Source organism: Lutra lutra, chromosome 14, assembly GCF_902655055.1.
Source record: "Lutra lutra chromosome 14, mLutLut1.2, whole genome shotgun sequence".
Lineage (NCBI taxonomy): Eukaryota > Metazoa > Chordata > Mammalia > Carnivora > Mustelidae > Lutra > Lutra lutra.
The window spans coordinates 9434792-9575456 of record NC_062291.1 but is presented as its reverse complement, the minus strand read 5'-3'; the positions used below and the strand labels follow the sequence as shown (position 1 = coordinate 9575456).

Sequence of the window (140665 nt, the reverse complement as noted above, 5' to 3'; positions counted from 1 at the left end):
TAGCGAAATAAGTCAATCGGAGAAAGACATCTATCATATGATCTCCCTGATATGAGGGAGAGGAGATGCAACATGGGGGGTTGAGGGGGTAGGAGAAGAGTAAATGAAACAAGATGGGATTGGGAGGGAGACAAACCATAAGTGACTCTTAATCTCACAAAACAAACTGAGGGTTGATGAGGGGAGGGGGTTGGGAGAGGGGGTGGGGTTATGGATATCGGGGAGGGTATGTGCTATGGTGAGTGTTGTGAAGTGTGTAAACCTGGCGATTCGCAGACCTGTACCCCTGGGGATAAAAATATATGTTTATAAAGCTGTAAAAAAAAAAAAAAAAAAAGAAAGAAAGAAAGAAAGGATGAATCCCCAAGTTTTGTAGCAACATGGACGAGACTGGAAGAGATTATGCTGAGTGAAATAAGTCAAGCAGAGAGAGTCAATTATCATATGGTTTCACTTATTTGTGGAGCATAACAAATAGCATGGAGGACAAGGGGAGATGGAGAGGAGAAGGGAGTTGAGGGAAATTGGAAGGGGAGGTGAACCATGAGAGACTATGGACTCTGAAAAACGATCTGAGAATTTTGAAGGGGTGGGGGGTGGGAGGTTGGGGGCACCAGGTGGTGGGTATTGTAGAGGGCACGGATTGCATGGAGCACTGGGTGTGGTGCAAAAATAATGAATACTGTTATGCTGAAAAAAATTTAAAAAAATTAAAAAAAAAAAAAAAAGATTAAGCTAGGGTCATAGAAACTACTGGAGAGTATTCCATCTCTTACTATTTTCTAGAAGAGTACCTCTAAGATTAGAGTTAATCTGTCCTTGGAAAATTTGTTGGAATTCGTCTGTAAAAATTCTCTGGTTCTGGAGTTTTCTTTGTGTGAAAATTTTAAACTACTATTTTGATTTCCTTTCCTTGTAGATATTGGGCCATGTGGCTTCCTGTCTCTGTTTTAAGATGATTTCAATAGGTCGTATTTTTCTATGAACTTGTCCAGTCTGTCTAAGCATCTGCATTTATCAGCATAAACCTGTTCATAATATTCCATATTGTTTTGAATTTTACTAGGATCTGTATTTATACCATTTTTGCTACTCTCAATATTACTATTTTTACTCAATTAATCTCACCGGAGATGTAACTATTTTACTAGCATCTTTTGAGGACAAAGTTTTGGCTTTATTGATGATTTCTAGGGTATTTTTAAAAATTACTATTGATTTCTGCTCTTATTTTTTTTTAAGATTTTATTTATTTATTTGACAGACAGAGATGATAAGTAGGCAGAGAGGCAGGCAGAGAGAGAGGGGGAAGCAGGCTGCCTGCTGAGCAGAGAGCCCAAAACGGGGCTCGATCCCAGGACCCTGGGATCAGGACCTGAACTGAAGGCAGAGGCTTTAACCCACTGAGCCACCCAGGCACCCCATCTGCTCTTATTTTGAAGGTTTCCCCATTCTTTGGATGTATTCTATTGTTTTATTTTCCTCGGTTTCTTTATATTGACAACCTTTCTTCTGATTTTTAAATTTTTTTTAAAAGGCAGGGAGAACTTCAGCATTTAAAGATTTATTTACGAGAGAGAGAGCATGTGAGTGAGCGAGTGAGTGAGGGCCCATGGGAGAGGGAGGGGGAAGCAGAAGGAGAGGGAGTCCCAGGCAGACTCTGCCCTAAGCATGAAGCCCAACACTGGGCTTGATCTCACAACCCTGAGGATCAGGACCAGAGTTGACACCAAAAGTCAGCTGCCTAACTGAGCCACACGCTCAATCCTTTCTTCCTTTTTACAGTAAGTGTTTAAGGCTATATATTTCATCTTAAGTATCACTCAAATATTTTAACATTTATATCTTGCCTCATTTGAGAAAAGATTTATAAAGAGGCATATAGTACAATACTTAAAAATAAGATTAGGAAGAGACACTTGAAAGCTGGTAATGGTGGTTGCTTAGGTTTGTTTTCTTTTGTTTAACCAAGTTGCTTTTTTTTTCTTCTATTTTTAACTGAGTTGCTCCTTTACATTTATAGTGGGTCTCTTGCTGGCAGCTTGTAGTTGGGTATTGCTGTTTTATCAAAGCTGATAATCTCTACATTAGAAGTGGCTTTTTAGACAATTTACATTTTTTTTAAAATTTTTTATTTTTTTCAGCATAACAGTATTCATTATTTTTGCACCACACCCAGTGCTCCATGCAATCCGTGCCCTCTACAATACCCACCACCTGGTGCCCCCAACCTCCCACCCCCACCCCTTCAAAATTCTCAGATCGTTTTTCAGAGTCCATAGTCTCTCATGGTTCACCTCCCCTTCCAATTTCCCTCAACTCCCTTCTCCTCTCCATCTCCCCTTGTCCTCCATGCTATTTGTTATGCTCCACAAATAAGTGAAACCATATGATAATTGACTCTCTCTGCTTGACTTATTTCACTCAGCATAATCTCTTCCAGTCCCGTCCATGTTGCTACAAAACTTGGGTATTCATCCTTTCTTTTTTCTTTTTCTTTTTTTTTTTACAGCTTTATAAACATATATTTTTATCCCCAGGGGTACAGGTCTGCGAATCGCCAGGTTTACACACTTCACAGCACTCACCATAGCACATACCCTCCCCAATATCCATAACCCCACCCCCCTCTCCCAACCCCCTCCCCCCATCAACCCTCAGTTTGTTTTGTGAGATTAAGAGTCACTTATGGTTTGTCTCCCTCCCAATCCCATCTTGTTTCATTTACTCTTACATTTAATGCGATTACTGATACGGTTTGATTTAAATCTTCCATATAGCTGTTGTATTCTGTACGTTCCATCTGTTCTTTGTTCTTTTTACTTTTTTTATGCCTTTTTTTTTTTTTTGATTGAGGGTTTTTTATTATTCCATGTTATCTCCTTTGTTGTCTTATTAGCTATAACTCCTTGTAGTGTTATTTTAGGGTTTAGAGCACACATCTTATTTTATCACAGCCTACCTTCAAGTGATATTGTATCACTTCGCAAATAATATAGAAAGCTTACAAGAGCATGCTTTAAGTTCCTTGGAGAAATGTTTACTCAAGTCCTTTGCCCGTTTTTAAAAAAGGGTTGGTTTTTTGCTATTGAGTTTTAGGTGTTTCTTTTTCTTTTTTTTAAAGATTTTATTTATTTATTTGACGGAGCGGGAGAGATCACAAGTAGGCAGAGAGGCAGGCAGAGAGAGATGAAGGGGAAGCAGTCTCCCTGCTGAGCAGAGAGCCTGATGTGGGGCTCGATCCGAGGACCCTGAAATCATGACCTGAGCTGAAGGTACAGGCTTAACCCACTGAGCCATCCAGGCACTCCAAGTTTTAGGTGTTTCTTATACATTTTGGAAATTAACCCTTTATCAGATATATGGTTTACGAATATTTTCTCCCATTCTGTAGGTTATCTTTTCATTTTGTTGATTGTTTCCTTTGCTGTGCACAAGCTTTTTAGTTTGATGTAGTCCCACTTGTCTAGTTTTGCTCTTCTTGCTTCTGTATTTGGTGTCATTCCCAAGAAATCATTAACAAGACCAATGTCACAATTTTCTTCCATGCTTCCTTCTAGGAATTTTATAGTTTCAGTCTCACTTCATGTGTCTTTTTGAGCATAGCAATCCTAGTAGATATGAAGCAGCATTTCTTTTTTTTTTTTTTTTTTTTTTTTAAGATTTATTTGAGAAAGAGAGAGCATGAGAGTGAGTGGGATGGAGGAGGAGTGGGAAAGGGAGAATCCCAAAGCAGATATCCCATGAAGCTCAGAGCCCAACACAGGGCTTGATCTCATGATCATCATGACCTGAGCCACAATCAAGAGTCAGTTGCTTAACTGCCTAAGCCACACAGATGCCCCATGAAGTAATATTTGATTGTGCTTTCAATTTGCATTTCTCTGATGGCTAATGAGGTTGACCAATTTTTTATGTACTTGTTGTCCTTTGGTATATCTTCTTTGGAGAACTGTCTATTCAAATATTTTTGCCAACTTTTAATTTTTTTTTATTAGAGTTATAATTGTCCTTCTGTATCATACATACAAGTTCCTTATCAGATCTATGATTTGCAAAAAAAAAATATATATTTCCCATTCTGTGAATTGTCTTTCCATTCACTTGAAAGATACCTCTTTTAAGACAGAAAAGTTGTAAATGCTTATTTTCTTAAATTTACTTTTTTTTCCTTTTGTGCTTGTTCTTTGATGATATGTCTAAGTAACCATTGCCTAATCCAAGGTCAATAGGATTTATGCTGTTTTCTGCTAACACTTTCACGTGGTCTTTTAAAAAATAGTCTTTTGGGTGCCTGGGTGGCTCAGTTGGTTAAACAACTGCCTTTGGCTCAGGTCATGATCCTGGGATCAAGTCCCACGTCAGGCTCCCAACTCCCTGGGGAGTCTGCTTTGCCCTCTGACCTTCCCTCTCATGCTCTCTCACTCCCTCTCGCTCAAATAAATAAATAAAATCTTCTTTAAAAAATAGTCTTTTGATACATCTTGACTTTATTTTTGTATATGGTGTGAGGTAGGGTTCAACGTCATTCTTTTGTTTGGAGATATTCAGTCATCCCAGTACCACATGTTAAAGAAACTATTCCTTCCCCCAATCAGTTGTCTCTGCAACCTTGTTGAAAATCAGCTGGTTGTAAGTGTTACGGTTTATTTCTGAACTCTCGATTCTATTCCTCTGATCTGTGTGTTTATAGTTGTAGCAGTGCCACATTATCTTGAAAACAACTGATTAATAGTAAGATATAATAACTATTAGTTTTATGTACAAAATATTTAACAATTTTCACAAAAGAGATCCAAGTAGGAAATGACAAAAATATAATAACAGGAGAATTTAATTACTTCCATCAGTCCAAGACCAATCAAATGGATAAAAAAATCAGTAAAACTACAGAAGGTCTGAGCAACACAATCAGTAAGATAGATTTTATAGAAATATATCAACTCTGAACTCCAATAATAAAGGATATACATCCATTTCAAGTCCTCATGGAATAGTCAAGAACACTAATCAGAGTTTAGGTCACAAGCAAAAAATGCTATTAATTTTGAGGTAAAAGAAACAAAATTAAATTGTAAATTTTTTTTTAAATATCAGTAATGAGAAGAGTATATATCAGAAACTGTGGTACAAAACTAAAGCAGTTACCAGAGCATTAAATGTCACACCAATAAATATTTTAAAATAAAATGAGTTAAGCACCCAAGTAAAAAGGGAAGAAAAAACAAAGAAGCAGAGGACAGAAGAAATCTACAAACAAAAAACTAATGATTTAGAACACAGAAAACAACAGAAATAACAAATCAAAAAGCTGATTCAACAAAAGAAGTGAAATAATAGCTAACCTAATCAAGACAAAAAGTAATAGAGCATTAATATACAAAAGTATCTATAACAAATGGGGTAATCAACAAAGAGAAAGGGTAAGGAAAAACCTATGAGTCTGCTTTGCACCACTCTCTACAAATAATTTTTTTAAGATCTTATTTATTTGACATAGAGAGACAGCGAGAGAGAGAGGGAATACAAGCAGGGGAAGTGGGAGAGAGAGAAGCAGGCTTCCTGCTGAGCAGGGAACCCAATGCGGGGCTCAAACCCAGGACCCTGGGATCGTAACCTGAGCCAAAGGCAGATGCTTAACCAACTGAGCCACCCAGGTGCCCCCCTACAAATAATTTTTTAAAAGATTTTATTTATTTATCTGAGAGAGAGAGAGAGAGACAGAAAAAGAGAGAGCTCATGAGCAGGAGGAAGGGTTAGGAAGGAGAAACAGACTCCCTACACTGCGCAGGGGGCCGGACATGGGACTCGATCCCAGGACCCTAGGATCACTGCCTGAGTCAAAGGCAGATGCTTAACTGAGTGAGCCATCCAAGTACCCTCTATAAATAATTTTAAACCCTAGATGAAAAGAATAATTTTTTAAGGTACAGCCTGAAAAACTGATCCCAGTAGATACAGACTACCTGCCACCAGAAAAATTAAAAATTTTTTAAATTTAAAACCTAGTGGCTTCTCAGGGTACTTCCACTAAGCCTTCAAAGGTCAGATATTTCCAATTAGACTGAGACAATTATGGAACAGGAAACCAAATTTGCTTTATGAAGCAAGAATAACAGTGATACATACAAAATTCTGATAAAGATTGTTGTAGGAAGAAAACTAAAGAACAATTTTACTTATGCATGTTGAGGAAATGATCTTAAAGAATGATCTTAAAGAAAATCATTAAACAAATAGGAAAAGGTTCTCAACAGTAATGGTCTTATATTTGACTTGTAAATACAAGAGCTGAAAGAGCTAAGGCCTAAAAGAGCTGAGGCTTTTACAAGTCATTGTAAGCTGAGGCTTTTACAAGTCATTACAAATACAAGTCATTGTATTTACAAGTCACAATGTGACATCATCATACACAAAATGGCTAAAATGTTTAAGGCCCAGCAGCACAAGATTGTCAAGGATGTGAAACATCAGATTTGAGTTCTCCCAAAGGCTGATGCTGAGACAAATTTTCAAGTGCAGGTAATTTATCTGGGATGTGATCCCAAGGTAGACAAGCACTGAAGGGAGACAGGGAACGAAAGGCAGAAAATAAACCATGCTTTACCAAACAAATTAGCAGCAGGGGTAAATTGAAGCTTAATCCCACGGGAACTCTGAGAGACGCTATAGAACACTTGTCTTAGAGTTATCCTACTTGGGGAGTGAGGGAACTAATGGGTTTTTATACCAACATCTGTCATGTATTGGTTGAAAGTGCCTCCTGTAAGCAGTAACCTTAGAGCATTTTCCAGGATGCCATCTGCATGGACAGAGCAGGCTCCAGCCTTCAGAGAAAGCCCTTGGGCAAAGAGAGATGCAGATTCTGGCAGGGAGTATGCCCAATAACCCAAAATGACTACTAGACGGAATAACTGGAACTTACTAACTACTGATGGGAGTGCAAACTGGTACAACCACTTTGAAAAATATTTTTGGGGGGCACCTGGGTGGCTCAGTGGGTTAAAGCCTCTGCCTTCAGCTCCGGTCATGATCCCGGGGTCCTGGGATCGAGCCCCACATGGGGCTCTCTGCTAAAGCAGGGAGCCTGCTTCCTCCTCTCTCTCTCTCTGCCTGCCTCTCTGCCTACTTGTGATCTCTCTCTGTCAAATAAATAAAATCTTAAAAAAAAAATATTTTTGGAATCATCTGCTAAAGCTGAAAACAACCTCTTAACTACTCTTAGGAATATACCTGATGTAAATGATCATGTAGGTACCCCAGAAGACAGGCCCCAGCATGTTCACAGATCCTTCACTGTAACAGTAAAAAATGGAAACCCTAATGTCTACCAATAACAGAAAGAATAATTTGTAGTATATTCAAACAATAGGATACATCAATGAAAAATTAAAGGCTACTATGATACACAACATGCTTTAATCTCAGAAATGTGAGGCAAAAAAATGCAAGACCCAAGAGTCCATATAACAGGATTCTATTTATATAATGTACAAAAACCAATCTGTGGTGATAGAACTTAGAATGTTTACATTTGGGAGTGACAGTAACTGGGAAGGAACAAAAGGGAGGCTCCTCAATGCTAGGAATGTACTGTGTCTTGATTTTAATGATAGTTACACTGATGTTTACATTTGTAAAAATTCTGTAAGCTGCTCACTGATGATATATACATTTTTTTAAAGATTTTATCTATTTATTTGACAGAGAGAGAGATCACAGGCAGGCAGAGAGGCAGGCAGAGAGAGAGAGGGAGAAGCAGGCTCCCTGCTGAGCAGAGAGAGAACCAGAGTCTCCTTAGTTCACCAGTGACTGGACTTTGCTGATGCACAATGTTGCTATTTGTTCTTTCACCATCTAGCATATATGCTTAGCCCAGCAATAAAAGTGACTTTGTTGACCTATATCATGGCACAGGCTGAAATATTTGAGGGAGGACAACTGCATCTCTTCATGCTAGGTTCAGCCACTGCACTTAGGTACCAAAATTCAAGTCCTTTGGCCTCAGCTCTTTTAGGTAATTTATGCTGTCTCTTGCCAGGATGCTTCCAGAGAACTGAGTCAGGACAGTTCCAACACATAATGGATTCAGAAGACCCAACTCACAGAGATGAAATAAGTTAAATACCCAAGTTAGCTAAATGGGAAAGAGTGGTTAATACCCACATAGAGTTTAGACAGCTGACTTCCGTTTCTGGCAATATGGTAGATTATGGTAACTGAGAAACTTCCCACCTGGAAATCAAGCACAAAATATAGTAAACATCTTTTAAATACATAACTAAACATGCAAGAAAGTAAGGGAAACCCCTAAGGACAAATCCAGAAACAAAATAAAAAAGCAGAAGCCCTTATGAATTTTGCCTGACTTGACAGCTGTCGGGGAGAAAAACTTTTTATCTACCCTTCAAGATTGTTCCAGCTGATTTAAGAATTAAATTGGCATGACACCTATTAACAGGGAAAATGAAACCCCAGTTTAAGTGTGCATGGCAACCCAATGATGAAATTGACACCTAAAGACATGGCTGAGGCAGGCAGTTTTTATACCTTTTAGACAGACAAGAAATCTGTGAAGAATTGATATGACAAAACCTACATTCAGGAGCTTTAATTAGTAAGAAATTCTAAACAGAATTTGGGCTTGGGTAGTAAGTAAAGTAACAAGAGTTGTTTATACAACCATCTCCACTCTGGATTCCCTATCTCTAGTAATAAGGATATCTTTCTACCTTCTGGTGCAAGGGAAAATTACCTTTTACATGGGAGATTTATTTCCTACTTTTGGAGAAAAAGGGGGTTCAGAATCCTTTTTGCACTAGCTGTTTCTTAAGTAACTCTTAAAGTCATCAATATGCCAAAAGGGCACACTTCAGGAGCCTACCCTTAACCCCTCTATGGCCAAGAATTTATCATTTTAATAGCATGTAAGGACCAAAAATATAGCCTTGGACCCATGGTAGGAAAATGGAGCAGAAGTTCTTAAGAAGGGGTGCCTGGGTGGCTCAGTCGGATGGGCATCTGCCTTCAGCTCAGGTCGTGATCCCAGAACTCTGGGATCAAGCCCCACCTCAGGTTCCCTGCTCAGTGGGGAGTCTGCTTCTCCCTCTGTCCCTTACCCTGCTCATGCTCTCTCTCCCTCTCTCAAATAAATTTTTAAAATCTTAAAAAAAGATAAAGTTCTCAACAAGAGTCAGGACCCTCAAGGCTGACACTCTCAGTAAAACTGTGAATTAAGAATATCACCCATCAGCAAAGTGATATAACAAGATAGCTTTCTGGTTTCATCCTGTGCTTTCAGTTTAATTGTCTTTAAAATCAATACCACTCGAGAGTTTTACCCATGGACATTTTATCTCCTCTGTTTGCAGTTCACATTTGTACAACCTTTGTGTAGGGATTTCTACCTTGAAAGATTCACATAAAAAAAGTCATCTCAGGCTGAAAATACCCCTGGTATGCCTGAAAGAAAGAACTATCTAGAGGGACACACCTTTACTCAAGCCTATAGGACTCCAGCAGATAAAACTCCACCAAATGTGAGTTCACAACCCATAATTATATGGTACACTTAAGAAAATGTGAAGATTGAACCTGTTCATACCTAACTGAACCATATGAAACCCAGATATCTTAATAACTTGCCCAAGTCACATGGTTTTTTAGTGGCTGGGCCAGACCAGAGCTCAGGTCTTATGAACTGCTTGCAAATTATTTTTTTTTTTCAGAAATATGCCTTTTTTAAAATATGGAACTTCTCCTTTTTGAGAACCTAAGGGGAAAACCAGGTTTAATTGTCTTTAAACTCAACATTCCAACATTGAAAAATGAACCTTTTGCTCTCAGATAAACAAGTGGATTATGCCAGTATGATTCTTCAAGTTCACAGGTATTCTGATCTATATTCTAGAAATATTCTGCACCTGAAAAAATACATTTTAAAATGTGTTACTCAGCACTCTCATCATCTGCTTATCAGAACACCCTTTGGGAAAGTAATGTGGTTAAACACACCAACGGTTTTCAATGTAATGTTCCTTTGAGTAAACCATTCTTAGGACATTCTCAGAGATGTGAACAAAGGTTTAGTTTGTTCATTTATGCTCACAATTATGCTCACACTTTTGTAATCTACAATGACAAAAAATTAGAAAAAGCCTAATGTTCCACAAGGAGGACTAGTTACATAAATTATAAAACATATTTAGACTAGATCAGGCGTTTTGTTTTTGAGAGTGAGTGGCGGGGAGGGGCAGAGAAAGAATCTCAAGCAGGCTCCACGCCCACCACAGAGCCCAGTGTGGGGTTCGATCTCATGACCCTGAGATTCTTACCTGAGTGGAAATCAAGAGTTAGACGGTTAACCAATTAAGCCACCCAGGTGTTCTTAGAATAGATTGTTATATAGCCTTGAAAACAATATCTTTAAAGACCTTGATACAAAGCTGAGTGGAAAAAAAGTAACATGAATATATACATGTATAAACAACCACTACGATGGCTGTTATTAAAAAAAAAATAAGAAAATAGTAAGTGTTGGCAAAGATGTGGAGAAACAGAAGTTCTCAGAGAAATTGTGCTCTGCCAATTAAAATGTAAAATGATATGGGCACTGTGGAAAGCACTATGGTAATTCCTCAAAAAATCAGACACTGAATTACCATATGGTCCAGCAATTCCGTTTCTGGGTATATACCCCCTAAAGAAATGAAAGCAGGGATGTCAGTAGGTATTTGTACATCCATGTTAGTGGCTTTATGCAAAATGGCCAAAATGTGGAAGCAATCCAAGTGCTTATCAACAAATTAATGGTTGAACAAAACGTGAGATGCCTGTACAATGGAATATTGTTCAGCCTTAAAAAGGAAGGGAATTCTGACACATGCTACCAAATGAATGAATCTTGAAGACATTATGCTCAGTGAAATAAGCCCATCACAAAAGGATAAATACCATACAATTCCAAATACATGAGGTCCCTAGAGGAGTCAAATCTATAAGCACAGAAAGTGGAATAGTGGTTGTCAAGGGCTGGGAATGGGAGGAGAGGAAAAAGGGAGTTAGTGTTTAATGAGGACAGGGTTTCGGTTGGGGAAAATGAAAAGTTCTGGAGATGGATGGTGCTGATGGCTGCACAACATGAATGGACTTGATGCCACAGAAATATACCCTTAAATGGTAACTTCTATCACATGTAACTTCTATACACGAATATCATGTATTCATGTACATGAATACATACAATATGTATAAAATATATATTAACATCTAATGTACAATATACATAGTACATATATAATTATGAATATATGTATATAGTAACATATAAGTCATATAAAAAAGACAGTATGTGGTAAATGGGTTAGTAGGTAGAAAATCTGGTAAGATTCATTGTATATTTACTTCCTATCACTGCTACAGCAAATTACCATAAGTTTGGTGTTTACAGTTACAGTCTTTTACAGTTCTGGGGTTGGAAATTGGAAATCCATCTCGCTAGGCCAAAATCAAGGTGTCAGCAATGCTGGGCTCTTTCCAGAGGCTCTAAGGGAGAATCCATTTCCTTGCTTTGGCAGCTTCCAGAAGCTGCCTGCATTCTTTGGCTCATGGCCCTTTCCTCCATCTTCAAAGCCAGCGACACCTTGCTTTAATGGTGACTTTGTCTTATTCTGTGTCAAATCTCCCCGTTTCCCTCTTCTAAGGAGACTTGTGACTGCATTAGGCCCCACTGGATTATCCAGAATAATCTCCCCATTTCAATATTCTTAATTTAAGGCCACCTTTCGTCACAGAAGGTAAAAGTCATCCTTTTGCCATAGAAAGTAATATTCACAGGTTCTGAGGGTTAAGACACGGCTATATTTGGGGGCCATTATTCAGCCTACTAACACATGGATGGAAAGAAGGAAAGACAACAGAAGGAAATGTCACAAAGCATTAATAATAGCTAAATGTGGATTCTAGAATCATGAACTGTTTTCCTCTATAAGCTTTTATATAGTTTATAAACTTTTTGCAAAGAACAAGTTCTATATTAAAAAAATACTACTTAAAATGCAAATATAGCTCAGTGTATTGGGGTGCTTTTCCAGGTGTGGGATGACGGATTTCACTAAATCTTGTATAACTCTCCTGATGACCACAGTAATTCATTTGTAGATGTCAATCCTGTAACAGGGATGCTGTCTATAATGTAGAACCAAAATAAGTTACCCACTTACAACTTTGTTCAGGAATGAATCCAGTCAAAATTAAAATGAATTTCCTATACAGAGAAAGGTTAATTAAAAAAAAATGTGATGCTACAGTTAAAAGTCATTCCATAAAACCCAGCTCTGAATTCCCAGCATGGCCTTGGTTTTCACCCAGTTGGCTCATCTGTGATATTTATGGCTCCTTCTGGAAACTTTCCAGTCTCGCCACAGTTAGGTCTCTTGTCCCTAACCTCTTGCGCCACTAGCATTCATAATTAGATTTATATACGTTGTCTGTAAATGAGGTATATTTGATATGGTGTTGCATTCATTATTTTGGTAGCATGGTGAAAAACTGAGAAAATTAAATATCTCCCAAGGGTCTTCACTGTCATTCTTCAGTTAGTGAAGACTTTTTTTAAGTGAAGCACTGTGCCAAGCATGCAGCCACATCCCAGCGGACTCTCAGCCAAAGGTGGGTAATGGTCCAGAGAGAACGGACACAAGACAGAGATCAAGACATAGGTGTACTGGGGAACTTATATAAGGGGCGTCTAGGAGCAGCCTATTGGACAATGCATCTGCTCTGGGATCTATAAGCAGCGAGCTCTTATGATGTGGCAACTAGCCCAGCAACTATCTGTAGACTCTTTAAACAGCCAGCGTTCCAAGGCAATCAAGGCCTGCCATCCAGACACTCTTCATTACAAAGGAGATGCTTCAAGGTGACCATCCCTGGAGTCCCTGACCTTGAATGCTGAACCACATGCTCTTCCATATACTCTGCTTGATGGGAATATAGAGGAAGGACAGGATCTCTACTTTCCCAAGATAGTGATTAATGGGCATTCATGGTATGCTTACACAAGCCAGGCTTCCAGCGCATACCACGTCGCTGGGTGTTTTCCATAGAGTACCACATTTCAGTTCTTAAACTAGCATCATGGTCCTTTCTGGGATGGAGAAGCTGCAGCTTTCAGAGGCCATGTAACTTGACCAAGGGCACCCAAGCTAGTAGTTGTTGGAGGCATGAGTGGGGGGGGGGCATCTATGAAGTAACACAGAACATACACTATGGTTGATCACACACCTGTCCACTGAGATCAACATGCATTCCCCCTCCTGGGGATCTCAGTCTGACCCGACTCCCCTCATACCACTGGTCATCTCAGGTCGGATTCCTCAGTAACAAATGCCTAAGTATCTGCTCTCTTCAAAGTTTCAAAACATAAAAATAAAGCAGAAAAGATAGTTTTTGCCCTTTTAAATATCCTCTAATCTAATTCGGGAGCTAAGACATTATAGCCTATGATGTAAATAGAGTTACAAGGCAATACGGAAACTCAAGAGAGCCACACGTGAGTGACGGACAAAGGGCTAAGACTTACGAACTGAGGGAGCCATAAGGCTGGCATTCATCAGAGAAGGGTATTTTGCTGATTAAGGTCATTTATCTTTACTAGGCACTTGAGGGCAGACTGGGTTAACATGATAAACCGGGGTTCTATAGATTTTACTCACCATAAATACCCTTTAATCACAGAACAGAAAAGATGTTATAAGGTAAGGTGGGGGCTTTTAAAAAAATTTATGTTACTGTGAAACTCCTATCTCCTCATTTATCAAGGCTCAAAAAGCAAATTTTTAGGAAAGATACATAGAGAAGGGAGAAAAGAGGGGACCGTGATTTAGAGCAATGTTGCAAGTTGCATCAATAAATCTCTCAAGAGCAGTTTGTTAAATAAATGCTTTCTCTCTGGAAGGCAGATGTTTATCAGTAAATACTCCTCGGACGCGCAGTTTGTTAATCTGCAGGGGGAAATGTCTGGGCACTTTTGTCCCCCAGAGGCCAGGGGGAGATAAGGCGGAGGGAAGCTTAACAGCTGCTCTTGGATCTGTATTCACGAGCCGTGTTTCTGCTCATGGCTGATCACAGACCTCTCCTGCTAAGATAGAGGCTGGAGGTGCTTGTGCATACATGTGTGTGCATACAGACACACACGCACTCACACCCACTGTATATGATTCTGGGAGATGAACAAAGAGATTAGCAATCTGAAAGAGGTCTATTGCTGGACACCAGTGTTTCTGACGCTACTACACAGCACACGGGTTTCAATCTGGGGTAAGGAAGAAGGCAACCAAGCTTACTTGATGAAGTCTTCAGCTGGGGCCGATGAGGGGACAAAGCAAAAAGATCAACGTTTCCTGAGCACCAGAGGTTGCGCTCAGAAGCACCAGCAAAGTCTTGGGGGAACAGGTCTGAAATCTACATGCACTATTCCTCCAAACCCATACCCCCGGGCCCAAGAGAGGGGATGGATGCCTCATCTGCTTTTAAATCTGCAGTGGAGGACGGGTTTAAGACTTGAATGACACAAGGTACTGGAGGGAGTCTGCTCACTACAAACTGCAGAAATGATACTCTCCCTGAGCCCAGAGAATCTGCCTCACTTGCTATCCCCAGCCCTTGGACATGACCCGGCCCAATAAATAAATGATGAACGAGGACACAAATGAATGAATCGAATGAGTACGAGACAATGCGCCCATGTCATCTTACAGCATGCATTTCCCCTCCTGGGGATCTCAGGCAGAGGGAAAGAGAGGTAACTTCCCCAGCCAGCATTTCCGCTCTGTAGGATCATGAGCACTGTTTGAGCTTATGACAAAAGAAAAAGGTATATGTCACTGGTTTGTCCCCTATGGCTGCAAATCTTAGTAGGGCCCTGACCACCAGGTACCAACCAAATCTACAAAATAATAGAAGTTTTTCAGATTTTTACCTGAAAGGGGTAAGAGAAATTACTATATTCATATTACCAAAACAACTGGCAACAACACACCCACCTACATTTTTTCCCTATGAAAGGCAGGCTTTATCCCTCGAATGCTGGTAGGAAAATATTTGGGTAAATTCCCTTCTTCCCCCTCCCAATGACGCCCATAAATATTTGCTACCTTTATTCCCAGACCCTTTGAAAAATTTACCCTCACTCCCCACCTTCCAGAAATCTCAACTTTCCACATCCCCTTGGACCTCACACACTTTGTGTGTAAAAATTTAAAGGTGGCATCCAAACCCTATAAAATCCTTATGAAACAAAATCCAATAATTAGTCTGCTTTCTAAAGTCAGATACTGCTGATAATCAGATAGGAACCATCCAAAATTAGCATCTTCCTTCCCCCTCAGTGCTAACGGCTCTCAATGACTCACCCCCCCAGGGTACGTGCTGACATCCTTATCGCGACACACTCCTTCATTCTCTAACTGCATTTTTTCTGCATCTTTACCCTGATGGACCCCCCTGCCCTTCGGCACCCCTCTGTCTGGTTTACACACCGTCCGTAAGGCTGGGCTCTTTGGCCACACGGTGATAACGGCAGAAGATACTCTGGTATCTGACATCATGGGGGAAGGAAGAATTCTTCTTAGTCTGTGTTCTGGTTAAGGGAGAGAGATCACACTTCTCATACTTGGGTGGCCAACCTTCAAATATAGTAATTCGCACAGGAAAATGTACTTCATGCTGGAGTTATACTAAATTATAACGGCTTTGATGATTCAGAAGGCACTGCGGGAATACTACAATACTTGTGATTCATCCTTCTGAATATCCGTGATCACGGAGTAGTAGGATTCGGAAAGGCCACCGACGGATGCATCAGACTTGTTTTGGCTCAATTATTTCTTTGCATTGAACAGATGCAGCAAATCTCCGAATGTGCCTGGAAAAGCTCCAGGGAGTCCTAGCTGTTTTTGTTATTATTATTATTGGAATATAACTGACATATAACACTGTATAAGCTTAAGACCCACAATGTGGTGTTTGATACATTTATATATTACAATGTGATTATTAAAGAAGCTTAGCTTGTACCTTTACCCAGTCACATATTTCTTTTTTACTTTGAGAACAGTTACAAGATGGTCTCTTAGCAACTTAGAAGTTCCTAATACAGTGTTGTTGACTATAATCACTATGCCGTGTTTTCAGTCTCCATAACTTATTTGTCTACTAGTTGTAAGCTTATACCCTAAACAATATCTCCCCAGTACACCCCGACCCCGAGCCCCAGTTCCTGGGAAGGATCATTCTACTGTTTTTACAAGTTCAGGCTTTTTTTAGATTCTACATACAAGTGAGATCATACAGTATTTGTCTTTCTCTGACTTATCTCCCTTCCTAGCTGGTTTCTTGGTGCTCGAGCCTCTGGTATGATCTCATCCATCCAACAAATAAAGTTCCACCTATGCACCTGACAGGATTTCTAAACTTTTGGTTCTGGTGTTAACTACTGCAAATGTTCTCCTTCCTTGAGTACTTCATCAAGTAGGAGAGGTATCTCCAGCTTTCTGGCGAAGGTAGGTTTGCTTTTGCCCATTTTCTTCACGATGGTCAGTTATGGGAGACAGAGAAGTTTTGTAAGGCTCCTCTCTTGGCTCCTCTGGTCTGACTGGTAAAGAGGCACAGAGCATGAAACATGAACAGGTTTTTAAATTATTTTCAGTTTATTGACCATTTTTCTCTAGAAAGATTATTTATTTATTTATTTGAGAGAGAGAGAGAGAGCATGAGCAGGGGAAGGGGCAGAGAGGGAGGGAGAAGCAGGCTCCCTGCTGGGTGGGGAGCCCAATGCGGGACTCGATCTCAGGACATTGGGATCATGACCTGAGCTGAAGGCAGATGCTTAACCAATTGAGCCACCCAGGTGTCCCCATTTTTCTAATAATAAAAGAGAACTGTACCCAAACTCATCCCTATGTTGAGATGAGATGTGCTCAAACACTTACTAATTTTATTGATCTCCTTCCTTTTATTATAATTCACCAGTTTGGGGGGGGAGTGGCGAGGAATATATTCACTCACTGGTATTTGATGCCTAGCTTTATTCAAAATTTAATTAATTTGAAGGCACACTGGAGGGAAACGGGATTCTGCAATCCAGGGTTCAACACTGGCTCTGCTAATGACCAAGCTCTCACTAGGCTTTTCTGTATTTCAACTTCCTGAACAGTTTTAAAGCAGGTACATTATAACCTGCCCAGAGCAATTCAAGGAGCAGGCAGACAGCTGAACAGAAGGCTTTCTATACGACAAGCCACTGAAAAATGGCTCGGAGTTGACTGCTGCCTTTTCTCACAGGAGTTGCAGTATTTAAAAAATAACCAAGCCACTTGTGACACTCAGATGCTTTTCACTGAAATTCTTCACATTTTCTTGATGTGCTCATTTTAACAGAATTAAAAAGCAATCTATCACATCAGGTAAGAATATTTTTAATTAGTGACATTTAGCACTATCCACCAGGACGGCTGGATTTCACATGTTTTTACTGAAGACATGCACGAAATAAATGGATCTTCTTTCTTATAATAGGATAAACAATGCTGCATGACTGAACACAGGTAAGCACTGAAATCCGTCAGATAATTTGGGAGGAAATGTCACTTTTCTCTCCTCTGAGTTTCTGTCTGGGTAAAAGAACAAACAGGATTGTAAAAAGTTCAAAGCTCCTTTCTCAGAGGCCATGAGCTTCACACACTCAGGCTGCCGGACGTGTCCCATTATGGAAGGCAGAGACCGTGATAAACATCATTCCTCAGTCTGTCTGGTTTTTGTTTCTTCCATTTCACACGATATCTAATCTTAAGGTTCTCAAAAATCATTTAACTCAATCCTTTTCTAGGCAACAATCACCGAAATCACTTGTTTTGTCTCTCCAAAAGGCTGTAATAATACTTAAAAGCAAAGGACAAGGCAAAAAATAGCCTTGAAAATCACATTCGAAGAAGAGAGAATGTAAGTGAAATTAGAAATTCCACGTGTTGAGAAATGGGACCAAGTTTGGGGCTTAATTGATTTAAATCCTAACTTTTCACTCAGATTATTCAAAATAGCATCTATTTCAAGCTGAGTTTGTTGCCAAGCTAATCTTTCTTAAAGTACAGCAATAGATTGTTGTAGAACTCTGAAACAGTGCAGAACGAGCCATGTCCCCACCACAAGTCCCTCGCCCCTGGGCCCCCAGTCCCATTGCCCAGCAGTAACCGCTTAAGAATTTCCTGTGTACCCTTCCAGACATTTTCACTGCATATACTAGTGTGTTTTCAAACACACATATGGAATGAACATACACTCTGCCCTCGGGACACCTGGGTGGCTCAGTCGGTTAAGTGCCTGCTTTCGGCTCAGGTCATGATCCCAGGGTCCTGGGATCGAGTCCACATTGGGCTCCCTGCTCAGTGGGGAGCCTGCTTCTCCCTCTGCCCCCACTCCAACTCATGCTCTCTCATAAATAAATAAAATCTTTTAAAAAAATACTCTGTATCCTGTAATCCCACCATCCATCCAGCTGATCTGTAGCAAGAAAGCTATGAAGTGAGGCTTTTCTGCAGGGCTGTCAATATGCTGTCTTCACGGGGCAGTATAGAGAATAGGGACGGGGCTGTTCCTTCCAATATGAAATCCTGAAGATGGGTGTTCAGGGTTCTAGGGCTTATTCAAGTCCCAGTCTTCTGAGTAAGAAAAAATAATCATGGCTCTGTCCCCGCTCACTTAGAAAATACTTTATGCAGTGAAATACATGGCAGGTACCGACCTAGGCTCTGGGGGTTCTGAGCCCCATCAGCGAGACTGTGCCCCGCCCTCGTGGAGCTTCACAGAATGTTCTCCCTACAAACCACTGTCCCCCTGAGAGAGTCTGCTCATCAACTCAAGCCAACCTTTACTGAGCATGTATCAGGAACCAAGTTCTTATTTTGAACATGTCAATACAAAGATGAACAAGATTTCAAACCTGCCCTGAAGAATCACAGTCTGATGGGGAAATAGCTTATCCTTCCCCCATGGCAGCAGTGGGAGATCTGCATGGTTCTAACGCCTGGCAGGAAGAGGGATCACGTAGCTTTTCGGGGACTGGAGGGTTGGAAAGGTTTCCTGAAGCCGGGGTGGAGCTGGGGGCCGGGTTACATCAGGGGGCGGAGACAAGGTGAGCAGAAACCTCCTTCAGGGCCTGCAGAGGGAGATGGTGGAAAGCTTTGCAAGTGTGTAAGCACTTTGGACAAATCCTAGGCAAGCCGGGCATTACTGGTCTGGACAGCAGGGTAGGGGCGAGCGTGAAGGTTCAGAGAGCTCTCTGGTTACAGCTGCAGCAGCCAGGAAACCCACCCCCGGGGACTGAGTCCAGAGAAGAAATGAGACTCTAAGCCTGGGCAGAGTAGAAGACAGGAACTGAAGAGGTATTTAGTGCATAAAACAGTCACAGTATGGCCACCAACTGGATGTGACATTCCAGAAAGAGGGAGGGTAGGGACAACTCTCAGGTTTAAAATGTGGGGGACTGGTAGATGGAAGTCCAGTCTCTCTGGACTTAGGTGAAAACATGTTTGTTTTGTTTTGTTTTTTTACTGTTGCACTATCCGTAACCCTCTTAACTTATATTTCTTCCTGGCATAAAAGTCCTTTTCTATCTTAAAATACTCTCTCCATTCTACTTACCACTCCAACGTTTTGTTTCAATTTTTTATTTAGATTCTAGTTAACATATAGTGCAGTATTAATTTCAGGAGCAAAACATAGTAATTCACTACTTACATACAATACCCAGAGATCATGGCAAGTGCCCTCCTTAATATCCATCACCCGTTTAACCCATCCCCCCACCCATCTCTCTTCCAGCAACCTTCAGTTTGTTCTCTATAATAAAGTCTGTTTCTTGGTTTGCCTCTCCTCCCCACAACATGTTCACCTGTTTGTTCTTAAATTCCACACGAGTGAAATCATATGGTATTCATCTTTCTTTGACTTATTTTGCTTAGTGTACGACACTCTAGCTCTATCCACATCATTGCAAATGGTTAAGATTCCATTCTTTTTGATGGCTGAGTAATATTCCTGTGTGTGTGTGTGTACACATACATTTTCTTCACTTACCTGTCAACAGACATCTGGATTCTTCCCGTAGTTTGGCTTTTGTTAACAATGCTGCTACAAACATTGGTGTACAGGTGCCCCTTCAAATCAGTATTTTTGTAACCTTTGGGTAAATACCCAGTAGTGTAATTGCTGGGTTGTAGGGTAGTTCTACTTTTAACTTTCTGAGGAACCTCCATACTGTTTTCCAGAGTGGCTGCACCAGCTTACATTCCCACCAGCTGTGTAAAAGGGTTCCCTTTCTGTGCATCCTCACCAACATCTGCTGTTCCCTGTGTTAATTTTAGCCATTGTGACAGGTGTGAGGTGGTATCTCACTGTGGTTTTGATTTACATTTCCCTGAGGATGAGTGATGTTGAACATCTTTTCATGTGTCTGTTGGCCATCTGGATGTCTTCTTTGGAAAAACATCTACTCATATCTTCTTCCCATTTCTTGATTGGATTATTTGTTTTTTGGGTGTTGAGTTTCAACTAATGGTGTTGGAAAACTGGAGAGCAACATGCGAAAGAATGAAACTGGATGACTTTCTCACACCACATGCAAAGATAAATTAAAAATGGGTGAAAGACCTAAATGTGAGACAGGAATCCATCAAAATCCTAGAGAAGAACACAGGCAGTAACCTCTTTGACATCTGTCATTGCAGCTTCTTACTAAGGATTATATCTCCTGAGGTAAGGGAAACAAAAGCAAAAACAAACTTTTGGGACTACAGCAAAATAAAAAGCTTCCACAGAGCCAAGGAAACAATCAACAAAACTAAAAGGCAGTCTTTGGAATGGGAGAAGATATTTGCAAATAACACATCTGATAAAGGTTTAGTATCCAAAATCTGTAACAGACTAATGAAACTCAACACCCAATGTTAAGTAACAGACAATTTCTTCACCACACATTCAACCTTCAACCCACCACGGTCCGCCAATGGTCCCCACATCCCCTGATGATGCCGCAGCAATGCCCCCTCCTGGACCTCCGGATGTGGACTCTCCCAGAGAGCTGCCCCCCCAACCCCATTCCTGGAATCGAGCTCTGTCTTGGGCTCCCTCCTCCTCACACTCTCCACAAGCTGTCCTGTCCACCCTTGTGACCTGACCTCCATCTGACCTCCCCGATCCTAAGGCCAGTCTTCCAAAATTCCAAAGTCACTTTTCTGACTGCCTGTATTCAGTCCCAAAGTCATCTCTTCTACCCTCCTACATCCTGTGCCATAGCAAGCGGTACTGCGTGCACTCATTCACCAAAGTCCGACAGGCGGGAACCACGCTGGCCCTCAGCCCGGGGCACCGTGGCCCCCACCCATAGCACCCCTCTGACCCCACCTCTGCACTGTTCACTCTGGTCGACACGGCCTTCCTTTCCAAAAAACATCTACTCGACACATACAAACATTATATACAAAGTCACCAACTCAGATTTTCACTTATTATTCTGTCTTTATTTAAAATATACTTAACACATGCCTTAAGTACAACATTTAACACATAAAACTCTGTTACAAGGCATACATAAACCTATCATTCAACCCAAGAACTGAGTATTACTAATTCCTTGCATCCATCTACGTATCCCTCTGCAATCCGCTCTGCTTCCCCCCTCAGGGCTAATTCTGCTGCTAAAGTTTGGTTGTTTTTACTTCTTTTTTTTTTTTTTTTTTTTAAACACAACACAGTTTTACTGTGTACATATGGTTGGACAGTATGTTCTTTGGCTTTGCTTGTTTAGGGGCTCCATAAAAATAGCATCATAGCATGCGGTCTTCTGGAATCTGTTTTGGTTGCTTATCTCCTGAGATTCGCTCTTACTGCCCCGTCCAGCTGCGCTTCATTCATTGCCACCGCTGAATAATACCCCTCAGCGCGACTATACCTCACTCATGTATCCATGTCCCTAGAGACAGATGGACATTTTGGGTTTTTCGGTTCTTGACTCTTATGAAGATGTTACCGTGAACGTTCTCACCCACACCTCCAGGTGCAGGTGTGCAAATCTGTTAGATCCCCAAGAGGGAGTCTGAGTTGGAAGCCAGATCCTAAGGCACCGCAGGAGTTCCACTCTGGCGGGGGAGCGGTTTTCTGAAGCACAGGTGCCTGGTCACTGGCCGTAGCTGTTTCGGCATCCCGTATCGCCAGGCTCCTGAACTTCCTCAAACCTCATGGGTGTAAAATGAGATCTCGTTGTTGTCTTCATCCGTCTTTCTGATCTCCGGTGCTGTGCAATGTTTTTGTAAGCCATGTGTATTTCCTCTTCTGGGAAATGCCTTTTCTGGTCTAATTCTGCCCAGTTTCTTTTTTTCTTAAATAGGAACCCTCTATCTGTTCTGCTTACTAACCCTTTGTCAGTTTAAGTGTAATACAAACATCTCAAGTCATGGCTTGTCTTTTCGCTCCTTTCAATCGTTTATTAGCTTAGCATCAGTCTTTAAAAAAAAAAAAACAAAAACGGTTGATGTAACCATCTTTTCTTTTTGTGGTTAGTGCTTTATGTCTCGAGGGATTCTTTCCTGCCCTAAGGCTTGTCTATGCAAACAATGAAACATATATATATTTTTTTATTTAAGACCTTAATATATTTGGAATTGATGGCTGGATAACTTGTGCAGCAGAAACCAGATCTCCTCTTTTTCCTTCAGATAAGCATCGTCACAGCCCCCTGTGTGGTCACCCTGCCTGTCCTCCCAGATGTGCCAAGCCACCTCCACCATGTCATAAAGGCACATGGGTTATCCTGCGGCTCCCCATTTCACAGCCCTGCTCGGAATGCCCACCTCGGCACCACACACAACAAAACTACTGACTCGTAACCTTGTCTTCATATTTGGAAGCACTCAGCTATTTTAATCCTTTCCTTTTCCATATAAATTTAAGTATCTGCTTGTCACCCTGAACACAGACTCTACTATAATTTCTGTTGGAAATGGCACTGAACCTACAGATCAATTTGGGGAGACCGGATACCTTTACAACCCTTCATATCCCTGTTCGTGAACACAGCTCTTCTTTTGTTCCTACCTTGCTTTATCTTTATTATTCAAGTCCCAAGTCAGGCCTTCATCTAAGCATTGCCTTCCCAAAGTGTCTCAACTGTTGTCCTGACTAAAGTAGGCTAAGTGTGTGTTTCCCATGCTCACTCTCCAGATCCCTATTAACAGTCCAAGCCAAAGGTGATACAGGCTGTGAGCTTTGGTCCTGGAGTGGTGGCACCATTCTTCACGATTGAATTTTATAATTGCAGAGGAATGAGACGAGACACATGGGGTCTGAGATGTCCATCTGTCCGGGGCTGTTGGATATATGCTGTGCTCTTCAGGACGGAGCTCAGATGGGAATACTGACTCCGTGAGATCGCCCGGTGAAACTACACGTGCTAAGGAGGTTACCAATGACAGGCCCTTGAGCACACCAGGATTTAAATGGGCAGAGGAAGAAAAAAAGTATGAAAATGGCTGAGAAATTACCAAAACACAGAAGGATAACCAGAGAGTGATGCCACGGGGAAAGTAGGGAAAGGTGAGTTTTGAAAAAGTGGGTCAGTATTGTCCAAGCCCAAACAGATGACAATCACTGGGAAGGCCAATGGGTCTAACCTCTGAGGGGTCACTGATGCCAGAAGAGGCAGGTAGAAACCCAACTTCACTGGGTTCACCCAGTGTGGGTTCACACAAGTGGCCTCTTAGACGCAAAGTAAAAATGAAAAAAGCAAGCTGACTTAATCTGAAATGCAAAAGGAGAGAAAGAGGGAGCAGCAGATACTCAGTATCAGTTGAGGGTGTGCCAAAAAGAAACAAAAAGAAGGTGGACTGTTCTCTATGTGAGTTTGGCTGCGAGTGCAGGGAGGACAGAGGAGAACATCTCCAAAGAGAAATGGGTTGTCCTACACCCAATCTCCCCACCATCCCACAAACCAGGCTCCTCAGTGCGGACAGCACAGCAAACAGCAGAGAGAGGAAGATCCCGAACAAGCACCTCTTTAGAGGAAAAAATAATGTGGCATCTTTGGTGAAAATGGTGACAGCAAGTGGGTTCACGGGACAGCCATCGACAGTGATGACCAGAAGAGGTTCTGCGTGGACAGGCTCCGACACAGAAGGGACCCTGCATTCAGCACAGCCACCTACCTGCCTTCCTAGGGTGTGACACGTACAGGGGAGGGGTTTTCAATTTGCATTTTACATTCTTTCATGAATATGCAGGCGCTCAAACTTGCACGAACTGCTTTTGTCTTTGGAGAAAAAAAAAAAAGGCATCCCTCATGGGATCAGAGGAATGATACATTCGAGGAAGCCATTCTGTCACATCATCAGCTGAGGGAAGAGATGGTAAATACTCAGTGCCATCAGGAGACTCTAAGCAACTCTACTTCCGACAAAATACGTTCCAATATTCGGAGGAGATCACTCTTTCTCACGGAGGAAGGTACCAAGAATAACACACCTGTTATGGACCAGAAGGTAAGTCTTCCAACTGAGTCCTGTTCGGGAAGCTGAGTCCCGTTCTCAGTCAGGCACAAACTAACGGTACCCACAGAAGCACACAGCTGTGTTCACTTCAAGGGCCAGTGACGGCTGAAGGCCCATTACACGCTAAGTCCACGTGGACACAAGGCAGATGCAGAGGCTTCTCCTTCTCCTAAGATGTTCTCCCTTTGCCTCCAATGCACTTGAACATACACTTGCTAGAACTGCTCTGGGAAGCAAGGCTAGCTACGAGAGCGGAGGGAGAGGGCTGTCACACCAAACGTGAGTACTACCGGTTCACAGGACACGGAGGCAGCTGCCCTGTCCCAGTCACAGTGTAAACAGGGGTGTAATCCCAGGAAAGGGCACCAATCGTTATCAACCGCATCCCCTGGTATCGTCTTGCCTCTGTTAGACTATTCCCTTGCCAGGAAGACTAACCATGTGCTTGGAGGCGCTACCCACTGAGTCCCACAGGAGCCACCGTGAGTCAGAGCCCCTGCCACGTGCCCTATGCATATCACCTCATCTACCTGCCCCTCAGGCCCCTGAGAGAGGAACTGGAATCGCTGTCTCTGCTCTAACAGATGAGAAGACAGTGCTGGAGAGTGGAGGCAATTTGCCTGCGTCGCACAGGCAGTGGCAAAGATGAAATGTGAATCCAGGTAGGTCTGCCTTCAAAGTTCACGTTCTTCGGCGTTTCCCCCGAAACAACTGAGAACACTTCACTGTGCTGTTCCTACACTGCGGGAACCCGCAGCTGGGTTGGTGCAGAAATGGGGGTTGAGTGGAATCACGCTGCTCATCCGTCCAACTCCGCACAGGACACCCCAGCTCAGTGGAGGGCCTGCTCAATTTCAGAAAACAGCCACAAGATGCTAACCATGCTGAGCAGCCACCTCGCCCCACCTCCTTCTACCCCGTCAGGGCAGGGAACATGAAATCCTACGAGAACACCACTCTGTTTGGCCACACTAGGGCGAACAGCCTGAGCATTTCTGAGCAGTCAACGGTGAGAGAGGGCCTTCTGCCAAAGGGGCTTCTGCACCCACGTACTCGGGACTTCAGAAAATGAAAATGAGGTCTTCCAGAGGGAGACCAAACTTACACCTTCTTCCCTGTCAGTCTACTATTACAACCATTCAGATTAAAATGCCCCACTGCACACGTTGTGATTTTGCCAGGGGTCACATTTTTTCCATACATTTCTCTATTCAGCTAAGTCTCGGGCCTTTTTCTAAGAGAGCAAGAGAAAGGAAAAAAAAAAAAGATAACAACTGGCCTCCTAGACGCAAAGTAAAAATGAAAAAAACAAGCTGACTTGCTTTGAAATGCAAAAGACCTCTATCTCCAGCCTGTTCCATCCAGAGGGACCAGGAAAACCCCCAGAGCTGTGCGTGCTGCTCTTGGTTCAAGGTCCCCTAGAAAGGAGCCATTTGCTTTCCAAGGGACACAGGGAGGTTCCATCCACCAAATGGTCTTCCAAAGCCTGAAGCAGAACGAATGTCGCCCAGGGGCAGCCGGGCTGGTCTGCTGCTGCCGTTCATTTTAAAGGCACTCTACACTATGCTTCCTTGAGGATCCTCAAGCAGAGAAAAGGATTAAAAAAAAAAAAAAAAAAAGTTACTCTGTGTCGTATCCCAAAATGGGTCCCAGCCATTTCTCAACCTCAGCCACAGACATGTTCTTCCGCAGAGCGTAATCCTCAATCTGCAAAAGATTAAAAGCAGCACATTGAACCCAAATGGTAAGACTTTCTGAAGTGAAGTTGACACAGGGATTTGCTAGGAAACGTGGAATGCCTCCCATGTCTTGTCTTATAGCAATCTACTAAGCTAGATGGAGACGGATATTTGTCTAGTCACCAAGTCGCCTTGATCTCTGGGCACGAGACAACACACAGTAAGTCTATGGTGCTGAGATGAGGCTGGAGTGCGTGAGCACTGGGGGCGTAGGTGCGTAGATGGGAGGGCGAGGATCGGGGTAACGAGCTGATACCAAATGAAGACATTAACTGGGGGTGAATTTTGTCACACTTTCCCTTCCTTTTTATTCTCATTCACATGTAAAATAAAATAGGTTCTTTGGTTCCATGTAAGACAAGACAGGTATCTAGGGAAGCCATATACAATGAAACAGCTAACTTACCTGATCCTTGGAAATTTTCCCCACTGAGAAGTATTTGGACTTCAAATTAGAGAAGTAAAGGCCGGATACTGCTGAAGCAGGTGCCATTGCTAGGGATTCCGTTAACTTAATGCCTGGAGAAAGCAACACAGGGGGAAAATGCTGATTTCTCCAGTGCCTAGCACAGGGCCTGGTGGTTGGCGGCACCCAACTAACCCTTGTTGAGGAAGAAGAGGTGAAGGAAAGTGAGCGCATGCCGTCGAGGTGGACACATGACACAGCATGAAATTCAGGCCAGTCTCCTCTAACTCAAGGGGACAGGCCTGGAAAAGACTATCTGTACCCCTCCCACCGCCAGTCCTCCACTATCAGAGACAGAGGCCTCCTCTTGCTCCTAAGCCTGGGCCTCTCAAAGAAGAAGCACCAGCCCTGGGAGGAAGGCACCATGTGGACCCCAGGCTCCTGCCCCTTGGGATGACCAACAGTCGGGCCCTGAGAACGGGCCCACAGCAGTACTCAGAGGGAGTCCCAGGCTGCCCCATCTAACCCACTCATCTTATGGACAAGGAACAGAGCAGCATGAAACTTAAACACTGCCAGAGAGCACTGGGTAGCTTACAGCAGGGAAGGACTCGAATTGGTATCTTATGGCTCTGGGAGTCCACGCCATTCCTGCCAGTGTATACCCAAATGCCTCAGTCCCTCACCAGAACCCAAGTCCCCTTCACCTGATCGACACTGATGGCTTCTGATTCATTCACTGACACTGTTAACTGTGTCAATAAAGGGTAAAAGCCAGGAGAGGGAAGAGGTGAGGAGCAGGAGCCATGTCCAGACACACAGTCTGTGAGCGACATGAACTACTGAAGGCTAATGGAGAGGTGAGAAGCAGTGACAAGCCCTGTAGCGGGGAATCACAGCGGGAGATGGGCGGGCAGTATGATAAGCTCAATTCTCATCTGTTACAGGTTAAGAGAAAGTAATGGAAGTCAATCAATCTGAAAGTGGGGGTGTGGGACGACTATTCAATAATGTGAACGTAAAATCGTGTGATCAGCAGCCAGACATGAGACAGGGTGGGATTTCACTGTGAGCCTTTCCACGTGTTGACACGTGTGGCCCCATGTGTGCTGCTGTGACAGGAGCACACCCGTGACCCGCACAGAGCTGGAGGGCACCCCCCAGTCCCCGCACGCACCCGTGCACCGCTCCACGTCGGCCAGCTTCCACATGGTGAGCTTCTCGCTGTGGTCAGGCTGGCTGGGGTAGCCGGGGGCCGGCCGGATGCCCTTGTAGCGCAGCCGCCGCAGGTCGGCCACGTCCAGCTGCTCACAGCGGCAGTAGGCCCACAGCTCCCTGCGGACCCGCTCATGCAGCTCCTCCGCGAAGGCCTGCAGCAGGGAACGAGGCGTGCGCGGTTGAGGCAGGAGCTCTTGGCTCCCTGGCCCACCTGCCCTCAAAGCCCACCAGGGCGCCCCCCTCGCCAGCACTGCAAGAGAGAGGAACCAGGCGAGAGAGGTGGGACAGGATTCCCAGCTCGCCTGTCGCTCCCTTAGGGGCTCTCTGCCTGGGCTCTGACGTCCCCTCTTCAAGGACCTGGGGGATTCGAGGTCCCTGAACTAAAACATTTCCCTGACAGTGGCCAGGAGGAGACACAAGGACCATTCCAGCTGCCAGTACCTCCCCTGCCAGCCTTGGGAAAAGGGAGAGGGGACCCTGGCCACGCACAGAAAGATGAGGAATCTACAGCGCATCACAATAGGAGAACGAGGAGCCCTGGCACAGAAATCTGTCTTGCGTTTCTCAGGCACCTCACGAGGACGTCACAACAAGCAAAGGGAGACATCACAACTGCAGGGAGACACCGTGGTTCTAAGGACAGCTAGGAATTGTGGCACTGCTGGAGGGGTCCCTTTGCCTAAAACATGATGTGTGAGAGCAATTCGAGAAAAGCGGATTTAAAGTTGCATGTGACTGGGTGTGGTGCATAAACAATGAATCTTGGAACACTGAAAAAATAAAATAAATTTAAAAAATAATAATAAAAAAATTAAAATAGAATAAAATTGCATGGGATGCTAACGCCAGCCTCATCTGACTCGGTAAAAACGAAACAGCAGGACGTGGATGCCAAGGGCCCAGCACCTGGCCCCGTAGCACTTCCCATCCTGTGCCCAGCACCACTGCTCTACCTCTGCCAGTCGGTCTCCCAGAGCCTTGACCATGATGCTGCTGTAGTCGTCACACTCCTGCTCATAGGCCCTGCTCAGCTCCTCCACGCCGAAGCAGGCGACGGCAAACAGGCCCAGGTAGTCGCGGACACCGGAATGCAGTGGAGCGATGAAGTCCGAGAGGCAGTGGTACGCGTCCGTGCTGGCGGAGTCCTTCTCGGCCTTCAAACCCAACAGACAGACGGACCGACCGTCAGCGCGGACGTGGGAGCAACGTGCAACAGACGGCAATCTAGTCTCAGCAGACAGATCTAAGCTTCGCACAGGGAGGTCTGTTTTGTTCGCTGCTATATCCCCAGCACTTAGAAGAGGGCCTGATACGTAGCAAGTATTCAATAAATATTTGTTGAATCAACAAGAGAGATAAGATTCTAAAAAAATACATGATGTGACGTGATGTGACATGTCAGTCAAGAACCCCCCGAGTTTAATCCTTCCCACGTTTACCCTATGTCTCCAGGCACTGTGCTAGCAACCGGAACCCTAAGCATTCATCTAAAATAAATTTTCCCCGAAGGTGTTTTCAATTCAAAATCAACATTAAATCTGAAAGTTACATCCAAAAGGGATCCGCTAAATGCACAAGCCTCTAGTTCGCATCAGCAGACACAGTTCAGCAGACGTCTGGTCAGCAGCTCAGGACCCCATGCCGCCAGCCACGGTGGTGGCTCGGGAGACCCAGAATTCAGCAGCCTAGCTTCGGGAGCCTCTCCTCCAGTCTGGATGCCCATCCTTGCCTGTTTCTCATGCCCAAATGGTGATGGACTGCCCCCTGCCACCAAGAGGGCAGATAAGGTCATACACATACTTCACAACCAAGAAACACCTGCTGGGAAGATGGAACAGCCAGTAGCTTTTATATACTGCGTGCTTATGGGAAGATGAACGGCCAGTAACTAGTGCGTACTGAGTGCTTACTGTACGTCAGGCACTATTCTTGGTGCTGCACGTGACTCCGCTAATTTCATGCTGCCAACTACCAAGTGAAGTAAGGAAGTGATACCATCAGGCCCATTTCAGACAGGAAACCAGAGACAGAGCTTGCCGGTGGTAGGTCAGGGGTCTGATACCACAACCCACACTCTTGACTACTGTATGGCACATAAGACTGATCAATTAATCAATGAGCGGCACACCAGAGGCTTCAGAGCTATCATTTGCTTGCCGGCTCTGGAAACAAGCACAGCCGAACCAACACTGGCAGAAATGGTTACGTGGCCAGAAGGTGTTTGATCATGGCCCCCAGAAATGTCAGGAGCACAAAGACCGCTATGCAGGGAGGAGCGGCTTTCCAGCTACACTGTCCATCAACCATTCTTCGCTAACAGAAGCCAGAGGGAGACAGAGCTTCCCGGCACCAAAAGGAGAGACAGGTCACAGAGCACCACAGCACTGAAGAGACAGTCACTACAGTCACCAATACAGAAGCCTCTCAAGGCAGTAAGTGGCTGCAGCCAGAATCTTCCGGAACACTGGGAGAAAGCTCAGTGAGTTATCTGAATGTGTAACATATGCACATGGAGAAGTCATTCCATTAACAGCCCTCGCACGGCCTGCCACAGCCTGCCTGGTCACGACTGGAGCTGGACGTAAAAACCTGGCCAGGGCAGAGGTTTGTGACCTGAGTTACACCTGCAGGAGCAAAGTCACCAGCTGACTAGTGAGGAGGGGCGGGAACAGAACACTAGAGCCGGCAGCCTGTGTTCTGTGGTGCTGGAGCCTGGGGGTAGGCAGGAGTGATGGAGCTGCCCTCCCCGACCTTATTATGGGAGCAACGTCCCAAACTACAGAATGCCGTCAGATGCTGTTATAGTGAAACCACCCGTCACTATGAATTACGTGGTGCTTACGATTAAAAGCAATATTATCACTTCTAAATGACCGAAAACGGCAGTGGAACTCTGCAGGATGATTTATTGCAACCCTTTTTAATGGCTTTGGTGAGTTCCGGCTCCAATTCTGGAGGACAACTATTTCTCCTCACGGCCACAGGGACACGTGCACGGTATCTGCACTCTCCTGGGAGGGGACACAGCAGAGCCAGCTGCGTTCAGAAATGCCGGTTCGCACTGAGGGAGGCCAGCGCGATGAAGGAACAGCTGCCAGGTGCGATGAGCCGTGCTCCCCTCTCTGAGGCCATGGACGTAGCACCATCTCCGTGCGCCTTCCTCCCCCACCCCGTGGAATGGAGATGCAAACTGTCTATGGCAAGGTGGCATGGAAATGAAGGACGGTCTGGCCAGCACTCAGCTAAGCACCTGGCCCCTCATAGACATTCAGCAAACTTGTGTCCCCGCCTGTCTTCCCCTTGAGACAGGGAGCCACTGGCCTATTTTAATAATAAGCATGCATGCAAACCGATGTTTTTGGTTAAGGCAATGTCCATCTGTGTGTGAGCACCAAGGCAGCAACAGCGTGTCCCATTGGCCTGTCCAACACCACCTTGAACACCCCCTCTTCCTGGTGCAAGGGGTCAGCCTCTCAACCCACACCGGCTCCTTCTCACCACCGTCCTCACAAATGCCTGTGAGTGGTCCTCCGGGGTGAGGCAGTACAGACCTATCATGCAGACACAGTGCAGGCTTATGTAATTGCTACTGATAGTTTTTTCAGCAGCGCATGGCTCCCCATACCTGCTGCCTTAGCCCGTGGAAGGTGGCTATGGGCTCTGCAGCCTGCGGCGTGGCGTCCTCCGCATAAAGGTGGATGTCGTCTTCCACACTCTGCGCCGGCCAGAACCCCACCACGCCCCTGGCTCGGAGCTTCTTCTGATCGATCAGCACTTCCAGCATGTTCTGGGCATCGTCATAGACTTTTTTGGCCTCTTCGCCTATTAGGAGAACATGGTGAGAATTCACTTAAAAATGCCAACGAGAGCCAGTAAAAAATCACTTCTTTTTAAAGCCATTCCTCCTCCTCAGCCATCTTCTCCCACTCTCCCTTTTCCCCCCAAATATTTCACTGCTGCTTGTCTGTGGCTGGGGTTGGCCGTTCAGGCTGACTGCAGCGCCCCCAATTGCCTCAGTTCAACAAAGGGCAGAGAGCCCAACCTGGAAGCCCCCAGCAAGTGAAGCCAGCCAGATCCTTCCATCACCGACCTTCCTTGTGCACCCATCACTCCAGGAACCTCCAAGTGGACTCTGGGGCCGTGGAACAGGTGGAGGAGGGAAATGTGGGCCCAGCCCCTCAGCAGTGCTTCCAGGGCTGCACGTGGGTGGCTGTCCCGTGCCAGGCCCCTCTTGGCCCTAACCCCACCCTCCTAGCAGGACACCCCTCCACCTTGCTCTCTTCTGGCTCTCTCCTAATCCTCTGAGCAGCTTGGTATGGTGACCCCATGCCTCTGCGGGTAGATTCTGGGGGTGGGGCTGGGCCGGAGAAATGGGGCCAGTGGTTTAGCAGCTCACCCATGTCTCTAGTCTCTCACGCCCTACCTCCACCAGTGCTCCAGGCACAATGGACTCCTGGCATTTCCCCCAATGGACACACGTGACTGTGCTTTCCCATCCTCTGTCTCCTCTGCCCAAGACACCCTTTTCTCCAGGGATATCTCACATCCCTAGTCACAGTCCCTCCCACTTCATTTTCAAAAAGCACTTCACGTACCACTTCCCCCAGGAAGCCTCCCCTGACCTCCCAGTCTGAGGCCTCGTTGCCTTGTGTCCACAAATGCCCTGGACTCAGCCGAGTCCATGGCAGGAGCGTGGCGGGCCATGCAGCAACTGCCCATTGCTGGTGGCCATACCAGCTCTGAGCCACGCACTGGAGAGCAAGGATACTCCCATTACCTTCTATTAATCACCAGGGCCCGACACAGAGCCTGCTTCGAAACTGGTATCAATAAGCATTTATCAAAGAACAGATCAACAAAATGCCCAATTATCCCATAAGCATGGACCAAACTAGCAGTTTAAAACCATGGAAGAGCTGAACAGGTAAACGACAGCCTATGTTATACGTTAGGTTATAACCATAAACTATATCCGACAGAATCCAAACCCTCTGCTTGCCTCCCCTTCTCATCCTCAAAGTCCCAACACAACATCTGAACAGCAGAGCAGAAAGGAAAGGCTTCCTGAACTAACCTACAGTTTTGTCCTTAAATATCTTGGGGAAGCTTCGATTCGGGTACTTGCCCCGGAGCTGCCAGACATCAAAGAAGGGTTTCCAGTCAATGTAGGCCACCAGCTTCCGCAGGTCATAGTCTTCGAAGACCCGAGTCCCAAGAAACGTGGGCTTCACTGTAAAGAGAAGTCCTGATTTCAAGGACAATGCCAGAACCTGCTGAGCGCCCAGCACACATGGCCACCGCCTGCACACACGCCTCCCCAGCTGGCTCTTCCCTGTTCTGGGACTTCCCCATGCCCCTCCCTCCTGTTGCCTGCCACCTATAGGACTTGTTTTACAAACAGTGGAACTTTCAGAGATCACGGAGAAGGAGTAACTCCACAGTGAATCTTAAATCAGACCACTCTTCCCAGGGAGCTGCCTACACTGCCCTTGGAAATTCTTCCCTCAGCCCCAGTCCAAGAGAAGAAACCTGGGTTTCTCTTCGCTCTCACAAATGAAGACAATACTACAATGAATGCCACTGTAGAAAGACACACGCAGTAACCCACTTAGAAAAATGTTAGAAATGTGAATGAATCCTCTCTACTGCCCACTGCTACATACGCATGCAGGCAAAATATAAGGAAATGCAGGGAAACAAGGCATCAAATTCAGGATCCTGCAGGGGAGGGAGGAACACAAGGGCGACTCCCACTATGTATGTGCTGCTTTGTTTTTGTTTTTTTTCTTCTTTTAAATGGGCACCAGGTTTTTGTTTTGTTTTGTTTTGTTTTAAGACTTTATTTGACAGAGAGAGAGAGAGATCACAAGCAGGCAGAGAGAGGAAGGGAAGCAGGCTCCCTGCCAAGCAGAGAGCACGATGTGGGGCTCGATTCCAGGACCCTGAGATCACGACCCAAGCCAAAGGCAGAGGCTCAACCCACTGAGCCACCAAGGTGCCCCTATTTTTTTTTTCTTAAAGGTTTTATTTGTCAGAGAGAGAAAAAGCACAAGCAGGGGGAGTGGCCAGCAGAGGGAGAAACAGACTCCCTGCTGAGCAGAAATCCCTATGTGGGACTTGATCCCAGAACCCTGGGATCATGACCTGAGCGGAAGGCAGACACTTAACCGACTGAGTCACCCAGGCGCCCCTACACCAGGTTATTTCTTAGGTGGCTAGTGGGTATACATGAATCTTCAACATATCGTTCTTTACGGCTCCCTGCAAGTCTAAAATAGACCGTAAGTGAATTAATGACAAAGAATTCGGAGACAGATGGTGTCCTGGGGTTCCCTGGGACACCAGGGGCAGCATTCCTGCACCCCACCCCCCAACCCTGCAGGGGGTCGGGCCACAGTCAGATGTCACCACCACACCACCAGCTTTCTGGCCCCTGTGTCCTCAGTTCCCTGCTCTGTAAACAGGGATCAGAGAACTCCCAGTCTCCTACTCATCTCAGGTGCTCTGGGCTAACACCAGAGCCTCAAGGGTATTTTTGTGTCACCACATAGTCAGAGGTAGACGTGAGAGGGAGAAAAGTACAGGGAAAGTAGAGCTGCTTCTTACTTCTGCCTGGAAACCTCTATCTTCCCATACATGCTCACGGGAGCTCTTTCTCATCTGTTGCTGGTCATCTTTTTCCTATTCAGAATAATCTCTTCTTCATAATATTCTACTGTGTTGATGTGTCGGACCATTAAGAAGGTTACAGGTTTCCTCTGGAAGAATCTCCCTCTTGCCTTGTAGTCATTGCAGGACGCTCTTCTGGAATTTTACCACCAAGGACCTTGGGAGAAGAGCCCTTCTTTCTCCCTTTAGTGACTTCCTGCAACTACTAGAAGACTGGGTTGTCCTCAGAAACATCTCTGCGGGCTGTACCTCAGGGCCTCGGCCCTTCTGAAGCCATAGGTACAGGTCTCCACAGCAGCCCCACCCTGGGACAGACGGACATTCAAAAAGTATCACCACCACTGCCTTCACAGTACTGTCTCCACTGAATCGTGCTGGATGTTTGGGTCAAAGTGGGACTTTCCCTTGTGATGTTTTTCTAACTTCAAAGCGAAAGGTAAAGGGAAAATAACAGCTGGACTATACAGTGATTTACATTTTTCAAAAGTTGAACTTCTTTTATCCTCACAAGCTTCCACGGGGTAACTCCTTTCTATATGTTAGAAACTGTGAACCACAGACATGAGAAGCTCAAGATCATTCAGTGATTCGGAGCCAGGAGTCAAACTGGGAGTGGAACCCAGACCTCCTGACTCCCGATGCAGCATTCCTCCTACTCAACCACACTAAGCTCAGCAGGACTGAAATCAGAACCAGTCTCACGTACATTTCCAATTTAATGATCTCCACTCTGCCAAGCATATGCGCAACACAGATGTTGTAAACAAAGAGACCAGGTTTGAGGTATTACCTTGGAAATACGGATTCGAGTAATACAACCCCTATTTACCTGGTCTCAGTTCTGCATTTGTACCTCATACCTCTCTGAGCGTGTCAAAACATCTTCCATCTTTTATTCCCTCATGAACACCTCCATAAGGCAAGAGACGTGGCTGGAAATAAGAAAGGGGAAAAAAACCCCACAAAAGACATAGAAGGAAGCATTCAGAATGAGAACAGGAGAGGGTGAACAAGAGATAGGAGCTCTTGCTTTGCTGGGATGTTCTAAAAGTCTCCTCAGGGTGAGGGCATCTCCAATCCCAGACACTCCATGTCTACACTTGGGCCTGCCCTGTGACCCAGGCCACTTAGCGACAGCACCACCCAGGCAGGTCTCTAGAACTTACATCAAGCTGTGGAGGGGCCCGTTGAGCCCCACACAGAAGAAAGAGTGTGGGTCAGAAGACAGACCCGAGAGAGAACCCCAGAAACCTTTCGAGCTCTTGACCCGAAACTCAGGGTATTCACAAGTGAGTGGGGACAACAGCACGTTCACCACAAAGTTGTGTCAAGCACTCAGAGCTGCCCAGTCTCAGGACACAGTTTGTTCCGCCATAAATGGTACCTATTTACTTATCTTTTCAATCATCATTGCCCTTTGTCACTATTATTAGACACAATTAAGAGTCTCTGGCTGCCCACTGGATTCTGTAGCCAAGTAAATACAAACACCCCTCCAGCTCTCATTATCACACAGCCTTTCTCTAACTGACAGCCAGACAGACCTGGAGGGGGCTCTGACAGCCAGTCAATATGGAAACCGTTTTTTCTAGCTTGACTTAAGGTTAAGTATCTTCTTTCCTATGAAAAAGAGAAAAGTTATTTTAGTCAGAGACTCTTAGCTTTTCAACTGATACTACTAAAGTGCGTCCCAAAAGTTAGTATGGGACTTCTGTAAAAGAAAAAAAAAGCAAACAAAAACCCACAAATTCTTTTATTACTGAAAATTCGTATCCTAAAAAGCTCTTCCTTTTACACCCAATATGGCTTCCCATTAGCACCAGAACAACAGAGAGTAAAGAGTCAGTAAATATCCGTTAAATATTGATATGTAGATCCCTTAACCATGCAGTAACCATACAGCAACAGAGTGGCGTCCTGCCTGTCCTTTTAGAACACCCGAGGCCAGGGCTAGAACACCCGAGGCCAGGGCTAACCGGCCTGCCATCGGCCAGCCCTTGGACCAGAAGGCAGAGCCAAGAAAAGGTCAACCGCAGGCAGACCTAAGGAGAGACAGAAAGCCAAAGCACAGTATCTTGGGCTAGTCAACACCTCAGAAACACCTATTTTCACATGGTTTGTTGTCTCCTTCCACCCGCCTAGCCACCCCCAAAGGGTGCCCCACCACAGACAAGGTCCAACAGGCAGATAAACTGGGAAGAAATATCCCAGCGACTTCTAACAAGTGATTATGTCTGCTTTCCAATGATCCCCTGAAGCTTATCTAGAGAGGGACAGTTCTCGTAACACTGCTCTGCACAGTCTGCTCTAGGCAGGAGGGAGAGAGGTGACAACGGTCCTATCTGATGTCTTCATTTTCTTCTGCTATTTCAAGAACAGGGATCCAGGAGGGTCGTTTCTATATGTTTCAGTTCCTGTTTTCCTGCTGGGTATGTTTTATTCATTCTCATAACTCTGCTATCTGGCCCAGCACCTAATAGCTACTGTGTACCCAATAAATGTTTGGTGGAATGAATGAAATTACTTTTAGTATAATCCCCAAATTACTGGGACCTTAGACACCAGAGAATTCCAATTTAAACTAGGAAACAGGGCATCTCTAAAATGATCCTAAATCTTTGCCCTCCTTAAAACAATAAAGTCACATTAAAAAATGCAGGATCATTTTAATGCCCAAACTAGCAGTGTTTTTGTCACTCACCTTGAGAGACTCGTAATGGTCCTGTCTAATATCTTCATATTCCTCCATGATCTCCTCAAAATATTCATCCTTTAGATTCTCATCTAATAGTTGAGAGCACTGAACACAGCAGATTGACGTTCAAGAAACACAGAGGAGCAAGAGGAGACAAAACAGGAGCAACACTGGTCAGTTCTGATGATGCCTCCTCCAGGAAGCCTTCCCTCATTCTCATTGTTCCCTCTCCCTTCGCCAGCTTTGCTAATTCCTGCCAGGGGGCGCGCAGTTGAGGACTAGCTCAGTGGACCGAGGATGTCCAACTGTCACACATTCCAGAGAAACAGGTGGCTCTTGGTGGCTCCTGAGAGATCAGCTCGAAGCCCTGGCTATATCCTGCCTAAGACTGTTCATCCACCTGGAGCCCTGGACCACCCAGGGTAGTTTCTGCTAACCACGTGATTTTGGGGGAGACTTGGCTCATGTTGTATCTGTCTGACTCTGGAGTAACTAAGAACAGTCAGGTGCTTAGCATTCCATTCCTATGGGACTGACTCCCAGGAGAAGCTGCGGACACCAGGGCTTGGCTGAGCTTCCCTAGTCAGCAATGTGCTGCCTGTGGAATCCCACGTCACTTGTGGAAGGATTAAGCACTGTCCATGGGATTTCACAAGGGCGGGGGGAACACCCAGAAGCTGGTGCCTGGCCTTTCCTGGATGCTACCCTTTGTATCTTTTGCCTCTGCTGATTTTAATCTGTATCCCTTGGCAGCAATACAGTGTGACTGTGAGTAGAACGGTGTTTCTGAGTTCAGGGAGTCCTTCAAGCACATCACTGAAACTGAGGGTCTCCCAGGGACCCACACAACACCCTGGTTAGGTACCGCTCTTCTGTGTTTCAAAGGTACTTGGTGCATCTCTCCCTCACTGCACTTCCCACAGGCTGTTAGTGTCTGTCTGCGTATCCACTTGGAGGCAAGTGGACAAGCCCTTGGAGAGCAGAACTGCACCTTAACTGCCTTCGTGTCCCCGGTTTCTAGCTCTGTGCCTGGCACAGATGAGGTGTCTCCTCACTAAAGGTCTGCTAAAGGAATGAGACTCATGTCCATGGTCAACCATGAGCTTCTGCTAGGAAAAGAAAGGAAACCCATCATCTGAGAAATGGGAGGCAACTCAGTCAATTATAAAACTAGGATGAGCTAAATCCTGTCTATGACTGGGATTATCAAGGTGATGAGAGAACAGCCCCCAGCAAAGCTCAAAATACCATTGTCAAGAAAGAAGAAAAAGCTGCTGGCGATCATCAGCTCAAAATCCTGCACAGCCCCATCATCTCTCAGCCTCCAGCTGGATTCTCCAACACAAGGGCCTGGAAGATCAGTATCATTATGTGAAACTGACCAAATTAGACTGGACGATGGCTGAGGAGTCCACTGGCTTGAAATGTCTACAATTCTACATGAATTTTCCAAGTATCTCTCATAGCAATCCAATCCCCGAAGAGTTAGCGTAAAGCCAAAACACTTCAAGGAACCTAATCAGAGAGGAGCGTTGCAACAAGCCTAACAAAAGGCTCCTGCATGGTATTCACCCCACAAAGTACTTCCCGGGCTTCCATCCACCTTCGCTAAATGGAGTCTTCACTTAGGAAAGCCAGCAGAGCTAAATGAACACAGGAAGGGGATGCCTACTCTTGAGCTCTCCAAAGTACACGGAACTGATGTTTTTAAATATTATTTAAAATACTGCATTCCACTAGATTTCAGACTCTGAGAAAGCAAAACCCTGATTTTCTAAACACCTGAAGAACTTTTAACAGGACTCTGACATGGCTCCCACTGGGTAGACGGAGCACACCGGTCTACAGGCACCGTCCATACCCCAGGGGGCCCCAGCTCCCAGAGCCAGCGGGACAAGACCCTCCCTGCCCAGTGTGACTTGCTTGATGGAAACAAGGTCATGCCCATTATATAGGCTGATCTTTGGGATCTTTCCTCCACAAAATCAGAGCTTGTTGTGGGTTTCCAGGCTAACCATTCAGACATGTTTTATGCTTTTATTCTTTATTTTTCGTAACAGTAACAGCACAATGAGAGGGAAGAAGTTGAAAATATAGTTTATAATTTAGAAATAACTAAGTATTGGCACCTTGGCTTTTATTTAGAAAGAAAGAAAGCAGGGGCATCCTGAAGTCTTAAAGCTCTACATAGTTGCCATATTTCACAATCCTCCAAGTGTTCAATTCCAGACCACGGGCCCGGGCCATGCCCACTGCAGCTGGATCAAAAGACTGAGTCTGAGTAATTTCAGAAGGTGGCCATCTCTCTGTATTTGAGAAGAGGTAACCACTGCTGGCCATTCAGCTGGCCTGACCAGAGGGAGTACCAGTGCCCACACCTCATCTGGCTTCTGGTTCAGCCCTTGCTGCATTAGCAGTCTTTATAGGCGGACATAGTTTTTTTGGTTTTTTTTGTTTGTTTGTTTGTTTTTAAATCCACATTGCTTTTAGCTCTGGCTTGAAGTTAAGGTGGTATATATTCATGTTTGTAAGTGCATGTAAATGGCTGAAACCTCTCTCCCTCCAGGCGGGTGTCAAGGCCACAAGCGTCTTGGTTCCACATTACTCAGACCAGCGTTCTGTGGCCAGCTCAGGACTCCTCGCCTGGCTGCCTCCTTCCGGCAATACAGACTCCCACAATGACACTATGACAAGCCACAGGCTTTCTTCTAAATTTTTTTTTTAGAATTGCACAAAAATAAAAGAAGATCTTGGGGGGCACCTGGGTGGCTCAGTGGGTTAAGCCTCTGCCTTCTGCTCAGGACATGATCCCAGGGTCCTGGGATCGAGCCCCACATCCGGCTCTCTGCTCAGCAAGGAGCCTGCTTCCTCCTCTCTCTCTCTCTCTCTCTCTGCCTACTTGTGATCTCTGTCTGTCAAATAAATAAATAAAATCTTTAAAAAAAAAAAGAAGAAGATGATGATCTTGGGAAATACCCTGAACTCTGCATCTTCTCCTCTCCTTATGAAATATCTGAAGTGGATGCAAGGCCCCACACTTACCACCACTACGCTCTTGGACGCGTCCAGGACGTGGATTACAGGCGCACTGTATCTTGGAGCTATTTTAACTGCCGTGTGGGTTCTAGAAAGAGGGGTTGGGAAGAAAAACACATCCATTAGGGCTGACAGTTCCTCCACGACACTTGTTTGGAACCATTAGAGATAACGCTTTCCCAGGAAAGGCTGTAAGGTACTTCAAATATTGAACTTCCCATTTCCCTTGTAAGACAAGAGGAATTCCTTCCCCACCCCGCCAAGATGGGGAGACCGGGGTGGGGTGGGGGGGAGAAGACACTGATTTGTCAGCTCGTGATACAAAAACAGTCTATCACAAAATATGGAAGACTGTCTTCAGCTCTCTGTGAACAGGGCTGTGACCGTAACCTCGCACTCATTAGCAGCCTGTCCGAACCAAGGAGCTAACCAGCCCAGGCAACTGTACTTTGCTGCCATAAAGCTCAGGCTGCATTTCCCCCTCCAAATGGGCTGGGACAGCCGCCAGGGCCCCGGGAGAACCAGACCAGGCAGGGGATGCATGCACTAGCGGCTGCTCCCCATTCCCGAGGGACACCCCAAGCCCACCCTGGACTGCAGGAAGGAACCTCAGACCCTAAATAAATCTGACACGAAGTAACACAGAGAGGCCAAAGCGGCAACAACGTTCAGCCCTGAACCCCTTCTGCCAGACTGGGAAACGTGGGCAGCGAGGAAGAAACACTCTATAACCCTTAAGGTGACTTAATTCACCAAAGTGCGCCGCCAGCTGCCCTCTGATTACTGGATCTCCTAGCACAGGCTCCCTAGCTGCTCCTTCCTTATAGAACACGGCACCCTAGTGTAAGAGGTGAAGATCCACTTGCACACCCTCCCCGACAGTGGTTACACCAGGGCCTTGAAGGTGGGACATGAATGTGCACTTTGCCATGAGTGCATTTAAAGGGTAGCCACTGGGGCTTCCCCAGGACAGCCCGTCCTTCCCAGTCTTTACCCAGCCCATCCTCTCCCTGAAGGCCGCAGCACTCTTCCCAGGGTCAGATGCTTTCCTAGTCTTCCCCCTCCACTAACACCCACTTTCCTTTGGGAAGATGTCCAGAATATGCTACTAAGTAGGGGGGAGAAACCAAACTAACAGAACAGTCTGTTTTATAATTCTGCTTTTTAAATAAACAAGTACTACCACTCTTCACCTGCCCTACCCTGCCAACCTGGTATGTAAGTTTCTGTATATTCAGAAAAAAAAACGAGAGATCCACATCAGATGTCAACACTGGTTAGACGGATGGTGGAGGCAGAACTGAAGGTGGGAAGGGAGAGACTAAATTTTACTTTCCATTCCTCTGAAGTGATTGACATGTTCTAATAACAAGCATAGATTACTGAGGTAATTTTTTAAAACCAAGGGAACACTTAAGGCACAATATATGTGTCAGTGTGTTTTTAACAGGCTCCTCAGGGATGACTAAAAGTTCATTCCCAAGAAGACATACAAGACCCTGTCCCCGCTCTACAGGTGCCGCCACACACTGACAGAAGCAGAGGCCTACAGCCCAGAGTCATGGAACGGAGCGATACAAGAGATGCACAGGCCTAAGTACTTGGCGCCAGATACTCTCCTGACCTGGGGGGTAGGGTGAAGAGCAGCAGGGCGGGGGAGTCAGACCATGGCCCCGAAGCAGCCAACCATGTCCACTGTCTTCCGAGGATATGCTGTTTGGTGCCCACTGTGGGCACAAAGATTTTACAGTATCTTCGGTATTCTATAAGGTGGAAGATTTTCAAACAGTGGGAATAGTTTTAAAGAAGAAACTGCTTCTGGCTTCTCAGCAGAACAAAAGTGAGACCATGCTTTTGTCCTCTTCCTCGGGTGGTCAGCTCTTCCAACACACAAATATCCCTCAATGTACATTCTGCCTGAAGTCTCTCCGGGGAACATTAAGCCTGATGTGACTTGGTTGACGATTCTCTTAAAGGGAACCAGTGCAGTTTTTAAATCTTAAGTCAACACAATCAATATTTATTAAGCATCTAAAGATTCCCAGTGCAATTCTGGCCATTCTCTCATTGATGATCTTCTAGACAAGGGCACCAAGAAGAAATGGATGAAGTCCATTATTTAAAAACAACAACAACAACAACAACAACAAATAAAAGCAAAGTGCTGCTTTCCAGTGCGTGCACGCGCGCACACACACACACACACAATGACAAAGTTAAATGAGCAACAGCCACAAATCTGAGCTGGCTCAGCCATCAAGGGCACTTCTGGTTTCCTCATAAAACAATGACATTGATTCTACTTTCTTCTAAGCTTCCATTTACGCAACCATCTCCAGTGGGAAGCAGACTTCTCTCTGAAGCCTGAAACGATGGAAAACACTGGACTCTCTCCTCCCCTCCGGCAGACCAACAGCACAGGGCTAGGCCCCGAGGATGAATCTCAGCTCCTTGTCTGCCGAGTCCCTCACCAGTGCTGGTGATTCAGTGAGTCACCGCCCCCACCCCCCGCCACGGTTGCCCAACAGGCAGGACAGTGTTAACTTCAGAAGGTCTTTTTAAAAACTCTGAAAAAGAACAAGTAATCCAAGCATTTTTTTTTTCATGCCTTATCCTTCCAGAATTAAAATGGTTTATATAAATGCAGCATGACCAAAAAAATCCCTCAGAATTTGATGAGAAAAATGAGAGTCTGGGAAAATAAAGACGGGAGGCAGTCAGCAGTGGGGTCAGACGCAGAAGTCAGGTCTGTGAAATCCTCCCCCTGGGCCTGAGTTCCAAGGTTCCCCGGAGCCAATGCAACGAGGGAAACAACGCCATTTATGCTGTTCAGCATCTTACCTGCTAACGATTCATTAAAAAACAGAAACAAAAACTTGGGAAATGACCTCTCTCTTCGAACAACGTGACTTCCTTTTGAATTCTCCACTATTCACAAAAAATAACTGAAAAAGACACTGTGCTGTTACTGGCTTTGAACCATTTAAAAATTGAGTGCTGGGTGCCTGGGTGGCTCAGTGGTTAAAGCCTCTGCCTTCGGCTCAGGTCATGATCCCAGGGTCTTGGGATTGAGTCCCGCATCAGGCTCTCTGTTTGGCGGGGAGCCTGCCTCCTCCTCCTCTCTCTGCCTGCCTCTCTGCCTACTTGTGATCTGTCTGTCAAATAAAAAAAAAAAAAAAAAATTGAGTGCTAACTGCCAGACCTGCACCTGTGAGAAGTTGTACAGATAACAGGACCAGATTTCCACGCAAGTCCCTTCTCGCTTGTGATACAAAACAATATGCAATATAGACAGAAGAACATTCAGTTCTCTAACCTCTCAGAGCTACAGGTTAAAAACAGAACTCCAGGCATGTTTCTATGCGCACACGACCCCACGGCTGCAGAGCCCTTTCAACTCGTCCTAGGATCCATCAGTCAGCCGTCAGGCTCATCGCAAGTGTCCCAGGAGTACAGTTCTAATTCCATCCTGCCACCACAGGCCACTGAGATCTGGAAAAGCCATGGACATGTTACAGCCCCTCATCTTCCTTCATGACAACTTGGGAGTCTTGAGCCGTCCTCTGCTCAAATAACAGTTCACAAAGGCAAAAAATGGAACATGCTGTTTTCTCCACAGTTCTGTGGGAGGTTAGAGCAAGAGCTCTCAGAGGGCTTCTGAGACACCCCAACTGTTCCTTGCCTTCCAGCAAAACTGACTCTCCCAGGAGTAGAGGGCATTCTTAGAGAGATGCAAAAAGCACTAATTGTAAAGGAAAAGACAGATAAATCAGACTTCCTGAAAATTAAAAACTATGACCCAAAAATAAAACTAAAACAGCAGAAGGCAAGCCATAATGGAAGAATCTATTTGCCATATATTTCTAATAAAGAGCTTGCATCCAATATAAATAAGAACGCATATAAATCAGCAAGAAAAAAGGCAGAATAACCAATTAAAAAAAAGAAAAAAGGACTTAGAAAGCCTATCCAAACGGTCAACCTACACATGAAAAGGTAGCCAGTGTCATTAGTCAGCAGAGAAATACAAATGAAAACCATTCCAAGATACTATTACATCCATACGAAGATAAAATTCAAAAAGGTGTGGAGTAACTGGAACTCCTGTAATTGCTGGCGGGAGTGTAAATTAATACAATCACTTTGGAAAACCACCCAGCAATGCTGAATGTCGATGATGTATGCACAGGACCCAGCAAGTCTGCTTCAGGGCAGAAATACAAGCACAGCAGCATTCTGCCAAACAGCCCCAAACTGGGAAAAAGCCAGTGTCCGCCAACAGCAGCCTAGATAATAAGCCACAGTGTATTATACAACAGATAGTACACATACCACAGTGGAAAAACCACCACGATAATAACCAGTTTGGGCCTCCCAGGCATGGCAGTGCACAAGACAAGCTGGACACAAAAGAACACACACAGCAGGATTCCATGTCTATGAAGCTGAAACGCAGGCAACACCAAGCTGCGGTGATGGGAGACAGCAGAGCGGCCATCTTGTTGTCACGGATGACTCGGTGGAGGACCCAGCCCAGCGCCCCGAGTGCCATAACGGTCATGTCTTTATCTAGATGTACTTACATCGGAGGTTCGGTTTTGTAAAAATTAATCGAGTTGCAGATTTCTGACTTGTGTACTTTTCTTTTTGACTTAGGTTTCAGTAAAAGGGCTTCCTTAAAGAAGAGGGCTTGAGTAAGCTGAAGTAAGGCCTCGCCACCGTCACTGCTTTAGAATGGAGTCAGCTTGGGGGAGTTTCGAGCTGAGGCTCTTAGAGATGGCACAGGAATCTATCCTGTGAGGGCTGTTCTAGCATCACGTTGGAGAAGGGAGTGCATATCTGGTGACTGGCTTTTATTTTCCAATTATTTTCCCAGACACTGCAAGAGGCATGAAGAGAACAGCACGAGAAAAGGCGGAGCTCATACAGAAACAGAGCACTGGCGAGCTGAAGGAACTTCGCAAGGTCGTGGGACCCAGATTTCCACCTTCAGGGAGGATCATGTCGCCATTCCCAGACCAAGAGGACCGAAGTTTTGCAGGAGCATGGAGAGACAGTGGGTGACTTCTGACCCACTTAATTCTAACTTGATATACCAGTTTCTAACTGTCTGGAGGCATCTGTGGCTAATTTTGTGTATGGTATATCTTAGAGGAGCTCTATTATGTTGCTTCTGAATTTTTTTTTAAATCCTCTTCAATCTGGTGGCTCTTACTTGGTAAGAGATATGACAGAACGGACCATTTGTAATGTTCCAACTTGCATAAGAGCTATGCATGGTTTCCTGATGTTGAACTCCTCAGTGTGGTGTCCTGCCTTCTAAAACGGTTTATTTGGAAACCAGTGTCACAGGTGTTCTGTTTCACAATCATGATCTTAAAATGCATTTCATCCTCACAAGAGTCTGTAAATTCTCTGGTCACTCTCTTTGCTAGGTTGATGAATATTCACATTAAAATCATCAATTATCAAACACCCAAGATCCTGCTCACTGAAACCCCAGTTCTCAATGGGTAGTCAGATCCCTGGAGAAGAATCTGCCCCATATTCTAGTGGGTAAATCCTGGGTGGAAAAACAAACCCAGTTTGGTAAGGTGAGCAACAATGGACACATTGTAGAGTCCTTCAAGGATGAGAAACAGTTAGTGAATAAATGACCCACAACACTGTTACTAGTTGTGAAAATGATCCACTCAGATTATAAATGGGATGATGGTTCATTTTATGTGTCAATTTGGCCACACCATGGGTGCTAGGTCTGTATCATTCTAGATGTTTCTGTGAAGGTTATTTCTTAGATGTGATTAGCATTTGAATCAGTAGACTCTGGGTAAAGCAGACTACTCCTCCATGGCTGGGCCTTATCTAATCAGTTGAAGATTAAGATAAGAGAAGAGGTGCCCCAATGAGGAAGGAATCCTGACTCCAGATGGCCTTTGGAACCAAGACTGCAACATCCGCTCCTGCCTGGTCTCCAGCCTGTGGACTTTCCCTATGGATTTCAATCTTACCAGACCCCAAAATGATATGGCCAACTCCTTAAAATAAACCTCTCTGTATATATAATATACAGTATACATTAATAATACAATATAGAGTAAACATATGCAATGTACATAAAGTAAATGTATATATACCCACCCCACTGATTCTGTTTCTCTGGAAAACCCAATTAATATGAATGGCTTATAGTGTGAAAGGAACTTTGGAATATCTTCGACTGGACTCCATTGCATTTTTGCATCAGAAAAAGAATAAGCTGCACGCTAGCAGGTCACCAAGCTCAATGTCCCACCTGGGCATTATTCCCTACCAAAGTAAATGACATGGAGCATAAGGAACATGTCAGAAGCAGCCCAACGGCACCCATAATTAACATATTTCTCACCAAATATCATGACCCCAGGAAAAATGTGACAAACTGATGAACGGTCACGCGACCAACTTCAAACTCTCTCTTTAAACTGCTTAATGGAAAGTTTCTCCAAAGGTTCTCCCTTTCAAAAACAACTTCCCAAGGTGATCTTCTGGTTCACTCTTGCTAGCTTGGCCTCCTGCCTCAACTATTATAAAGCTGGAGTTTTTTCAAAGGGAACCTGTAATTACTCAATCAGACACCTGCCTCCAGACAGAGCGTGGGCTGGAGTTCAAGCAACGTCTTTGTGCCAAAAGACACACTTTTCTCCACTTGGTTTGATTTTAAGAGGAGTATTTATCAGAAATCTCAGGAACCAAATGGGAGATGAGAGGATTAAGGAAAGGACAATGACAAGCCAAAGAAATTAAAAAAAAAAAAAAAAAAAAGGCAAGGGGCGGGGAGATCACAAAGGTGTTTCCTAGACCATGCTCCAAAAGTACACTAGCTCTTGTCCAGGGGGGAGACTAAATGCTCATGGGCTTATACAGAAGGAGCCAATGTGCTAAGCATAATATAAAAATCAAAACAACAACAAAACACAGGGTTTATCACTGTTTTTAAACACTGGCATTTCAATGAATTTAAAGGAAAGCAAAAAAGTTCATTAGCATGACTTACCTTGATGTGGTTGCTCCTCCAATCAACAGTGGAATCTTTATAGCCAATCTCTCCATTTCCTTGGCAACAAAAATCATTTCATCCAGGGAAGGAGTAATGAGTCCTGATAGGCCAATTATATCTATTATTTCAAAAAAGAAAAAAGGACAGTGAGAAGGAGAATGAGAAAAAAATGCAGAAAAGTATGCAAGATTCACTTTAAAGCCTTTGTAATAAAGACCAGAAGACCTCATTTGAATTCCCAATTTCTAATTGTATGACCTCTTTTCTGGGGAGTTTCAATTTATTTGTTTGGCTTTCGGTAGCAAATACGATTTGTAGTTTCAAGTTGCAATAATGGGCTTGCCATGGTTTGCGCAAGTCATGCAAATAAAATATATTGTTTATGATTTCCCAGACTTGAACGTGTCACAGTGTCTGAAGAAACACAGAAATGACAATACCCAGAGAAAAATCTAATATGACCCTGTAATAAGAATCCTGTTCCCTTTTCCCATCTTCAGAGCTAGGAGGAGTTTCACGGGTACCTATTCACCAATTCAACCCCCACTACAAACGACAGTGAAAGCCCCCTACCCAGGAGCTGGCCCCTGACTGTCCGGATGCTCCAGTGGTCCCACATGGACTGGGGCATCCTCATATGCTGACATATACACCCCGGGGGTGAGGACATCCATGAAGCACAGGTGGGCAGTACCTGCTTTGTGATCAAGAGCAGCTTTCAGGATCTTGTCACAGGGAGTCATGACTCCTAAATCAATAACTCTGAGGGACAGAAAAGAGACGTGAAGAAATTAATGAGAACCCATCAGAGACAAAGCAGAAAGGAACGTTTACTCAGCTCCCAAACACTCCTCTGATGGCAACTGGAATCCCCAGGACATGCTCACAAAGCAGTGACAACCATCACAACCACAATGACCACGTATGAAGTCCTTACCACATGCCAGGTGCTATGCTAAGATTTTTAAAGCAGCTTTATTGATACAGAATTCACACGGCATAAAATTCACTCATTCAAAGTATACGAATCAGTCATTTTTGGTATATGACATTTTTTTTTTTAAGCTCTGGTAAAACATATAAAACTATCTGCCCTGTTAACTGGTAAGTTAAGACTGTCCCCCCGTCGTCAAGACTGAGAGAGCCCCCACCATGCCAGTCATTTTTAAAATTTAAGTTCATCATGAGTATGCATTTCATAGTACACACTTTCACAATGTCATTAAAATAGGCAAAATAATTTTTTTTAAAGATTTTATTTATTTGACAGAGAGAAAGAGATCACAAGTAGGCAGAGAGGCAGGCAGAGAGAAAGGGAAGCAGGCTCCCCGCTGAGCAGAGAGCCTGATGCGGGGCTTGATCCCAGGACCCCAAGATCATGATGACCTGAGCAAAGGCAGAGGCTTAACCCACTAAGCCACCCAGGTGCCCCAAATAATTTTTAATTAAAAAAAAAAATCAATGCATAACATCTAAATTTGACATGGTATCATCTGGTAACAGTAGATGCCGGGCAGGAAGGAGCTTTGCTTCTTGCTATATACGTCTTATACTGACTTGTTTGCTCCCGTATCACTTAAAATTTTTTTTGACAAATAAATCAGCACATGCAGACTCCTCAGTAAAAACCAAGACAATTTTAGATCAACGGTAACTACCTTCAGTATGTGACTAGTGACCTGGTAGAGGAAACGCTGCAGGTGTTAATGCTGTGGCACCAGAGGTTATAAGAAGAGTCAGAAGACACCATTTTCTTTCTTTCTTTTTCTTTCTTCCTTTTTTTAGCACATTGAAAAACTCTGGTAATTGGATCTTTTGTGAAGCTATGACTAAGTATAGACTGTTGCATATGAAACTAAGCAAAACAGTGTATTACATTTTTTATTTAAATTCAATTAGTGTATTGCCTTTAAATCAAGACAAAAAGGCATACCTTTCAAAGCCCACTGTATTCAACACTGTATATGTACTTTTTAAAATTCCATTAAAAATCATCAGTATGATAGTAAGAATCAACTTGCTCTCATTTTCTTGTTTTAAGCAATGTATCTTTCAGGAACATCTTATGCATGCTTGCTTGGTTTGAGGACAGTAAGGAGAGCTTGTTGCTGGACAGAATGGGGGAAAGAAGGAAACGGTAGGCACAGAGGTCAGAGTGGGAGGAGACAGAATCTTAATGGCCACTACTAGCTCAATTTTCAGAATATTAAGATTTCTTTCTTTCTTCCATTCTTTCTAAGAGAGAGTAATTGGGGTTGGGGGATGGGAAAGGGAGAGAGAGAATTTTAACCAAGCTCTACGCCCAGTGTGGAGCCCAACATGGGGCTGGATCTCATGACCCTGAGGTCATGACCTGAGCTGAAGTCAGGAGTCAGCCACTCAGCCAACTGAGCCACCCATGGGCCCCCTATTCTTTAGCTATCCAAATGGAGCTTGAAGCACCCCAGGAGGGTGATACCTGAGCTGAATTTTGAAAGAATAAGTAAGTATCAGCTAGATGAAGGAAGAAAGAAGGCAGGCCAGGAAGAGACTAGCACTAAGGGTCCAGAATGAGGACCTAGCTGGCCCTGAGGAACTCTGGCCACCCCTGCCTTCCGTGGCTGTGGCCCTGCTTCCCATTGTCCCTTGCCATTGTCCCTCACCTTCCCTGCCACATCCTGATTCCACCACACCTCCATTTTCTGCTCCCCTGGGTTTTCCCTTGTCTCCCTTCTTCACCTAGAGCCTGATGCCCCATGTCCACAGGCCACTTCTTACACACATCCTTATATTATGCCACATGAGAAATTAAAGAGAATAAAAATAAATGTTATGAGAAAATGCTGGTTTTAAAATCATCTTTCTAGAATGCTTATAACAGCTCTAAACACAAGCATTTAATTTGGGCTTTTAATTCAGAAAAAAATGTAAGCTGCACTCGCTGCTTTAGCAAAGGCATCCAATACGATCTAAGAATATATCCAACTTAAAAAATACTGTAATAAATAAAGTCCCTTTTCCTCTCTGGAAGAATTAAAAGGGAAAATTAGAGCCATGCATCCACATCCATTCAGGGTGCCTCCTGTCTCCTGTCTCTGGAAGTGAACTGAACAAAGAATTTCGTTTCTGACCCTGCAATTCACAGGTGCTACCCCCAGATGGCAGCACCCTACCACTCTGCAGTCCCCACGGACCTTTTCCAATCTGCTTAAGCCTAGCTAACAGTCTGTTTCCATTTCTCCTTAAGAGGCGCCTGGGTGGCTCAGTGGGTTGAGCCCCTGCCTTGGGCTCAGGTCATGATCTCAGGGTCCTAGGATCGAGTCCACATTGGGCTCTCTGTTCAGCAGGGAGCCTGCTTCTCCCTCTCTCTCTGCGTACTTGTGATCTCTCTCTCTCTCTCTCTCTGTCAAATAAGTAAATAAAATCTTTTAAAAATTAATTAATTAATTAATCAGTTGATTAATTCTGGAAAGTCTCCCTTTGAAAAATAGTAAGTTGGGCAGCGAAACTGGATAGCTATTTTTTCTAAAGGAGACATAAAAGACCAACCTGTGTATGAGAAGATGCTCAGCAGCACTAAGGAGCAGGGAAATGCCAATCAAACTCATAATGGGGTTATCACCTCAAATCTGTTTGAAAGGCTCTTATCAAAAAGATAGGCAGTAACACAGGTTAGCCAAGAGGTGGAGAAAACGTTCTCACCACAAGAAAGAAATAATTATGTGAAGCTGGTGGTTGTAGCAATCATATGGTGGTCATCAAATTGCAACATGGTATAGCAAGTCAATACCTTGTGTACCTTACACTTACACAGTGTTACAGGTCAGTTACACCTCAGTAAAGCTGAAAAACCAGAAAATACACACGCCCATACACACCTCCCACCCCCACACACACCCCAGGCTGAAAGCCTATGAATAATCATCCAGTGAGTGTGTGTGGTGGACAGGAGAGACTGGATTAGTGTGCCCCTGACTTGGTACAGTTGAACGCACTAACGTTATTCCATTCACTCACAGCTGTACGCTGCTTAATTTTCACTTATACTCCACATGTACATTAACAACCACTTATTAAAATATAAACAGGCCTCTGTTATTATGTTTCACCAGATCCATATTTTTAAAGTACTAGATACAGGATATCCAATTTTAAAATTACTTTAGACTATCCCACTTTTTCATGGGAAAAAAATCCACATTTTCTATGTAATAATTAGTGAGGAGTATATCTAAAATCCATTCTCATGTACGATATGATCAAAAAGCATTTTTGAATATTTTAAATTATGTAAGAGGAATGTTAACTAGAATATCAACATTAAACAGTACAGTTAAAGTTGTTGAACTTTAGAACTAGAATCAATACCGGAAGATAAACTGACAGAGCACAGGGTCCTGACTTTTGGAGTCAGAAGCCCTGAGCATATTATGGTCTGCCCCTTGCTGGCTGTGTGACCATGAAGCAAACACTTAACTTCTCGATGCCTCAGTTTCCTCATCTGTAAAGTGAGAAAGACAGTAACTGAAGCAAGCAGAGCAGGATCAAGACCATAAAACGGAAGGAAGGATGAAAGAAAAGAAAGGAAAAGAAAACACCAGGAAAAGAAGAAAGAAAAAAAAAAAATCAGTGCTATGAAAGGACTGTCTAATTTGTGCAGTGGTAAACAAATGTTAGGTGTTGCTAGATTCTCAGTGGATCCGTCCCTGAGGTCTATTCAAATTCTCAAATTTATACATGCTACTGTAACACGGAATCTAATGCGTCATCTCCACAAAAACGTCCTCTGTCTAGACAGAACTATCATCTTGAGTCCTCTTTACTCTTTTTTCCTTCACGAAGAAGAAAGTTCTTACATTTTATGAGATTTAGCGCATCAATGGCAAAGAGCCAGGAACTAGAAAGTTGCGTTGAGGATTTGATACTGGATGGTTTGCTAGACTCACTCACTAGCTGGGTGGTTCACCCCAGATCCAGAACCACACACTCCACCCCAGATCCATCTAGAACCCTGATGCTCAGCAAAAGCATACAATTAACTACATAAGGGAGATTTTCTGGGCACTATTCTGCTAGCTGACGCCATAAAATTAAAGTGACCAGGAGGCCACATGTTAGGAGACAGAAGACCCCAAAGGTGTCTGACAGGATAGAAAACAACTGCACATTCACTTGTGTTTTTATACGAGGAATAACTACAGTTTCACCAGAAGATATTTTTCCAGTTTGACTTAAGAGCGAAGATAAGCAGAATTCCAATGCACAAGACAGAGGACCGGATGTGCTGGAGGAAAGCCTCGGGTTTCATAAGCAGGCTTTCACCAATGCTGACATTCTACACTCAGAGCACCCTGGAGAAATGCCAGTTCTCCCTGGCCTCTTATGATGTCTCTACTGGAGGAAAATACATTCCGAGTGTGACTCTCCTAGCTACTTAACCATTTTTCAAAATAAACAATTACAAATACAAAAAAAAATTATAAATTGCTTTAGGTTTACCCACAAACTGCTTTTTCCAACAGTTGCTGTCCCGTGATCACAGCTGACTATGTACTTGGCTATTTAGCCTTATAAAACAGCAAATTCCTGGAATTCTTGAGAAAAGTCAACTAAACCATTTTGGTGTCACTAGTACACTGTGTGGTGTGTAGGAGACAATCTACAGACGTTCGTGAGCTGAATTCAATTTTAACTAACTGCGATGAATGCAAACCAAAGCCAACGACATGGGATTTGAAACAGTGAGACAAGAGTAGAGGTGTCTTGTGGATTTCAGGAAGCAAACACCTTATCCAAATACTTATTTTATGGGTGAAATCTCATTACAACCACCTCCGTGGTATCTCCAATACATTTATCATTGAAAAAGTAACACATTCGAAGAACAATATTCCTATAATAGGAATAGAGAAGATAGTGCTAAGTGTTCTGACAGCGGGCAGGCAGCTAAGGGAAACACCTGTGAAGACAGAGGCCAAAAGGTGCGATCCTGACCCAGCTCCTCCAACCCCTGCCTTCTGGAGTGCCTGGATGCGTTCAATTGGCCTGGAAAGCAGAGATGGTTAACCAAGTTGAGAGGAGGCAAGGGCCCAATGGGGACTTGTCATGGGACAGCAGGGGATGCCTGTGAGGGGCACAGATGCCCTGCAGCCATGGCTCCCTGCTTCAGAGATAAAATAGCACATGGGAAAGAAGTCCGTGATTCAAAGGAACTGGTGGCTGGACATGGACCAGAGAAGGTGTTAGTTCTATTAGGCTTCTGTTCGCAAAGAATATGTCAAAATCTGGGCAAAACATACACTTACAATAGGTCATCAGCTCTCACACAGAAGTAACTGAGGGCTGACTATTCACTACAATGAGATATATAACCCAGAGGCTTTTCTTCTATACAACATTTCAAAATCTAGCTTCATCATTTCCAAGAGGGATGCATGGTCTTGCTGTAAGCAGAGGGAAGAGAGAATTGTACAGTCAAAGCCTTCTTATAAACCCCACCGAGCCGAAGTCTTCCAGGATCTCGGCTCTAAAACATGGCAGTTTATTGAGAAGAAAAACAGAATATGCTCCATGCCACTGGCTATGGGCAGGAACCCGATGTTCATTAGAGTCTTGGCCCAAGGTCAATCCTCAAGAAGCTTTTGGTTGTTCTGACCCTGCTGGAATAGCTTTTACTGTCCTTTTTGTACTTACCACAGAGATCACAGATTAATTACTACCTTCTTTCATCTGAAAAGGTGGTTCAACACAGAAAATGTAAAAAACAGGAAACAGAAATTAAAAATCACCTACAATATCCACAGCCATACCCTATCCTTCCTGACCAACAAAGAATCAGCCTGTTAATGCTTTTATTTTTAAATATGAAAGGGGCTTGAAAGAGGTCAGTGTTAACTCACCTGAAGTTATTGCAGCCAAGGACCACGCCGACTATGTTCTTGCCTATGTCATGCACATCGCCCTTCACGGTAGCCAACACGATGGTGCCCTGATAAGGGTCCTAGGGAGAAAGCCACACAGCTGAGCATCACCACGCTCACTTAGAGCAGATCCCCTAATTTCCTGCAGCCAGACAGGTGTTGGCAAGAAAAGCACTGTCGTACAAGCGAGACAACCTCAAAAACAGACCTAGAACCTAGGTCATGTGCTCTGCCAGTAGAAAGCTGCCGGCCCTCGCTGTTTGAAGGAGGCCTGCCTCGCTGGTTAGCCCAGGGAGTGTCAACCGGGACTTCCATCACCTCAAGGAACAGGTTATGTCAACTACAAAACAGTCCCATAGCTAAAGAACATAATCCTTAACTGCAAAAACTCTGTCTGACAAGTATTTAGGTGAGCAGTAAGGGGAGACGGAGGGAACAGAGGGAGAAGCTGGTGAGTGCACAGGTCCCATCAGAACCCAAACCACCATCTCAACAGCCCAGTGCAGGGGCATTTTATCGTAGTTTATTTTTTCAATACCATTGTGCTATGCACTGTGGGCATCCCTTCCCTCAAATAAATAAATGAATGAAAGAATAAACCATTTTCCAAAAGAAAAAAAGAAAAGAAAAAGGCACATAAGGCAAGTGGGATTCTATGTCTGTCGGAGCCATTCACAAGCTCACATCAATATGAGAATTCAGAATCCTACAGGCCAAAGCTGGCTGAGCCTCACGGGGAGCTAAACAAGGTCAAAGCTCAATGATTTACTCTGGTGGTACAGCCAACAGGAATTAAGTTGGATCCAGAGGCAGTGCCAAGGACATTACCAGTATGCAAAGACAAATCAGGGAAGAGGTTTTCCAAAGCCAAATATCACTCAATAACCTCAAGGGTAGGGACACGGCTCTGTAGCTACAGAGTGGAGCACAGTGCCCAGCACATAGCAGGAGCTCTGTAAATGGTGAGGAGAGGAATGAACGAACTTGATTTGAAATCATGGGCTGTCTAAAAAACTACGTTCATATTAAAAATTCATAAAGCCACACTCAAAGGAAAAGCCCAGGGTATTCTGATACTTGGTCAAACAGATCGTTGCTCGATTTTACCTTCGATGACAAGCATAGCCAAGACTGTGGTCCCTACTCCACCCTCATAAGTTTCTGAGATCAATTCCTCACAGGGCCCAGCGGCCTGGACAAAATGACTTGCCTCTTCTTCTTCTGTGCCAGCATGCATTTTATTTTCTTCTCTTTCTTTTTCCATGAAGGGAATAAGGTGGCCAACAGCCTTCTTCATGACTCGAGCTGACTTTATAACCTAGGAAAAACACATGGAGTCAGGCATTTTTACCTGACCCTGAATGGTTGCTAATGCCCGCTTGTGAATTTTAGCATCAATCAAGAATGCAAGCTTTGGGGCGCCCGGGTGGCTCAGTGGGTTAAAGCCTCTGCCTTCGGCTCAGGTCATGATCCCAGGGTCCTGGGATCGAGCCCTGCATCGGGCTCTCTGTTCTGCAGGGAGCCTGCTTTCTCCTCTCTCTCTGCCTGCCTGCCTCTCTGCCTACTTGTGATCTCTTGTCTGTCAAATAAATAAATAAAATCTTTAAAAAAAAAAAAAAAAGAATGCAAGCTTTGACCACTGAAGTCCACTTTTGACAGCAGACAAGATAAGGAACAAGTTCCTTGTGGAGAAAGACAATGAACAGGGTAGACAGAAGGAAAATAAGACTAGGAACTGCACATTGTGATTTCTGTCTTCTTACTTTTGTCTTTCTGTCTTTCTTACTTATTTTTTCTCAGCCTCGAAGGCCGTCAATCACTTCTCCAAGTTCTAGGCATCCTTGTCCACCATGAACCCCTTTTCAGCCTTCTCTTCACGATCCCTAGCATTATAATCCACTTATAATTAAGGTTCCTGCTTAAGTAAGAATAGGGTCTTTTACAAAATTCATCAACATATGCTAAAATTCACAGGTGGAAGAATGATGGGAAACAGGATATTTGCACAGTCTCCAAGTTTCTCTTTACAAGTAAATTCAGAGTGCAGGAAACCTAGCAGAAACTGTTAACCAAGTGAACAGAGTTCATATAACCAGTAATGAAACACAGCAACATTCTGGAACTCCTGATATGATCCATGGAGAAGGGCACAGGATCACTTTTATTCTTGCCAAAAAATGATCAAACATCAGACAAACTCAAACTCAGGGACAGTTTCCATAACTGTACTGTACTGAGGAAGGCAGGATAAAAAAACATCATGGGATCTTGGAATACAAAGAAAACAGTATGGGAAAACTGGTGAAGTCTGAATAAAGTCCTTTTCTAACAGCATTACATCAATGTCAACTTCCAGGGGCTGCTAACTGCGCGAGGCTCCAGTAAAAATGCTCAGGTGAGGGGAAGAGGTTGAGGGAAGGATACAAGACATTTTTCAAACCACATTCGCAAACTGCCTCTATGCCTGATGTTAACTCAAAAACACAAAGTAAAAAATAAGTCAACACCATGAAGAACTAAGACTGAGAAATTGCCATGGGCTGGAGGATATTAGAGGGCGTGACAAAACGTTCCTATCTTGAGTGTGGGGAGAGTTTCACTGGTGCATGTGTGTTAAAACTCATCAAGCTGTATCCTCTACGTATGTGAACTTTGTTGTATGTTTATTATAAAACAATAAAGCTGTTTTAAAAAGGGGGTAAATGTTATGAAGGAAACAGGCAATTAACTAAGTATAGAATGAGTGATTAAAACAAACAGAAACCAAACTAGGGCCTTCACGTTTTGTGTTTGCCTCACGGTCTTAACCCTGACGGCTCAAGAGAAGCTTGTTCACCGATATGGCCAGTTGCTCCTATAAATCAAAATGAGAGTTCTGGCTTTCTCGAAAGATAAAACATAATGTGTATCACTATTTTAAACGGGGATGATTTGTTCAAAATACGCATCCTTAAAGATAATACTGGCTGGTGAATCAAAAGCAAACGCTATGAACTTCACACACATCTTGGGTTTTACTGTAACCTGAGGGAAGAGCAGATGGGTGTTGGGAGTTAGGAGATGGGACACAGATCCATCATGAAGATCAGAATGCTAACAGTTTCTAGATGACCTCGAGCCGGCACTCATCCTCAAGACGGACCTTCCAGACACTATTCCTGACACATTTAGAGAAAGAATGACCTAATCTCAAATGTCCATGAGCTCTTATCGAAATCAAAACTTGAGAAATACACCCGAACTTACTATTAAAAGACAAAGTCTTCTTTTTTAGGTTGTAAAAACTACCCCTCCCCTCCCCTTCCCCACCTTTTGCCAACCTGAGGTAGAAACATTTTTCCAGCTCCAAAAAGGTCACCAACAACTTTCATGCCGTTCATCAGAGGCCCTTCGATTATATTCAGAGGCCGAGGATATTTTTCCTGGTTTAATCTGGCTTCCTCAGTGTCTTCAATAATATGTTTTTCAATACCCTATTAAAAAAAAAGTTAGAAAAAAAATCACATTAAAAATCGGCTTAAGACCAAACAGCCAAAAAAGAATGAATCATGGAAATGTTTAAGAGTACAGGTTTTGGAATCAGATTGCGTGGGTTCAAATCCTGGTTCCTATCAGTAATCTAAGCAATTAATCAAGCCTCAGTTTCCTAAATTAAAATGTCACACATTTCCTGCCTCAGGTGGTTATTTTGAGGATTAAATGAAATGCCCTATGTAAAGTGCTTAGCCAGGGGAACAATACAATGTAAGTACTAAGTAAAAATGAGTTATCAGTGAGAGAAGGAATACTAGTAAGTAAAGTTCAAGTTCATCATAAAATACACTTTTTGCATCCTGGTGGTTTAGTAAAGTATCCGTTATTAAAGATCTCCTGTGACATCAGCATGTTTTGTCACTATGAAGCTCCAAGGCGGCGGTGGGGATGGGGGCGGGTGGGAGATGACAATGGCCAGGACCCTGAGGTGAAGTTCAAACCCATGAAGCCTCTGTGGACTTCTCCAGCCTTTAGTGATCAAGCCCTAATCCCTTGTGTCCCCAGTTCAAGGACCCCTGGATGTGGCTGACATTGCACAACTTCAAATATGTGAATCTCAAAAGTTTCAAGAAGTTAAAAGTTAAATTTGAGAGCCAAAAAAAGAGAACTCTGAAATTCTCCAGACCACAAATAAGGACACTGAAGCCAAGAGATTGTGTTGTCTAAAATCCCAATTATCAGGGTGTCTGGGTGGCTAAGTCAGTGAAGCATCTGTCTGTGGCTCAGTCATGATCTCAGGTTCCTGGGACTGAGTTCCGTGTCAGGCTCCCTGCTGAGTGGGGTGCTTCTCCCTCTCCTTCTGCCCCTCCCCCCACTTGTGCTTGCTCTCTCACTCTGACAAATAAATAAATAAAATCTTTAAAAAAAATCCCAATTATCAGTAGAAGAGCCAGGACTTGCCTGTTGATCAAAAGACAGCAACTTGGTCCAGGAGAGCGTTTCTCAACTTTGGCACTAAGGACATTGTGAGCTGAACAACTGTCATGTGGGGCCTGTCCCATGCACTATGGGATGCCACAGCATCCCCAGCCACTGGATGCCAGGAACACCTCCCACCTCTTACTGTGACAAACAAAAATATCTCCAAACCTGGCCCACGGTGCCTTGGGGTTGCTCTAGGGACTGCCCCCTCCAGCCACCACACGAGGCAAGCACGAGGCGCCTCCAGCCGTCGCTTCACACTCCCTCAGGGCTCCCACAACTCACCTTCACAAGGGCATACTCCAGGCGTTCTTCGATGGGGCCATTCCTCCACTCATCAGTCTGGACAACTTTTTTCCCTCCTTTGCCATGTGTCTGAGTTGAAATTAGGACAGACAGATGGGTATAACAGGCCCTCATTGAACTATGTAGCAGCAAAATCCTATGCCTTATTCTTCTCATATACGGCCAGTGCCTAGATGAGCATCCAGCATGAATTAAGGTCTCAATAAATGTTTGCGGGAAGCAGAGACAAGGAGAGGTATTTCAGGATTTGACCTCGTAGTAGAAGGACACAGCAAGATCCTGTTCTTCCTTTCCATAAGTTAACAACATCAAACAAAGGATTTCAAGGGCAGTAAGAGAAGCTCTTCCCCCTATGAGAAGGGCCTTGAGGGCCCACCACACACGGCATCATCACCCACAAATACGCACAGAGAGCTGGTGGCCGGAGTCAGATGGCATAGGAGGGTAGGCATCCAAGAGTTGCAGGACATGCCTATGCCCTCAAGGACTTGGCACTTCCTGGGGGAGGGAGGGGCAAGACACCAGAGAAGGCACATGCCGGGGGCTGAATGAGCAGAAAACAGACTATACTGCATGATCCGAACTGGACCAGGAATCTTGAGCAACAGGTCATCATCACAAACCAGGGTGGAGAGACGTGGAAGAAGTGGATGGACTCAGCAAACGGACAGAAAGTGCCATGGTCACGGCCTACCAAGTAAACCACACGACCTCATCTATTCTCTCCAAGTCAACTGGTGGCATCACTCGCCCCAACTGAAAATCTACAGGGCGTTCTTTAATACCCCATCATTCCTCTCATCCAGCCACTCACCGAGGACTGACTACATCTCCTCTAAACTCCTCCCCACCCTGTTTCCACGCTTACATGGTCCAAGCCACTAGCTGCTCTCAGTACCCATCCACGCCCCCAACGGCAGTGTATCTTCTGCACTAGAAACTAAACTAGAAACCAGAGGGGCAAATCTCATCACTCGACCCCCACGTGACAAGAGTCATTGGAAGGGTCCTGTTTCTCCCAGAACAGGTAACTTTTCCATGCCACAGACTCCTTTCCAAGGCTATTCTCTGCCATGCGATGCCCCAACCTGGCTTTCTGATTGCTTCATCTTCTGCTCTACCCAGCAAACTCAGCCACCACAAACACTTCCGTTCCCCGCACTGTCATCCCTTTCACCTCTGGGCCTCCACCTTTATTCATGTGACACATGTTTAATTCAGCACCTCCTCCCATGCTGTCCCCAGCTAGATGCAAATGCCCCCGGCCCGGCTGGACGACCAGCTCTGCACTCCGACATCAGAGCCTAGCCTGGCTAAGTCCCACCTAGCTTTCACATCTCCCCTGACCCACACCCCTCCTGGGAGGGCTGCCCCGACCACCTCTACCTTTGGGTTCAGTGGCCCTCCTGCGTGTTCTCACAGCATCGTGCACTTGCCCTACCCCAGCACCAACCCCACTGGGTTACAACCGCCTCTAGCATTTTCATACACCTCACTCAACCACAGACCCTGGAGGGGCCCATCTCTCTTACTGGTTCAATCCTCTATGCTTGGTGAAGTGAACAGCACAGAACAAGACTTCAGGAAATACTAGCTGAGTGGTTTAATGCTGAACAAAACCAGATTTTCTGGAGCCATGTTGATGCAGGATAGTGGAGGCCAAGTCACAGAGCACCAGAAATCCATGCTATCGAATTTGGATTTAACCTTCCAGGCATTTGGGGGGTGGGGCATGGAGTGCAGGACCAAATGCAAAATTCTGAAGCTGCAGAATGACAAAGCAGTATTTTTAAGAGCACCCCAGAAGGGGAGGAGATTTTAATAATTCGTGATCAAGGCCTAGGCCACAGCGGTGGTGACAGGAAGGAAAGAAGAAGACAAGCATAAGGACATTAAGTAATGGACAATGTGTTAGAACAGAAAGGAGGATGGACCCGGGGAAAGCCCCCAGAACCGCAGAGCTGGGGTGCTACCAGCAAGACTGATGGCACAAGGGTTCCTCCCCTACCAGCAAAACTAAAGCTGGTGACCTTAGAAGAATGGGTGGCAGCATTACTGCGCGCAGCTGGGAAAGGAAGCAACCTGAACGTGCATGGGTCACGAGCAGATTCAGGAAATGCAGTAGCGACACATACAAGGTAAGGCTATCTGGCCATAAAGAAGGACAAGGTCCAATCAGAGCCACGTGGCACTGTGAAAAGAAAACCAAAAAGACAAGAGGAAAGAAAGCCCTTCTAGCCCTTCCGAAGCTCACGATGCTGACTCCATGCGTGCGACGCGCTGTGTGCCCTATCAGCCCAGGAAGGATCTGGCGAGCTCATGGGAAGCTCCACTGTGAGCAGCACCCTGGGGCGGGGAGCGGTCAGGACTGAGGACGAACAGTGGCCACTGTGGATCTGGGGAAGGCCACCAAAGGTTTCGCCCAAATGCAAACTTCCCCACCTGATGACCATGCTTCAGAAAATCAAGACTTAAAAGGCACATTTAAAAGCCGCTATTTCAGGAGTACCCTGCTTTCCAACTAGTTATTAGCGAGAAGGCTCTCCACGATCTAACTGCAAACTCTGCCCGGGGCGGGAGGCGGGGACCCTGGGTGCTCTTCAGACACAGGCTATGGAGCAAACCCACCAACAGTCATGTCCACCTGGCTGTCCTTGTCTCTGTCACGACTGCTCGAGACCAGATTCCCTGTCCAAGAGTCCCCATGGGGCTCTGTGCTTTGTTTCTGACACACAGAAAAGCTGGACAGGCACCAAGGGGAATAAACTGCTTGAGAGAAAGACAAAGAAGAACATGAGGAAGATGAAGGCCAACAAGGATCCAATAACTTTTCTCCCACAGAAGTATCAAGAATATTCTCACAACTCAAGGTTATTCAGGAGTCACTGTATTCGGAGCAGAGATCCTTCCAGGCCAAAAGGGTCATGACCTCTATTAGGGTAATACTTAATAAAGGAACTCCATGGGGAAAAAAGGAAAGAAAGATTTCCATAGAGTTCCATGGAAATTATACAGTACCATGACACCTGGAACTTTGCATTACCAAAAATAATCTACTTATCACAGCTCAGCCTGTACCAAATTTAAAATAATTATTTTTTAATAAAGCCATTAACTCCCCCAAAGTGGGATTAGAGAGTTTAGTAAGATCAGAGACAAGATTCTTTCCACCTTTCAAGATTTTATTTATTTGAGAGAGAGAACAAAAACAAGGGAAGCAACAGAGGGAGAGGGAGAAGCAGACTCCCTGCAGAGCAGGAAGCCCGATACAGGACTCAATCCCATGACAGTGGGATCATGACCTGAGCTGAAGGCAGATGCTTCACCGACAGAGCCACCCAGGCATGCCTCCACTTTTTCGGATCACACAGGAAACTTGGGTGCAGACTTCATCATTTAATAACAAAAAGAGATAATCATTCTCTCACAAAGAAAAAAAATCCTCACCCCGTATTTGTCTCTTAATTTCACTGCTTTTTATGTTCCATTTGCCCTCGGAATATCCTGAGAAACTGCTATAGAGCTGACCACTCCTGGGGCTTATGGAAGTATGCCTGTTTTGGTTACTAATTCCCTAAATGGTGACAGAAGTCACTATGAATGTGGACAGCCTACTTGATGGAGGGGTCATTGGCTTGTAATAAGTCCTTGTGGTTACATTAAGAGGGAGGAACCTCTCATATGATGGATTATTAAGCTCTCGATATTGCTATTAAGATTTCCCTCCGTTTGGCTGTGTCCATCCTGGGGGCAAAACCTTTTGACAGCTCAGCAAGACAAAAACAAAAACTTGTAAAAAATCGCTAACAGTGAAAAGACCCAAAAGAATGACTAACATAAAATACAAAGTCAACAACCCTTAAATGAGAACAGTCTTCCAATGAAGGAGCCCAATTTTTTCCTACGTGAAGGAGTGGAGAGAAAATTGAAACCATGCTCTGCTGTGTGGGTTAAGAACTATCTAGTAAGACTTCATGTTTATAGAAGCTGTGATGCCCTTCGGGCCTTCAAGAGAACCCTCTCTGAGTTATTATTCCACCGGGTGGAAGACAGGCAGGCAAAGAAGAAAATGGGGTAGTGTTCCCCACTCAGGGGCTAAATACTGTGTCATGAGCAGAAACAGCCCTGGAAAGAGGGGAAAATTCTAGAGACAGCTCTTAGGCAATGAGCCGAGAAGCAGAACGTAATTATATCTGCAATAATCAAGGCCTGAGACATTCTGTCCTGGGTCCATGAGAGAAGTCAGGAAAGTTTTTAAGGAACTGGGAGGAGGGTCCTGTGCTCACCAGCATAGTCTGATCTCCATCAGCCTCGCTGAGCCTATGGCAATTTCAGAAATTTAGATCTGGTCACCCATAAAGCTGATAAATCACAGATGCGGTTAATCGTAAACTGTCCTAGCCTTCTTCCAGAACACTCTAGCACTCACTCTGTGATGGAAGAGGACAAGTGAACATCTCTGCCAATTATATTCAGATTTTAGCATGGAAGACGTTAACAAAGGGGACAACATCCATGAAAGTGTTCTACCACTTTCCCCACGTGCTTCGCGAGACAAATGTCTTCATTTGCCATTGCTTTCTGAAATAAATTAAAAAGTTCTTTTCAGGTAAAGATCTCATCTCTCCTGAAAGAGAATTCCAGGAAGCAGCCCCATGACAGGTGCTTGATGCACCTGTAACTACCGGACACACAGTAAAGGGGGAGACAAGAAACCGATTTTTGAATTAACTATCATATTCTCATTTCTATAGATCAAATGTGCATAGACCCCAAGCCTTGACCTACAGAGCCCTGCCACGGATGGACCGGATCCCGACATAAACAAGTGTAAGCACACTGCAATGGGTACCAGGTAGTAACACAGCCTGGTAAAACAGTAACACACAAGGAAATTCAAAAGTTCATTTAAATTATGAGGTAGAAAAATATCTCATGAAATGGAAAGATGTTCCAGTATACTGCTAGACAAATAGGTTACCAAAAAGCATCTAGAATAGAGGTCTGTTTTTGTAAAACTGTATCTGAGCATGCATGCGTATGTAAGCGTGGGTGCACACAGCTGTAAGGACACAATCATTCTGAAAATAAACCAAAACCATGACTGGAAGGTCATAACAAAATCTCAACAGTGGTTAACTTTTGGTGGCAGGACTCTGAGTGACTTTTATTTCCTTTTTTTACTTACTTATATTTTGTAAATTTTCTAGAATTACTATGTGTTACTTCAGTATGGGACAAAATTAATTTTATAATTTCACATACATTAAAAAAAAACTGACATTAGGATCCTGAGGCAGGCTGGGTATGCCCCTGCTTCTGCTCCCTCACCCTTAACTAAAATGCCTTCTCTGGGGCTCTCTGCAGAAATCTTCAGGGACCCGACGACAGAACTGGATGCCTGCTCCTGCTCTACAATGGAGGTCGGGTAACTACGGGGGTGAAGTTCGAAGGCAGGTCAAGCCCTCGTCAGAACACTTTTCTCTCTACCTGAGCGTAGCGCAGGAGCTTTTCCGTGGCCTCAGGGTCTTTATTCCAGATGAGGTCTTCACAGAGTTGGAGAAGCTCCTTGTGGATATCGTCATACATAGGCAGGCTCCCAGCATTCACTATCCCCATGTCCATACCAAACTGAGGGCAAGAAAAAGAAAAAAAATGAGACTCTCCAGGTATATGCTACATCAGAGGTCAGCAAACATTTTCTGTAGAAAATATTTTAGGCCATGGTCTCTGTCCCAGCTACTCGGCTCTTCAACTGTCCCAGAAAAGCCATGAAGAACAACATACAAAGCATGAATAAGATGTTATCCACAGAGACTGGCAGCAGGCCTTAGTCTGCAGGCCAAAGTGAACAAACCCCTCCCTGCCCTCAGTGAAAGTTGCTTTCAAAGGGCACACAGGTGTTCTACTGTACCTTGATTGCGTGGTAAAGGAAAACCCCATGCATTGCCTCTCGGATGGCTTCCATGCCACGGAAGGAGAAGGACAAGTTGGAAAGACCTCCACTTACACGGGCTCCAGGCAGGGTTTCCTAGCAAAAATTTTATAATGTGAAAAGACTTCCCTGTTTTGCCAAAAGCAACAATCCCATCCCTCAAACTTTATATATCAGGGGGTAAGTAAAAAACATGCAGTCTGACATAATTCTGAGCTTCTTGTAACCAGACAGAGACCAAAACTTGCCATATTATGGACTGCAAAAACACTGCCTTGCAGATAGTTTTTCCTACTAGACTCTGATCTCCCTGAGGGAAAATAAAAAATTCTGCCTTATCTCTGTAGATCTCTACAATGGGCCTGATGAGGCCATGGTACCTAGGGAGTGTGCCAGAAAATATTTGCTGAATATATAACAGAGAAAGAACACACAGAGACAGAGAGTAGTCTGTCATTCAGTCAAAGGCTTCTCTGTAGCCTAAATGAACCAACTCGCTAATTCACCATAAACTTGACTAATTCTGAGAGGAAAGAATGAAACTGAGGTTCCCAGAACACCTCACGACAATGTCCAGCATTAGCACACACGTGGGAACAAGAGGAACTTCCTGTCAGCTAAGGTACAAAGCAGCTCAAGCTTTAGGGATACAGATTGCCACACCTACTGCTGTGACTGGACCATCCCACATCTGGGGTGTATGCTATCAAGAAACCCGGGCATGTGCACCCAAGTTACACATACCAGAATGATCTCGGCAGCATTGCTCATACTGCCCCGAATGGGAAACAAACCAAATGTCTATCAACAGTAGAACAGTTAATTGTGGAAGAGTTACATGATGAAATGTTATATGTTCATAAAAATGAACAAAATCCAGGTTACAAAAGAGCTGAATTTTTTAAGTAAGTTTGGGTAAGCCAAAAAGGCCTGAGAATCTTGAGACTCTATTTATATAAAGCTCAAAACTGGCCAAAATAAGCCGCACTGTTTATACAGCCGCGTCTCAGTATTTGGTAGTTATATCGTATAAAGTCACCATGAACAATGAACCTGCGAATACTGAGAACCACCACTCCTCAGGGGAAACAGTTATGCTTCTGTGAACCCCTGGTCACACAATTTTCATCTACTCATCAATATGGAAACTTGTTCTATGTGTTCTTCTGTGTACAAGACATCTTGTTTAACAAATACTACTAACTCACTAGTACGAAGCTCATGGCCAATGGGCTCTCAACCACAAACGTCTACACAAAGCTTATCTAACCGCAAATATTTTCTCTGTGAGGCTTGCTGAGGCCTTCCTGCAATCAGGAACCTCAGAAGGCACTGGAGCACTCTACTTGGGGGCCGTGAAGACAGAAAATAAACTGCCAAGAAAAAGCTCAAGACTGTGAAAAACATGGCACTACACAGACCACTCACTGGACACCCGTTCAAAGACTGAGAACTGAACAAGCTGCGGAATCTGTTGACCTCTTCTGGGAACACGGTGGTTGGGCCACTCGAATTTTCATCTGTCTGCTTGTGGGTATGTCCACAAATGATTGCAAAAGCACCAAGAGTATTGATTTTGGGGGTCACAAACTTTAGCAAATAGGTGAATTTACAAATACAAAATCCATGGATAATTCAGAGTGTATGTAAGTGATAAAATGATAAAGAAAAGAAACAAAGCGTTATCATAAAACAGGCTGATGATTCCAACACAAAATTCAGAGTTGAGGGTGTAATCTGACAGGGAGAGTCACAGGGGCGCTAGGCATGTTCTGTTTCATGACCCAAGTGAAAGCTATTATGTGCTTCGTAATTATTTATTATACCTATATATTGTATATATTTTCTCCAGTATCTACGTTCTACTTCATAGCATAAAACATCACATCAAAGAAAAATAATAATGGGCCCTAAATTTCAGAAAACCAATTTTCTACCTAAGAGTAAACTGTCAACATTCCCAGGCAATAAACAGGTATGTCAGCTCAAACTATTCACTGGAGCCATGAGTAAATTTGAGTGGTGTCCTGAGTAGAAGAGAGAAAATATCCACACTTACTTTAATGATTTTTGTTGCATGGATAAAATTAACAGCATACAAGTTGTGCTCTTCCATCCCAGTACCAATGGTGAGGATGTTAGGGTCAAAGATGATGTCATTTGGATTAAAGCCCAGTTTTTTCACGAGTAGATGGTACGCCCGCATGCACACTCTGATTTTGGTGTCTGTTTCTGTCGCCTGGGGAAGGAGCAAAGGATATAATTTGAAATAGAAAAATGAGGTGTTATTTATGAAAACAGAAGCACATTTCACTTTTCGAAGGCACTTAATGATCAATGCTTGGATTTCATAGAAATCCAAACGCCAAGCAGCCTCTCAGCATTTATCAAATTATCTCAGAGAAGGAGACGATTTAAAGTCACTTTGTGTTTTCATCCGCACAACAGCTACACTGCTTCTGCGAAAATCACACCTTACACACACAGATGGGTAGATGAATACACAGGCTTCGTAAAAAATACACACACGTGATAAAAATTCAAACGCTATTAAGGAACAATTAACAAATGAGCACCCTTCCTGTCCTGATCTGCCCGCAGTATGTCACACCTCACCCAGGCAACACTACCACAGGCTTCTTGAGCTTCCTGCTCTGATATCCCACAAGGATTCCAGGATATGCCCCCAGCTTCTTCCCAACCCTCCCCAAAACAAACTAATTAGCGTGGACCTCAAGCCATCAATGTAAATTAGTATTGCTCTTTAAAATAATGACACTGCAAGGCAAGGAACGGACTCCAGCAAACACTGAAACTCCCAGTCCCTCCCACTCATCCTTGGAATCAGGGCCCACATCTGCAGTTTGATTTCCTCCTATCTGCCCCTCCTCTACTCTACTCTACTCTCTCCCCCATGCTCCTCTGATGTTCCTGAAACCTGCCAAGCTCCTCCTACTTTAGAACCTTTCCATTTACTGCTGCCACTGCTCAGGACACATCCGGACGTGGCTGCATGCCACACACCATTCATGTCTCTGCCCAGATGGCTCTTCCCAGTAAGGCCTTCCTCACTCACCGGCTCCAACCAGCCCGTCTGCCATTTTGCCTGCTTCCTCGGTCTTCTTTAATGTACCTCTCTTTCTAGAACTTGCATTTATTTGGCAACTTATTTTTTATCTGTTTTATTATTTATTATTACCTTATTGAGCCAGAATGCCCATCTTGCTCCATCCCCCAAGCCCAGAGCCACGTGCTTGCCTAGGGTAGTACCCAATACCATTCACTGAATGAACGCATGCTGCTTTTACTCAAATCCTTTCTGAACTTTGTCAAGGAGACTTTCCAATCAAATTTACAATCTCGACCCAGGGCTTCCATAACAAATTACACTGAGTGATTTCTTGTATAAATATCAAATCTGGGGCACCTGGGTGGCTCAGTCAATTAAGCATCTACCTTCAACACAGGTCATGATCCCCTGGTGCTGGGATCAAGTCCCGCATCAGGCTCCCTGCTCAGCGGGGAGTCTGCTTCTCCCTCTGCCTCTGCCCCTCCCCTGCCTCATGTTCTCCCTTCTCTGTTCTCTCTCAAATAAGTAAATAAATAAATACTCTTAAAAAAAATCAAATCTAAAGAAAAACTCTGAAGAAAAACTGAACACTTGCTAGCACTAGAGTGGCTCCAAAAAACCTAAGTCACATACAATTCTGAACAGACGTGCAAAATGTTCCTGAAAAGTGGCCAAGACCACTGAACCGCGTGTTCAGTTTCCAAACTGACTACTTTGAAGGAGGGAGCCCGTGGCTGGATGTGGACACAGTGCATGGGGAAGACTCAGGTCCTGATCAAAGAAACTGACCTCCCAGAGACAGTTCCCCAGGCAAGTGTACAGACAGGGGGACACTGCTGTAGCTCCGGGTTTATAGGGAGGCCCCACCTGCCAGAGAAAGACACAGTAGTCGAATTACACGAAAAGCTCACTCTTACACGTAGGCTTCCAATCGCTTACCTACTCTGGTATCAGTTCAACTGGTCCCTTCAGTCTCCAATGTCTCCCTGCTTCCTGCAGCTGGTGGGGTTAGATTCTGCCTGGTGGGGTCAGTGCCCCCGGGGCATAGCAAACCAAAGGGCCAAGGGAGAGGGTGACAGGAGTGGGCTCTGTGGCCCTAATGCTCCAGGCTTTAGGCAAGGTGGCAAGCTCTCTCATCTTCCTTAACTGAATTTCTTTAACAACCTACTTACTCCTTCAGTGAGAGTGACAAGGTTAAGTAAGGGCAAGATGTGGACCCACAAGAAAGTAGTCACCCAGGGATGCCTTTAGTCTTCGACTTCGGTTCACCCTTCACCAGCGAGCCAAGTGAGGATTCAAGGTTCCAGGTTCAGTGGCCCGGCTGAGCTCCCTAAGAGAGAAGGTACAGCGGTTTGGGCCTACAGCAGCTGCTAGAGCTTCCTAGAACTAGAACCTAGTTTGGTTGATAGATCAAGAAATCAAGGTCCTGCTCATTTCTCCGAGTCATGAAGGACAACGGGCCTCGTTTGGCAGGCCACGTATGCTCTGTACAGGCGAGCAGGAGAGTCTAGCCACCACACAAGCCACAAGGAGGAGGGTCCTCCCAGGATAGGAATCCTTTCATAGGGCTGGAACAGAATCACCAACTATCAGGCCCAGAAGGATGGGGCCTTGTCAGATTGTTCCTGTAGCACCTAACAGAGTGCCTATCACGTTAACAGATACACAACTCCTGCTGCTGGATGAACAAAAGAATCTCAGAATGAACAGAGTTTCAGGGGACAGGCCTGTGCCAGGAGCAGGTCATATCACATTAGATTTGCCAACTTTTTTCTTTGTCGGTCTCCTCGGCTAGGGTTAGGAGATACGCCCATCGGTGAGTCTCAGTCATGCCTGAGGATCCCACAGACCGGAAGAGAGGTCCACAAAAGCACAGAATGGGAGCCTTCCTCTACTCGCAAGGGCTCTCAACATGGGTGCACATTATCACTGGAGGGCTTCTTGCTTGTGTCCTAACACCTGGATGGCGCCCTAGACCCAGACAGATCGGGATCTTGAGGAGAGACATAAGCAACAGCATTTTTAGGAGTCCCTAGTGTTTCTAACATACAGACGGGATGGAGGCCAGGTCAGTGAGGCGCCACCTTCTCAGGTGAAGCTGTAAGAAAACCTGAGAGATGACACCACAAATCTGGGGATCATGACAGAATAAATACCTTTTATGATTCTACAATTTACCCAGTTTACTCTTGAGCTTCAGAAAGCTAGACGGCCACCAGTAGGCAGAAGCTTTAGTTAAGAAATCCAAGCATTAGGCTTTGCCAGAATATCACACTCCGGGAAAAAGAAGATAAACTTAAGACCATTTCTGATTGACTCATCAAGGTGGATACTGGGAGGAAGAGAAAGAAAAGGGGGAGGATACCAAGATCCTGCAGGAACGCAGCCTGACAAGGAACAGGGAAAGCACAAGACCAATCGCAAGGTAGATTAAAGGTTCCAATGAGCTGCGCATGGGAATGAGCTTCACATGGGCCAGGGAATGCTGCAGGAGGCCCATTCTGCTGCCATCAGGTCCCCAACAGCAGTGACGGAAAGGGACGTCTGTGCCACCATCAGAAGGGCACCGACAAGTCAGAAGGAAAAATGCCGAATGGATAATTAGATAAATTAGATAAATAGATTTAGAGCAGAGTAGGAGAGTGAGATGGGGTCACCGGAAATGCAAGGCCAATCTGGAACGCCCCTTGGTTCGCTCTCCACCTGAAAGAGGGAGGTGGCGCCCCCGGCACAGTCCACGTTCCAGCAGGGACTCTGGGCAGCAGGCAGGAACAGACATGATGCTGGACAGGGAAACGAGCCTGAGATGCGCTCTCCACACTGTGCTCACAGCAGGGAGGAGAAAAGGGTCTCAGTTGTGACCACTGGTGACATAACAAATGAGGAAATCAGAAACCAGGCTTATTTGCCTGGTCACCATCGTGATCCTACCCATGTTTTTTTTTTTTTTTCCTAGAAACCTCAGGCAGAGGCTGCTTGCTGCAAAACCCTACTCAGAAGTGCCCAGGTGAAGAAGCACCATACCCTAACGGGGGTACACGACCCCATTCAAATATTCTCTTTCATGCAGAGGAATGCCAGGCATGTTCTGGGAAGCCAGGAGCCTTAGCTGAGGAGAGACGCCGACTGTAGGCTGAGCTATTACTCTTGTGAGGTCAGTGAACATCCCAGGCTCCGTGGGGGTCTTGGGACTGAGTGCCTGCAGGTCCCTATCCCTCACATACCTCACAGACCTCCTCCAAAGGTAATCTGGAGAAGTCTCTTTCTTACAAAGAATGTAAGATCTGGGGTGCCCAGCTGGCTCAGTCAGAGGACCGTGCAGCTCTTGATCTCGGGGTTGTGAGTTGGAGGCCCACGCTGGGTTTAGAGATTACTTAAGTAAATACATAAACTTTAAAAAATAATATATGATCTGTAATCCATCTCATAAGGCAAGGCCCAAGAACAGAAATAATCATGTAAGCTTAGCCAGGGAATGGGGACCTCTCTAGAGCCACTAAAAAGGAGGCACCTGAAATGCAGAAATATAGGTTGGATTTTCAGAAGGTCAGAGGAGAACATATGAGAATCAGCTCCTGGGTGTGGGCCAACTGCCTTTAGCAGGGTAAAAATAAAGGGAATGTTAAAGACTATTACTTCCATTTCCTAGAATTATTTATGATACCATGGTGCATATTTTCCTGGAAAATACAAGACATTCAACTGAAAAACACTTATCAATTTATCTAAATTCAAAAAAGAGGCCATTAACAAATAAAAATCTAAAAAAATCACTACCAAAGGAAAAATATTTACGAAAGGAAAAATCATCCAACCACCATCACAACAACAAAGCAACACAAAATACCTGGGAACGTTCTTGAGATTTCCTATTTAAGAACAACTATAAAACCTGATTAAATTTAAAAAAAAATTTTTTTAAGACTATTTATTTATTTATTTGACAGACAGAGATCACAAGTAGACAGAGAGGCGGGCAGAGAGAGAGGAGGAAGCAGGCTCCCTGCCGAGCAGAGAGCCCGATGAGGGGCTCGATCCCAGGACACTGGGACCATGACCTCAGCCAAAGGCAGAGGCTTTAACCCACTGAGCCATCTAGGCACCCCTTAGGTTAGGGTCAATGAAATTTTAATCAGTATCTCAATGGGGCTTTATTTCTCCATAAATTGGAAAATTACTTTTCAAATCATTTTAACATAGGAAAATGTGTTGAATATTATGGATGCATTTACAGAATACTGATTCTTCTTTTATACAGTTTGCACAGGCGCAAACAAAAATGATACAGCCCAATCATGTGATAATTACACCTAGAAATCTTACATTATCAAAAATTATCATACAAAATAATCATTTCAATTAGAAAAGGAAAATTAAATGAGTAGGAAAAAAAGTTACTTTCCCATAGAAATCTCAATGATAAAGGTGTTGAGTATTTTGTTAGAGTTAAAATAACAGGTGGAGGAGCGGGGAGGCCCCTGGGCAGCTCAGTCAGTGAAGCATCCAGCTCTTGACTTCCACTCAGGTCATGATCTCAGGGTTGGGAGAACAAGCCCTGCACCGGGCTCCACACTCAGCAGGGAATCTGCTTAGAATTCTCCCTCTCCCTCTGCCCCTCCTCCCGCTTGTGTTCTCTCTCTCTCTGAAATAAATAAATAAAATCTTAAAAAAGAAAATAACAGGTGATCAAAACCACTAACATCAAGAGCAGACAGAGAAATGCTTCCTTGTTCGCCCTTTATTGCAGAAGCTCCAGGGCCAGTCCAGTCCCCTCTGCCACCGATGGCTGAGCTGGCAGTTTTCATTGCAACCCAAATCAAAAGCGTAAACTGAAATCGGCGACCAGGTAGCGCAACAGAAGCAGGCACGAGTTCCTCGGCTCTGCTCAGGTGCAGCGGTGGTTTCCATCTAAGAGAGCTGCATTTTCCTAAGAAGCAACCGTGTCATGCACGCAAAGCGAATTCTGGTTCTTAACTGACTATTACACCCAAAAGCGTGACGAGAGCTCATCCACAGAAAATATGCCTTTATAAACCAAAATATCTGGGTTGTTGGTTTCTGAGCTTTGCAAATACGTGAATTTTTTTGTTTTGCTCTTTGTAATTTGGCTCTTTATAACTGCTCACCACAATCCTTCAGTGAGCATTTAGGTCTACAGTCATATAGAAAAATTATTTTATAAAAGAAAAAGCAGCATTTAAAAGGGATCTTCAGGGGCACTGGGGTGGCTCAGTGGGTTAAAGCCTCTGCCTTTGGCTCAGGTCTTGATCTCAGGGTCCTGGGATTGAGCCCCGCATCTCATCGGGCTCTCTGCTCAGCGGGGAGCCTGCTTCCCCCCCCCACCCCCCGCCTGCCTCCCTACCTACTTGTGATCTGTCAAATAAATAAATAAAATCTTTTAAAAAAATAAAATAAAAGGGATCTTCAGTTCTACCACCTTACTCTAGCAATTACTTCCCTTTACAGCATTTTCTGCCTGTCTTCATCAAGTGTAGTTTTTACGTAGTCATATACACAGTGTATATATAATTTTGGTTTTATATTTTTTATTTACATTTTATAACCACTGGCATCCTGCTCCATAATCTTCAAAATTAATATCTGAATACTCTGAATAATATTCTAACAGAATGATGTAATCTAAGTCAGCATTTCTCTCCAGTTGGGCATTTAGTTTGGTTTTTTTCTTCAGTAAAGCTGGTGAAAAATCTTCGCATATATAGCATTCTTACGCTGTTGAATTCTTTTATTGGGATAATTTCCCAGAAATGAGATCATTAGCGCAAAGGGTAGGAACATTTTTATGTCTCTTGGCAGGTATTATGGTGTCTTTCAAAAGGACCGTCTATGTTCTAGAATGAATAAGCTTTCTATTTACTACTGCTGGACCAGCACAGATCTTGATCATTTTTAAGTTTGCTTCTACTAACTTAGTATGGATAACACTACCTTAATATTGCTCTAATGTGCATTCTTTCATAACTAGCAAGTTAAAATTTTTTTCCCTACACTTGCTTTTTCTTCATAATCACATTCCAATCTAAATTGGGAAGGCCTGTTCTCAGACAGGATCAAACACTATGTAGTGCTAACAGATAAAGCATGGGGATTATACAGGACTTAGAAACACGCAAAAGTCTGCACACTGGCAGAGCAGGAATCCAAACTTGGCTCTGCCATGTCCTAGCCATTTGACCTTGGCTCACTGTAAAATGGGATGACAGCTACCCCAGGTGGCTGCTAAGAGGACTGAGATCCCCCCTGCTGGTGGTTTTCAATTAGAGTATACATCTCCTCCGTGGCTTTAAAATTCCTGAAGCCAGATTTAAGAAACGAAACAAATCAGCAAAGGAAAAAGGAGAGGCAAACCAAGAAACAGACCCTTAATTACAGAGAATTAACTGATGGTCACCGGAGGAGCAGGGGTGGGGAGATGAGTGACACAGTGATGGGTTGTGACGAGCAGCAGGTGATGGAGAGGATTGCTGGATCGCCACACTGCACACCTGAAATTAATGTCACACTGAGTGCTAACTATACTGGAATTTAAAATTTGAAAAAAAAATTAATGAAGTCAGGGGCACCTGGGTGGCTCAGTGGGTTAAGCCGCTGCCTTCGGCTCAGGTCATGATCCCAGGTCCTGGGTTTGAGCCCCACATCGGGCTTTCTGCTCAGCAGGGAGCCTGCTTCCTCCTCTCTCTCTGCCTGCCTCTCTGCTTACTTGTGATTTCTCTCTGTCAAATAAATAAATAAAATCTTTAAAAAAAAAAAAAATTAATGAAGTCAGGTCTCACCCCCAACACCCCACAGGAGTGTTCCTGCCTCACACTCCTAGTGAAGCAGCACAGACAGGCAAAGCTCACAACACTGCATTCTTTCTCAGAGCTGACCTTGCTTCCTAACTTCACTGAGAAAACAGAAGCAATTATGGACTCCCACCAGCACACCGCCCAGGGTGCCTCTTACACTCCGCCTTCTCTCCCCACGTGGGAGCGAACTGCCTCCCGCTCCGCTACCACACTCACTGCTGTCCCCCTCCAACTACAAGTTAGCAAACGCCCCCTTTCTCCGGTGCATCAGTTCTTCCTTCTCTCTCTCTACCAGATCATTCTCATCATCAGCTTCTGGACACAGACTATCGCATCACCCATCCTCCCTCTCTCTCTCTTTCTCTTTCCTCGCTCTCTCTTTCACACACACACACACACACACACACACTCCCTTCCTTAACTTCTTAGCCATCTCTAGTTTCCACACTATTTCTCTGTTCCCTTCTACAGCAAAACTCCTCAGAAAAGGCTGTTTACACCTGCTGCCTCCAGTTCTCCTAGTCCCTCTTGAACCCACTCCAATCGGGCTTTCATCTCCTTGGAAACAGTACGGCAAGATCATAAACTACCCCATTTCTAAATACTGATAAATTCTTTGTCTCATCCAACTTGATCTACCACAGCTCTTTAAAATAGCTCCTCAGCCTTTCTCGAAGCTTGTTCTTCTCTTGGCTTCCAAGTGAACCCTGTCTTCTGGTTCCTCTCCTGCCAAAGAGGCTGCTCTTCCTCAAATTCTTCTGATGATGATGGTGTCTCCTTTTCTCCCCAGCCCCGAGTGCTGCAGCTCCAAGATGCCATAGTCCCAGGACCTCCGCTCTACAGTCACCTCCCTGCTTTAAATCCCATCCAGGCACAACGTTATTCCCAAGTTATTCCCAAGTTTATCCACATATATCTATATGGGTCAGATGATGTGTGTGATCTGTGTTTTCTGTTTCTTACTCCCTTTGCCCTTGTTTATAAACTAAATAAGGACAGAGACTACGTTTTTCCCTGCTATCTCCTCAGTACCTGGCATGCACCAGGTGCTCAAGATATATTTGAAAGAATTAAGGCCGGCATCTGCCTCCATCAAACAATAACAGATTTCCATATCGATTTTTAAAAGAACACTTGGATAACAGCAACAACAACAACAACAACAACAAAAAAGAGCTCCTGGCAAAAGAAGAAAGACTCAGCAGAGGATTTAGAGAATAAATGTAGGTGAAGAAATCTCACAGTGAGCAGAGCAAAATGCTAGAGCTGAAAAAACAGGAAGGAAAAGAAAATTAGGCAAGCTTTCCAAAACATCTAATATCTGAATGCCACACATGTCAAAAGAGAAGAAAAAAGCCACTCCAGAAGACTTGCCACAACTGTGGCCACAAGTTTCCCCAATGAAAGGGCCCAGTGACGATGAGATGGCTCATCATCAAGTGATTTCAGAACACCGTGGACACAGAAGGTCCAAAAAGCATCCAGAAAATGGGAAACTAAATAGGTTTTGCAAAAAAGAACCACAGGTTAGAAGAGCACCAGCGGAAACTAGAAAAAACAATTCAAAATGATTTCAAGCTTATACCTCCGAGACCCATACAATTATCCAGTAAGTGTCCAAGTAGAATACAGCCACTTCCAGACATGTAAGGTTTCAAAAATATTTACTGTCATGTTTTCTTTCCTGGGCAGCTGACAGAGGACACACTTGACCATATGAGAGATTAAGCCTAGAATGAGGACCTTATGAGATCTAAAAACCCAAGACAGGGGCGAGAAGAATCCCTGGGATGATGGCTGAGGGGCCAGCTGGGCAGCTGGCCTACAACCTTCCAGACTGTGTCAGAAGTGCAGGAGGGAGATTCTTCAAGAAATCAAAATGGCCGTCTTCTGAGCATGCCAGGATAGGCTGGATATTGGAAAGGTACACAAGCAGGGGGTATTCTGAACTTACAATCTGTTAAGAAACAAGGCAGACAGAAAGGCCTGCTCTTGGGGTGCAGGAAAGGACAAGGAGCTGACACACACTGTCTCAGCCTGTACGCTGCTCAGTGATGTGGGCACTGAAAATAGTTACAACTAAAATTAACTGTATTGGGAGGGTGGGGGGAGTAAAGGAAAGATGGGTGAAGTAGGGGGAGAGGAGAGTAAAAACGCCAAATCCGTCGCCACTACAGAGGCAATGAGTAACAGCCAACACTGGGATTTGGAGATAAGGAGGTAAATGCTACACGGAGAGGATGACAAAGTTGATGGCGGGTGCGTCTGGGAGTCTGGAGGGCTGCGCACTTCTGTTTTCCATTAAGAGCCACACAGAACTATTCGTCTCTGTAACTCCCCACAGAGACATCCAAGGGAAAAATAAAAATTTTATCAAGAGGTCCCACAACACTGAACTACCAGAGAAAGAGGGCTGGGTTCCAACTTCACAGAAGCACGATTTAACAGCGTGGGCCCCCAGTGTTCCACGTGCACACCCTTTGACCTAGCAGCCCCACTTCCATGAACGGACGAGGAAAGCCACAGCACAGGGGTAAAGGGCTGAATGAATCAGCGTATTCGCTGACCGCATTTATTCTACTAAAAAAACAGAAACAACTGTCACTTCACTGTGCTGAAGAAGAGCAGATCTCGGCTCAAATCCTAGCAACTACTGCTTGCTACCCGTGTGACAACAGGGATTCAAGTGCATGCAATACAAAAATAATAATCATACACACCCAACATTTATACGTTGGGAGGAAAAGCTGATTTAATATGTGAACTGTGCCTGCTTGGTATGAGTAAAAAGGTACAATACCTGTTCATTATCAAAATTCTCTTTTCTGCACTCTTCTGGATTACCTGAATTTCTCTTCTGATGAAAATACATCTTTTGTACAAATACAAAAACCCTTTAGTTAAAAATAGTTTTATTGTAAAAATACAAAAAGCAGAAAAAGAAAAAGGACATATAATCCCACCACTTGTCAAGTATATAAAAGAAGTATGTATGTCCCCATCTGAAACCATCCCTACCCTCCAGTTAACTAGCAATTTTTTTCTCTGCTTATGCAGACACACATACACACATATAATTCTTTCCTTATTAAATAAAACCAGAATCATGTCACTTTTTTTTTTTCCATTTTTCAATACATTGTATTCATGGTTCCATAACCTCATTCTTTTTACAGGGTACACAGTATTCTGTGTGGCATGTAGTAAAAATTTAAGCCTTCCCCTACTAAAGAACTTCCAGACTACTTTCCATTTTTTGCTACTGCAGGACTACAGTAAGTGTGAACACATACCCTTACGTAACAACTTATTATGAGATTCCCAGAGGGGGCTGATTCACAAGGAATGGAGTTTTTTTCATTGTTTTTTAAAAAATATTGAACAGATACAAAAATAGTTTTAAAAGTCATATGAGGTAGGCAGCACTAACAGCGGCGCCTGGGGGGCTCAGTCAGTTGAGCTTCTGATTCTTGGTTTCAGCTCAGGTCATGGTCTCAGGGTCATGAGATCACCCAGGGTCAGGCTCTGTGCTCAATGGGGAGTCTGCCATGAGGACTCTGTCCCTCTGCCCCTCCCCTACTCACATTTTCTCTCTCTAAAATTAATAAATCTTTAAAAAAACACTATAATCACTGCACACCCATCCCTTTGGTGAACTATCATTATGTTTGAAGTTTCCCATCACCCCTCCCTGACTCCAGGGCAGAGATCTTGAGAGAGGTGCCCCGGGTCAATCTTTTTTTTTTTTTTTTAAGATTTTATTTATTTATTTGACAGAGATCACAATTAGTCAGAGAAGCAGGCAGAGAGAGAGGAAGCAGGCTCCCCGCTGAGCAGAGAGCCTGATGCAGGGCTTGATCCCAGTACCCTGAGACCATGACCTGAGCCAAAGGCAGAGGCTTTAACCCACTGAGCCACCCAGGCACCCCTGGGTCAATCTTTTACTTTTTCTTCTCTTTGCTAAAAGAAACAAACATATCATTAATGCTTCCTTTTTCCTATATTTAGTCATCACAACATATAGTATCTTCTCATAGGGTTTTTTTTTCCCTTCTTCTCATAGGTTTATTGGCTATTTGTATTTCTTTTTCCATAAGCTGCTTCTTCATTTCTTTTACCTTCTTTTGGATTGTCTGGCTGCTTTATTTTCTGATTTACAGAACTGCTGCACATGAGGGATATTAACTCGCTGGAACTCTCATGTTGCAGATAATACCGTGCCCTTCACCAGAGAAAGTGTTACATTGCCATGTGGAGAGCTCTGTTAATTTTCCCTCTGGCTTCCCCAGTTTAGGTATTTGCCCATATACTCTTCAGAATTTTGTTTTACACGTTTAGATTGTTCATTGACGTAGACTTGACTTTAGTAGATGGTGGGGGAATAGGGCTTTACTTTATTTTCTCCCAAATGCACAGCCAGTCATTCTAATAGCATTTACTGACTAACTCCTTTCTCCATCAATCTAACGATTTTACTACACATCCAGTTTTCACATACATACATGGATACAAGTGTCTGTACGTGTGTAAGATGTGCACGTGCATGTACGTATGTGCATACATATATGACGTTTATGTTTACACGGTTTTCAGACTCTGTTCTCCTCCACTGCTCTCACCCGGGGAATGCCACGGAGCCAGGTCCAAAGAAATCACTCACCTGCCCTTCTTCGTCAAAAGCCATGACCACCACGGCGGCTCCAAACTTCTTAATCTTCCTAGCCTTCGCCAAGAAGTCGTCCTCTCCCTCCTTCAGGCTGATGCTGTTGACAATGCATTTCCCCTGGCAGCATTTCAAGCCAGCTTCAACCACGGCGAAGTTGGAAGAGTCAATGCACAAGGGCACCTAGATCAGAGGGGCATGGAGAAGCACAGGAAAACCGCAAGTCACCATGGACTCCCTTCCACGGGCTGGCACCCAAACAGTACCTATTTCATATGCAGGGAATAACAGGAGCATGACAGAAAAAGGATCTGCATGTACTTGTTCTTTTAAAGCCCAGAACACTTGGAGTGATTCCAGTCCTACGAGGGACCCCACGCAGGAGCCCGGGATTTGAAAACCAAAGATCACAGATGAACACAGGGATGAAATCACGGAGCTCAGTCCACTGGCTTCTTTGTCAGTTTATACCTTAAGCTGCCTACACCTCAAACAGGATTCTGGTATCCCGGATCTGACTCTGGGATTAATGTTTGGCTTCACAGCCTCGGGTATAGCCCTCCGGCCTATTCAAATCCAATCTTCCCCTTTTCTCCCCTGACCAGATAAAATAAAATTTTACTCTTAGGAAAAGACATAATATTTAATAAAAGAATGTAACTACAACAAAGGACAAAGTTGAAATGCACAGATGAGAACAGGTTCATTTTAATAGTCTCCATGCATTCATGCCTCTGCTCCAGGAAGGGTAGAAAATAAGGGTTTTGAAGCAGGACTAGAGTCAAGCACAGAAATGAAACACGGCAGCTGATCTAAGCTCCGCTGCTTAAGTCAGTCAATAAATACATGACAACCACATCAGGCCCCACGCTAGACTTGGGGGCAATGACAGAGCAGGGGGCTCCCTGGCTTCCCCGAGCTTTATAAAGATAAACAATTGAACAAATAATGACCTAAAGTGTGGGAGACGGGAGGGCAGGAGAGGAGCACAGGTGCCATGAAAGCCTGCTTCAGGGGCACCAGACCCCACCTGTGGCACAGGGAGGGCGGGCCGGGAGAATTCTCGGAAAGGCTCGGCTCTTCCTCAGGCCACATCTCCAAAGGTGAGAGCACAACGGGACCAGGGGTCCATCAATTCTACCCTTTCCTACTGCACTGGTCACGACAGGTTTGCAAGGAAAGGAGTCAAGTACCAGTGCCAATTCCAGGCCAATGTTTTAAAGCTCTGGGTGAGTCTGGTGTCCTAGCTCTGCTGGTGAAAAGGTGCTACCCACACCTTTTTATGCTCGACTCCAGCTCTTCATAATTTGGTCTCTAAGAAATTTTGGTAGGAGGTCCAATCCAGGAAAGATAAGGAAAAAAAAAAATTACTGGAGCAATCAGAAGAGTAATTAATAATGTCTTAAGTTACACACAGTTGTTCATAGTGGAGGCACTCTCATCTGCAGGGTTCCGGAGTCGGACAGAGCAAGAAAGACTGCTCCCACTTCGGGCCGGAGAAAGGAAACTCGGGTCAACAGTCAGTTGACCATAGGATACATACGACTCCAGGCAGAGCCCCTTTCCCACCACTCGGCTGATGAACAGCTTCTCCCCCTCTGATTCTGACAAACTTGGAACAAGTCATTTGGCTTCTCCGCATCTTAAATTCTCAAAGTATTTACTCCCAGAGGAGTGACGAGGCTTTTACTGAGGAGTTTTCAAGACATAAATGAAAGACGGGTTAATGCACTGCTTATCATGGGACATCTAACTTAAGCATTTGCTGAAGGCCTAATGAAACACTGACAGCCCCATCTCTCAAAGCACTAGGAAGTTTCTTTAAAAAAGAACTTCACAGGGGTGCTTGGGTGGCTCAGTGGGTTAAGCCTCTGCCTTGCGCTCAGGTCATGATCCTGGGGTCCTGGCATTGAGCCCTGCATCAGGCTCTCTGCCCAGCAAAGAGCCTGCTTCCCCCACTCTGCCACCCTCTCTGCCTACTTGTGATCTCTCTGTCAAATAAATAAATAAAATCTTAAAAAAAAAAAAAAAAAGAACTTCACAAATCACTTCTCATCACAAATTCAATAGTAAAGAAATGAAGTAAAAATTTTAAGGATTTTAGAATGCACCCAAAATTTTTTTTAAAAAATTCGACACACTAATTAACTTTCATCTTTTAAAGAACAAATGTAAAAGCTGACACTATTTACATTTAATCTTATTTTATAATTCTGTTAACTCTGATAAACCCCAGAAGGTCTCTTCCTCCCACGATAAAGAAGAAATGCCTGAGGGTCCCTGTGCCTGGAATGGAGCTAACATCTTGGTAGCAATGGGCAAGTGTATCCTTCAGACGTGGGAAGCAGGTTCTTAGTCCATCCAGACATCAGAGGAAACTCAATCCAGAAACCTTGGAAACAGATGAGCTGAAGTCACAGCTCTGGTTTACACTGAAAGGCTGCCATCAGGGGACAAAGTGACAAACAGAAACCACTGGGCTTTCATGGTGGGAAAACAGAACACCAGGGCGTGAGATGACAGATCCCTGGGGCAAGTGACAAAGTTAGAGTGACAGACGAGGGCACATAAATCTCATTTTGTACAACCTTGGCGATGTCAGGCTCGGAAGCAATGAAGTTGCAAAATTTGGTCATGGCGCTCGAACCATCCAGCATGCCATCATCCATGTTGATATCCAACACCTGCGCTCCCATTTCCACCTGCACCTTGGCAATGGTCAGTGCTTCCTGAGGGAAGAACGCCAGAGGAGGCACCATTAGGAGAAGGTGACTCAAGAGAAAGCTACCCAATTTATTCCCACCCGCCCCCCTCCAGCAATCCTTCCAAATCAGACTGGGCGAACCAGCCTCCTCAAGTCTGCGCCGACTCTCCTCCCATCCATCATCATAGTCTGACGACTGGCCTTCCTTGCACATCTCCCCCCTCATGTCAGTCATGACTAAGAATCCACCAAGGCTCTGTCTTCCTGCCGTAAATAAAGAAGTTCAATTCCCCAGCCTGGCGTTCAAGGCCTTCTGTGACCGGACCCTGTGGCCTCACCTAACTGAATGCCCCACTCCTCCCCTCCCGGTTCCCTTCACCAAGCCACGTGTGTTTCCACTTCAGGGCCACAGATCATGTCGTCCCCGCTGCTTGGGATACAATCCCCTTCACTTCTATACTGTTCAGGACCCAGCTCAAACCCTAGCTCCTCCCAAAAAAGCCCTCAGACAAAATATCAAAAATTTCTGTGACTCTTGTGTTTGCCAAGACATGCAAAGTGTGTTGTAGGCCATTGGTAAGAGTTACATGAACTAGGAGGTAAATAAAATCCAGCTGGTTTTTATACTGGAAGGCTTTTCAAATCCATTAATACACTGTTTCACATTGTAAATATCCAAGAAGAGAATATGTGGCATTTCCCACTGGTGACCACTGAAGGAATAATCTTGTTGGCTCAGGGTTCCAGAGAACATACTTTGGGAGGGAAACACTGTTTATTCCACAACGGCCTGCTGCTTCTGTAACTTCTGTAACAACTGTGATCATTACATCATCATGGTTTATGAGATCATCATTTCCTCAGGATTTCATATTAGCTAATTCCTCAAAATAGAGTGTAAGTGTTTGGAACTCTGGAAAGGTCTTAGGTTTCTCCTGCTCTCCTCTGAACAAGACTGGGCAAAATACACATGTTCCATAATGCTTTCTAACTGATACAACACGGTTCATTTTAGGTCTGCACTGTATATTTTGTCATGTAATAAAATTAATAGGGAGGGAGGAGTCAAGATGGCAGAGAAGTAGCAGGCTGAGACGACATCAGGTAGCAGGAGATCAGCTAGATAGCTTATCTAACCATTGAGAACACCGACAAATCCAACGGGAAATTGAAGAGAAGAAGAGCAACAATTCTAGAAACAGAAAATCAACCACTTTCTGAAAGGTAGGACCTGCGGAAAACTGAATCCAAAGCGACAGGAAGATAGACCGCGGGGGAAGGGGCCGGCTCCCGGAAAGTGGCGGAGAAACAGAGCACAAAAATCAGGACTTTTAAAAGTCTGCTCCACGGAGGGACATCGCTCCAGAGGCTAAACTGGGGGAAAGCCCACACGGGGTCAGTGTAACCCCAGGTCCCGCGGGGGTGTCTGAGTGTCGCAGAGCTCACAGATATTAGAGCGGGGAAGCCGGCTACAGCAACAAAGCCAAGGAGTGAGCTCTCAGCTCGGGGTTACCTTGAACCGGGCAGAGGCTGGGTGAGCTTGGAGCACGGCCAGAGGCCAGGGAGACTGAGTGACTGAGCACTTTTCTCCAAGCGAACGGCTGGAGGCCAGGGAGACGGAAGCAACCGAGCGCTTTTCTCTAAGCGCAAGTGATTGAGCACTTTTCTCCAAGCGCGACAGGAGGCCAGGGAGACAGGAGCGATTGGGCGCTTTTCTGTGAGGGCGCACTGAGGCGCAGGACCCCGAGCTCTCGGCTCCTCCAGGCCAAAGATTGGGAGGCCGCCATTATCATTCCCGTCCTCCGGAAAGCGCTTAGGGAACAAAAGCTCCCGAAAGCGAACTGAACCGGAGCCGGTTACTTAGCCTGGCCCCTGATAAGGGCGGGGCAATTCCGCTCCGGCAAGACACTTGAGAATCACTACAACAGGCCCCTCCCCCAAAAGATCAACAAGAAACCCAGCCAAGACCAACTTCACTTACCAAGGAAAACAGCGGAATTCCAGAGGAGGAGAAAGCAAATCTTATCTAGACAGAATGACAAGGCGGAAAAACTCACCACAAAAAAAAGAACAAGAGGCAGTACCGAAGGCTGCGGACCTAATCAATACAGACATTGGCAATATGACAGATCTAGAGTTCAGAATGACGATTCTCAAGGTTCTAGCCGGGCTCGAAAAAGGCATAGAAGATATTAGAGAAACCCTCTCCGGAGAGATAAAAGCCCTTTCTGGAGAAATAAAAGAACTAAAATCTAAACAAGTTGAAATCAAAAAAGCTATTAATGAGGTGCAATAAAAAATGGAAGCTCTTACTGCTCGGATAAATGAGGCAGAAGAAAGAATTAGTGACATAGAAGACCAAATGACAGAGAATAAAGAAGCTGAGCAAAAGAGAGACAAACAAATACTGGACTATAAGGAGAGAATTCGAGAGATAAGTGACACCATAAGCGGACACAACATTAGAATAATTGGGATTCCAGAAAAAGAAGAAAGAGAGAGGGCAGCAGAAGGTACATTGGAGAGAATTACTGTAAAGAATTTCCCTAATATGGCAAAGGGAACAAACATCAAAATCCAGGAGATGCAAAGAACGCCCCTCAAAATCAATAAAAATAGATGCACACCCCATCATCTGATAGTAAAATTTACAAGTCTTAGCGACAAAGAGAAAATCCTGAAAGCAGCCCGGGAAAAGAAGTCTGTAACATACAAGGGTAAAGACATTAGATTGGCAGCGGACTTATCCACAGAGACCTGGCAAGCCAGAAAGAACTGGCATGATATATTCATGATATATTCATAATCGAGAAAAACATGCATCCAAGAATACTATATCCAGCTAGGCTATTATTGAAAATAGAAGGAGAGATAAAAAGCTTCCAGGGCAAACAAAAACTGAAAGAATTTGCAAACACCAAACCAGCTTTACAGGAAATATTGAAAGGAGTCCTCCAAGCAAAGAGAGACCCTAAAAGTAGTAGATCAGAAAGAAACAGAGATAATATACAGTAACAGTCACCTTACAGGCAATACAATGGCACTAAATTCATACCTCTCAATAATTACCCTGAATGTTAATGGGCTAAATGCCCCAATTAAAAGACACAGGGTATCAGAATGGATAAAAAAACAAAACCCATCAATATTCTGCCTACAAGAAACTCATTTTAGACCCGAAGACACCTCCAGATTTAAAGTGAGGGGGTAGAAAACAATGTAACATGCTAATGGACATCACAGGAAAGCTGGGGTGGCAATCCTTATATCAGATCAATTAGATTTTAAGCCAAAGACTGTAATAAGAGATGAGAAAGAACACTATATCATACTCAAAGGGTCTGTCCAACAAGAAGACCTGCCAATTTTAAATATCTATGCCCCTAACATGGGAGCAGCCAACTATATAAACCAATTAATAACAAAATCAAAGAAATACATTGACAATAATACAATAATAGTAGGGGACTTTAACACTCCCCTCAATGAAATGGACGGATCATCTAACAAATGATCAACAAGGAAATAAAGGCCTTAAATGACATACTGGACCAGATAGACATCATAGATCTATTCAGAACATTCCATACCAAAAAACAGAATACACATTCTTCTCTAGTGCACATGGAACATTCTCCAGTATAGACCACATCCTGGGTGACAAATCAGGCCTCGACTGGTATCAAAAGATTGGGATCATTTCCTGCATATTTTCAGACCACAATGCTCTGAAGCTAGAACTCAATCACCAGAGGAAATTTGGAAAGAACCCAAATACATGGAGACTAAACAGCATCCTTCTAAAAATGAATGGGTCAACCAGGAAATTAAAGAAGAATTGAAAAAATTCATGGAAACAAATGATAAAGAAAACACAACAGTTCAAAATCTGTGGGACACAACAAAGGCAGTCCTGAGAGGAAAATATATAGTGGGACAAGCCTTTCTCAAGAAACAAGAAAGGTCTCAAGTAAACAACCTAACCCTACACCTAAAGGAGCTGGAGAAAGAACAAAAAAGAAAGCCTAAACCCAGCAGGAGAAGAGAAATCATAAAGATCAGAGCAGAAATCAATGAAATAGAAACTAAAAAAACAATAGAACAAATCAACGATACTAGGAGCTGGTTCTTTGAATGAATTAATAAGATTGACAAACCCCTGGCCAGACTTATCAAAAAGAAAAGAGAAAGAACCCAAATAAATAATGAATGAAAGAGGAGAGATCACAACCAATACCAAAGAAATACGAACAATTATAAGAACATACTATGAGCAACTCTACGCCAACAAATTCGACAATCTGGAAGAAATGGATACATTTCTAGAGACATATAAACTACCACAACTGAACCAAGAAGAAAGAGAAAACCTGAACAGACCCATAACCAGTAAGGAGATTGAAACAGTCATCAAAAATCTCCAAACAAACAAAAGTCCAGGACTAGACGGCTTCCCAGGGGAATTCTACCAAACATTTAAAGAACAATTAATTCCTATTCTCCTGAAACTGTTCCAAAAAATAGACATGGAAGGAAAACTTCCAAACTCATTTTATGAGGCCAGCATCACCTTGATCCCAAAACCAGACAAGGATCCCATCAAAAAAGAGAATTACAGACCAATATCCTTGATGAACACAGCAAAAATTCTCACCAAAATACTGGCCAATAGGATCTAACAGTATATTAAAAGGATTATTCACCATGACCAAGTGGGATTTATTCCAGGGCTGCAAGGTTGGTTCAACATCCGCAAATCAATCAATGTGATACAATACATTAATAAAAGAAAGAACAAGAACCATATGATACTCTCCATAGATGCTGAAAAAGCATTTGACAAAGTGCAGCATCCCTTCCTGATTAAAACTCTTCAAAGTGTAGGGATAGAGGGCACATACCTCAATATTATCAAAGTCATCTATGAAAAACCCACCGCAAATATCATTCTCAATGGAGAAAAACCGAAAGCTTTTCCGCTAAGGTCAGGAACACGGCAGGGGTGTCCGTTATCGCCAATGCTATTCAACATAGTACAAGAAGTACTAGAAGTCCTAGCCTCAGCAATCAGACAACAAAAAGAAATTAAAGGCATTCAAATCAACAAAGAAGAAGTCAAACTATCACTCTTTGCAGATGATATGATACCATATGTGGAAAACCCAAAAGACTCCACTCCAAAACTGCTAGAACTTGTACAGGAATTCAGTAAAGTGTCAGGATATAAAGTCAATGCACAGAAATCAGTTGCATTTCTTTACACTAACAACAAGACAGAAGAAAGAGAAATTAAGGAGTCAATCCCATTTACAATTGCACCCGAAACCATAAGATACCTAGGAATAAACCTAACCAAAGAGGCAAAGAATCTATACTCAGAAAACTATAAAGTACTCATGAAAGAAATTGAGGAAGACACAAAGAAATGGAAAAATGTTCCATGCTCATGGATTAGAAGAATAAATATTGTGAAAATGTCTTTTCTACCTAAAGCAATCTACACATTTAATGCAATCCCTATCAAAATCCCATCATTTTTTTTCAAAGAAATAGAACAAATAATCCTGAAATTTATTTGGAACCAGAAAAGACCTCGAATAGCCAAAGGAATATTGAAAAAGAAAGCCAAAGTTGGCGGCATCACAATTCCAGACTTCAAGCTCTATTACAAAGCTGTCATCATCAAGACAGTATGGTACTGGCACAAAAACAGACACACAGATCAATGGAACAGAATAGAGAGCCCAGAAATAGACCCTCAACTCTATGGTCAACTAATCTTTGACAAAGCAGGAAGGAATGTCCAATGGAAAAAAGACAGCCTCTTCAACAAATGGTGCTGGGAAAACTGGACAGCCACATGCAGAAAAATGAAATTGGACTATTTCCTTACACCACACACGAAAATAGACTCAAAATGGATGAAGGACCTCAATGTGAGAAAGGAATCCATCAAAGTCCTTGAGGAGAACACAGGCAGCAACCTCTTTGACCTCAACCGCAGCAACTTCTTCCTAGGAACATCACCAAAGGCAACAGAAGCAAGGGCAAAAATGAACTATTGGGGCTTCATCAAGATCAAAAGCTTTTGCACAGCAAAGGAAACAGTTAACAAAACCAAAAGACAACTGACAGAATGGGAGAAGATATTTGCAAACGACATATCAGATAAAGGGCTAGTATCCAAAATCTATAAGGAGCTTAGCAAACTCAACACCCAAAGAACAAATAATCCAATCAAGAAATGGGCAGAGGACGTGAACAGACATTTCTGCCAAGAAGACATCCAGATGGCAAACAGACACATGAAAAAATGCTCCACATCACTCAACATCAGGGAAATACAAATCAAAACCACAATGAGATACCACCTCACACCAGTCAGAATGGCTAAAATTAACAAGTTAAAAAATGACAGATGCTGGTGAGGATGCGGAGAGAGGGGAACCCTCCTACACTGTTGGTGGGAATGCAAGCTGGTGCAACCACTCTGGAAAACAGTGTGGAGGTTCCTCAAAAAACTGAAAATAGAACTACCCTATGACCCAGCGATTGCACTACTGGGTATATATCCTAAAGTTACAAACGTGGTGCTCCAAAGGGGCACATGCACCCGAATGTTTATAGCAGCAATGTCCACAATAGCCAAACTATGGAAGGAACCTAGATGTCCATCAACAGATGAATGGATAAAGAAGATGTGGTATATATACACAATGGAATACTATGCAGCCATCAAAAGAAATGAAATCTTGCCATTTGCGACGACGTGGATGGAACTAGAGGGTATTATGCTTAGCGAAATAAGTCAATTGGAGAAAGACAGCTATCATATGATCTCCCTGATATGAGGAAGTGGAGATGCAATGTGGGGGGCTTGGAGGGTAGGAAAAGAAAAAAATGAAAGAAGATGGGATCGGGAGGGAGACAAACCATAAAAGACTCAATCTCAAAAAACAGACTGAGGGTTGCTGGGGGGACGGGGGACGGGAGAGGGTGGGGGAGATATGGACATTGGGGAGGGTATGTGCTATGATGAGTGCTGTGAAATGTGTAAACCTGGTGATTCACAGACCTGTACTCCTGGGGATAAAAATACATTATATGTTTATTTTAAAATAAATAAATAAATAAATCTAAATAAATAAATAAATAAATAAATAAGGATGAAAATAGCTTCTAAGGTTGTCTTATTTTTTCTTTAGCTTAAGAAGACCACATCAAAATTTTAAGCAACTGTCATGACAGAGCAGGCCTATCCCTTTGGCATATGCCATAAGGAAGACCATTTGTAATGACCAAAGGTTACACGAGAAAAGGGAGCACAATAAAATTTAGCACATCAAAAAATGGTTTTTCAGTAGCAGCAATGTGTTAAGTACTCTAAAGAATCGAGAGCATGCGGCCCAGTCCCTGTTCCTGGAGGGCTTGCGTCTGGCTGGGGGCCTATGACATAGTCACAAACAGCCCACAGCACTGTGGTGGGAGTCAAGTGCGAGATGGCCTAAACAGCAGGGGAGGGTCGGTGTCTGTGGCCTGAGATGGAGGAAGCCACCCTCTGGAGGACAGACTGGAGGAAGCAGAGCAGAGACAGCCAACAACCTGGTGAGACCAGAGACAGAAAAAGCTGGAAAGCAGAGATGCCAATACCTGACCTTTCTCTTCCAGAAAAGTCACCAAGTAAAAGCTTGGAGGTCCAACCTTCCCAAACAGGCAGGCTAAAATGACGTCATTTGTACAAGATGAGCAAAAATCAGCCCTGGAACTTATTTCAAGGCCAGTGCTCCTGCGGTTAAACCACAAAGCCCTGAGGGATCGCTATCTCAAGGAAAACTAGAATCCAGAGAGTCGCCCCTAGCGATCCCCTGCCAGATCCCACCGCCTCCTCCTCCTGTGTCTTCTAGGCAGAGACAGTGTAGATGCCGGGTCTATCATTCACTTGCTGTGAAACAACAGGCGAGTAGTTCACCGTCCCCCAGAGGCACATGGGTAAAACAGGGTAGGAACAGGTCTGTGAGGATTCGGTGAGTAATGAAGTGCCTCGCACCATGACCGGCACATAGTAAGACCTTACTAAAGGCTACATATTAATTATTACTCCCATCTGTGCTCATCTTCCTAAAATGCCCTCTGTCCTTAGTATCAAATCTATCAAATCTGACAGCCCAAAAGGACACCACAGAATGATCATAAGAAATCACAAATAGAAACACAGCCAACTGAAGAATGTTACGGAACTACAAAGGGTCACGGGGATTTTGGAGGAGAGCAAATATGAAGAAAAAAAGAAGGCATGGCTGCAGAAGCAAGCCTTCTGGAACGTTTGGTGACAGATCAGCATGGGAGGGCAGTCTGGTGTCTAAGTGGAGTGAAATGAATGGTGGTCTGAAGAGCTTGGGTTTTCTCCAATCTGCCCAAAATGTGACCCTGGGGAAGCTTCTCATCTGGGGGAAGGCTGCGACAGGAGCACGTGGGGGCAGCAAGTAGCAGCAACAATGCAGGGCAGAGGACGGGCGGGACCCGTCAGGAACCAGCAAAGCAGCTAAGCAGGCCTTGCCAGAGTGCCACAGAGGGATGCCACCAAGGGCTACCGTGAAGGGGTAACTAATAAGCCCATGAAGGATGATAAATGGGTCCTTCTTTGTGATTAAAATTCAGTCTGCTTCGATACTGGTTTCTGGAAAATCTATTTCCTAATAGGCTTGCGAAAACTCCAAGTGACAGTTGATGAGAAAATAAATCATCACGAAAGCCCAGACTAAATCCCTCCAATGTTTAACATCCTATTTTAAATAAGGGAAAAAGAAAATCTACCCGGCTGTATAGGGTGGGCTCTTTGGGGATGAGAGCTTGCTGACCCACAGAGTGACCAAGCTGAGAAATGACTAACCCATCCTGTAGACTCTGCAAGGCAGGAGCCTATTCATTCTTTTCCGTGCGCTTGTTTACTTTAGTCTAGGGCTAGGACCATCAAGACCACCACCCTAGTCAGGTGTTGGATATGGTCATGAGGAAGTGACTAGGAATGCTCTTGGCTTCCTCTTTCCCTGAAAGGATTTGTGAGAAGCCATCATGAAGAGTATTCTCAAATTCTTAACCTTATTTCACAGTTAGTAGAAATAGCCAGAACCTAGATCCCTCCCACCTCACCCCACTTCAGATCCCAGAGGCAGTTCTTTTTGACAAATATTAATAACAGTAGCTTCGGTCTTCCTTAGCCGCAGCCTCCCACCCACCCAGCCTGCTGCAGACACACATGACCGTTCTCCTCACGGTCCACAGAAGCTCTGCTAATAAACCTCAAAGGCAGAGCTGTCTCATTTACACGCTGTCTAGCCAAAAACATGGCAGATGCCTCAAGAGTCTTAATGAGATGCTCACTTCATAGTTTCCTGCCATGATGAGTTTAGCAAACTTCCTGGATCCTGCCACGTTACAGCGCTCTCCAATGTTAACAAAGTTGGTGTACGGTCCGATCCTGAAGGGCTCTAGACCTTAAAAGGAGAAGCATTTTGAAAATTTTCTGAAAATTCATATGATGACATGAGACAGACAGAAAACAAATGTTTTCATTGAGAAAGAAGTTTCCGCGGCGCAGCCCCTAGGGCTAGACAGGAACCCTGATGTGCGATTAGGTCTGTGGCCTTCTCCCCCAGGAATATTTAAACATAACAAAGGCTACATGGACAGCCAGAACTCCCAAAAGAAGTATTTTAGAAGTTCAGATGTAAAATTTTTCTAAAGAACTGCTTCATACCAGCTCTGAGACACAAGGAAACATTATAGTCATATCGCTATCTCACCAAGAGTGGGGGGCCGAAGCCACGAAGTTAGGATCAGCAGGATCGCTCCACAGCTGCCCACTCTGACATCAGTCTGAAGCCGGATGAAGCAAGCTTTCCTAATCCCAGCAGCAGTGAGTGGAGGGCTGCACCTTATGTCTCTGATCCAGAGGCCAAGAACCGACAACCAGCAAGGATGAACGGGATCACAAGGAAAGACCCAGGCTGGACCAGGGAGAGAGAGTTGCCGCGCTCACCCCCCACTCATGAGCTGGCGCTGGGAAAAGCGGGGCTCTCCGTACCTCTCTCCCGTGTTACAGGCCAACAGAGGGACAAATACCAACTTTATAATTATGAACCCATTTGGGGACGTAAAAAGCAAGATGCAGCATCAAGCATCACTACGGCCTGAACTGTTTTCGTCTACTCGCTCTATACAAACAGTGGGGCAAGGGGTCTTCCAGGGTGGTTACAGGCCGGGTAGAGGGGTAGCCAGCCGCGGGTTCAAAGCCCTGTCCAGCTGTCTCAGTTCCCAGTTCGCAGCCCAGGTACACTTCTTTCATACCCTCTGCTCATAAAAAAAGAGACTTGAAAAGGATGGTTTTTCGTACTTGTTCCATACATTTCATAGCACTATTATAAAAAGGAGACTAGAGATCGCTGGATAAGCATAAAATTAGCACCAGCAATCATAGCCATTGTTGTCAATAAAAGAAAATGGCTTTTGTGTCCTTTGTCAAAGCACTGGTTGAGAAAGAACAAAGTATCAGGGAGAGGAAAATAACGAATATGAGATGAGTAATCACAGAAGTATTCCAGACTGTTTAAGGGATGGGGGCAGCTATGCTGTCCCAGTTTTGTCCTGTGGTTTCTTCCCACTGGTAGTGACCCTCCACGTGAGCCTCAGGATGTCTCCCAGTCCTTAGTCAGATCCAGGGCTCGCAGGGCAGGCAAACAGTGGTGCTGATGCCCAAATGCTGCTGTGGTCCTGCGTCACCGCCCTATGAGCACCACACACAGTCATGCATGTGAAGTATCTGACATAAAAAATACTTTCTTAAGTTTGCAATCCATGAAAGAGTATGTTTGATGTCATTCTTTTAAAATCTGAATGAACCTGATTTTTTTTTAAGAATTTTATTTATTTATTTGACAGAGAGAGAGATTACAAGTAGATAGAGAGGCAGGCAGAGAGAAAAGAGGAAGCAGGCTCCCCGTTGAGCAGAGAGCCCGATGTGGGGCTCGATCCCAGAACCCCGGGATCAGGACCTGAGCCAAAGGCAGACACTTAACTGACTGAACCACCCAGGTACCCCGTGAAGGTGATTTTTAAACAATTTAGAAATAGCACATGAAATTCAAATCAGAAGAAGAGGATTCTTTCACTCTTACATCTAAATTCATTTAAAAAATCCTATCTAGGGGCACCTGGGATCAGTGGAGAGCCTGCTTCTCCCTCTGCCCCTCCCCCTGCTTGTGCTCTCTCAAATAAATAAAATCTTAATTAAAAAAAAATAATAATCACATCTAAGTGGTTCTCTTCTTGTTTCAACTGTGGCAAAGGCTTACTATTTAAATGGCTAGCAGTTGATTGAAGCAAACAATAATTTTAAGATCTAAGGATATAGTAAACTATCGTAACATACCTCTCTCTGTTTTCTGGAGAATAAAAAGAAAACATGGAAGACTGAAGAGGGTTTTTAACCCAACTTGACACTCACTGGGATGAATTCAATGAAGTTATGTTCTGAGAAAAGTAGGTGTGTTCCTTTTGCTGTCCCTTGTATTTTTTTTTAATTTTCTTCGAGGAACGTTAAGGAACAAAAATATCTCAATTCAGAGAGATGCTAAATTTGAAATTATTAGGGTGTATAATTTCCTATGTACAGTTAAGAATCTGTTTATATACAAACATATATTTTACTGTTTTCCTTAGAGATACTACCTAAGAATACACCATTGAAGTATTATGGTGAAAACATAACATTTAAAGTTAATCTTATTGTATTTGTTTGTACTTGGTAAGACCTGAATGTGACAAACGTGTAAAGCACTGTCTTCTGTTGGAATCTGAATTCCTTCATTGATATGTGAAAGGTTTCCCAACTTTACTGTCGCTGACATCTGAACATGTTTTATAAATGACAAGATTCTAGGGTGGGAATTGAGTGGTTTCTTTTTTTTCCTTTTAATTTTTTTTTTTTTAAGTTATGTCGATTAAAAAAAACTCCAGTATTGTGGAGTAAATTTAGTATCTTGAAACATGTTTGGGTAAGGTCACACATGATTTCTAAATGTTGTTTTTACTTGTATTTTGTTTTTGGTGTGGCCAAATATTTAGCTTATTTTTCATAGTTCCTGATACTGTCAGAAATATCAAAATAAATTTGTCCCCGGGACGCCTGGGTGGCTCAGTTGGTTGAGCGGCTGCCTTCGGCTCAGGTCGTGATCCCAGCGTCCTGGGATCGAGTCCCACATTGGGCTCCTTGCTCGGCGGGGAGCCTGCTTCTCCCTCTGCCTCTGCCTACCACTCTGTCTGCCTGTGCTCATGCTCGCTCCCCCTCTCTCAATAAAAAATAAATTTGTCCCCTAAAAATAAAAAAAGTTGGCATGATAAACTCTTTTATTAATGTTCCTTATTTGAACATCAAAACTCATCCTCAAAAAGGGAGGGTGCCCACCTTATGGGACTGCTGAGCAGCACCAAACAGAATTGTCAATACACACCCCTCTTTGGTGACTCTGGGATCCTGACAATAATGCTGTTGAAACTACCACAATTTTCTATGAAGAGGCTGCTGTCATGACACACCACTGGCCCTGACAGTTTAGGATTTTCAGTAACTAATAGCAAGTCTGACAATTAAAACACTTAGCCCGGGGGCGCCTGGGTGGCTCAGTGGGTTAAAGCCTCTGCCTTTGGCTCGGGTCATGGTCTCAGGGTCCTGGGATCGAGCCCCACATCGGGCTCTCTGCTCAGCGGGGAGCCTGCTTCCCTCCTCTCTGCCTGCCTCTCTGCCTACTTGTGATTTCTCTCTGTCAAATAAATAAATAAATTCTAAAAAATAAATAAATAAATAAACACTTAGCCCGTGGCTGAGAGTTTGTTTTCAAAGCCGTGCCTCACAGAGCCAGGGCCATGTTCAAAACCTATGCAGGGGCCCCACCTTGGGCAAACCACCTGTGCCTTCTGCCTATTTCCCACCCCTGCTCTTCACCAGAACTCATTTAAATGCAAGAAAAAATATGTACGCTTCTTCGACCTAAGAAACAAGTTGCTTGGCACACGTATCACTACCACTTAGAATAAACATGTGAAATTAACCCACAAATGGTTTCTGAAATGATAAAAATCATGTCTTTACCACTTACCAGATAGTAACATATGCTCTTCAAAAACAGTGGCAGGTGGAACTCTAGGCTTACAGTTCTTCACAGCTTTAGCAATCTTCCTGAGTTAAAAGAGAAAACACTAAATCCATTAATTCAGAATAAAATAAATTTAATTAAACTAATTCCCAGCTATGAAATTAAGTCTATTTAACATAATTATGCACATAATTATATACCTAATTCCAAATGTGCAGCAACAGTTATGCCTTTTAGTTTTCTCAGCAATGCAGAAAAGGAATGTGTCAACTTTAACTTTTCTGTATTTTCCCAGTCTGCTGTGGACTGACTGCACCAGTTTCTACCCTCAGGGATAGAAACCGAGATGTGCTATGGTTTATGCAAACGCAAATGGCAAATCTCATTTCTTTCCCAAGCCCATAGAAGCCCTTTACTCCATGAAATATGTGCCTGCTTCTTAGTGGTTTAAAAGAAAAAAAGGCTTCATCGTTGAGAATGAGGGACATACAGGAGGAGATGCCAGGAGTGGAGGCCTGTGTTTTAGGTCAGTTTTCCCCACTGAGCACAGAAAGCACAGAGGAGAGAGGGTCCACAGGAATAAATCACTAAAATGCCAAGACGATGACTCTTAAAAATTTGCTTTGATTATGCATCTACTTTTCAACCTTATTCGCTCTGGTAAATTATGTCTTTGATCAACCTGGAAAAATCTGGCTACTCCACTAAATTTATCAGGGCTAGTATGAACTCCTTGCTTTGCTGCCTGTAGATTGGCAAGCAGACACCAAAGAAAGAGAACACACGCACGCACACACACACAGACACAGAGACACACACAGACACAGAGAAACACAGACACACACACACAGACAAGACAGACAGCCAGACACACACACATACACATATATCTGATATCAATACACAGAAACACACAGTTATTTTTAAAACAACTCTTTTTAAAAAGGAGGAGATAACCTTAAAAACAAAAAGAGATCCAAAGATTTAAAAACAAAAAGAGATCCACCTTCAACTACTGATTACTTAAAAGAGATTTTTAAAATTCCACAGACTCTGGGGCACCTGGGTGGCTCAGTGGGTTAAAGCCTCTGCCTTCCGCCCAGGTCATGGTCTCAGGGTCCTGGGATGGAGCCCCCCATCGGGCTCTCTGCTCAGCAGGGAACCTACTTCCCCTCCTCTCTCTCTGCCTGCCTCTTTGCCTACTTATGATCTCTCTCTGTCAAATAAATAAATAAAATCTTTAAAAAAAAAATTCCACAGGCTCTTCACAGAGTCTATCACAGAAGCCAACAAAAGCAGTGGAATGTTAGGAAATTCAGGATGGTGGACACACAACGCACATGGAAACAGACTCAGAACAGTGAGATGACTGGCTCAAAATAGGATCATCAGTCACGGTAGAGAAAAAACCAAATTATAAATAGCCAAAACTATATTCTATGCCACTGGACTGCAACCCTCTTATAAGCCACAAAATGGCAAGGACACACTTGGCCAGGCTCTTCTTCCACACCCCCGTGCTTCACACACTCACTCACATCGTGGGATAAGCAATGACGGTGTGACGTCTCTTGATCTCAAGGTGCCTGATTGTCTTACCGTCTTCTCCTTCCATGAGACAACTAATGGAGGCATGTATTTGCCCACAAGAAACACGAACCATCCCTTCCTAATTTTCTGAATATTAGTTAGGTATTTAAGGAGAGAATATCATGACACCTGGAATTTGCTTTACAATATTCTAAGAGGAAAAGGTTGGATAATAGACAATACCAAAATCTTTAAAATTATGGAAACTCTGTGATAAGCACATGGAGAGTCATTTTGTTATCTAATTTTGTTTTTTGGAATTTTTCACAATATAAAGATATCAGTTTGCCAGGGCTGCCAAAATAAAATACCCCTGGCTGAGCAGCTTAAACAGCAGCCGTTTCTCTCAAGTTTCTGGAAGCTCAAAGTCTGAGACGCAGCGGGGCCAGGGCTGGTCTCCCCTCAGGCATCTCCTGCTGGAGACAGCCCTCTCCACCCTGCACGTTCACTCTGTCCCCACTGGGTCCCTTCCTCAGTGCGTCTGTGTCCTCATCTCACCTCACAAAGACACCACTTGTATGGGATTCGGATCCACCCAATATGATCTCACCTAACCTTGATTATCTCTTTAGAGATCCTATCTCCAAATAGAGTCACATTTCAAAGGAACTGGGCAGCAGGAAATTCAACTCATGAATGGAGAGGGGGTGGAGGACACAATTCATCCCATAACAAAAGACCCAGTGTTTAGATGCCATCCTTACCTGATATGATCTGGGGTCGTACCACAGCAACCACCCACTATATTGACCAAGCCGTCCGTAGCAAAGTCCTGCATTTCAGAAAAGAGAAAGTTTCACCGAATCCGTCTGAATTCTAAACTTGCCTCTACCAATTCAGCAGAAGGAGATGACACTTCCTCAATAACAAATTTTTTGTTATAAAGAGAGAGTTAAACATACTTAATACAAAATATAAAGCTTTCACGTGCCCCAGATATCAGTTTAAAAGCAGGAAACAGTTCAGATGCTATGAAATCCTTCACACCATTTAGAAGTACAATTACATAATCATTTGCCTATTTGCTCATAATAAAGATTTTTTTCTTTTACCCATAAGCTGAGCTGAATGAATGTGAGCTGGATAACGTATCAAGTAACAAAGTGAGCATCATTTTTTACATTTAAATTAAATTTTAAAGAACTAAAGAAAAAAATATTCAGGGTCGTCTGGGTGGCTCAGTCAGTTAAAAGAGTCTGCCTTTGGCTCAGGTCATTATCCCAGGGCCCTGGGATCAAGTCTCACGTCATCATCAAGCACCCTGGCAGGGAGTCTGCGGCTCCCTCTCCTTCCTCCTCTGCTTCTGACCCTCCCCCATCCCCACCTGTGCTCTGATCTCTCTCTCTCAAATAAATATATAAAATCTTTTTAAAAAATAAAGAACTAAAAATTCATTTCTTCAGTCACATTTCAAGTTCTCCAATAACCACATGGTAGTGGCTAAATACGGGCCACTGGGGGGTCTAGAGTTTAACCTTATGCTAGCTAGCAAAAGAAAGTAACTGAGGCAGGAAGTCAAGAAACTGGGAAGTCAGGAGTACTGAAAAGATCATCTACTAGATAAGGAAGTGAAACCATAAGAGAGGAGTCAGAAATCATTTAGGAGAGAATGTTACAGTTAGAAGCTCAAAGTTCAAGGAATGAGCAAAAGACCCAGGGGTTAGCGGGCACTATGGTACCGCAACCTGGGGGAAAAGACCCAGGGATTAGTGGGCACTATGGTCCTACAACCTGGGATTCAAAGGTGGGAGGTGTGTGGGCGACCACAGGGAGTAAGGAGGACATCTACTCCACCCAGCAGTTTGGTTGTGGTAGACTGGGGGAGGGGGCCCCTGTGGAGGCCAAGAAAAACAAGGCTGTACCCATCTTGAGTCTAGCCCTAATTAAGTGCAGCCATCTTGATGTTCCAGAGTATCACAAAATATTTCCTGGGTTCTGATCTACTCAGGTTAGCACTTTAAACAGTCCCTCTCTCCTTTAATGATTGATTTAAACCCCTGGACTCAGCTGCCTCTGTCTTTCATAACTCCCCTATACATTCCCCAACTGATCAATGTTGACCCGAGTTGGTAGGGACATCTCTACACCCCTACTCAGCAGGAAGAAGTTACAGAAGATGACACCTTCCACCTTCAACAACCTTAAAGATTTAAGGGTCAAAATTGTCCAGGGGGAAATGTGGAGGCCTAGAAAATTAAGGCCATCCCACCTCAGGTTTAGCTTTAGCGTAAGTACAGCCATCTTAGCTGTGCAGCCATCTCAGACCCCTGCGCCCAAGGGCTGAACTTTCCCCTACTTTACCTTAGTAAGCCCCACCCTGCTTTAGTTCCAGAGACCCCCACCCTGCTTTAGTAAGCCCCACCCTGCTTTGGTTCCAGGAATCCCCACCCTGCTTTAGTAACAGGAACCCATAAATACCCCTGCCTTAACTAAGCTCGGGGTCCAAGTCCCTACTCCGCTGTGCCGGGTATACTTGGGCCCAAGCTTAAGCTTGTCAAATAAACCCTCATGTGACTGCATCGGTGCTTGGCTCTTTGGTGGTCTCTCAGACGCGAAAACTCGGGCATAACAGCCCCCACTTGAGAGGAGAGAGAGCCGAGTTTCTGTTAGTCTGGGTCCGGCCTGACTGGGATTTTCCAACAGCCACCAGGGCCAGATGGGGAGAAAGATGCGGATACCGAGCCCCTCTCTCTGCCTCTACCACAGTAATTAGGAGTGGTAAGCTTTTGTTATATATACACAGGGATTTCTTTAGGAGAAAATTCTACTTCTAAATATTCTAAGATTCCATTTCTCTATCTCTTAAAAAACCAAATGAAAGACCATCCTTAACCTTTAGTTGTGTGGCCATCATATCCGGAGTTTCGTCGTAGTCACCAAACGTGTTGGGAAGACCTAAGAAAGCATTATTTCAAGCATTACTGAAAACCATCTTAACAAACAAGCTAGTGATCGTGAGGTTGTAGGTGTAAAAGTTAGGAAACTTTTTATTTATAATTAAATGGTGATTACTTGCAAAAACAAGTCATAGTTCTTAATACTGAACATAGTAAATGCAGAGATACCACACACCCACCCCCAAATCACAAAGGAGCAAATAAACATAGACTGTTTCTCTTCCATTTGAAAGAAAAGAGTTACTACTACATGTGACAGAATTTCTCCAACTCCATCCCCTTCCCAAGGAGGAAACTCAATCTTGTCAGCTACCTGCTTGGGGGTAGAGGTTGGGGGACTACTACATATCCTTTGAACTAATAAGCACCTGGCGATATGAATAAAAAACAAAGAACACAAAGTCTCAAATTTTCCCAAGTTCCAATTTTCAAATAAATATTCCCAAGTAAAATTTTAACATTGAATTAACCAATTTCCTATTTTATTTATTAACTCCTTCCAGTTATCTTACGCCTTCTGGGAAATAAAATTTGGTGAGCATTAAGATACACTGATTTGGAGAAAGAAAGCTGGAAAAGGACTATCCGCCCGAAGTAGCTTAAGCAAATGCTCAAAAACATTTACCAGGAAATCTGGTTAATCCAGAATGGGTTTACTAGTTTCTAACTGGGTAGTTTGAGAACTGTCCCTAAATACCTGCATCTGTATCTGTATATAGTAAGCTAGAAGTGCTAACTTCCAGGAAGGAAAAAGCTGACACGGCAGCTTTTGTTAACATGGCAGAACAGAGAGGAGGGTCCCCCCTCCTCTTCTTGGCAATCATCCCTTTGGCTCTGTTCACATGGCCAACACTGTCACCCAAAGCAAGGCTCTGTAACTGGGCTTCATCCCCCAAAGTTCTGTCCAATCCTGCAGCTTTCAGAGTGAGTCACATTGTTCCTTCAAGTCTAGAGGCAAGCACTCTTCATTTAGAAAATGGCCATTGAATTTCAACTATGTACCAAGACCTGCAAAGCCAACTCTTTCAGCCAAACTCTTTTAACCCTCCCCAACCCTGCCCGGTGTATCTGGATATCCCCACGTGCAACTCCCTAGAAATACACACCTGCATTGGGATAACAGAGGACATAGGCTGTTGTACATTTCCCAATTGTTTCAATAAAAGGTCTCATTTCAGCTGCACCCAGAGCACAGTTTAATCCAATGCTGTAAAAACAGTAAGAAGGTATCAGGAACATCATCTTGTATACAAGGTATTTATGTATATCAAACATTACAATAAAGAAACGGCTATATTTAAAACCAAGCAGATAATAAATCTCTACTTTAGCTTTAGCACCTTTATTCAGATATAGTCAAAGCCATTTCACTGAAGTTCCCTGAAGCTCTGAATGTTTCTGTCCATGTCTGCAATGTCAGATGATCTTACAGCTAAGGACTGTGCCTTTCTCCTTGAAGAAGATCACAGTTGGATTACTGATATACTGAAAACAGAAATACCAGCCAACTGCAGTGCTAACAGACATCTGATCTGAAAGCAATACTTAAAGAGAAGGAAAAAGGAAAATCAGGGGTGTAGAAGAGAAGACACAGTGAGGATACCTGGAAGCCACTCTGGGAGTCCAGAAGACCAGGACTGAGTAGTCCTTGCTCTGTAGCTGACTTGCAAGGTGACCCTGGACTTACACTTTGTCCTCTTATAAATTAAGCTGGTATAGCTATAAAACCAAGTTTCATTTTGCAAATGAAACTTATTATGGACTCAAGTCAAACAGATCCAAGCAGAGCTGCCCTAATAGAAGTTTGCAGAGCAGAGGGCCTGAAACCCCTCCCATGCCACTCTCAGTGAGAGCCCTGCAAGAATTCAGAAAATTAACTAGGAAGCCACTAGGCTATGTGATCTTTTAGTTTTTCATATTTCCTAAGTGCAATGTGGTACGCTAGATTAGACCCTGAGGCAGAAAAAACAGCAACTGTGGAAATATTTGAAATCTGAATAAAGTCTGGCATTTAGTTAATAATATTACTATTCTTATTTTTGACAAAAAGACCATAGTTACATAAGATGCTAACATTAGGGAAAACTAGATGAAGAGTATATGGAAATTCTCTCTACTATCTTTGCAACTTTTCTGTAAATCTGAAATTATCCCCAAATAAAAAGTTTATTTAACAAATACACACAACACCCATTCATGATTAAAAACTCTCAGCAAACTAGGAATAGAGGAGAACTTCCTCAACTTGATAAAGAATAGCTACAGGGGCGCCTGGGTGGCTCAGTGGGTTAAAGCCTCTGCCCTTCAGATCAGGTCAGGATCCCAGGGTCCTGGGATCGAGCCCCACATCTGGCTCTCTGCTCAGCAGGGAGCCTGCTTCCTCCTCTCTCTCTGCCTGCTTCTGTGTGATCTCCATCTGTCAAATAAATAAATAAAATCTTAAAAAAAAAAAAAAGAAAGAATATCTACAGAAAACCAAGAGCTGACATGATAACTTAATGATGTAAAACTAGATGCTTTCCCCCTAAGACAGGGAACAAAACACAGGATGTCCCTTTTCAACTGCTAGTGGACATCATACTGAAAGTCCTGGCTAATGCAAGAAGAGAAGGAAAATACAAGGTACACAGACTGGAAAGGAAGATATAAAACCATCTTTGTTCACAGGTAAGAGGTAGAAAATCCCAAAGAATCAACTAAAAAATTCTTGGAAACAATAAGCACTGATAGCAAGGTTGCAAAAGAGAACGTTAATATACAAAAGTCAATTGTTTACCTCTATCCCAAACATTAGCTACTGAAATTAGAAATTAAAAACATGATACCATTTACACTGGCATCAAAACAAATGAAACAGTGGGGTATAATTCTAACAAAATATGTGCATGATCTACCTGAAGAATACTATAATACAACAAAATTCTGAAGAAAGAAATCAGAGCAAATTTAAATAGGTGAATAGATGTTCCATGGCCACGAATAGGAAGACTATTTTTTTTTTAAAGGAAATTCTTTTTTTTTTTTTAAGATTTTATTTATTTATTTGACAGACAGAGATCACAAGTAGGCAGAGAGAGAGAGAGGAGGAAGCGGGCTCCCCAATGAGCAGAGAGCCCGATGCAGGGCTCAATCCCAGGACCCTGGGATCATGACCTGAGCCCAAGGCAGAGGCTTAACCCACTGAGCCACCCAGGCGCCCCAAGACTCAGTATTATTAAGATGCCAGCTTAATAATACTGAGTCTTCCTATTCATGGAATATATACATTCCATGAATTCATCAATATATATTCCATGAAAACATATCTGTGTGTGTGTATATGGGTATGTATGTATATACATACACACATACATATATATATTCACTCACACATACCCAATGAAATTTCTAGCCAGTTATTTTGTAGCTATCAATAAACAGATTCTAGTGTGCATACGGACAGGCAAACAACCCAGAGTACCTAATCCAATATTGAAGGAAAGAACAAAGTTGAAGGACTGACACTAAAAGCTAAAGTAATCAATGATATCGGTGAAAGAAGAGACAAACAGATCAATGGAATGAAGCAGAGAGTCTAGAAAAAGAAACACACAAATACAGTCAACTGATCTTTGACAAAGGAGCAAAGGCAAGCCAACAAAGGACCTTCTTTTCAGCAAACAGTGCTGCACGAAATGGACATTCACATTTTTAAAAACTCAATGAGACACAGACCTTACACCTTTCACAAAAATTAACTCAAAATGGATCACAGACCTAAATATAAGCTGCAAAACCATTAAAGATATAAAGATAAATAAAACGATAACACACGTCTGAAACATTTAATATTATACTATACTAACTGGAATTTAAAGAAAAACTTGGAAGAAAAAAAGATAACACAGGAGAAAACTTAGGAGGCCAAGAGTTTGACAATGAATTTATAGACAAAACACTGAAAGCGGGATCAATGAAAGAAAAACCTGATAAGCTGGACTTCACTAAAATCAACAACTTCGGCTCAATGAAAGACACATACTGTTAAAAGCTTGGGAAGACAAGCCACAGATTGGTAGAAAATATTTGCAAAACACATATTTGATAAAGAAATGATAACCAGGGGCGCCTGGGTGGCTCAGTGGGTTAAGCCGCTGCCTTCGGCTCAGGTCATGATCCCAGGTCCTGGGTTCGAGCCCCATATCGGGCTCTCTGCTCGGCAGGGAGCCTGCTTCCCCCTTTCTCTCTACCTGCCTCTCTGCCTACTTGTGATCTCTCTCTGTCAAATAAATAAATAAAGTCTTAAAAAAAAAAAAAAAAGAAATGATAACCAAACCATAAAAATTTCTTAAAATTCAACAATAAATCTATATGCACCTAACATGGAGCAAAAAAACATATAAAACAATTATTAACAGACCTAAAGGGAGAAATTGACAGCAACAGGACAACAGGGGACTTTATTACTTTTTTTAAAAGATTTTATTTATTTATTTATTTATCAATGGTGATCATCCAGACAGAAAATCAATAAGGAAACACTGGCCTTAATATGACACATTAGACCAATGGACTTAACCGATACATACAGAACTTTCCATCCAAAAGCAGCAGAACACATGTTCTTCTCAAGTGTACACAAGCATTCCCTATAACACATTAGGCCACAAAAGAAGCCTCAAAAAATTAAAGATGACTGAAATCAAACCAAGCATCTTTTCCAACCATAATAGTATAAAACTAGAAATTATTTATAGGAAAAAAAAAAAACTAGTAAAACTACAAATATGTAGAGATGAAACAGGTTACTGAACAACTACTGAGTCACAGAAAAAATCAAAGGAGAAATTTTAAAAATACCTAGAGACATGTGAAAACATTAATAAGACACACCAAAATCTGTGGGAGACAGCCCAAGTGACTCTCTCAAAGTTCAGAGTAACAGAGGTCAACCTCAAGAAACAAGAGAAATAAATGAACATTTAACTTTACACCAGAGGAACTAGAATAAGAATAAATGAAGCCCAAAGATAGCAGAAGGAAGGGAATAATAAAGTTCGGAGTAAAAATAAATGAAATAGACAGGGCACCTGGGTGGCTCAGTGGGTTAAGAAGCCAACTCTTGCTTTCGGCTCAGGTCATGATCTCACGGTGCTGAGATCAAGCCCCACATCACCAGGCTCTGCATTCAGCAGGGAGTCCAAGTTGGCTTGAGATTCTCTCTCTTCCTCTCCCTCTGCCCCTCCCCCTGCTTGTGGGCGCTCTCTCTTTCTCTCTCTAAAACAAATAAATCTTTTAAAAAATAAAATAAAATAATGAAAATAGAGACTAAAAAGACAAATAGAAAAGGTCAATGAAACTAAGAGCTGGTTCTTTGAAAAGATAAATGAAATTGACAAACCTTCAGCTAAACTCATTAAGAAAAAAGGAGAAGACTCAAATAAAATGAGAAATGAAAGCAGAGAAGTTACAACTGCCACCACAGAAATACAAAAATCATAAGAGACTATTACAAACAATTGTATGCCAACAAACTGAACCTACAAGAAATGGAGAAATTCCCAGAAACTTACAACCTTCCAAGACTGAATCACCAAGAAACCGAAAATCTCAATAGACCAATTACTAGTAAGGAGACTGAAACAGTAATCAAAAACCTCACCAAAAACAAAAGTCCAGGACAGAAGCCTTCACTCATTGATTCTACCAAAACATTCAAAGAAAATGTTAATACCTACCCTTCTCAAACTCTTTCAAAATACTGGTGAGGAGGAAACGCTTCCAAACCTCCTTAAGAGGTCAATACTACCCTGATACCAAAACCAGACAAGGATAGCCCCAAAAAAGAAAATTACAGGCCAATATCCCTGAACACAGATGCAAAAATCCTCAACAAAATATTAGCAAACGAAACTCGACAACATTAAAAGAATCATACACCATGATCAAGTGGGATTTATTCCAGGGATGCAAAGGATGGTCCAACATCTGCAAGTAAGCCAGTGTAATATACTGTGTGAACAGAATGAAACATGAAACTCATATGATCATCTCAAAAGATGTAGAAAAACCATCTGCCAGAATTCAACATCTAGTTATGTTAACTCTCAACAAAGAGGGTATAGAGGGAACATACCTCAAGATTATAAAAACCATATATGGCAAACCTACAGCCAGTATCATATTCAATGGTGAAAAACTAAAGCTTTTCTTCTAAGACCAGGAAAAGACAAGGATGCGCACTCCCCCACTTTTATTCAACATGGTATCTGAAGTTCTAGCTGCGGAAACTAGGCAAGAAGAAATAAAAGGCATTCTAATTGGAAAGAAGTAAAACACACTATTTGTAGATGGTATCATACAATATACTGAAAACCCTAAAGGATTCTACTAAAAAAAAAAATTGCTAGAACTAATAAATGAATTCAGTAAAGTTGCAGGACACAAAAGTCACATACCAAAAAAATCCGTTGCATTTCTATACACTAATAGCAAACCATTAGAAAGAAAAATTAAGAAAACAATCCCATACTATTGCATCAAAAAGAATAAAATACCTAGGAATAAATTTAACCAAGAGGTGAAAACCCTGTACACTGAAACTGTAAGACACTGATGAAAAAAACTGAAGATGACACAAAGAAACAGAAGATATTCATGCTCATGGAATAAAAGAATACTATGAAAATGTCCGTGGTACCCAAAGCAATGCACAGATTCCACAACAATCTACAGGGCAATCCTTATCACAATTCCAATATCCACTTTTCATAGAACTAGAAAAAATAATTCTAAAATTTATATGGAACCACAAAAGACACTCAAAGCCAAAACAATCTTGAGGGGAAAAAAAGAAACCTGGAGATATAACGTGCCTGGATTTCAGACCATACTACCAAGCTGTAAGTCATCAAAATAGTATGGTATTGGCCTAAAGACAGACACACAGATCAAGAGAAGAAAAGAGAGCCCAGAAATCAACCCACGCATATGCAACCAATTAATTTACAACAAGAGAGGCAAGAACATACCCTGGGGAAAGGAGAGTCTCTTCAATAAATGGTGTTGGGAAACTGGAGAGCCACATGCAGAAAGAGTGAAACTGGATCCCTCTCTTACACCAGACCAAAAGCAAACTCAAAATGGATTAAAGACTTAAATGTAAGAACAGAAACCACAGAACTCCCGAGAGAAAACATAAGCGGCAAGCTCCCTGATATCCATCTTAGTAATGTTTTTTTGGGGGGATCGGATTCCAAAGACAAGGGAAACAAAAATGAAAATAAACAACTGAGACCACATCAAGCTGAAAAGCTTCTGCACACTAAAGGAAACAATCAGCAAGACTAAAAGGCAGCCTGCGGAATGGGAGAAGGTATCTGCAAATCATGCACCAGGGGCTCGCTTCAGCGAGAGTGGTACAGAAAAGATCAGCAGGGCTCCTGCGCACAGATGACATGCAAATCATCTATCTGGTAAGGGGCTGATATCCCAAACATATGAAGAACTCATGCAACCCAGTAAAAACAAAAAAGTCCAATTAAGAAATGGACAGAAGATCGGAATGCATATTTTTCCAAAGAAGATACGCAGATAACCAACAAGCCCATGAAAAGATGCTCAACATTGCTCCTCGTCGGGGAAATCGAAATCAGACCCACAATGAGAGATTACCTGACACCTTGTCAGATCCGCCGGCAGCAAAAGGACAAGAAACAACAAGTGTTGGTGAGGATGTGGAGAAAAGGGAGCCCTTGTGCACTGTCGGTAGGAATGCAAACTGATGCAGTTGCTACAGGAAATAGTAGGAAGGTTCCAAAAAAATTCAAGACAGAAATACCATATGATCCAGCAGTCCCACTACTCAGCATCTACCCAAAGAAGACAAAAACACTAATTCAAAAAAGAAAAAAAAAACCACGTATCCCTATGTTCCCTGCAGCATTACTTACAACGCCAATAAGGGTATGATGCTAAGTGAAATAAGACAGAGAAAGACAAAGATCACATGATTCGACTTACACGTAGAATTTAAAAAACAAAACAAAACGAAACCCACACTCACAGGTATAAAGAACAGACAACAGTTGCCACAGGGGAGGGGTGTAAGGTGGAGGTGACATGCGTGCAAATCAAGAAACAGGAACTTCCAGTTACAAAACAGTAAGTCACTGGGACGTCACATACAGCTTGGGGAACACAGTGAGTAATACTGTGTTAACTTTGTATAGTGATAGGCGATAACCAGATTTATCGTAGCAATCATTTTGCAATGTACACAGGTGTCAAACCACTATGCTATACACCTGAAACTAATATAATAGTTTAAGTCAGTTATACCTCCATGTAAAAAAAAAAAAAAAAAAAAAGATTCCGAGGTCCTGTGCAGAGCTAAGTTACAGACCTTGAATAGACCTGTTCGGTTGCACCAGTCTCCATTCAGAATGCTTTTACTCTTTTTTTTTTTTTTTTTTTTTAAATCTTGCACTGTCATCCACACGCAACACCAGGTAATAGACTAAAATTTTTTTTTAAATCATGACATTCTTATTAGAAAGGATCCTAGACTTTTTCTAAAACTTTGTTCCAATCCTAACTCATCTGGTCCAATAGTGAGGTGGGCTTCAGGTCCTCACCTGTGGCATGAGAAAACAATGCCCCGTCAGCAGTGAGGGTCAAGTGAGAGTGACATCAGATATAGGAAAATGTTTCAGAAAAATGCAGTCCTGCTCCTGCTGCTGCTCATTCTGAGACATCCATCTGCCTCTGCCTAACGGACTCTGACTCATGCTTCACAAACCAGTTCAAGTGTCACCTTCTCGACAAAGCCAGCCTTGAATATCGCAAGGACACCATTACTCCGTCTGTCTGGCCAGATTTGTGTTCACCCCTCTGCAGAGCAGTTGATATTTTATATTTTAATTTAATTACATATTTCTCCTAGTGTGGACCGTTTCCCATTTGCCCGTATTCCAGGGCACAGAATAGGATTTCAATAAAAGCTCAATGAATTAATAATAATACTACTACTACAAAGGCTCTGTATTTTGTGAACATACGTACAGTTTGCAAGAATCACAATCAGTAAACAATAGTTTCTTACACACTCACTTTGCTACATACTACCTGTTTATATACACACATATATGTGTATAGACACATATTTTAATTATCATGTATTTGTTAACAGGACTCCTCTATACTGAGTTCGACTCTCAGTACTAAACTAGAAAGAAAACCAGTAGGCACTCCTCAGAGTTCTGAACCTGGAAAACTATAATTAGGAACCGATACAATTCTCCAGTTCCTGGGCTGCCTTGCATCTGCCTATCTGCCCCTTTGGTCTGTAAGATTCCTAACAAATAGGAGACCAGATATATTCTCTCTGTGAATGGGCTACAGATGAATGTTGAAGGAACAGAGTAAAATATAGGTTAACAATAAAAAGAAAAAATGAACCACTGAGTGGGTCAAAAGTTAGAATTCACTGCAAGTTTGCTTAAGGAACAGAAGTTTAAATTTTTAAAACTCCACAAAATTATCATCCTTGGATCCCGCAGGTGAGGCAGGGGCTGGGAAAACATCCTCTAAGGACGTCCTCCGGGAACAGTCAGCAGACTGAAGAGCCACAAGACATTTGGGGAGATGCAGGGGTTTCATCTGCACATCTAGGGGTTCCAGATCACAAATTAAGACTCAGTAAAGGGGGTGGGAGGAGAGGAGAGTAGTAGAATGAAAGGAGGAATGGTCTAAGTATCTGAGGAAAGACAAAAAAATCTGAAAGTAAACTAAAGACCCCTACATTTTCCTATCTTCAGTATTCCTGTTAAACATTTACTGCAGCCATCTGACATGCCAAGGACTATTAAGCATTAGAGACATAGAGATGATGAAGAGATGGCTCTGGAAAAGCTCATAAGCTGTAAAGGAGTCAATCACAGTCCAGTTCAATACAGTTAACTTCTTAATTATCAGCCCCAGTCAACTGGACAACTGGGTGGCTCAGTCAATTAAGTGTCTGACTTCAGCTCGGATCATGGTCCCAAGAGTTGTGGGATCAAGTCCCACATCGGACTCCTTGCTCAGCGGGAAGCCTGCGTGTACTCTTGCTCTCTCTAGCAAATAAATAAATAAATAAAATCTTAGGGGGGAGAAAAACACAAAACATTTCTGATAAGAAAAATGGGAAAAAAAAAAAAAAGGGAGGGGGGCGCCTGGGTGGCTCAGTGGGTTAAAGCCTCTGCCTTCGGCTCGGGTCATGATCTCAGAATCCTGGGATCAAGCCCCACATCGGGCTCTCTGCTCAGCAGGGAGCCTGCTTCCTCCTCTCTCTCTGCCTGCCTCTCTGCCTACTTGTGATCTCTGTCTGTCAAATGAATAGATAAAATCTTAAAAAAAAAATGGGGAGATATTTTATAATAGAATGTAAAAGCCAGGTTAATTTATTTTTAAAGATTTACCTTTTTTTTTTTTATTGTGAGAGAGAGAGAGCATGTAAGCATGAGCAGGAGAGGCAGAAGGAAAGGGAGAGAGAGAATCTCAAGCAGACTCTGTGTTGAGCATGGAGCCCGACTCAGGGCTCAATCCCAGGACCTTGAGACCATGACTTGAGCCAAAACTAAGAGTCAGATGCTTAACTAACTGAGTCATCCAGACGTCCCAAAGCCAGGTTAATTTTAAAGATGAGAATCTGAGCTTTAGAATGCCTACCTTATTCCAAGCTGGACTGCTGCTGTTTGTTCCATAAGCAGGGACTGAAAACACTTTGCAGAGCCCTGCCCTAGGAAGGGAAACACTGTCTCTGCAGAACTGCTGCTGAGCCTAGCACAGCCTTAAACTGTAAGGGGCACATTTACAGAGAAAGAGCCAACCACGTGCCTGATCCAAGGGGTAAGAGCACTTGCCCAGCCCCTCAAAATTGACCCATTCGGGCAGTGATCTTCTGATGCCCTGAAGGGAAGTCAGAATGTACTTTACAGAAATCCAACATCCCATGCGGATGGCTCAGCAGAAATATGCAGGAGTGATTTTTGGAGCCATGAGAAAAGGTCGCTCTAGAAGGAATGGGGTCAAGGAAAGAATGATCACTTACCAGAGTGGGTCTGCATGAGACACGCTGATGACAAATGCTTCTCCCGTCTGTCCAGAAAGAGTTCGCCCACTTTTATCAATAACTGTCCCTGAAATCTGAATTAACAAAGTGAACTCGGTCAAAGGAGGCTCAAATTAAGAACACGGTCATGAGCGTGAAATAAAATGAGTGCACTGTTCCTTTATGAGGAAGGGGAGTGTGGAGCTCTCACACAGGAAGCACTTTTCATCGTGGTCAGAAAGGACAGGGGCAAGGGGACTGCGAGGACGAGTCATGAAGCCATAACATAAAACACAGGAGAAGTCACTGAGGCAAAAGCAATGACCATCACAGCTTTGGAATTCACACATCCAGTCCCACCGCAGAAGGCTTTCCCAGAGACCTCAGGCTGTCCTAGCTATGACCCCTGGTTCGTCTAAGACCCCTTGATTTGATTCTAGTCTTTTCCCACCAAGCAATGTTGGGACTCTCCTGGGGGTCTGCCTACTTGTAGGCTGGTGTCATCTGATCTGGAAAGTTGGGTCAGCATGCAAGCCCACCTCTCCCAGGGCCCCTCTCAGAGGGAGTCCCGAAGCCTTTGACTTCAGGGGATCAATTCCACCAGGCTTCAATTCCACTGGCCTGCCTTCTGGGTTCACCTTCTTCCCATCTCCAGAGCTGAGACCGCCACTGGTAGGAGGAAGGTGAACAGAGGAAGCCGAAGTGGGTGGTTCCTTAAAAATACTAAAGATAGTTCTCCTATGCCAGGAAAATAAAAAGCCTACCCTCAAAATGACAGTATTAATAAAAGACAAAAATCATCATGCAAATTTGAGAACTTACAAAGATAGGTCGAGGGGGATACTCCTCTTCAAAAAGTGTCTGGAGTGCGAACAAGGCTGCCTGTCAGTGGTAAAAAGAACATCTTTGTTCCTGAGAGACTGTGTCCCCAGAATGTTCCCTTTTCCAAAGCCTCTCTAGATGAGAGCAACGTCGCCCTCCCTGGGGAAGAAGCACATCCTCCCTGTAAGGTACAATCCCGGATCCCAACACCCCATCTCAAGTCGCACACGGTACCTATGGAAACGAAACAGATGCTGCCTCAGAGTTTACCTACGAACTAGTATTTCCTCCAAAGAAGAGTTCAAGAGCTCTGCTCTTTCTTCCTTCTCCCAGTCAAAACTAAAAATAGATAAATACGAATGCCTGCACTGTCCCCATCCTCATAGATACAGGGGGGTACAGAAATGAAGGGCACGCAGTGAGCTCAGAGTGGGCTGTGCTGGCACTAATGCCAAGTAACTCAGCGCATGCCCAAGCTGCATTAGGTTCCAGGGAACAGCTCCTTCTTTTGATCACTGTATTTCCTGATTCCAAGATGTGCACATTTTCATAATTTGCTGAAGTCGGAATGCAACTTGTCCTTAATGTATACCTTCTTGGGGATGGGGGGGTTCTTTTGCATTGAAAGTTACTAATTCAACAATATGAGAATTTTATTTTATTTTATTTTTAGAACTAGCCCAGTTGATCCCAAAGATCTGATGGAAAAATAAATGAGGAAGAACAGCCAGGTAAATTCTGGGGGAAAAACAGTGTGGCAGGGAGAGGCTCATGAAAGCCTACCAGTTATTCAGGATGTATTTTAATCATAACGCTACAGAAAATAGCAGGATGGGAGTGTGTGACATCAGACAGATGACTGGAATAGATTCTACCCAGACGCACTTCCGAATTCAGGGTGGTATACAATTCCTGTCACTGGGAAATGGTAGGATATTTAATAGATGATGTTAAGACAACTAGGTAAACCTTAGAGAAAAAGAGTACGTAGTTAGAACTCTACCACATTCCTCACTCCAAAATAAATTACAGACGCATCATGGGGACAACCTGTCCCTCAATAATCAAAAGAATGTTATGTCACACTTTTTTATACCTGTGTAGCATCTCTCTCAGGAACCCCCCACACCGTAACAGCTGTCCCGGGAAAGACCTGGATGCCCAGGGAATAGGAGAAGGAAGGGCATTTACTTTTCACTCCCTACATTTATGTACCTTCTAAATTTAGAACCATCTGTGTGTATTTACTACATCTGCATACATGCGCCTAACAGTTATATGTGTATTTACTTTCATAATTTTTTTTAAAAAAAGTGTTTTTGAAAGCTAAAAAGATAATCTTTTGAGTTTGTTCTCATCCCGCTGGCCTTAACTAGAAATGCTCAAAAACAGAATGGAACAGAAGACTTTCATGTAACTTTGACAACGGCTGCGATGGTCTGTCTTCTTGCCGCACTGGGGATCCTCACAGCCCCCACCCTGCCTGTCCCTCTCATCTCCCTCAACTCACCTTGGCATTAGCAGTATCAAAAATAGTCTCAATGAGTAAGACATCAACCCCACCATCCAGAAGCCCTTTGGCCTGCTCTCTGTATGCTTCAACGAGCTCATCAAATGCTGTAAAAAATAAAGCACCAAATATAAAGTCACCAAAATCCTCTCAAGGGCCAGGACATGCTGTCTTCAGGCCTAGCACTTGTCAACTATTGCTGGTTTCTAATGCTTTAAGGATATCACCTTTTCTAATGATTTAAGAATATCACCTTTTGTGAGAAACCAAATAAAGAAATGGCGCAGCGATGTTAATTAAACCTGTTGACTGAACACTCCTGAACACTTGCCACACAACCTCCACTTGCCCTGTACGAGGCAAGAAGTAAGTGAGGAGGCAGGAAGGTGTGTGGTTTCATGAGCCCCGTACCTTATTTTCAACACCTTTACAGTAGATCTTTCTTAACTTTCTTCCCAGTTATGGTCTTAATCAGTCAGTTAAGGGATGAGTGTGAGAAACAAGAAGAGAACCATGTCACCCTGACTTGGAAACACGGTGGGTCTAGTCACATCCTCTCACACTCGCAGTGATAAAAGGCTTCAGTCCTGTGGACTTCACTCCTGCCAGAGAGAAAACCTGCCTTATGGGGCAATTTCAGTCTGAATCCAAAGTGTTCAATCATTCCAGGGTACCATTTTTATTAGAAACATCTTGAGTTGTCCATTTCCATTTGAGAGGTCAGCCCTCTTGCCATTTACCTCCCAATGAAAAAAGAAAAAAGCTTGGACAGTCAATAGAAAAACCCAATACTACCTTCACGCTTGCTGTATAAAGCACAAGAGAAAGGAAAACTTAGCCCCTCCCAGTCAAGCCTCGACCAAGCATAAGCCCAGTATGAGCAACCCCTGGTGAAGAACTATGACATCACCACATGGAAAGTTCTATAACCAAAAACCTACAAACCATACTTGCCTGAACCTGCCACCTACACAATATTCTTCACTATACAAAGTATCAGTACTATTCAGCTAAGTTTAATTCTTTTTGTATTTCATTGTCTCCATGCTTAAGAAATTGACTTAGATGTTTAGGTTTTTCATAAAATCTCAATGTGAGTATTTTTATGTACGCTAGTTTATGATGTCAACAATGCCAGTATGTTTATATAGTTTGGAGCACTTTCTGAAATAAAACGGGGGCCTAGTGGGCTACTCTATAACAGACCAAGGCCTGGTGTCCATATTTGCTCAACTTCTCAGTTTAAAGCTTTCTCTTGATTAGTTTTATTTTCTCAGCTGATAAAGAAGCATGATCACAGTACCATGTACATTTGAAATAAGAATAGTAGTAGTAATAACAAGATCTGACTTTTTATTTAGATGTTTACTACATTTCAGGGACTGTTACAAGCCCTTTATGTCCATTAAGCCACAATAACCCTGAGGAAGAGCCTGTTATCCCATTGTACAGATTTTAAGATCACTGAAACACAGACATACTTACAGGGGCTCAAAGACTATTTACAATACTTACTAATGTTTCTGTAATCTGGTCTCTCCACAGACGGGGACACCGACAGTGTTTTATTAGTTGGACCCAGAGCTCCTGCCACAAATCTCTTAATTCCTTTGGGAAAAGAAAAACAAGTGTAAAAATCTCTGAACAGCTTGACCTTTTTGTTGTGACTCAACAGGCTAAAAGATTTTCCCCTAGAACACAAGTCTCTAATACTTTATCCACAACTCCGAAATACAAAAGTGCAAGTTATTTTCTTAATTCGTTTGACAACAAACTTGATCTCTCCTGGACCAACAAGAAGCTCTTCATAGTCTTGATCACACTCAGTGAGGCAATGCACAGATTTGACTACAAATGAGTATCTGAGGATGGGAGCTATCCCTGCCACACTGAGAAAATTCTGAAATATAGGGATGTGTACCGGTGATTGCCAAGCTGATCCGAAAGACCAAATTCTCACCTATCTGGCTTCAAAGCGTTTCAGTAACTAACCCTTTTCTATCCCCACAGTCATGTTTGGATAAATTACTTCTCCTTCCTCTTAAGGTATCTCCAAGATCCTGAACTGAACACAGATTCTAGAAAAGCTCCTCACAGTAGCATTCAACTTGAAATGCTCCCCAGTATTATGCTGCAGGCCCTTCACGGGGGCGGGGGGGGTGGGAACGGGACGGACGGACTATTAAATCAGGATTAGCAATTATAAAGCCTAAAATTCAAGTATGAAACAGATCAAATCTTACTGTAAGCACTCTTTCAATAATTCTTTAATAACCTTTCCTCTGGACTAGAGTCCAGGTGCTTCCAAAAGAGCCTCCAAGGTTGGGTTCATCCACATGGCGCAACCGAAGCTGGGGGTACACTGATGACGGTAACTACTCAGTAACCTGGGTCACGATTTACAGTTTAACAGGAGAAGACTACCAATGAGTTGATAACCCAGCCTTCGAACAGGTTACCTTTCCCAGAGCTGAACAATAATATGCGTATAAGAAAAATGTCCTTCTCTTTCCCTGCTTTCGCTGGTTTCATATTCTCTGACCTGCGACTCTGTTGGGGTAATGGTCTCTGCACGTCTGTGGACTTAAAGACTATCTCCCAGAAGCAGAGTTCCCACAAACTGCTTCAGTCTTCATTAGTATGCTGTATCTCATTTCCTAGCAATTCCCCTTTATATTTTCTCCTGCAGGTATTAATTTTACATTTCCAATTCTTAAGGGGCTCCACATATTTCTTCTATTCCCTTCCCTCCCTCAAAGCCTCCCCACCAGCTGGCACCCAAGTCACGCTATGGCAGCCAGCCAGGGGGTTAGTTATTTCAAGAGGCCGCTTTTCAAGTCCCAGCAAGCCTGAATCGCATGCCACAGTCCTGTGCGGGCTGCACAGAGACTTCAAGGACATTAGGGATAGGATGCAGATTACACTATTCACCTACATGAGCCAATCACGAGGATGAGGCTAGCTTTATTGGGTAAGATCAAATATCTTAATGTTTATAAAAATAACCAGAACACCTGAACTACCTAGTAATGTGCTTCCAAAAGGAGAATGATCAGCTTGGCTGTAAATACCCAAAGAATCTACAACCATAAATATACAAAGTAACTAGAGCTACAAAGTGAAGCTAGAGCCCGCACTAAACACAGAGTAAACCCTGAGCCCAAGGCCCACGGGGACAGAATCAAATCAGAGAGGCTCTGGAGGGCTTGATTATGAAATTGCAAAAAAGTCACCTGCCCACAAGTACAAAACAGTGTCTGCAGTGTTGCTGGGGGCCACTTATCACAGAAGGGGAAAGGACAATAAAGACAGCACGTGACACCTGCGAATCTCAAAGGAGTCATCCTTGTAGACGTTCCTTACCTGTCTGGAGGGACACCTCCTCCGCTGCCTTTCTGGCCACCCCCGCAGAGCATTTGTTCATCCGGTAGGCCTACACATGAATGCAAACATTAGCGGGCACTTCTTCCCCTCTGCCCCATAAACCAGGGACTTGTGACCTTATAAAAGCCAGTTTTATTCAGTAAGGAAATGGAGACAGAATTAACAGGAGGTCTGAACGAAATCTCGGCTGAGAAGGCCTCTCAGCTGCCCCAGCCATGAAGGCAGCAGGAGAGCTAAGAGTCCTTGGGAACTGCTCTGAGCTTCCTCCCACAGTCATGAGCTATCTGATAATAAAGGGTGATCTCTTGACCATCTAGGACATCAAAGAATAAGCTGATGCAGTTAAATGCTCTGCAAGTTTGAGAAAGCATAGGAACAGAAGAAGCACAGGCTTCAGAGATAGGAGCCCAGGATTCGAGGACCAGCTCTCTCAGTGCCTGCCTGGGCCATTCCCTTAGCAGCTTCTCCGAGCTCTGACTCCCTTTGCTGCAGGGGGTTGTACTCAAGGCCTCTGAGCTTTTTGCAGATTACTAACCTCTTTAGAACTTGGTAAAGGGCCATGAACCCCCTCAGTAGGAAATAAAAAGTATGCACAAACACACAAAGTAATGCCTACAATATAAAGAGGTTCATGGGCCTTCCAAAATCTTTCCCAGACCAGGTTAGAAGGTCCCAGACTTGTGGCCTTCATGAGCCCTTCTCAGATCTTATGTGCTGTGGATCTTCATTATTTAGTAATTTAGTAATTCAGTATTTAGTAATTAAGAAACCAGAGTATTCTAAAATAGGGGTTGGCAAACTCTATAGGTCCTAGGGCAAATCTAGCCTGGGCCAGTTTTATAAATCAAGTTTTACTGGGATATAATCAACATCATTCATTTACATATTGTTTATTGCTGCTCTTGTACTATAATAACAGTCAAGTAGTTGCTGTTTATGGCCCACAAAGCCTAAAATATTTACTTACCCGGCCCTTTATAGAAAAAGTTTGCCAACTCCTGCCCTAAGTCACACAAAACTAATGATTTTCTCTTGATAACCCAAAAGACACGAGATCTCACAAATTCCCAACAGCAGGAGAGCAATCAGTGCTGCATGAAAACAGAGGCACGCGTCTGGAAGAAAAATCTCACACAGACATGGGTACGGCAGCATCTACTATGTACCCCCATCATTCCACATTTTACAAAATCTGACAAAGGAGCATCATGTTGATTAAAAAGAAACCAGATCCTTCACCACACACCCATTAGGGTGGCTACTATCAACAAAACAAAACCCCCCATAAACAGAAGATACCAAGTCGATAAAGCCGTAGAAAACTTGGGATCCTTGCACACTGTTGGTGGGAATATAAAACGGTGTGGCCACTGTGGCAAACAGTATGGCGGTTTCTCAGAAAATGAAACAAAATCACCACTTCTGAGTATATAATCAGCAATTCCACTTCCGAGCATGTAATCAAAGGAAATGAAAGCAGGGATACAAACAGATTAGCTGTACATGCATGTTCACAGCAACACTGTTCGCAATAACAAAAAGGTGGAATCAACCCAAGTGTCCCTAATGAATGAATGGATGAATAAAATATAATATATATATGTATATGTGTGTGTATATATATATATACACACACATACACATATACACACATATACACATATACACACACATACACATATACACACACATATACGTACGTACAGGGGAACATTATTCAACCTTAAAAAGGAAATTCTGACACTTGCTACGACATAAGTGAACCTTGAAAACATTAAGCTAAGAGTCATAAAAGGACAAAAGCTGTATGATTCCACTTACATGGAGTACCTAGAGGAGACAAATTCGTAGAGAAAGAAAGTACAGTGGTGGTTTTCGGGGTCCAGAGAGGTTAGGGAAGAACAGGGAGTTACTACTGAATGTAATGGGTACAGACCTTCAGTTCTACAAGATGACAAGAGTTCTGGAGATGGACGGTGGCAATGGTTGCCCAGTAAGATGAATGTATCTAATCCCACTGATTATATAAAAATGGTACAAAAAATGGTACATAAAAATGGCTAAGATGGTCAATTTTACATTACATGTGCTTTTTGCCATGATTTAAAAGAAGAACCGAATCTGCCATGCAGGGCAGAAAAAGGGTGCCCACACAGCCAATCACTGTGCCTTTATCAGCAACCACTGCATAATAGGTATCATTTTTACTTGATTACTGGCCCATAAAAGACACCAGTTAGGAAATGAATAGTCTGCTGTGTTCAGAAGCAGAAAAGATTCAAAGCGTCTTCCCAGTCTGACCACAAGCAACAGACAGCGAGGCATGAGCTGCACCCTGCAGCTTCGGCTGGTTTTCTCACTAGCAACTGTCATGGCAGAAAGGGCCCAGGAAGACCTTAGTTACGAGGAACAAGGGCATTCTTACCAAGTGTTCAAGGCCATAGTCAGCTTGGGCAATGCTAGTGCTGCTGAAAGTGTTTGTTTCAATGATATCTGCCCCAGCCAGCAAGTAATCCTGCAACAAGAGATAGCAACGTCAGTGCTCGGGGTTTCAGAGGCCCTGTCCCCCCGCAATAAACACTTCTGCTCGTCACCACCACCCCAAACACCGTGTGACCACCCTCTAAGCGCAGGCACTGCCCTGGAGCCCAGAGACGCAAAAAGATACAAGGATTTGACAGAGAGGGACGTGGTGTAAATAAACGCAGAGCTCGATTCGGACACAGTTCACATGCTAAGCTGGGTGAATGGAATGAAGTTCCTTAAACCCCAAGTTTTAGTTTCCTCACAGAAAGTACTAGAACGCAACTCCATGGGGTGGCTGTGTGATGACACAAGTTCTGGCCCAGGACGGCACGCTGCAGCCTCAGCACAGTTTGATTCCCGCCGGTGACGGCTCTATCTCTGAGAGTCCGGTTCTGTCCATGATTGTTTTAGTCCCTCTCTGTAGGTCCCTCTGAGCCAGATGGACACTCCTTCTAGAACCCGGAGGCTCTCGGCGCCTTCCTGTCCTCCCGGTTCGAAACCCGCCTTCACCACTTCACTCTTTGGGGACGACACTTCCTCATCCTCAATCTGAGGAACACTCTGGAATCTCTCAACTCCCTTGATTTTTCCCAACGGTAAGCAAACCCACCCCCTCCCTAACTGATACACACTCTTGACAAGAAGCTGGGAAGTGAATTTCTCACTTATAGTAAGTCACAAACATCCTAAATATCCACCAGTTGGGAAAAAAAACAAATAAGCTAGAATGTATCCATTTTATAACATGCTTTGTTGCGGCTAAAAACACCATGTATATCTATGGATATTGACATGGAAAGATCTCCAAAAATAGGCTTGATTAGAAAGCAAAACTGAATGATATGTAAAACAGGACACATTAAGTTTAAAGCATACATGTACACAACTGTATGCGTTTTCGCACATATATACATAAATGCATAACAAATTGATGTGGAAAGACATATAGAAGTAAGTAGTTATCTCAGGAGAAAAAAAAAAGAAATTTGGAATAGTGTTCAAAAATGAATTCATTCTCGGGGCACCTGGATGGCTCAGTGGGTTAAGCTTCTGCCTCCCACTCAGGTCATGATCTCAGGATCCTGGGATAGAGCCCCCCATTGGGCTCCCTGCTGAGCAGGGAGCCTGCTTCTCCTCTCTCTGCCTGCTGCTCTGCCTACTTGTGATCTCTCTCTCTGTCAAATAAATAAAGTCTTTAAAAAAAAAAAGTGAATTTATTCTCAATCTACGGGTTTTGTCTTATGAGAGCAAATTAAATTTTTCAAAAAAGAGCAAGAAAAACTGGAGACAACATTAATGCCTAGGAATAAGTAAACTAGTTAAGTAATTAATAATACATATGTAGGTTATATCATGAAGTTATTAAACCTTGTTTGAGAATATTTAATGCTCCTGTATACAGATAAAAATGAAATCATACAACAGTACTTCTAGTTGTTATAATTAAATATAATTAAATTTATATTTAATTATATTTATTAAATTAAATATAATTAAATTTAAATTAAAATTTAATTTTTAAAATCCCACTATAAAAACTAGATTAAAATATAACTTAAAATATGTGATTAATAGTTAGTCTTGGTATTGGTATCTCCTGGTTTTGATTTTCTCCTTTATGGTTTTCTATAATCTTTTTTTTTAAACAATAAACATGTATTGTTTTTACAGTTAGCAAAAAAATTTCTCAGTTCACAGTTTTCTCCAATTTGGTATAGATTTGAAAATTTCCATAATATACAGTTTAGAAGGTGTTTCTTCTAGCTCTTCACCCTCTCCCTATGCCTCTTCTCCTAGCTTAATATCCCACTCCTGGACTCCAGGCAGGACGTCCCTCGATTCCAATCCTATTCCTGCCAATTTAAAAAACATGTGATCTGGGGCACCTGGGTGTCTCAGTGGGTTAGGCCACTGCCCTAGGCTCGGGTCATGATCTCAGGGTCCTGGAATCAAGCCCCACATCAGGCTCTCTGCTCACGGGGAGCCTGTTTCCCCGTCTCTGCCTACTTGCGATCTCTGTGAAATAAATAAATAAAATCTTTAAAAAAAACAAAAAAACAAAAACGTTATGACCTGAGTCAAGCTACTGAATTTCTCCACTCCTCACAGAGCAAGCTGTCAGGAGGAAAGGAGGCCAGGAAGAACAGCATTTTTAGAGGCTAACAGAGGTTCTGAATTGTGTTTCGTGGGGCGATGCTGTGGGCAAGGACTGCCTGCGGCGCTCACCCGTATCCTGGCGGCAAGCTCCCACAAACGTTTCCCCGGGCAGAGCCCAAGGTGTGAGGACACCAGCCCTTGTGGCATCTCAGCTACAACCATAGGGAACTTCGGGGAGAAAACAGTGTATTACTCACAAGTCCTGGGGGGTACAGGCATGCCCAGGGCCACACTTCAAGGGGCGGGGGGCAGATGGGCAGGGGAGTGAGCGCAGACATAGGGTTCTGCCTTTCTGGGGGTACAAGGATGGGGCACCTAGGGTTTCACAGTTTCACTCTTTACTGCCAAATTTAAAACGCAAGAGTGGGAACCAGGGTGTGGAAAGGGAAAAATGGGGCCAGGCAGTTGTCGGGCTCATCCAGGGCTCCCCAAGAGCAGAACTCATGGGTGAGGGCCATCAGGTATCCAGTTGTTCAGCGAGTAGCAGCACCATGTTTAATTAGAGATGGATGTCTCCTGAAATGGGGATCTTGGCAACCAAAAGCTCAATGTCAGGCATTCACGCTACGACCAAAGCAGCTTACTGCCAGGCACCTATATTACAAATATAACTTGGACATTCTGTTAAAATTATACATCAGAGGATCTGATCTATGGTCACTGGCTCCACTAGAAATAGCCACATGTGAAAAAATCCTGGTCTGTTTCCCTTCTTCATCCATGAACACAACACGCTCTCCACATGTCTGGCTAGTAAATGCGCCCCCGTAAACGGGACACCCCGGCACAGTTTGTTGTACTTACAAGCCATTTTCACTCCACAGACCTATCGTGGGAACCTCAGTCTTCCATCTAGATGCCTACCTAATACACAGGGCAAGGAATCTTTCCTCTAACAAATATTTATTGAGCACTTCCTCTGTGGGAGATAACGTTCTAGGCAGTAGGGCTTCAGTAGTGAAAAAAGAGGCATAAATTCTTGCCCTGCAGAAGCTTATAATCTAGTGGTAATCCACAGGAACAATAATGATGAAGCTATAGGGCACAACAGTTCATGTGATTTCAACAGCTGCATTGTAAGAAGTTTATTTGTGGGGCACCTAGGTAAGAAACTGCCTTCCACTCAGGTCATGATTGCTGTGTCCTAGGATCGAGCCCAGCATCAGGCTCCTTGATCAGCGAGGAGCCTACTTCTCCCTCTCCCTCTGCCTGCTGCTTCCCGTTTATGCTCTCTCAAATAAATAAATAAATAAATAAATAAATAAAATTTTTTAAAAGTGTATCTGTAACCATACCAGGCCATTCATATCAATGATGACATTCCCAATCTACAACAGACTAGATTTTATAATAGGATTTACTACTCTCAAGGCCTCGCAGAAAAATTTAGTTACCATTCTTCTTACAGAACCATACCTTTTTAAGGATCAATTTTAAATCTTCTGGTACCTGGAATTCCCATTATGAGCAAAGGAAAGGCATTCTTAGCTTTCCTTCACATGAGCGCCATTCTGCAATTAACCTAGAACAAAGTCTTGACCACACAACAGAATGATCCCTTCCATTCTCAGTGGATCCCTTAATAACAAAGTGATTTGTTTAGATGACTTTTTTTTTCCCTTAAGAGACTGAAACTTCTGTAACAATACCCTTCTCCAGAAAATAAAACTTTCTCACTTCACTGGTAAATATGTTTTATCCTTCCAGTTGAATCCAGACCAGGAAAATAGATTCAATCACCTCAGTAGCTCTTCTGGTTGTAATTTTATGAAATTCTGGCGATGACCTACCAAACAATTTCACTCTGTGTTTCTTTCTAAATTTTAAAAATCTACTGCCCCCAGTTACTTGTTCCTGATTCATGCTGGCTAACCATTTTTATTGGAGACAGGAAAATGGAATGAAAGAACATGGGATTTCACGTCAGGAAGCTCCCAAACGTCAGACAAGTTCTTTACCCTCTGTGAGCCACAACTTCCAAATCCACAAAATAAGAAAACCACCACCTTTTTGGTTTTACTTTATTGGGGCTGCTGTGGTGACTCAGGTAAAGCAGTGTATGTGAAAAGCCCAATTTGTCCAGGATTTCTATGGTCTTTCATTTAACTGCCTCAAAGGCAGGAAAACTACCTTTCTCACCTCCTTATCCTGAATGCTCATCGCAGTGCGAGGCCTTTCTTCAGTGCCCAAAGCCTTCTTTGTGAACAAATCACCTCTTTCTTCTGTAACCTCCAGAGCCCTCGATATGCAAAGAGGCTTACAGAATAATGGCATGAGAACAGGAGGCATGGCGGTACTGTACCTTATGGATCTGGTAAATGACGTTGGGTTGAGTTATACTTAAAATGTCATTGTTGCCTTTTAGGGGCCTGGCATGATCTTGAAATTCGTGACCTCGGAAGTCTTCTTCACTTAGCTTATGCCGCTGGATCATGGTCCCCATCCCTCCATCCAGCACCATGATCCTCTCCCGCAGAATGGCTTCAATCTCATTCTGCAGGCTTTTCTTCACACCTGCTTTAAAGAAAGTGAAAAATCAGACTTTCAAAACCCAGGGGGAAAAGATGCATGCGGAAGGTTTCTAAGAACTACTAAAAGCCTCAATGACACTGACTGGAGCCCCCTCCTTGGTTCGGCTTTTCTTGGCTACCCTCACCACAGCCCACGTATGCCATCCCAAACCTGCTCTCTTTTAGCTCCAAATCCTTCTCCTTCTGTAGGAAATTCTACTTCTACTAACCCCTGTCAGAAGAAGTCTTCTACCCAGAGCTCCAAAATTCACCCTGCTCTCCACCTCATAATCCTCTTACAGCTTCGCTCAAGCTTTTCCCCTCTCTCTGACCTTAGGGAAGAGCACTTCTGTATCCTCTACAGCTCTGACAGTGGAACATGCCTCCATTCCTCCTCCCATTTTCATAAAAAGTCCAAGCATTTTTTCCAGAGGGTCTCTACTGTATTCACTTTTCAGTCCAGAAATAGAAACTATTTTCAGTCTTTAATACAGTTGTTACTGTAAAACAACCTAGCTCCCACATATACAAATTTTGAGATCTTGTGAAAGGAGTCATCATATATGCAAGAGATCAAAGCTTTTTTTAGAGACTCTAAATAAAACATCTGACTTTTTATTAGAAATTTAACAAACATATTCTATACTCTGCGTGGAAGACTGAAGTCCCAGAAAATGCTAAATTAACTTTGGCCCACTAAATATCAAAATATACCATAAAACTATATTCCCATAAAAAAGGAAAAATAAAATACAGAGTATCTCCATTGCTTGGAATAGGAAAAGACTTAAGACTCAAAAAGCCTAACTTGTAATATTAAAAAAAAAAAAATGAATGTGATTCCATAAAAACTAAGGATTCCTATGAAATGAAAGTTATCATAGACAAAATTAACAAACAGATTATGGATTGGAGGAAGATTCTGCAATGTCTCAAACTGAAAGGGACTAACACCTATAATGTACAAGGAACTCCTACAAAGATACAAATAGTCAAGTCAAGGAAGAAGAAAGTAATACTCAGCAACTATATAAAGAGATGCTCAAGCTCATTACCGACTGGATGTGAATTAAAATAAGATGATACCCATTTGTAACCAACAGATGGACAATAATTTAAAAACGGGATAATGCCAAAGAAATCTGCACCCTCCAGTATGCCTGCTGGACAGAGCCATTCTGGAGAGCAGCCTAGCAGAACTTGGTAAAAAGTAAGCATGCAGAAAACACAGCAACCTCAATCCCGGGTGTATTTCCCAAACAAAATCTCAGGTTGATCCACCGGGAACACAGAAGGGCATGTTTGTAGGAGTGGCACGTTGGAGACAACGTTGGGAAATGTCCAAGTAAAATGTGGTAGACATTCGTGGGGAACACTGCACTGCTGTATGATAATGGTGGGATACTGAGTGAAAGGGTCAGCAATCATCTACTACCGAGATACTACTTACATAAATTAAAAGTACGTACACACACTAGAGTACAAGGACACATACAAATACATAGCAATGTGGGAACCAGGCCACCTGTGAGACCATGAGAACTGTGAACAGAAAATGAGATAAAAGGGGACATAATAAAATGGGAATTGCATGCATTGAAGACAAAACTCCCCCAGAGGCCCTTAAAAATTCCCTGCTTCGAGAGAGTCAATTATCATATGGTTTCACTTATTTGTGGAGCATAACAAATAGCATGGAGGACAAAGGGAGATGGAGAGGAGAAGGGAGTTGAGGGAAATTGGAAGGGGAGGTGAACCATGAGAGACTATGGACTCTGAAAAACGATCTGAGAATTTTGAAGGGGTGGGGGGTGGGAGGTTGGGGGCACCAGGTGGTGGGTATTGTAGAGGGCACGGATTGCATGGAGCACTGGGTGTGGTGCAAAAATAATGAATACTGTTATGCTGAAAAAAATAAAAAAATTAAAAAAAAAATAAAAAAATAAAAAAAAAAATTCCCTGCTTCTACATCATCCACATGCTTATTTATCCTGTAGGGGATAAGATTTCCCTTTTAGAGGTGCTCTTCCCAGATTTGTTCATTTAATGTTCACTATTCTTATCCTGATGTATTCCCCAAGCTTTTCCAACAGGGGGTTATCTTTCACTGGCTTCTAATCACCGTTGCCCCTCCAGAAGCTTCTCCCAAGAGTAAGTCACCTTAACAATTCTTCTTTTTTCCCTTGGTAAGGTGAGCAGTCACTGAGATCTTCCATGAAGAACAATGATAACCCAAACAGCCTCATATTCATCTATATTCGGTTCATTGCATACAGAACATTCTGTACAGTTTACTCCTGACTAACCACGTTCTTAACAGGGCAGATTCTACCCAACAACTCTCACAGTGGAAACAAAAATATATAGTTCTGCATTGCCCCCATTTAGCTGACGCATTCTGCTGCTGATATATTTAGATGAAGGTGAAATAACGTTATTTCCTTTCTTAATTAAATAGGAAAGCAAACAGTCATGAGGCAGAGATAGTATTCAAAGAACGGTATGATCTGCCTCTCTACCTCTTCTTTTATACCAACAGTGATGTTTCCCAGTCACATTTCCACTGGTTTTAAGAACAATTTTACCAGTCCCATATCAGAACCCTAGAATCAACAGGGTCACCAGCTCACCTCTGATAAATTTCCTTCTGAGTTATGAATTCAGTATTCAGCCCCTGCCATGCTGAACACCCTCATTCCCCCACACCCAGGTACTGCTCCATCCTTAGGACTGGTTCTCTTCTTTCTACATTTCCTACCTCATACCTCCCGTGTTTTTATGGGTATGTTTGACCAAAAATTTTAATCAAGGATGACCTTAGAGACCGATCTCATTATAAAGCTGAAACTACCGTCAGTTCTTGAGCTAACCTAGTTTTTTCTCAACATTAATCTCAGAGCCATCATTAGAATCGCTTGAGATTACTACTCCCCATCACGACCTACTATCTGCTCATTTTACAAAGTGATTCTACGCAATCTGGAGTGTGCAGAACGACTGCTCTAACCCTGATGTGGTAAAAGAAACGTTTCCTTAAGTTTTATCGTTCTCTGGGTTTCCTTATCCGCCTTGCAACACAGAAACTTTCTTTGGATGAGCGCAGCAGGTGCTCAATAAATATTTATTGAACTGAGAACGTTAACTCTGGCAAAATTTCCACTGCGCCCCGCTGAAATAAGTTGTACCCAACAGCGAAGTTACTTTGACATTAGGAGGTGTCTCGGGCGCGCGCCAAGAGAGGATGCCTCATAGCTGCTGAGAATCCGCTTGCCTGGGGAGGAAGAGGTGAAGGTGCGGAAGGAACCCAGCAGAAGCACGTGGAACCTCCGCCAGCTCAAAGCTGCCACCCTCCCACCCGCGGGGAAACCTGGCGGCGCGCCTCCAGGAGGCGAGGAGAATTACCCCAGGGATTAGAAGCCCATAACAGGATTCGGTACACAACCCAACCGCGGAGAGCTGGAGGCAGCGTTACCGGAAGGCTTCAGCTCTGGCAGCGCGGGCGACATGCCGCCGAGTCTCCTCCTCCGCAGGCCAAGGGCGAAGCCGGGGAGTCGCACTCTGCACAGGAGAACACGGCCAAGAGCAACGCCAGCCAGCGCCTGGGAGCCGACCTCAGGGGCCGAGGTCACAGGAGGCACCGAGGAGCCCGAAGCCCGCGGCCCGGGGCCCGCGACGCCTGGGGCCTTCCGCGCACCACACGCCGCGCGGGGGAACCTCCCGCAAGACCTGGGCGCGGCGTGGCGATAACAGACGTGCCCTCGGCCGCTACAACGCTCCAGCACGTGCTTTCTTCCCGGTCACCCGGCCTGTCCTCGGCACGGGGCTGGCGGCCACACACGCGCGACCCTAAGCGGGTCGCGGGAAAGGCGCGGACTGGACCAGAAAAGGAGGACGCCGTGGCGCCCGAGGTGCGGGACCGAGGATCTCAAGCCCCTTGGGCTTTGGGACAGCTAACAACGTTGCTAGCGTCTCCGCTCAATCTAGCCTCTGTGTGGGAGGTCCTGCCCCCTTCCGGCCTATGATTGGTCTGTACGAGCACGTCGCGCTGTATTGGCGGATCCATTTCAACCAGTCACCTGAGGGTTTGCCCCAGGGCTCTCTGGGAGTTGTAGTCCAAGGTCCCACGCAGTCAATGTTGCCGGAGCCCCAAACTGTTAAGCCCTGCGGGGACTGGGCGCATCTCCAAGTCCGATATCCGGAAATGCGGCCGGCGAGGCCTCTCAAGTTTAAGTCGTAGCGCAGAGTCGGCGCTAGCTTCAGCCTGTGGTGGTGTCAAGAGCGGGGAATTTGGAGTCGGGGGACCAAGTACTAGCCACGTTTTGCTACTGACTGGCTCTGGGCAAGATGAATAACCTCTGAGTCTCTCGGCGCCACAAGCAGGAAATGATAGGGTGGTAGTAATTGCTGCTTTATAAGCCTATTGTAGGGGGAAAATGAGATCGTGCCAACGCGCTGTGAAAACTCTGAAGTACATACCTGCGTGTTAACTGTCAACTAATTGACAGTATAATTTATTGAACACTTAACTATGTATCATGCGTTGGGCTAAATAAACACTCTCAATGCAAAGAAAGACAAGCTACATCACACCCCCGCCTCTCTCTTGAAGAAAGAACTCACAACTAGCTAAAACTAATAATTGAACAGGGGAAAATGAGAACCACATACACTGTGCCAAAAGAGCTGCGTTGCTCCAAGGGTGTTGGAGGAAAGCTTCCAGGAAGTAACTGGGACATGACGTAGGAGCTCTCCAGTGGGGACAGACTTCCTGAGTAGAACACAGCACTAGAGAGACTTTGAAAATAAGGAAAAGTTCTGTAAGGGTGAGCATGGTAGACAGGAGGAAAGCAAATGAATCTAGGAAAATAAAGTTGAGACCAAATTATGAAGTTTACTAATCTTTTTATTTTAAAGTACACATTTGTATGCCATTCTCATTTTATTATGTAATTATACCTCAATTTTTTATATCTAAAAAATTATGATAATCATGAGTATTGCATCTTTACCAAAAATGGTCATACTTGGAGATGAAAAAACTCAAGTGGGGGGAGAATGGAAGAAAGAAGAGTGTAGGAGGGAGAGGATGGCCCTGAAGAGCTAAAGATCTTGCTCAGATTGCAAGGTTTCTGTTTTGTTTTGTTAGATTTTTATTTGACAGAGAGTGAGAGAGAGAGCAAGAGCACAAGTAGGCAGAGAAGTGGGCAGAGGGAGATAGAGAAGCAGACTCCCAGCTGAGCAGGGAGCCGGACATGGGGCTTGATCCCAAAACCCTGGGATTATGACCTGAGCCTGAAGGCAGATCCTTAACCAACTGAGCCACCCAGGCACCCCTAGATTGTAAAGTTTTAAATTATCACCAATCTCACATTTTGTTGAGGTGTTCCTTGAAAAAAAAAATCTTCTGGGTGCCTAGTTATTTAGTATCCTCTATCTTAGCAGAAATTGCAGGAATTGTAGATCAGCCTCTGTGTTTAATAAATCATCAGATATTTGCTTTGTCAGCTAAAAATGACAGGACCCAGTGTTTCCTTAGTCTTAAAAGAGTAACAAATAAGACTAAAAGGTCAGTGAATTCCTAGTACAAAAACTCACACAACTTAAAGAAGAGTTCCAAGAATACCGTTATGGGTTGAAATGTGGCCCGCAACCGTCCTAAACCCTAGCACTTCAGAACGGAACGTCCTCGGACGTAGAGCTGGTGCACAGGTAACTAGTTAAGATAAGTTCCAAGGAGAATGGACTCTTAGTCTAACATGAGCGGTGTCCTTACTGGAAGAGGGCAGAGATACACAAGGATTAAAACAGCCACTTGACAACAGAAGCAGAGTCCCGCGTGGACCTGCTGACACGTTGGTTTTGGAGTAGCAGTTTCCAGGACCGTGACACAGTACCTTTCTGATGTTTTAGACCACCCATCTTGTGATACTTTATTACACTAGGCCTAGGAAACTAATACAGTGGACATAAATACCCAACTCTTACTGTATGCCAGTAAATAAACTGTATTTCAGCTTTATACAGTATTCTGTGGGTCTTGGCTGGCTCAGTGGGTTAAGCGTCTGCCTTTGGCTCGGATCATGATCTCAGGATCCTGGGATCGAGCCCTGCATCATCGGGCTCCCTGCTCAGCGGGGAGCCTGCTTCTCCATATCCTTCTGACCTTCCTCCCTGCTTGTGCGCCCTCACTCTCTCTCCCTCTCTGTCTCAAGTAAATAAATAAAATTAAAAAAAAAAAAAACATTATTCTATGGCTTGATTGTGTGTGCCAAGCCCATTGAGTTGTTTTGGTGTCCTGCTAGTCAGAGTCCTAAGAATGTCAACTGAGAGCCAGTTCTCAAACAAGGGATTGCTACCCTTGGGGGGTGTGGAGGTAACCATTAGCTTTCCCCAGAAGATCCCTGACTTTTCCTTCTTCCCTCAAATCCCTTCATAATCTCAAGGTTATGACCCACCCCTAGAGTCACATAGATCAACAAGCACTTTGATAACCCACATGGATTGTAGTAATTGAGCTGAATTTACTGAGTCTGTGATACACAATCTTGTTGCCAAGTACAAGTTTATTGTCACCAATAGCCCTGGAGAGGCCTTGCTCCCCCTTTTCTCCTGCATGGAGAGAATTACCATCTCTCTCTCTAGGACTTTGTTTCCTGGGCAAGTCAGGTTCAATCTGTGCCGTCTGCTCCACTGACTCCAAAAGCGTTCTTTTTTTTTTTTTTTAAGATTTTATTTGTTTATTTGAGAGAGAGAGAATGAGAAAGCATGAGCAGGTAGGAGGGCCAGAGAGAGAGGGAGAAGGAGGCTGCCCTCTGAGCAGGGAGCCCAACATGGGACTCGATCCAAGGACCCTGGGATCATGACTTGAGATGACTGAGCCATCTAGGCGCCCCCAGCTGGATCTTTAAATGCCAGAACACCATAACTCTTATCTTTTAATAACTCTGAATCATGTCCCAAATACCACAGAAATTCTAGGTTTCAACTTGACTATCTTAATTGAAACTTGCCTCCCTGCTTCCCAGGCAGGGCCAGAAAATAATGTTTTAAGTCACCTCTATTTTAAAATTTGCCCTTTAAAGGAAAACAAAAACAAAATATTAACTTGGCTATAATTGCTGAACTTTTTAAGCACTAAACCCTAACCAATTTCTTTTTGTAGTTATGAGAAAAGAATTTTCTCTTTTCAATTTAAAAATTATTTCTGATCTCCCTCCAGGTCTATTCTATAAATTTCCAGACTTCAAAGAAAAGACTTTAAAAAGGGTTTGTCAGGTCACTTTGCCTCCTTATATTGCATTTATAAAAGTAAAAGTTTAGCAGTTAGCTAAAAGTTTAGCTCTCAGTTCATCATCTTAAACTGATTAAATCCTACATTCCTGTCTATTAAAAATGTTTGTACTCCTAGACAAAACCAAGCCAAACCAAACCAAACCAATCATCCCCCCAAAACACAAAACCAAAATCCAAACCAAAGCAAATTTTAAAAACCAAAAACCTGGAGTGTCTGGGTGGCTCAGTGGGTTGAGCATCTGCCTTTGGTTCAGGTCATGATCTCAAGGTCCTGGGATCGAGCCCCGCATCAGGCTCCCTGCTTAATAGGGAGTCAGTTTCTCTCTCTCCTTAAGCCCCTCCCCTTGCTCATGCTCTCTCTCTCTCAAATATATATATATATGTGTATATATATATATATATATATATGAATTTTTTAAAAAGATCCAATTGTTGAAATCCTATAACTTGTTGGCACTATTATTCATTTGTTTAACAAATATTTGTCGACACTGACCAGGCACTGGAGCTAAAATAATGAGACAGACCCAGGTCATGTAGCCTAGAGCGTAGGAAAAATGGTAATCACGGGGCGCCTGGGTGGCTCAGTGGGTTAAAGCCTCTGCTTCGGCTCGGGTCATGATCCCAGGGTGCTGGGATCGAGCCCCACATCAGGCTCTCTGCTCAGCAGGGAGCCTGCTTCCTCCTCTCGCTCTCTGCCTGCCTCTCTGCCTACTTGTGATCTCTATCTATCAAATAAATAAATAAAATCTTTAAAAAAAAAAAAAGAAAAGAAAAATGGTAATCACATATATCATTACAAAGCAAGGTTAGGCCCATGGAGGAGGATATCCGTAAGCTAGGTGCTCTTATTACCCTTGTCTCACAATGAAAAAAAAAAAAAAAGGAGAATGTGGCTGGTCATAACTGATCACAGTCAGTTACAGATGTCTTTGTTCCTTCTCCACCTGCCTGGCTTTACTGATTAACCTAAAAGAAAAGAAAAAGAAGAGAGAGAACTTAAACAACTTGCCCAAGGTAGCAAAACTGGTCCTCATACCTGGAAAAACTGATTTCAGTGTTTGTGCTCTTTAAAAAAAAAAAAAAAAGATTTTATTTATTTGACAGAGAGAGAGAGAGATCACAGGCAGGCAGAGAGGCAGGAGGGGGGTGGGGGGTGGGAAGCAGGCTCCCCGCCAAGCAGAGAGCCCGATGTGGGGCTCGATCCCAGGACCTGGAGATCATGACCTGAGCCAAAGGCACAGGACTAACCCACTGAGCCACCCAGGTGCCCCTGTTTGCTCTCTTTGTCACTAAACCAACTCTTCCCTGTGGGCAGCCCTCTCCCCAGAAAACTGGAAGTCCCAAACTGCTTGTAATGTCAGCTGTAACTCAGATGCCCCTGCTCTCATCGTAACATAGGTTTATAAAAATGTTACTGCTTTCTTAGTAGTTAAATAAATGTCATCCTTATTCCCAAAATGCTGAAATTTTAAGTATGCTATATTTTCAATGGGAGATACTCATACGTGGCTTTGGGGGGCCAGATAAAAATTTAAAGTTCAAAGGAAGATCACAAACACCATCCCTAGCGTGTTAGTATATGACCTTCCAGAGCTCTGGTAGGTCAGGCACCTTGCCCTCTACCCTGTCTGCCCTTTTGCCTTGCGTACTTAAGCCTTTAATTCAGTTTAAGGAAGTCTTTTTTTTTTTTTTTTAAGATTTTATCTATTTGAGAGACAGAGAGCACAAGTAGGGGAGAGGGTTCAAAGGAGAGAGGGAAGCAGGCTACCTGCTGAGCTGGGAGCCTTAGTGGGGGACTCAATCCCGGGACCCTGGGATCATGAACTGAGCTGAAGGCAGACACTTAACCTGCTGAGCCACCCAGGCGCCCCAAGAAAGTCTTATTTAAGTACAGACTTTTTCTGGCTCAGTCCTAACTACATCTACAGCAACATCTAGTACCTGGACACACAGTGGCAAGTGAATAAATGTTAGCAAGAATAAATTACTGGGGGCTGCGCCTGGGTTTCTCCAGTTACTGGAGAAACATGGCAGTCGCATTTTTCAGAGCTTAATCAATTGAACACTGCTAGCTCAAATTTCACAGCAGACTCTGTAAAAGGCACAGAGAGGATGTTGTGTGCTTGTTTTTATTTTTTCCAGGATATCGCTTAAAAGCTTTAATCATTCTCTGAAGTTGGAGATAGTATTCTTTTATTTTCCAATGGTAAGATAAATCTCATAGGGTTAACATTAAATAAAGCGAAAGAATCCCCGGATGAAGCTGAGTCTAACTTAACGAAATGTATTAATCCCAGTAAAGAAACACCGTGTTCCTCAGAAAACGGCGGGGGGAATGCTTGGGGGGGTGGTGGCTGAGTAAGGGTGAGGAATGGAGGCACGGAGAAGGGACTCAGGAATGTCCGCCTCGCTAGTGGGCTCTTTGCCCTTGTTTCTGGTGCGGTGAGTGCATCCTAGAGAGCATACCTCGGGCTGTCATGGTTCGACCGTCATCCAAGGATTCCCTGGGTGAACAACTAGTCCTTCTCTGCAGGCAGACAACTAGTCCTTCTCTGCAGGCAGACAACCATGCTGGGATAGGTCTCTCCATTGAAAGCAGGACAACAGAGTACCTGGTACATGACTGAGATTACCCCATGTGTAAATACCATGTACTTCTAATAATACTTGGGGTAGCTTTCCACTTGGATGACCAGTTGGTATTAAGGACCTTGATATAAAAGTCCTTATAAGAACCACTAATTTGGGTACCTCTCAAAAATGAAGTATGGCCTTTAAGCATTATGTAAGCTATGTTTTTCTTCAAGTAAATATTTAACCAACAATCACTTATTCATTCTATGTGTCAAACACTCTTAGTTTATATTGCAGGGTTAATTCTGGAGTGTGTTAAATCATGGAACATTTTTCCCTGGGAGCTAATTTAGTTTGAAAGAAATTGAAACCTATGGCATTATTCAGACTATCAAAATGTATAATTAATATTGACAGCAGAGCCTTAGAAAAGTCAATAAAACAGGTACTAATTAAGTGCTGGAAGTAGATAAGTACTATGTCAGGCGTTTTCGGGGGAGTACAGAGATGTTCAAAATGGGATTTCTAGGGGTGCCTGGGTGGTTCAGCTGATTGAGTGTCTGCCTTCAGCTCAGGTCATGATTCCAGGTCTTGGGATCGAGTCCTGTGTGAGTCTCACTGCTCAGTGGAGAATCTGCTTCTTCCTTTCCCTCTGCCATCACTTTCTCTCTCTCTCTTTCCCTCAAATCAATAAATAAAACTTCAAAATAGGATTTCTACCTCAAAGATCCTGTAGTATAGATGAAGACAGAATACAAATGAGTAAGACAAAGTGGAAATGGAATAAGGGAAATACAAATGAAAAGCTACTGACTAGAGGAAAGGAAGACGTTCATTCGAAATAGAAAGAACTAATGCCGGATGTGATGGCATTGGATGATGAGGCGTTTGGACGGTTATGAGAGTAGAGCCTTCCTGAATGGGATAGGTTTCTTAGAAAAGAAGCCCAAGACAGCTTCTTTAGAAAAGGGTATTCCTTGGTCACAAGTAATTGAAAAAGGGCACAGAGATGTTCTAAGCTCTGCCATATGTAACGTGTCTTTCTACGGCTGACGTGCTTGAACGGCTGGCTGATTACCTATGAAATTCTTGAATCACAGCCTTTTCCCCTCAAAACTGATTGCTGTGTTATCTCTTCTTTCTTTCTTTTTTTTTTCAAACAGCTCTACTGAGATATATTATTCACATACCATGCAATTCGGTTATTTAAAGCATACAATTCAATGGTTTTGGGTGTATTATATTATTAATTTTTAAAATCGCATTATAACATATAACATAAAATGTGCCATTTCAACCTTTTTTAGTATACAATTTTTTTTTTTTTAAAGATTCTTAGATGGTTTTTTTTTTTTTTTTTTTTTGGTCAGAGAGAGAGAGAGGGAGAAAGCAAGCACAGGTAGACAGAGTGGTAGGCAGAGGGAGAAGCAGGCTTCCTGCCAAGCAAGGAGCCTGATGTGGGACTCGATCCCAGGACCCCGGGATCATGACCTGAGCCGAAGGCAGCCGCTTAACCAACTGAGCCACCCAGGCGTCCCTAGTATACAATTTAGTGGCATTAACAACAGTCACGGTATTGGGCAACCGTCACTATTTCACACTTCCAAAACTTTTTTGCCATCCTGAACAGAAGCCTTGTAACCATTAAGCAATAACTCCCCATTCCTCCTCACCCCAGGTCCTGGTAACCTATAATCAGATTTCTGTCTCTATGAATTTGACAACTCTAGGTTCCTCATGTAAATGGAATTATATTTGTCTTTTATGTACCTGAGTTATTTTGTTTAGCATAATGTTTTTTTTTTAAGATTTTATTTATTTATTTGACAGAGAGAGAGAGAGATCACAAGTAGGCAGAGAGGCAGGCAGAGAGAGGGAGAAGCAGGCTCACTGCTGAGCAGAGAGCCCGATGCGGGGCTCGATCCCAGGACCCTGAGATCATGACCTGAGCTGAAGGCAGAGGCTTAACCCACTGAGCCACCCAGGTGCCCCTAGCATAATGTTTTTAAGGTTCACTCACACTGAAGCATATATACTAGCTTTGTTCCTTTTTAAGGGAGCACAGTATTCCATTGTACGAACACATCACCTATTGTTTTTCTGTTCATTTGTTCATGGACATATGGATAGTTTCCATCTTGTAACTGTTGTGAGTAATGCTACAATGAACATCAGTAGATGAGTATATGCTCCAGGCCCTGCTTTCAACATTTTGGGTATATACCTGGGACCCGGTATTGCTGGATTTTGTCATCATTCTATGTTTAGTTTTTTGAGGAACTTCCCAACTGTTTACCATAGTAGCTGCAGCATTTTACATCCCAACCAGCAATGTAGAACGGTCCTAATTTCCCTGCATCCTTTCCAACACTTGTCATTTTTCATCTCATTGATAATAGCCATCTTAATAAGAATAACATGATATTTCACTGTGGTTTGGGTTTGCATTTCTCTAACGATTAGTAATGATTGGCCATTTTTCTATCTTCTTTGGAGAAATGTCTGCTTAAATCCTTTGCCCATTTTGGATCACCCGTTTTTTTGGTTGTCATATTATTTAAATTTATATATTCTGGATATTAATCCCTTATCAGATACATGATTTATGAATATTTTCTCCCATTCTGTGGGTCCTCTTCTCACTCTCTTGATAGTGCCCCTTGAGGCACAGAAGTTTTTAGCTTTGTTTAAGTCCAATCTATATATTTTTTCATTTAAAACCTGTGCTCTTGGTGCCATATCCATAAAATCATTGCTAAATCCAATGGCATGAACATTTCCCCCTATGTTCCCTATGTTTTCTTCCAAGATTTTTGTAGTTTTAGCTATTCAGATTAGGCCTCTCATTCATTTTGAGTTGATTTTTGCATATGGTATAACATAAGGGTCCAAATTTATTTTTTGCATGTGAAATCCAAATCTTCCCACCATAATTTATTGACATTTTCTTCCACCATTGCATGGTCTTGGCATCCTTGTCAAAAATCAATTAACCATACATGTCAGGATTTGTTCTTGGGTTCTGTAGTTTATTCTCTTGGCCTCTGTGTTTATCCTTATGCCAGTACCACACCATTTGGCTTTGTCATACATTTTGAAATCAGTAAGTGTGAGTCCTTCAACTTTGTTCTTTTTTCTCAAGCTAGTTTGGCTATTTAAGGTTCCTTGAGACTTCAAATGAATTTCAGGGTGAGTTTTTCTATTTCTATAAAAATGCCATTGGGATTTTAATACAGATTGCATTGAATCTGTACATTGTCTTTTGGCAGTATTCACATTTAACAATATTTCATTTCATGGATCTGTGATAGCTTTCCATTTATTTAGGTCTTCTTCAATTTCTTTTTTTTTAAATATTTTATTTATTTATTTGACAGAGAAAGAGATCACAACTAGGCAGAGAGACAGGCAGAGAGAGAGAGAGTGGGAAACAGGGAGCCTGATATGGGGCTTGATTCCAGGACCCTGAGACCATGACCTGAGCTGAAGGCAGAGGCTCAACCCACTGAGCCACTCAGGCACCCTGGTCTTCCTCAATTTCTTACAGCAGTGTCTTGTATCTTCAGTGTGTAAGCCTTTTGCCTCCTTGATTTAATCGATTCCTAAGTATTTTATTCTGTTAAATGCTATGGCAAATGGAATCATTTCCTAAGTTCCTTTTTTAGATTGTTCACCGCAAATGTATAGAAATACAACTGATTTGGGGGTGTTGATTTTGTATTTGAATCTTTACTGAATTCATTTATTGGCTCTAACAATTTTTGTGTGTGTGAATTATTTAGGGCTTTCCACATAGAAGATTGTGTCATCTGTGAACAGAGATCATCTTACTTTCTTTCCAGATTTGATGTATTTTATTTGTTTTCCTTGCCTAATTACTCTGGATAGAATTTTCAGTACTACGTTGAATAGCAGTGATGAAAGCAGACATCCTTGCCTTGTTCCTGATCTTGGAGGAAAAGCTTCCAGGCTTCTACCACTGCATATGATGCTAGCTGTGAGTTTTTTTATTTTGTGTGGTCTTTATCATCTTGGGGAAGCACCAAGATGCTTCTATTTTAATGAGTGTTTTTATCATGTAAGGGTGTTAATATTATTTTCTTTTTCTGTATCGATTCAGACAATCATGGGTATTCCCCCCACTTCTTTGTGCTTCTTTATGTCACATTAGACAAAAAAGATAAAAGTAGGTAGGGATCCTAAACGGAGTGGTTTCAAGTTAGGATTGGATGACCCCGCTGATGTGTCTCTGGTCTTCTGCCTCTGCCTTCAGCCAGGCCTTTATCTCACACTTGGACTCTTACAACAGCCTTCTCAAAATATGTCTCCATTTTAATGTCAGTGGATCTTGGAATGGTTGTTATTAGCATAATGAAAGAATTTTCTGTCTTAAAACTGCCTAGCACTCTATGGGGATGGAAGGTGGGCACTGCTGGCCTTTCTCTGGCTCTCTCCCAGTCGCTCCATCTGCACACTGCTCACTGCCTGACCCACCCTCCTGACACCCCCTCTCAGCAAGCCCCTCCTTCATTCACCAGTCAGGCCTCTTCACTTCTGGCCACAACCAGCCTTAAGGAAGTTGGCTGTGAGCAGTGAGCTCAGGAGTATGCCTCCTAACTGTTTCACCAAGGAGCTGCCCTGGAGATAGCCATCAGCCAGGAGCCGTGGTCTCTGGGAAGTACCTGGAGGTTCATGCCCTGGAACAGAGGGAGGCCGCTGAACCTTGAATAGCGGTGGGCATTGGCATAAAGCAGGTGCAAGCCCTGACTGAGGCCGTGTGTCCTGTGCCAAAGAAAACATACTTAGAAGAAGTTTAGACATCAATCATCCAAAGATTTATTGAATGACTATTTTATGAAAGCGGTGTGATAAGCAGAAGGGATTAAAAGAAATAAAGCATGGTCCCTGTCTTTAGAGAACTTGTGGTTGGTCTGCTGGGAAGTAAGAACTTCCAATTCAGTGATCTTATTGGATACTGGACTTTTAATGAATAACTACCAGACTGCATCGTCTGAGAGGCCTGGTTGTCCCTGATCTCCAGGCTCTAAGTAACCTGTTTCATTTTTAACCTCATAATAATATTGAATGTGTACATATGTTAGGACATAAATATAAATATTAAATTGTTTAGTGTTTAAATCTAGAGTGTTAGGGGCTTTCATACATATGAAACAAACAAAGAGTCTGCTTCTTCTATGTTTATCACTTAAATGCATACTCCAGCAGGCTGGGTATTCATTTCATTTTGCAAATTTTGTACATATTTCCATTTAATATTTTATCTATTTATTTTTCCCTGAACTGTTCACTATAGAACATCTCATGCATCATGCGAAATTGGGTGATTCAGACATCCGGCCCAGTGGGGAGAAAGTGTGGATTTTTTATATATTGAAGAATGGCTCTTACAGTCTACACCCTGGCAGGAAATGGAATGTGGTCCGATGTGTGGTATTAGAATCAGACTCAGAATTGCTTAACTTCAAAATTCATCTTGGGGTAATGGATAAGAACAGTTCTGGAAGTCCCAACTCTGCTAGCTGGGCAATCAGAGTCACTTAACTATGATGGTCTCAGTTTTCTCTAGAATGAGGATAATAGTTGATTCCAGGGGAGCGCTGTGAGGAGCAGCTGTGATAATGCGTGTCGCCTTTCTTCTCTGAGACTCATTTCTAGCAAATGAAGGGGTTCGGATGAGATTATCTCTGGGCCATAATTTCCTGAAATCTTGTTTATATCTTTAAATCAGTATTTCCCAAAGCATGTTTCACAAGAGGGTTTTAGGTATATGACAGAACATTCCTTATTTTAATAGTTATGGCAGCAGACAAGGAAGAGTTGACCAGAAGGCCAAGTCTGTTCAGGGCATATGCCTGAGGCCTACCGTCAGATTTACTGGGCCTCACCAAACCTCAGCTTCCAGTCAAAACTTTACCCACAGCTTTCCATGATTATCAAAAGTAAGTGGGGGCGATGAATGGTTAGTTTTATGATAACCATTGGGGGGCCATCAGATACAGGAAGAAGAGACAATAAAAGCTGAATTTCATAGCAACAAGTTGGTGCCTGCAGAGCTCCCCACTGGGATTTGGATGTGTAGATTCCTTCAGCACATGAGCTTCTGGAGGAATCCTAAAGTAGACCCCTCAGCTGGAGAGGGGAGAGAGCTGGGGCTGGTACTGCGGTGTAGACCCCACACCCCTAAGGCCCACTGCAGTGTAAGAAGGGAACAGGCAGTAGCCTTAACACTTGTGGGTGAAGTCTTGGGCTCAGAAACACCGCGGTAACAAGAGTACAACAGGAGTAGCAGGCCGAGGTGTATGTGGTACGATGTACCAATATAACCAGCATCCCAAACACACTGGGTGATTAGGGACCAAAAAAATAAAATGGCGAGGATTGAGGCAAGGTTGACCAGCAGCCTTTCCCCATGGATGCCACCTGGCAATCTTCTCATAAGAAAGTGACGTCATAACGGAAGATCCTAGCTAATGATAAGACATTTGGCAAGCTTATCATTCAAGATCCATATCACGTAGTCTCTTTTGATAAAACAAACAATGTTCTCAAAAAAGAACAGAGATCATTATTTGAAAGAGAACAAATGGATGGGTAGGGACAGGAGGAAGACAAAGACCCTTAGCCCCAGAGATAGAAGTATTCTGTGTCAGCAAAACTGCTTACATTCACTCTGATGCGAAAGAGTCAGAACAGCATTGGATGGTAAAACCATGTAGAAAAAAGAGGAAAAAAGCATGTGAAAACAAAGAATGTCTGAAAATTGCACTTAAAATTACATGTGGTGGTTGTAAAATGAACAAATACATGGATGGATTGAATAAATGGATGTGTTGAATTTGGTACAAAATGTTGCTATCTTCCATTATTAAATATATATAAAGATGAGTTGACAGAAAAAAAACGTGAAAACATTTAGC

The 140665-nt window shown here is 43.5% G+C and overlaps 1 protein-coding gene across 3 annotated transcripts; it reads right to left on the bottom strand.

The window, feature by feature from the left end:
- Positions 1-19191: 19191 nt before the first annotated feature.
- On the bottom strand, positions 19192-127837 carry MTR (5-methyltetrahydrofolate-homocysteine methyltransferase). Of its 3 annotated transcripts, none has more exons than XM_047702138.1 (34): positions 127330-127837; positions 123650-123864; positions 119090-119179; positions 116644-116713; positions 114796-114888; positions 113281-113387; positions 111771-111830; positions 110949-111043; positions 100984-101084; positions 99814-99875; positions 97685-97752; positions 95394-95473; positions 91621-91733; positions 82124-82264; positions 79533-79718; positions 67053-67232; positions 64973-65089; positions 64549-64689; positions 59038-59127; positions 57618-57770; positions 55508-55615; positions 54277-54377; positions 48093-48160; positions 47396-47516; positions 40366-40447; positions 37330-37428; positions 36173-36248; positions 33034-33189; positions 31585-31781; positions 28913-29113; positions 27919-28111; positions 26742-26854; positions 26221-26303; positions 19192-19213 (listed from the first exon to the last, which is right to left on the bottom strand). In XM_047702138.1, exons 1-34 carry the CDS (start codon positions 127361-127363, stop codon positions 19207-19209), a joined length of 3801 nt encoding a protein of 1266 aa, XP_047558094.1. In that variant the 5' UTR covers positions 127364-127837; the 3' UTR covers positions 19192-19206. The 3 variants fall into 3 exon arrangements, with proteins under 3 accessions (XP_047558094.1, XP_047558096.1, XP_047558095.1); XM_047702140.1 differs by having other exon boundaries at positions 123650-123861; XM_047702139.1 differs by lacking the exon at positions 19192-19213 and having other exon boundaries at positions 21798-26303.
- Between the last annotated feature and the right edge of the window lie 12828 nt (positions 127838-140665).

Bases quoted from the DNA above. Each gene is read 5' to 3' on its own strand.
- MTR (XM_047702138.1), bottom strand. From the start codon at position 127,363: ATGTCGCCCGCGCTGCCAGAGCTGAAGCCTTCCG. The intron at 111,831-113,280 runs GTGAGTTGAGGG...TACCACTGACAG, and splicing joins TTGATACTGCTAATGCCAAG to GCAGCCTTGTTCGCACTCCA. The intron at 64,690-64,972 runs GTACAGTAGAAC...TCTTGCCCTCAG, and splicing joins TCCTTTACCACGCAATCAAG to TTTGGTATGGACATGGGGAT.